General features: G+C 44.2%; 2 protein-coding genes across 4 annotated transcripts in view; one reads left to right on the top strand and one right to left on the bottom strand.

Moving 5' to 3' along the window:
- Positions 1-67,744, top strand: part of ABL1 (ABL proto-oncogene 1, non-receptor tyrosine kinase) — a 97,178-nt gene extending 29,434 nt beyond the window's left edge. The window contains exons 1-11 of one of the 2 annotated variants that reach the window (XM_060757559.2): positions 1,389-1,844; positions 18,869-19,042; positions 21,408-21,703; positions 26,768-27,040; positions 38,328-38,412; positions 38,804-38,981; positions 49,403-49,587; positions 54,471-54,623; positions 55,922-56,011; positions 61,838-62,002; positions 63,460-67,744. In XM_060757559.2, the coding sequence (XP_060613542.2) occupies positions 1,760-1,844; positions 18,869-19,042; positions 21,408-21,703; positions 26,768-27,040; positions 38,328-38,412; positions 38,804-38,981; positions 49,403-49,587; positions 54,471-54,623; positions 55,922-56,011; positions 61,838-62,002; positions 63,460-65,081 (3,306 nt within the window). In that variant the 5' untranslated portion in view covers positions 1,389-1,759 and the 3' untranslated portion in view covers positions 65,082-67,744. Of the gene's footprint in view, positions 1-1,388; positions 1,845-18,868; positions 19,043-21,407; positions 21,704-26,767; positions 27,041-38,327; positions 38,413-38,803; positions 38,982-49,402; positions 49,588-54,470; positions 54,624-55,921; positions 56,012-61,837; positions 62,003-63,459 lie in introns of those variants that run through there. The other variant, XM_060757558.2, reaches the window with a different exon arrangement.
- Positions 67,745-79,970: 12,226 nt separating this feature from the next.
- On the bottom strand, positions 79,971-143,737 carry FIBCD1 (fibrinogen C domain containing 1). 2 transcript variants are annotated; one of them, XM_060757560.2, is made up of 7 exons: positions 143,173-143,737; positions 116,390-116,887; positions 111,634-111,793; positions 107,151-107,287; positions 89,085-89,181; positions 87,523-87,702; positions 79,971-83,911 (listed from the first exon to the last, which is right to left on the bottom strand). In XM_060757560.2, the coding sequence occupies exons 1-7, from the start codon at positions 143,242-143,244 to the stop codon at positions 83,652-83,654; spliced, it is 1,404 nt and encodes a 467-aa protein (XP_060613543.2). In that variant the 5' UTR covers positions 143,245-143,737; the 3' UTR covers positions 79,971-83,651. The 2 variants fall into 2 exon arrangements, with proteins under 2 accessions (XP_060613543.2, XP_060613544.2); XM_060757561.2 differs by having other exon boundaries at positions 143,156-143,178.
- Positions 143,738-144,179: the final 442 nt, after the last annotated feature.

Genomic DNA, 144,179 nt, shown 5'->3' with positions numbered 1-144,179 from the left:
TCCCAGTAAGGTGGCCTTCTGCAAATGGCAGATGGTAATTTTGTCAGTGCCGATTGTGCTTAAGTGCAGGCCATGGTCTTTAGGCACTGCACCCAGTGTACCCATCACCACTGGGACCACCTTTACTGACTTGTGCCAGAGTCTTTGCAGTTCGATCTTTAAATTCTCATATTGTGTCAGCTTTTCCAGTTGTTTCTCTTGAATCCTGCTGCCACCTGGGATTGCAACATCGATGATCCATACTCGTTTTATAAATTATTTTTACTATTATTTTTATTGTTTTATTTAATATTATTTATTGTATTATTATTATTATTATTATTATTATTACAAAGGCTGGGAGGTAATCTGTTGGGGATGCTTTGATTGTACTTTATTTAATAATAATAATAATAATAATAATAATAATAATTTACTTGAATTCATATGTTATTCTCTTAATTCTTTTGGAATAGTGTCAGAAAATTTCCCTAAACTTTTATTGTATTATTATTATATTATTACGAAGGCTGGGAGGTCATCTGTTGGGGATGCTTTGATTGTGCTTTATTATTTATTATTATGATTATTCCTATTATTATTTACTTGCATTCGTATGTTACTCTCTTAATTCTTTTGGAATAGTGTCTTTATTTATTATTATTATTATTATTATTATTATTATTCCTATTGTTATTGACTTGCATTCGTATGTTACTCTCTTAATTCTTTTGATGTAGTGTCAGAAAATTCCCCCAAACCTTTATATTGTTGTTGTTGTTGTTGTTGTTATTATTATTATTACAACGAAGATCGGGAGGTCATCTGTTGGGGATGCTTTGATTGTGCTTTAATAATAATAATAATAATAATAATAATTATTATTATTATTATTAAGGCCGGGAGGTCATCTGTTGGGGATACTTTGATTGTGCTTTATTATTTCTTATTATGATTATTCCTATTATCATTTACTTGCATTCATTCGTATGTTACTCTCTTAATTCTTTTGGTGTAATGTCAGAAAATTCCCCCAAACTTTTATGTTATTGTTGTTGTTGTTGTTACTACTACAAAATCGGGAGGTCATCTGTTGGGGATGCTTTGATTGTGCTTTATTATTTATTATTATGATTATTTCTATTATTATTTACTTGCATTCACATGTTACTCTCTTAATTCCTTTGGAGTAGTGTTAGAAAATTCCCCCAAACTTTTCCCTGAATCGGCTATTGATGAGGTTGGCCAAATGTTCCCCTGTTGAGGAATTTCCCAAGGGTCAGTGGGGACCCCAGCCACTAAAATACCCCATGGTTGACCCCCCTGTCCCTATGAATGCAGAGCCACCAAGGGTTAAGTGTGCCTCGGTGGGCGTTCCCAGCACTCCTGATGTCACAAAGTCAGGCAGCCAAAGCCTTCAGGAGGCCCTTTTCTGGCAGTTCCAGAGCAGCAGCGCCTTTGCGGGATGGAAGATTAGGGGAGAGGGTCCCCTTGAGTGAGCGGCCGGGCCCAAGACACCCCGAAACATGTAAAAAGAGAAGAGAAGAGGCCTTGAAGTTCCTGCCTGGCTGTCGTTTCCCTTTTTTTTGGAAAAAAAAGACGTCGGAGAGGCACAATGGAGCCTGTCAAAAATGGATGATCCATTGCTCCGGCTTCCCGAGTTAACGGTTTTGGGAAGGCTGGATTGGTAGGCTTCCTGTGCTACGAGCGGAACTTGCAAAGTTTTTCAGTCGAGGAGTCGAGAGGAAGCCAGCGCACCATCAGGCCCTTCCTCCCATCGATGAAAATGTTGGAGATTTGCCTGAAATTAGTAGGTTGCAAGTCGAAGAAAGGACTCTCCTCATCTTCCAGCTGCTACTTGGAAGGTACGTTGGAAGGGACAACTCTTTGAAGGTCGTGATTTTGGAACGGAGAAGCCTTCAGAGACAATGCATTTGGAGTTTTTTTGGTCTGCAATCCCTTTGGGAAGCATTGGCTTTTGTTGCCTGAATTGGGGGGCCTCCTGACCCCTCGTTCCACAAAGTTTCCGCCTTGGATTGTTGTCTGTGTTTGGAAATGGGGTCTTTTTGGTGCCAATCCAAGCGATTCCTATTAACTCCCCTTTTCTGAGAGCGTGCCCCAGTTCTTTCCCATTTATGGTTGAAGAATATGGAGAGGGCTTATTTGCAGTCGAGAAAACAAAGCCAACTTTAGGCCCAGGCCTTCTAGAGCAGTGGTTCTCAACCTTCCTAATGCCGTGACCCCTTCATACAGTTCCTTATGTGGTGGTGGCCCCCAACCATAACATTGTTTTCGTTGCTACATCACAACTATAATTTTGCTCCTGTTATGAATCATCTTGTAAATATCCGATATGCAGGATGTGTTTTCAATACTCAATACGCCCAAATTTGAATACTGGTGGGATTGATTTTGTCATTTGGGAGTTGTAGTTGCTGGGATTTATAGTTCACTTACAATATCAAAGAACATACTGAACTCCACCAATGATGGAAATGAACCATAATGGATAATGGATCTGGACCAAACTTGGCATAAATAATCAACAATACGCCCACATTTGAATACTGGTGGGATTGATTTTGTCATTTGGGAGTTGTAGTTGCTGGGATTTATAGTTCACTTACAATATCAAAGAGCAATGATCCACCAATGATCAAATTGAACTATCATGGATCTGGACCAAATTTGGCATGAATACTCAATACACCCAAATGTGGACACTGGTGGAGTTTGGTGGAAAATAGATCTTGACCTTTGGGAGCTGTAGTTGCTGGGATTTATAGTTCACCTACAATATCAAAGAGCATTCTGAACTCCACCAGTGATGGAATCGAACCATAATGGATAATGGATCTGGATCAAACTTGGCACGAATACTCAATACACCCAAATGTGAACACTGGTGGAGTTTGGGGGGAAATATTTCTTGACCTTTGGGAGTTGTAATTGCTGGGATTTATAGTTCACTTACAATATCAAAGAGCATTCTGAACTCCACCAGTGATGGAATCGAACCGTAATGGATAATGGATCTGGACCAAACTTGGCACGAATACTTAATACGCCCAAATGTAAACACTGGTGGAGTTTGGGGGAAAATAGATCTTGACCTTTGGGACCTGTAGTTGCTGGGATTTATAGTTCACCTATAATCAAAGAACATCCTGAACTCCACCAACGATGGAATTAAACCAAACTTGGCATACAGAACTCCCATGACCAACAGAAAATACTGGAAGGCTTTGGTGGGCATTGACCTTGAGTTTGGGAGTTGTAGTTCACCTCCATCCTAAGAGCACTGTGGACTCAAACAATGATGGATCTGGACCAAACTTGGCACGGATATTCAATACGCTCAAATGTGAACACTGGTGGAGTTTGGGGAAAATAGACTTTGATATTTGGGAGTTGTAGTTGCTTGGATGTATAGAGTATTCTGAATTCCACCAACAATAGAATTGAACCAAACTTGGCACGCAAAACTCCCATGACTAACAGAAAATACTAGAAGGATTTGGTGGGCATTGACCTTGGGTTTTGGAGTTGTAGTTTACCCACATCCAGAGAACACCAATGCATCTGGACCAAGCTTGGCACGAATACTCAATATGCCCAAATGTGGACACTGGTGTGGTTTGGGGAAGATAGACCTTGACATTTGGGAGTTGTAGTGGCTGGGATTTATAGTTCACCTATAATCAAAGAGTATTCTGAACCCCACCAATGATAGAATTGGGCCAAACTTCCCACACAGAACCCCTACGACCAAAAGAAAATACTGTGTTTTCTAATTGTCTTTGGTGACCCCTCTGACACTCCCTCGCGAACCCCCCCCCCAGGGGTCCCGACCCCCAGGTTGAGAAACACTGTTCTAGAGAAAGGGACAAAGACAGCTGGGCCCTTAAGAAGAATATAAACAACCTTAGGAAAAGGTTTTGTGATGTCAATTCTGCTAGAAAGCAATCTTAATCATAATCATTTTATTATTTTGCTTTTTTAATTATCTGTCTGACTAGGAATATATGTACAAACAGATATTTTTTGTCTGTTATTGTTCTTTTTCAGTTTTCGTTTAAAAAGTTCAGAACTTCTTAATATAGTGAGCAATCTTCAAATTCGGGGTTGTTGTGTGTTTTCTGGACTGTGTGGTTATGCTCCAGAAACATTCTCTCCTGACGTTTTGCCTGGATTTCAATGACTTCTCTGTCTAGTCAGACGTGGTAATTATTAGAGTGGTCTAGCATTTGTGTGTTCTCCAATAATAATACGCTGTGTCCAGGCTGGTTCATCAAGTGCTCCTTTCAAACTATAAGAAAAGAGATTCCGCCTGAACATGAGGAAGAACTTCCTGACTGTGAGAGCTGTTCAACAGTGGAACTCTCTGCCCCGGAGTGTGGTGGAGGCTCCTCCTTTGGAAGCTTTGAAACAGAGGCTGGATGGCCATCTGTCGGGGGTGCTTTGAATGCAATTTCCCTGCTTCTTGGCAGAAGGGGGTTGGACTGGATGGCCCACGAGATCTTTTCCAACTCTAGGAGTCTTTGATTCTATAGCCTGACTTCTCCGTGAACCTGATAATATCTATGAGGCTGGATGGCCATCTGTTGGGAAGGCTTCAATTATGATTCTATGGTTCTGTGACTGACTTCTGTGGTTGAAGTAGTCTGGAGTGCCTTTCATGCTCCTTGATCCGTGTTTGGGACAGCTAATCACCTCCCAACAAAGGATCTCCCCAGGCAGTAAGAAGCCAAACCTTGAAACTGCTAGGCTATTCAATGCCAATCAAGGTGGCCAATTGAAGCATTCACACTCAGAGGTTGTGAAGTCTGTTGGAAACTAGGAAAATTGAGTTTATATATCTGTGGAATGTCCAGAGTGGGAGAAAGGACTTTTGTCTGTTTGGGGTAGGTGTGAATGTAGCAATTGGCCACCTTGATTAGCATTTAATGGCCTATCAGGTTTCAAGGTCTGGCTTCTTACTGCCTAGGGGAATCCTTTGTTGGGAGGTGTTTAGTTGTCCTGTTGGAAAGTCAGCAAATGAGGTGTGTATATATATATATATGTGTGTGTGTGTGTGTGTGTGTATGGAATAATGTCCAGGGTGGGAGAAAGAACTCTTGTCTGCTTGAGGCAAGTGTGAATGTTGCAATTGGCCACCTTGATTAGCATTTAATGGCCTATCAGGTTCCAAAGTCTGGCTTCTTACTACCTAGGGGAATCCTTTGTTGGGAGGTGTTTAGTTGGCCTGTTGGAAACTCAGCAAATGAGGTGTGTGTGTATGTATATGTATATGTATATGTATATGTATATGTATATGTATATATATATATATGGAATAATGTCCAGGGTGGGAGAAAGAACTCTTGTCTGCTTGAGGCAAGTGTGAATGTTGCAATTGGCCACCTTGATTAGCATTGAATAGATGTACAGCTTCAAAGCCTGGTTGCTTCCTGCCTTGGGGAATCCTTTGTTGGAAGGTGTTAGCTGGCAAGTGTGAATGTTGCAATTGGCCACCTTGATTAGCATTTAATAGATTTGCAGCTTCAAAGCTGGTTGCTTCCTGCCTTGGGGAATCCTTTGTTGGAAGGTGTTAGCTGGCCTTGATTGTTTCTTGTCTGGAATTCCCTTATTTTCTGAGTATTGTTCTTTATTTACTGTCCTGATTTTAGAATTTTTTTTAATACTGGTAGCCAGCGTTTGTTCATTTTAATGGTTTCTTCCTTTCTGTTGAAATTGTCCACATGTTTCAGTGGCTTCTCTGTGTCGTTTGACATGGTGGTTGTTAGGGTGGTCCAGCATTTCTGTGTTCTCAAATAATAGGTTAAGCGAAAGGCACTTTTTGTTTAATCCATATCAGTTTACAGTATGGAATGTATTTTCTGTTTGGAATGTATTTTCGAAGACTTTCATGGCTGGAATCACTGGGTTGTTGTAGGTTTTTGGGGCTATATGGCCATGTTCTAGAAGCATTCTCTCCTGACGTTTTGCCTGCATCTATGGCAGGCATCCTCCTCTGAGGATGCTTGCCATAGATGCAGGCGAAACGTCAGGAGACGTTACTGGTCCCAAGATTTTGAATAGCCTACAGTTTCAAAGAAACCGAGGTTCCTTGGATTTGGATTGTTGTAGGTTTTTTTAGTTGTCTGGCCATGTTCTAGAAGCATTCTCTCCTGACGTTTTGCCTGCATCTATGGCAGGCATCCTCCTCTAAGGATGCTTGCCATAGATGCAGCAAAACGTCAGGAGAGAATGCTTCTAGAACATGGCCATATAGCCCAAAAAACCTACAACAACCCTCTGTTTGCAATGCTGTGGGTGAGAATACAGTTTTAACTCTACTACAGACTTTCCATTGGGACTTAAACAACTCACTTAATATCATTCCCCCGGTCCCCCAGTTCCTAGAATGAGCACATATGTATTTTCCCTGTGCAGAAATATATATATTTTTCTTTTGGCATTCTTGGGTCTTCTCAGACAACTCTTGGCTTGCTGCTTCCAGGGCTTTGGAGAGTGACTTGGCCTAGGCCTCTGGATGCGATTCAGATGCAAACATCACGTGCGCCGCAAGCCTGTTCGCATTTGTCGGTCGAGAGAGCCGACATCGGTGCCGATGATTTTCTTGAACCAGTCAGCACTCTCTGTTGCAAGGGTGTTGGATCTGGGCCAACGAATTCTCCATGAGATTCTTCAAACAAAAAGTTTTTAAAAGTTTAAACCATAACAATTCTAATGGGTCCTTTTGGGGCAAAATTGCAGCTCCTCTTGGGTTTCGAAATCGGAGATAATTGGAGGGCTCAAGCAACCTTGTTTTCCATGCAAATCAGGAGCAGTGGGGTTTTATTTCCATCGAAGTTTCCATCTCCTTGGCCAGCTTCTTGTTTCAAAGAGTTGTCTTCCCAGTATTTGTGTTTGTGTCGTGTGCCATCATGGCGTTTCAGACTTGTCACGGGGTTTGAACATCCTCTACCAGGAATTTCAAAACCCCAAATACAGTAGTCTCATCATCTATATAAACTAGCTGTCCCCTGCCACACGTTGCTGTGGCCCAGTCAGTTGATCTGGAAAATAAAGTAATAAGAAAGTGTTGGTGTCAAATATATGTGATGTCTTTACGCTTGTGGGTAAACAGTATTTCTTGCTGTTTCTTTGTCAGTGTTGATGTGGAGATTGTCTGGTTTGCCTCCTCTGGAACATGCAGCATAGAATTGTCCTTCTTCAGGGGTCCCTTTCAAATCTGTGATACTATATCTGTGTGTGTGTGAATCATATCTGTCTATATCAATGGCTGCATGGCTCTTTGTCAGGAGGGCTTTGATTACGTTTTCTTGCCCTGGTGAAGGGAGTTGGACTGGATGGCCTTGAGTGTTTCCTCTTGGTCATGGGGGTTCTGTGTGGGAAGTCTGCCCCAATTTTGTCGTTGATGGGGTACAGAACACTCTTTGATTGTAGGTGAACTATAAATCCCAGTAACTACAACTCCCAAATGTCAAGGTCTATTTCCCCCAAACTCCATCTGTGTTCATATTTGGGCATATGGAATATTCATGCCAAGTTTGGTCCAGATCCATCATTGTTTGAGTCCATGGTAGTCTCTGGATGTAAGTGAACTACAGCTTCCAAACTCAAGGTCAATGCTCACCAAACCCTTCTAGTGTTTTCTGTTGGTCATGGGAATCCTGTATGCCCCAGTTGGTTCAATTCTATCATGCTATTTGATTGTAGGTACCCCGATTCTGTCGTTCATGGGGTTCATAATGCGCTTTGATTGTAGGTGAACTGTGAATCCCAGTGACTACAACTCCCAAATGTCAAGGTCTGTTTCACCCAAACTCCATCTGTATTTGGGCGTATTGAGAGCTTGTGCCAAGCTTGGTCCAGATTCAACATTGTTTGAGTCCACAGTGCTCTCTGGATGTAGATGAACTACAACTCCCAAACTCAAGGTCAATGCCCACCAAACCCTTCCAGTATTTTCTGTTGGTTATGGGTGTCTTATGTGCCAAGTTTGGTTCAATTCCATCGTGGATGGAGTTCAGAATGCTCTTTGATTGTAAGTGAACTATAAATCCCAGCAACTACAACTCCCAAATGACAAAAACATAATTTTTGAGTGATAGTCACTCCTTGTGTAGTGAGATGTTTTGTTGCCAAATTTAGTGTGATTTTGTTCATTGGTTCTTTTGTTTTTAAGGTAGTCATTATGCACAGAGCATTTTTATATATATAGATAAAAATGTAATGTTCGTTTGTGGGAGTAACAGAACTCAAAAACCACTGGACGAATTGACACCAAATTTGGACACAAGACACCTAACAACCCAACATATGTCCTTCACTCAAAAAAATTATTTTTTCATTTGGGAGTTGTAGTTGCTGGGATTTATAGTTCACCTACAATCAAAGAGCATTCTGAACTCCACCAATGATGGAATTGAACTAAACTTGGCACACAGTTCTCCCATGACCAACAGAAAATACTGGAAGGGTTTGGTGGGAATTGACCTTGAGTTTGGGAGTTGTAGTTCACCCACATTCAAAGATGACTGTGGACTCAAACAATGATGGATCTGGACCAAACTCTACAAGAATATTCAATATGCCAAAATTTGAACACTGGTGGAGTTTGGGGGAAATAGAATCTTGACATTTGGGAGTTGTAGTTGATGGGATTTATAGTTCACCTACAGTCAAAGAGCATTTTTGAGTTCTGTGAATACCACAAACGAACATTACATTTTTATTTATATAGATTAATAATAGAGTAAAATAATAAATGTAATAAAAACAATAATAAATAGAGAAAAATGAATATAATAATAATCATAATATTAAATAGAGTAAAATAATAAATGTAATAATAATAATAGAGTAAAATAATAAATGTAATAATAATAATAAAAAGAGTAAAATGATAAATGTAATAGTAATAATAGAGTAAAATAATAAATGTAATAGTAATAATAAGTAGAGTAAAATAATAAATGTAATAATAATAATAAATAGAGTAGAATAATAAATGTAATAATAATAATAAATAGAGTAAAATGATAAATGTAATAATAATAAATAGAGTAAAATAATAAGTGCAATAGTAATAATAAATAGAGTAAAATGATAAATGTAATAATAATAAATAGAGTAAAATAATAAGTGCAATAGTAATAATAAATAGAGTAAAATAATAAATGTAATAGTAATAATTTATTTATTTAGCAATTTTGTATACTGGTCTTCTCCCCTCTATTGAGGGACTCGGGCCGGTTTCCAACAATAAAATCACAAAACAATCATTAAAAACAACATATAACATATTCAATTAAAACGTTATAACAGCAAAATGCAATCACATCATAACAATGGTCAGTCGTCATCGTGAATTCGTTGTCCATCATTCGTCGTCATCTATCCGATCACAGAAATATTGATACACTCGTCGAAAGCCAAACTCCATAGCCAGGTTTTCACCCGTTTTCTGAACGACAGAATAGAGTAAAATAATAAATGTAATAATAATAATAAATAGAGTAAAACAATAATTGTAATAATAATAGAGAATGTTTCTAGAACATGGCCATACAGCCCAAAAAACCTACAACAACCCAGTGATTCCGGCCATGGAAACCTTTGACGAAACATTCCTCGGATTTTATTGATTTTTCCCTTCAATATGCCCCTTTGTTTAGAAAATTCTCAGTATGTTGTGGGGCTTGGGCCATGCCAAGCCCTCCTTTATTGTATCCCGGCGTTGGCGTCCACAAGGCCTGTTCTGTCTCTTTTTCTTCCCACTTGAGCCCACCTGGTAAATATTATCGTAAGAGGCAGGAAAGCCCAAATGTTTGGCAGCTGCAGGCCGTTCCCCTCCCTCGGCTGGGTCCTCCCCTTCCCCCCATTTTGAGGGGATGGACAGGCAGATGCATTCTGGTCTCCAGGCAGATGTGCTTGGAAAATGAACTGCATCCGAGTGTCCCACGGAGGGGATCAAATGACCTTGCCGTTTGCAAAAGAGCCTGCTCTTAAAGCAGAAGGAGCCTTTCATTTGGAATCTCACTCCAGCGAAGGAGACCCAGCCTGTGTGTTATTCTAGCAAACCCCCTCTGTTTTGAAAGTAACCGGAGAAGCCGTTTCTGTAACTCCGAGCCATTAGATAGGCCTTCTGGCATGGCGGAGGGTCCGATTACAGTCACGCCAGCCCAGCCCAGGGCAAGACACAACCAATGGAAGTGTGTTCTTGTTCTTGGAAAGAGCCACTCTTTGTGCGCTTTTTCAGTGTCTTTCAGCCAGATCCTGTTCCCAGCCTCACTGACTCCCATTGTGAGACATGAAGACCTCATTCTCCTCCTCCTCGGCCCATAGAATGGGGCCTTTCGAGTCTCCGCAGAATGATAGAATCACAGTTTTCATCATGTCAAGTCAGTGCCAGTCATAGAATCACAGAATCAAAGAAGAGACCTCCTGGGCCATCCAGTCCAACCCCATTCTGCCAAGAAGCAGGAACATTGCATTCAAATCACCCCTGACAGATGGCCATCCAGCCTCTGTTTGAAAGCTTCCAAAGAAGGAGCCTCCACCACACTCCCTCCGGGGCAGAGAGTTCCACTGCTGAACAGCTCTCACAGTCAGGAAGTTCTTCCTCGTGTTCAGGTGGAATCTCCTCTCTTTTAGTTTGAAGTCATTGTTCCATTGCGTCCTAGTCTCCAGGGAAGCAGTAAACAAGCTTGTTCCCTCCTCCCTGTGGCTTCCTCTCACATATTTATACATGGCTCTCATCATATCTCCTCTCAGCCTTGTCTTCTTCAGGCTAAACATGCCCAGCTCCTTGAGCCGCTCCTCATAGGGCTTATTCTCCAGACCCTTGATCCTTTGAGTCACCCTCTTCCTCTGGACACATTCCAGTTTGTCAATATCTCTCTTGAATTGTGGTGCCCAGAATTGGACACAATATTCCAGGTGTGGTCTAACCAAAGCGGAATAGAGCATGGGGAGCATGACTTCCCTAGATCTAGACACTAGGCAAAAATCCCAGTCAATCAATCACATTACAGTAATCCCTCGCTACTTCGCGGTTCGCTTTTCGCAGACTCGCTGTTTTCGCGGGTTTTCAATAAATATTAATGAAAAATATTTTTTAAAGTATTTTTATGGCTTTTACGACAGTAACATAAAATCACAATTCAAAACAACACACATACTAAAAAGAAAACAGAACAAAACAAGGCAAAAAGGAGAAAAAGAAGAAGAAAAAAGGGTTGACTTCCGTTCTTCTTCCTTTCTCCCCATAAGTGAAGAGAGGGGGGGCCAGGGGACAGTTCCACCTTGTCTCCTGTACTATTCTAATAATATAATCTATATAAATAAAAATGTAATGTGCATTTCTGGGATTAACATAACTCAAAAACCACTGGACGAATTGTCACCAAATTTGACCATAAGACACCTACTAACCCAAGGAGTGACCATCACTCAAAAAATTGATTTTGTCATTTGGGAGTAGTAGCTGCTGGGATTTATAATTCACCTACAAACAAAGAGCATTCTGAACTCTACCATTGATGGAACTGAACCAATCTTGGGACAATTCCATGACCAACAGAACACACTAGAAGGGTTTGGTGGGCATTGTCTTTGAGTTTGGGAGTTGTAGTTTACCTACATCCAGAGAGCACTGTGGACTCACACAATGATGGATCTGGACCTAACTTGGCACAAATATTCCTCATCAACATCATCATCATCATCATCATCATATTTAATTACTTATTAATCGCCCTCCATCCGAGGATGCTCTAGGCGATTTACAGCTAAATTGTAAAAGACAAAATACATAAAATACAAAAATTAAAAATTAACAGAGATCGAATGCTCTAGTAAAAAGCGAGGTCTTAAGTGCTAGAGTAAAAGGCCCCAAGTCACGCATGGCTCTCATATAGGGTGGCAAAGTATGTCCAAATATGAACACAGATGGAGTTTAGGGGAAATAGACCTTGACATTTGAGAGTTGTAGTTGCTGGGATTTGTAGTTCACCTTCAATCAAAGAGCATTCTGGACCCCACCAACGATAGAATTGAGCCAAACTTCCCACACAGAACTCCATGACAACAGAACATACTGTGTTTTCTGATAGTCTTTGGTGACCCTTCAAGGTCAATGCCCACCAAACTCTTCCCGTACTTTCTCTTGGTCATGGGAGTTCTGTGTGCCAGGTTTGGCCCAATTCAATTGTTGGAAGAGTTCAGAATGCTCTTTGGTTGTAGGTGAACTATAAATCCCAGCAACTACAACTCCCAAATGACAAAATCAATCCCACCCAACTCAACCAATATTCAAATGTGGGCATATCGAGTATTTGTGTCAAATTTGATCCTGTGAATGAAAATACATCCTGCATATCGGATATTGACGTTACAATTCATAACAGTAGCAAAATGATAGTTATGAAGTGGCAACGAAAATAATGTTATGGTTGTGGGTCAGCACAACAGGAGGAACTGTATCAAACTTTTACTGAGTCATTCATGCGGCCCGCAGCCCTTCCCACTGCTTTAGGTATATAGAGATGAGGAAACTGCAAAACCAAATGGCTGGGGTTCACCACGACATAAAGTGACTCCCAGCCATTTGGTTTTGCAGTTTCCTCATCTCTATATACCTAAAGCAGTGGGAAGGGCTGCGGGTCTCATAAATGTCTCAGTAAAAGTTTGAGAAACACTGGTCTAAGAGAAGCAGCGTTTTCCTATTTTACAAAAGAATTGCAGGAAGCAGTTTGCACGAGCGCCAAAGGTGATTCTGCACGAAAATGGGAGGACATCATCCAGACAAAGCAACGTCCTTTGAAGTCCCTTTGAGGTGGCTTCTCTCTTTGAAGTCCGCCAGGCATCAGAAAGCTCTCCTGTCATGTGTGTGTTTGTTTGTTTAAAATATTTATATCATGCACACCCCGTGCATTTCCATTTGCAGGCTGAAATATAATGAAATCCAACTCCAAAACAAATCAGGGATAAAAATAACCCGGATGTTTGTGTGACTTTGGCCAAGTGTGAGTGGGATTCCAACACTCTGTGTACAGTAATATTTGCAGGCACCGTTGCACCAGTGGCTTGTGGGATGACTGTCGAGCAGGAGAGTCCAAGCCAAGTCGGAAGTGGAAAGGAGCTTATTGGTCAGTGGTCTGGCAGCGCTGGCTTTTGGCTTGGTCAGCTGGAACAGCCCAAAAGGACAGAGCTTGGCATTTGGTGTGCTGGAGTAGAGACCAGTAGGCAGGTGGCTTATCGCCACTCCATCTGTCTACTGTCAATCTATCCACCTACCTGTTTATAATTTCCCCAGAGGGATATGTGTCACCATCGTCATCATTCTAATAATTATTCCCCACTTTCCTCTCTTAAACGAGACTCAAAGTTTCTCGTTTCCTGTAATTTGAACCCATTGCTCCGTCCTGTGCAACATTTTCTTCTGGCTATGTACACAAACATTAAGGAATTCCATGCTCCAACTTGGGTCCTCTCTCCAAAGCGTCTTATTATAAACTAGCTGTACCCACCATGCGTTGCTGTGGCCAATCTTCCCTCACTCTTTCTCTCCTTCCTTCCCTTTTTTTCTTTCCTTCTCTCCTTCCTTCTCCTTTTCCCTTCCCCCTTTTCTTTCCCTCCCTCCTTCCTTTCCTTTTTTCTTTCCTTCTCTCCTTTCTTCTCTTCCTCTTCCTTTCCCCCTTTTCTTTCCCTCCTTCTTTCTCTCCTCACTTCCTTCCCTCTTTCCTTCCCTTTTCTTCTTTCCTTCTCTCCTTTCTTCCTCTTCCCTCCCCCCTTTTCTTTCCCTCCTTCTTTCTCTCCTGACTTCCTTCCCTCTTTCCTTCCCTTTTCTTCTTTCCTTCTCTCTCTCCTTCCTTCCTTCCTTCCTTCCTTCTCTTCCTCTTCCCTTCCTTCCCCTTTTTTCTTTCCCTCCCTCTTCCTCTCCTTCCTTCCTTCCCTCTTTCCTTCCTTCCCTTTTCTTATTTCCTTCTCTCCTTACTTCCTTCTCTTCCTTTTCCATTCCTTCCCCCTTTTCTTCCCCTCCCTCTTTCTTTCTCTCCTTCCTTCCTTTCCTTTTTACTTTCCTTCTCTCCTTTCTTCCTTCTCTTCCTCTTCCCTTCCTCTTATTCTTTCTCTCCTTTCTTCCTTTCCTCTTTCCTTCCTTCCCTTTTCTTCTTTCCTTCTCTCCTTCCTTCCTTCTCTTCCTCTTCCCCTCCCCCCTTTTCTTTCCCTCCCTCTTCCTCTCCTTCCTTCCCTCTTTCCTTTCTTTCCTTTTCTTCTTTCCTTCTCTCCTACCTTCTCTTCCTTTTCCCTTCCTCCCTCCCTCTTCTTTCCCTTCCTCTTTCTCCCCTTTTCCCCTTCTCTACCTATTTTTGGACTGCAACTCCCAGCAATCCTCTACCTACCTACCTACCTACCTATCTCTATCTAATCTATTTATCTGGAGGATTGCAGGGAGTGGCAGTCCAGGAATAGGAAATTGAAAATATGCAGGGATGGGGATGCTCTCAAAGAAATCCAAGGAGAAGAAAGCTTGCATTTTGGAAACAGTACATTTGGACACAGTACATCCTCCTCTTCTAAAGAGCCTGGTCTAGGGGATGCTGGGAGCTGTAGTCCGGAAGAAAGTGTAGATATGCTATTGTGTGTTTTGTTTGCGGGGGGGGGGGGGGAGGCATTTTTGCACATGCGCTGTAGGTCTTTTTGCTTTTTTTGGATTATAAGTCCCTTCCCCTGTGTTTTTCTGTGTTTTAATGAGTGATGGTCACTCGTTGCCCTGAGAGGTGTCTTGTGTTCAAATTTGGTGTCAGTTCATCCAGTGGTTTTTGAGTTATGTTAATCCCACAAACGAACATTACATTTTTATTTATATAAATAAAATAATAGTAATAATATAACTATAATATAATACTATTCTATAATAGTACATGCAGTCATGCTGGCCATGTGAGCTTGGAGGTGTCTGCAGACAACGCTGGCTCTTTGGCTTAGAAATGGAGATGAGCACCAGAGTCGGACACGACTGGACTTAATGTCAGGGGAAAACCTTTACCTTTACGTACTAGAATAGACATCAGACTGGCAACAAAGATCCGCATAATCAAAGTAATGGTATTCCCCATAGTCACCTACGAATGTGAGAGCTGGACCAGAGGGAAGGCTGAGTGAAGGAAGAGACATGCTTTTGAACTGTGGTGATGGAGGAAAGTGCTGAGAGTGCCTTGGACCATGAGAAGATCCAACCAGTCCATACTTCAGGAAAGAGAGCCCAACTGCTCATTGGAGAGAAGGATAGTAGAGGCCAAGATGAAGTACTTCAGCCACATCATGAGAAGAAAGGAAAGCTTAGAGAAGACAATGATGCTGGGGAAAGTGGAAGGAAAAAGGAAGAGGGGCCGACCAAGGGCAAGATGGATGGATGGCATCCTTGAAGTGGCTGGATTGACTTTGAAGGAGCTGGGGGTGGTGGCGGCCGGCAGGGAGCTCTGGCGTGGGCTGGTCCATTAAGTCATGAACAACAAAACTAGAATAGTAATAATACAACTAAACTAATAATAATGTAGTCAAATAATAATGTATTATAATAAGTGTGGATATGCTATTGTGTGTTTTGTTTGCTGGGGGGAGTCATTTTTGCGCATGCACCGTAGCATCTTTTTTCTTTTTAGGCTTCTTAAGTCCCTTCCACTGTGTTTTTCAGTGTTTTTAGGAGTGATGGTCACTCTGTGGCTTGATAGGTGTATTGTGTCCAAAATTAGTGTGAATTCGCCCAGTGGTTTTTGAGTTATGTTAATCCCACAAACTAACATTAAATTTTTATTTATATAGACTAGCCGTCCCCTGCCACGAATTGCTTTGGCCCAGTCTGTGTATATGTGTTTTGTGTGTGTATATATATTTGTGTATATGTGTGTTTGCGTGTATATATGTGGCTTTGCACATGCGTTGTAATGTAATTTTTGTTTTTTTGGCTTTTTTAGTCCCTTCTGCTGTGTTTTTCAGTGTTTTTATGAGCGATGGTCACTCACTGGCTTGATAGGTGTCTTGTGTTCAAATTTGGTGTCAATTCATCCAGTTGTTTTTGAGCTGTGTTAATCCCACAAACTAACATTACATTTTTATTTATATAGATGGACAAATATTTTAAAAAAAACAAACAAACTCCAAAATACTTCTGGTCCAGGAAAGGAGATTCCACCTGAACATTAGGAAGAACTTCTTGACTGTAAGAGCAGCTGTTCAATGATGGAACTCTCTGCCTTGGTGTCTGGTGGAAGCTCCTTTCTTGGAGGCTGGATGGGCATCTGTCAGGGATGCTTTGATTGTGCTTTTCCTGCGTGGCAAGGGGTTGGACTAGATGGCGCATGTGGTCCCTTCCAACTCTAGGATTCGGAAGTATCAAGGCTTGGAGTCATTGGGAGGGATTCTTTTCTTGCTGACCAAGGTTGGAGGACACCCCACTGCGTACAGTTTCCAGGACGGCCAATGCATTGGGGCAGGAAAGGGAAAGGGCCAGGCTTTCATCCCGGCAGTCTTCCTGTCGGATGCAGGTTCATCCCTGCTTCCAGTTGCTTTCCGACTGTTTATTCCAGGTGTTTATCCAGCTGCTGATGTAACTCCTGTAACTTTTCTTGAAGTTGGGGGGAGGCGTGGGGGGGGGTTGAACTCCATCCCGTCCATATGGCGCCTCTGGCTTGATAAGTGCGTTTTAATGGGCTTGAGAGGATCAAAGCATTCTTTGCGGCAAAATGATTAATCAGCTTAATTTTCTCCAAGTAGCTTTACTGTTTCTTCTGTAATTGTGGCCATTAAAGCACGGCAGGGATGACAAAACGGATAATCTGCGTGTAAGAAGGAGCAACGGAGGGGAAGAGCCACGGAATCGCACGACGGGCTTAAAAACCTAATTATTTTGCGGCTGTCAGCTGTGTGTTTTCAGGGGCAAAATAAGTACGCAAATAGATGTAAACACGAAGTTATCTGGAAGATAAATTTCCTGTGAAAAACCTCCCAATGCAGAAGAAAATTGCATCACCAGAATTCTGCTTCTGGTCTGAGAGATGGTGTATTTTCACCTTTATTTTAATTTTTAATCCCAATAATTCCTTATTTATTCATTTACTAGCTTGGGGACCCAGCGCTGCCCGGGTTATTTCAGAAAGGCGTTGTTTGTCTGTGCCCCAAGTTTCATTTAGATCCAGTGTCAGCTGGGTTCATTGGGTGTGGGTGAACTACAATTTCCATGTGGAAGTCCCATCATCCATGGTCTATTCTCCTCCAAACTGCACCAGGATGTAGGGTGGGTCATGAGGGCTCTGTGTGTCAAGTTTGGTGTTGATCAGTCATTGGTGTGGGTCGTAGTGGACCTTAGGGAAGGCTCGTAGTGGTCTCAGTGAGTGAAGGTACTGTAAATCCCATCATCTATTCTCCATCCATCCCCCTTAGAACCGCACCAGGATGTAGAGCAGGTCATGAGTACTACCCACTGTAGAGTGTGTCTTGAGTTTGGTCCTGGTCTGTGATTTGTAGGGGCCACAGTGTTGTGTGGGAAGTGAATCGGGTGGAGGTACTGCAAATCCCATCATCCATGTCCATCCTGCCCCAAACCGCACCAGCTTGTAGAGTGGGCCATTGGGCCTCTGTGTGTCAAGTTTGGTCCTGATCCATCATTGGTGTAGATCAAGGTGCTCTAAGGAAGTTAGTGAAGGTACTGCAAGTCCCATCATCCATGGTCCACCCTCCCCCAAACCTCACCAGGACATAAAGGGGGTCATGGGGGTTATGTTTGCCAAGTTTGGTCCAGGTCCATTACTAGGGCTCTGATTACATTTTCTTGCGCTGGTGAAGAGAGTTGGACTGGATGACCTTAAGTATTTTCTGTTGGTCATAGGGATACTGTGTGGGAAGTTTGGCCCATTTCTGTCGTTTATGGGTTTCAGAATGCTCTTTAATTGTAGTGAACTATAAATCCCAGTAACGACAAATCGCAAATGTCAAGGTCTATTTCCTCCAAACTCCATCTGTGTTCATGTTTGGGCATATGGAATATTCGGACCAAGTTTGGTCCAGATCCATCATTGTTTGAGTCCACAGTGCTCTCTGGATGTATGTGAACTGCAACTCCCAAACTCAAGGTCAATGCCCACCAAACTCTTCTAGTGTTTTCAGTTGGTCATGTGAGTCCTGTGTGCCACATTTGGTTCAATTCCATCCTTCGTGGAGTTTTGAATGCTCTTTGATGATAGGTGTACTATAAATCTCAGCCACTACAACTCCCAAATGACAAAATCCATTTTATTTTGGGTGATGATCGCTCCTTGGGTTAGTAGGTGTCTTGTGTCCAAATTTGGTGTCAGTTTGCCCAGTGGTTTTTGAGTTATGTTAATCCCACAAACGTACATTAATTTTTTATTTATATAGACTAGCCGTCTCCTGCCACACATTGCTGTGGCCCAGTCTGTGTATTATGTGCTTTGTGTATGTATATATTTGTGTATATGTGCATATATGTGGTTTTGCGCATGCGTTGTAATGTATTTTTTTTGTTTTGGGGCTTTTTAAGTCTCTTCTACTGAGTTTTTCAGTGTTTTTATGAGTGATGGTCACTCGTTGACCTGAGAGGTGTCTTGTGTCCAAATTTGATGTCAATGCGTCCAGCGGTCTTTGCGTTATGTTAATCCCACAAACGAAAATTACATTTTTATTTATATAGATTTTAGTCTCTTTATGGTGTTGGGGTGTGTGTGTGTGTGTGTTTGTGGTAAGTTTTCCTACCTGTACATGTGTGCGTGAATCTTCAGGAATCTCTCACAAAAGGCAGAAAAAGTTGGGAATAATGTTTTCTTCTTCTCCCATTCCCTTTTTCCTTGTCCATTTCCAGAAGCCCTTCAGAGGCCGGTTGTCTCTGAATTCGAGCCCCAAGGCTTGAGCGAAGCTGCCCGCTGGAACTCCAAGGAAAACCTTCTCTCCGGCCCCAGTGAAAATGACCCCAACCTTTTTGTGGCCCTATATGACTTCGTAGCAAGTGGGGACAACACTCTCAGCATCACTAAAGGTAAGTAAGGGTGAATGGGAAGACACTGTGGAACTCACTGTACTGTAAACAAGTTCTTCATAACTATTACCATATATACTCAAGTATAAACTGACCCGAATATAAACCGAGGCACCTAATTTTACCACAAAAAACACCTGGGAAAACGTGTTGAGTCAAGTATAAGCCAAGGGTGGGAAATGCAGCAGCTACTGGTACATTTCAGTACGTACCAGTACGTACTCTCCGAATGTATCAGTACGTACTCTCCGAACGTATTCTCCCCTACGAACCATCAAGATTACTAAGATCATCTGGAGAAGCCCTGCTCTCGGTCCCACCGGCCTCGCAAGCGCGCCTGGTGGGGATGAGGGACAGGGCCTTCTCGGTGGTGGCCCTGCGACTCTGGAACTCTCTCCCTCTGGAGGCCAGAACCGCCCCATCCATCCTAACATTTAGGAAACGGGTGAAGACGTGGCTGTGGAGTCAGGCCTTCGATGAATGAGACAACACCATAGGACCCTGGATGGAAGTTGAGATAGATCCATCTTAATAGGACGACTGACCACTGTAGTTTTATATATAGTGTTTTTAAAGTTGTTTTTGTAATTGTGATATATGATATTTTAATGAGTGTATATGTTTTTTATGGCTGGAAACCGGGCTCAATGAGGTTGAGAAGCTCGGTATAGAAAACTGTGAAATAAATAAATTTCAAAATAGAAATAGAAATCAATACAATTAAATTAATTGAGGCATCAGCAGGCTAAATGTTTTTGAATGTTTACATAAAACTGTAATTTAAGATAAGACTGCCCAACTCTGATTAAACCATCATTCTAACCTTCTTTAATGTAAATGTGCTTACGTATCTTTCTAGTAATACTAAAGAGAGTAAAATAATAAATGTTATAATAATAATAATAATAATAATTGAAATGTAATAAACGAAATGAAATAATTGAAATGTAATAAGAACAGTAATAATAGAGTAAAATAATAATATAACAACAAAAACAAGAATAAAGTAAATGTTATAATAATAATAATAGAGTAAAATAATTGAAATGTAATAAAACAGTAATAATAGAGTAAAATAATAATATAACAACAAAAACAATAATAAAGTAAATGCTATTATAATAATAATAATCGAGTAAAATAATTGAAATGTAATAAAAGCAGTAATAGTAGAGTAAAATAATAATATAACAACAATAATAAAGTAAATAATAAATATAATAATAATAATAATAATCATCATCATCATCATCATCATCATCTAGTATGTGGAGCAGCAGAAAACAAGCTTGCTCTGTCTTCAATATGGCATCCTTTCACATATAACCTTCTCCAAGCATAAACATCCCCAGCTCTCTCAGCCATTCCTCATAAGGCTTGGCTTCTAGACATTTTACCATTTTGGGTTGCTGTGAGTTTTCTGTGCTGTCTGGCCATGTTCCAGAAGCATCCTTTCCTGACGTTTTACCCACATCTATGTTAGGCATCCTCAGAGGTTGTGAGGATGCCTGCCATAGATGCAGGTGAAACTTCAGGAGAGAATGCTTCTGGAATATGGCCAGACAGCCTGGAAAACTCACAGCAACCCAGTGATATCAATGAAAGCCTTCAACAACAGACCTCACAATCTCTGAGGATGCTTGCCATAGATGTGGGTGAAATGTCAGGAGAGAATGCTTCCAGAACGTGGCCAGACAGACTGGAAAACGCACAGCAACCCAGTGATATCCATAAAAGCCTTCGACAACAGACCTCACAACCTCTGAGGATGCCTGCCATAGATGTGGGCGAAACGTCAGGAGAGAATGCTTCTGGAACATGGCCAGGCAGCCCGGAAAACTCACAGCAACCCAGTGATTCCAGCCATGAAAACCTTCAACAATACATTTTACCATTTTGACCACTTTTTCTTCTCATTTGATTTGGAACACAGTATGAACATTTCCAATCCACGAATTAAGTATGTTCTGATAGATTATTATTAGTAGCAATAGTATTTATTTTATTTATACCCCGCCTTTCTCCCCATGGGGACTCAAGGCAGTTAATGACCACATAATCCGAGGACTATTTAAAACAAAACAAATTAAATAGTTGTACGTGGATATAAAGTTAAAATACAATTAAAATATAATAAATAGAATTAAAATAATAAATACAATTAAAATTATGTATAAACTGCCTTGGGCTGAGAAAGGCGGTATATAAATACAAAATAAAAATAAATAAATTAAAAAGAACATTGAAAACTCATTGATTTTAGTTGCGAGCTCCGCCAATCCCCTGCTTTATTGCCTTGTATGCTTTGCTCTGCCTGTGGAAATAAATGTGATGGATTGATTGTTCATTTATTTTTAACGGACAGGTGAGAAGCTCCGCGTCTTGGGCTATAATCACAATGGCGAGTGGTGTGAAGCCCAGACCAAGAACGGCCAGGGGTGGGTCCCCAGCAACTACATCACCCCCGTGAACAGCTTGGAGAAGCACTCCTGGTACCACGGTCCCGTCTCCCGGAATGCTGCGGAGTACTTGCTCAGCAGCGGCATCAACGGCAGCTTCTTGGTGCGGGAGAGCGAGAGCAGCCCTGGGCAGCGGTCCATTTCACTGCGATACGAGGGGAGGGTTTACCACTACAGGATCAACACCGCCTCGGATGGGAAGGTGAGACCCCGATCCTTTGCTGGCTTGAAGTTGTCCGTGGCAGTTTATCGTGTCAGGCAACCGAACAGTTGTATTACATTTTTTACAGAACAAACAAACAAACATACAAAAGATACAGAGTTTGCAAGCTTGATAGTGGATTAAATGTCCTTTGACCAGTCTCTGGCCACTTGGAGTGCCTCTGGTGTTGCTTCAAGGAGGTCCTCCCTTGTGCATGTGGCAGGGCTCAGGTTGCATTGCACCAGGTGGTCAGTGGTTTGCTCCTCTGCACACTCACATGTCGTGGATTCCAGTTTGTGGCCCCATTTCTTGAGGTTGGCTCTGCATCTCGTGGTGCCAGAGCGCAGTCTGTTCAGTGCCTTCCAAGTCACCCTGTCTTCTGTGTGCCCAGGGGGGAGTCTCTCGTTGGGTATCAGCTATTGATTGAGGCTCTGGATTTGAGCCTGCCACTTTTGAACTCTCACTTGCTGAGGTGTTTCAGCGAGTGTCTCTGTACATCTTAGAAAACTATTTCTAGATTTGAGTCGTTGATGTGCTGGCTGATACCCAAACAAGGGATGAGCTGGAGATGTCTCTGCCTTGGTCCTTTCACTCTTGGCTGCTATTTCCCAGCGGATGTCAGGTGGTGCAATACCGGCTAGACAGTGTAATTTCTCCAGTGGTGTGGGGCGCAGACACCCTGAGATAATGCGGCATGTCTCATTAAGAGCCACATCTACTGTTTTAGCGTGGTGAGATGTGTTCCACAATGGGCATGCGTACTCAGCAGCAGAGTAGCATAGCGCAAGGGCAGATGTCTTCACTGTGTCTGGTTGTGATCCCCAGGTTGTGCCAGTCAGCTTTTGTATGATATTGTTTCTAGCACCCACGTTTTGCTTGATATTCAGGCAGTGCTTCTTGTAGGTCAGAGCACGGTCCAGAGTGACTCCCAGGTATTTGGGTGCGCTGCAATGCTCCAGTGGGATTCCTTCCCAGGTAATAATCCTCAGAGCACAGGATGCTTGTCTGTTCTTGTTTTAGATGGATTAGGGATCAGCTGGTTTTCCCTGTAGTAGGCAGTAAGAGCACCTAGAGCTTCAGAGAGCTTCTGTTCAACCATCTCAAAGCTCCCTGCTTGAGTCCATAAAAGGCAGTAACATAAAGCAATGTCCACACAAGATATAAAAGCAATCCAAGATAGTGGTTATCCAGACAGGAATCAACAGGATGCAAAGACAATCCAAAAAGGCTAAAAAAATTCCACAGGAACAAGACCCCTTGACTGGATTTCCATGGCACATGAACTTGATTTCCAAATGATGCCTGATCTAACAGATTTTCCCTTGAAGCAAACCTTATATCCCAAAACCCAAATCTTGAGAGCTCGCAGAGAGAGGGAGTGAACCATCCTTGCTAGGCCCAGCAGGGATATTCTCATGAGAAACTGCCCTTTGCACTGGGGCCTCTCTGTCATTGTATGTATGAAAATTATTGACCAAACCATCTCCATCTTGTACCTCAGCCTCGGCACCATCATTTCCCTCATCATTTCCCACATCAGGATCCTGAAACACAAACACGGCTGATTCCCAACACATTTTTAAAATGTAACTCCAACCGTTTTTTTTTTCTTTTTAGCATAGAGAATGTGGCTTTATTAAAATAAACCACGTGTAGTTCACGTTTGATCAGCCCACACACTACCTTGCCAGAGAAAGAAAATATGTCATGCAGGTGATAAAGATGAAGTAGTTTACTCTTTGTGTGTGTGTTTTATGAATTGGAGCCCTATGGTGGCGCAGCCGGTTAAACCACTGAGCTACTGAACTTGCTGACCAAAAGATTGGCGGTTCGAATCCGGGAAGCAGGGTGAGCTTCCGCCCAGCTTCTGCCAACCTAGCAGTTCGAAAACATGCAAATGTGAGTAGATCAATAAGTTGTTGTGGTTTTTTTGGGCTATATGGCCATGGTCTAGAGGCATTATCTCCTGATGTTTCGCCTGCACCTATGACAAGCATCCTCAGAGGTAATGATGTCTGTTGGAACCAGGAAAAAAGGGTTTATGTATCTGTGGAATGACCAGGGTGGGACAAAGGACTTTTGTCTGCTGGAGCTAGGTGTGAATGTTTCAACTGACCACCTTGATTAGCATTTGATTGCCTGGCAGTGCCTAGGGCAAACTTTTGTTGAGAGGTGATTAGATGTCTTTGTTTGTTTCCTCTCTGTTGTTGTGCTGTTGTAATTTTAGAGTTTTTTAATACTGGTAGCCAGATTTTGTTCATTTTCATGGTTTCCTCCTTTCTGTTGATCAATAGGCAGGAAGGTAGCAGTGCTCCATGCAGTCATGCTGGCCACATGACCTTGGACGTGCCTACGGACAATGCCAGCTATTTGGCTTAGAAATGGAGATGAACAGCTATAGACTTTACCTAATTTCCCAGACTCTCTACAAATTGCACTAGAATCATAGAATAGAATCCTAGAATCCTAGAGTTGGAAGAGACCTCCTGGGCCATCATCCAGTCCAACCCCATTCTGCCAAGAAGCAGGAATGTTGCATTCAAATCACCCCTGAGAGATGGCCATCCAGCCTCTGCTTAAAAGCTTCCAAAGAAGGAGCTTCCACCACACTCCGGGGCAGAGAGTTCCACTGCTGAACGGCTCTCACAGTCAGGAAGTTCTTCCTCGTGTTCAGATGGAATCTCCTCTCTTGTAGTTTGAAGCCATTGCTCCATTGCGTCCTAGTCTCCAGGGAAGCAGAAAACACGCTTGCTCCCTCCTCCCTGTGGCTTCCTCTCACATATTTATACATGGCTATCCTATCTCCTCTCAGCCTTCTCTTCTTCAAGCTAAACATGCCCAGCTCCTTAAGCCGCTCCTCATAGGGCTTGTTCTCCAGACCCTTGATCATTTTAGTCGCCCTCCTCTGGACACATTCCAGCTTGTCAATATCTCTCTTGAATTGTGGTGCCCAGAATTGGACACAATATTCCAGGTGTGGTCTAACCAAGGCGGAATAGAGCATGGGGAGCATGACTTCCCTAGATCTAGGCACTATGCTCCTCTTGATGCAGGCCAAAATCCCATTGGCTTTTTTTGCCGCCACATCACATTCCTGGCTCATGTTTAACCTGTTGTCCACGAGGACTCCAAGATCTTTTTCACACGTACTGCTCTTGAGCCAGGCGTCCCCCATTTTGGCCCGGCCTTTTAAATTGCCTTGAACAGGCAGGATTATTTTAAATATATATGTGCTGTTGTGATTTTTTATGCTTCTGTTGTCTTGTTAATTTGATGTTTATGCTGTTTACTTTGTATGTATTGATGATGTTGCTTGCAAACTGCTCTGAGTCCCTTCTGAGTTGTGTTGTTGTTGTGATGAGCACCAGAGTTCCAGAGGCGGACGTGACTGGACGTAATGTCAGGGGAAAACCTTTACCTTTTTACCTTCTTTTATGAAGGTGTCCCACCCATGTGCTAAACTGCAGTTCACTGTTCTGGAAGTGCGCCTCCTCCTTGATCTCTTCCATCTCCTCTAGTACGACTTTAAGGAGATTACAAAGCTCTAACTGCCTGGATTAAACTAATTATAATTTGCCGTTACATCCTTTGCAGACCAGACTGTAATTACTCTAAACAGCAGTATATTGAAACTAGCCAGGATCCAGCGCTCATTGTGTGTTCATTAATCCCTTGAGTCTAAATTAACTTCAGTTTAGAGGCTTGTGCTTGGCTACAACCGTTTCTCCCAAAATACCACACTTTTAATTCAATTGCTTTGACATTCCTCTAGTTTTACGCATTACATCTATATAAATAAAAATGTCATGTTCATTTGTGGGATTAACAACACTCAGAAACCACTGGTCAAATGGACACGAAATTTGGACACAATACACATAACAGTCCACCACCCCTAAAACACCCCCCCTCCCGTGGAACAGACTGAAAAACCCCCAAAATACACCATATATACATATATATATATACATTGATATACATATACACATACACACATTCATACACACACACATATGCACAAGTACACATAAATATGCATATATACACACATATACACATGCACACACATATATATACATATACACATACGTATATATATATGCACAAGCACACACAAATATACACATGTACACACACATACATAGACATGCACACATAGATACACATACACATGCATACACACATGCACACACATATATATACATATACACATACATTTATACACACACATATATATGCACAAGTACACACAAATATACATACATACACACATATACACATGCACACACACATATATATATACATATACACATCTATTCATACACACACATATATATATGCACAAGCACACACAAATATACACATGTACACACACATACATATACATGCACACATACATGCACACACACATATATAAATACATTCATACACACACATATATATGCACAAGTACACATAAATATACATATATACACACATATACACATGCACACACACATATATACATATACACATACATTCATACACACACGTATATATATGCACAAGCACACACAAATATACACATGTACACACACATACATATACATGCACACAGATACATATACACATGCATACACAAATATACATAAATACACACATATACACATGCACACACATATATATACATATACACATACGTATATATATATGCACAAGCACACACAAATATACATATATACACATACACATGCACACACATATATATATACATATACACATACATTCATACACACACGTATATATATGCACACATGGTGATGTCCGTCCGCAAATATACACATGTACACACACATACATATACATGCACACATAGATACATATACACATGCATACACAAATATACATATATACACACATATACACATGCACACATACATGCACACACATATATATACATACATTACATCTAGTTTTACGAATATTACATTTTTATTTATATAGATTATACCGAGAGTGTGTGTGTGTATATATATATATATATATATATATATTCTGCTTTGCTTTTGTGGTTGTGTCCTCCAGCTTTACGTCTCTTCCGAAAGCCGCTTCAACACCTTGGCGGAACTGGTCCATCACCACTCGACGGTTGCAGACGGGCTGATCACCACTCTGCACTACCCGGCTCCGAAGCGGAACAAGCCCACCATCTATGGCGTGTCTCCGAACTACGACAAGTGGGAGACGGAGCGGACGGACATCACCATGAAGCACAAACTGGGAGGGGGACAGTACGGGGAGGTGTACGAAGGAGTCTGGAAGAAGTACAACCTCACGGTGGCTGTGAAAACCTTAAAGGTCGGTACTGTTGTTGTTTGTTGCAGTTTGATTGCAAAAGTTTGATTGAAAAGAACTATACAACTGATAGGAAAGGAAACCACTGAAGTCCAACCTCTAGCTAGTCTAGGCTCAAAGCTTCTGAGGACAAATAATAATTAATAATAATAATAATAGAAAGTTCCAGGAAGCTCCAGGAAGGGGGCCGGATTTAATTGTCTGAAAAATCCACAAAATGTTTGACGCAGGCATTGAAAAGGTTTTAGAGCATCCTCTGAATGTGTGTGTTTGTGTGCAGACTCAAAACACACAGGAGGGTGGCATGGTGTTGTGATGCGCCCAGGACGTACCTAAGAGAATTGTGTTACGACTTGGGCATTATTTTATTTATTTATTGTGTCATCAGCAACCATACCATTGTATTACATTTCTAACAGAACAAAACAAACAAACACATAAAAAAACCCACAGATTTTGCAAACTTGGTAGTTGATTAAATGTCCTTTGACCAGTATCTGGCCACTTGGAGTGCCTCTGGTGTTGTACAGAGGAAGAATTGTTGTAGGCTACAGTTGTTGTAGGCTACAGTTGCCCGTTGCAGTTGCCCGTTTTTGATCAAAAGATATTTAGCCACCTGCGCTCCTTCTATTTTTATCGCTTTTATACTAATTTATGCAATGCTTTTGATACGAAATAAATAAATACTGAGGACTCTCTCAGACTGAGGCCATTCTACCACTGAGGTGAACTAATACTGAGTCCTTCTCATACTATTTATTTATATTTATCGTGCCAGGAGCAACCAGACATTTGTATTTTAACAAAACAAACAGACAAAACACAAAGTTTGCAAGCTTGGTAGTTGATTAAATGTCCTTTGAGCAGTATCTGGCCCCTTGGAGTGTCTCTGGTGTTGCCGCAAGGAGGTCCTCCCTTGTGCATGTGGCAGGGCTCAGGTTGCATTGCAGCAGGTGGTCAGTGGTTTGCTCTTCTCCACACTTGCGCGTCGTGGATTCCACTTTGTAGCCCCATTTCTTCAGATTGACTCTGCATCTCGTGGTGCCAGAGCGCAGTCTGTTCAGCGCCTTCCAAGTCGCCCCGTCTTCTGTGTGCCCAGGGGGGAGCCTCTCATTTGGTATCAGCCATTGGTTGAGGTTCTGCCACTTTTGGACTCTTGCTTACTGAGTTGTTCCAGCGAGTGTCTCTGTAGATCTTAGAAAACTATTTCTTGATTTAAGTCGTTGACGTGCTGGCTGATACCCAAACGGGATGAGCTGGAGATGTCTCTGCCTTGGTCCTTTCACTATTGGCTGCTACTTACCGGCGGATGTCAGGTGGTGCAATACCGGCTAAGCAGTGTAATTTCTCCAGTGGTGTAGGGTGCAGATACCCTGTGATAATGCGGCATACTTGGGCATTGTGACTCATTGTTGTTAGTTTTTCCCATTGCCACTTTCCTTCGAGGATTATTTTGAAATGTATGGAGAGAGTGACACCTAGTGTTGACATTGCTGATCGTGAGACATTGAAGGAGCAAGCATTTTTCACCGTTATGTGTCTGTATCCTAAGGAAACAGGAACTATACTCGAAGGTCACAGACTTGGAATTTGTTAGTAGCGTTGTGTGATGGGCAACCTGTGAGAACTTGGTTTCAAAGAAGGCCATTTCTTCTCCAGTCTTAATCTACTTGGAGGAAGGATGGGATAGGAAAAGATGGTGGTGACGATGATGCATGCCTCTAGAGCAGAGCTTCCCAAACTTCCCATGTTAGTGACATGCTTTCTAGACACATATCCTTGTGCAATACAATAATTCAGTTTTTACTAGCAAACCTGAGGTTAAACCAGGTTAAAGTAAAATATGGTTCAGCTGAACAGAAAAAAAGAATTAAAATGCTGCAATTAAAAAAAATAATGAGTGGATGGGTAAAGCATGTAGAAGTGAAAATTTACCAACTAATTAAAACCTGGAAAACCTGGTTTCATACCATATATACACATTTTATTTATTTATTTATTTACAGCTTTTATATTCCGCCCTTCTCCTCACCCCGCAGGGGACTCAGGGCGGATTACAGTGTACATATATATATGGCAAACATTCGATGCCAATTTTGACATACAACATATACAGACATACACAGAGGCTATTTAACTTTTTCTGGCCGCCAGGGGAGCTGTCACTTTCATCGTCCATCTGCGACACTGATGAAGCACTTCTGCATTCCCCGCATACTTTTTTGCTGGAATGCTTTGCTGGAGTCTTTTTATGGCCTCATAAATTAGTGAATTTAGCCTCCCCACACTTTAAGGTGGTACCGAATTTTCCTACTTGACAGATGCAACTGTCTTTCGGGTTGCAAAGGTTGACAACAGGCTACACAATTGGTTGGAAACCCACTCCTGCATCTGTCATATATATATATATATATTATAATTTTATTTATTTACGATATTTATAGCCCGCCATACGGCAACTCAAGACGGGTTACAGATTGGCACAATTTGATGTCAGGCATTCATTAAAGTGCCATTAAAAACAATCAACATTACAATATAAAACATAAATAAAAACATATTAAAGCATATCATCATCGGTGTCATCTTGTTAAAAACGTTATCCAGTAACATCGTCTGGCCATTCCATGTTCATCATTCATAGTTCTGTGTTATCTATTCTGCTGCATTCTCAAAAGCTTGCTCAAAGAGCCAGGTATTTACTTTTTCTCGGAAAGTCAGGAGGGAGATGGCTGATCTAATATCCCTGGGGAGGGAGTTCCATAGCCGGGGAGCCACCACTGAGAAGGTCCTGTCCTTTGTCTCTGCTAATCGCTCTTGCGAGGCAGGCGAGATCGAGAGCAGGGCCTCCCCAGATGATCTTAAGCTCCTAGATGGTTCATAGGAGGAGATACGTTCGGACATTATACATATAGTAAAGGTTTCCCCCGACATTAAGTCTAGTCGTATCCGCTCATCTTCATTTCTAAGCCGAAGAGCCGGCGTTGTCTGTAGGCTCCTCCAAGATCAGGTGGCCAGCATGGAGCGCTGTTACCTTCCCGTCAGTGTGGTACCTATTGACCTGGTCACATTTGCATGTCTTCAAACTGCTAGGTTGGCAGAAGCTGGGGCTAACTGCGGGACCTCATGCTGCTCCCCAGTTTTGAACCAGTCAGCAAGTTCAGCAGCTCGATGGTTCAGACCACTGCGCTCCTTTTTACCAATATCAGGAATGGGCAAACTTTGTTTCTCCGGGTGTTTTGGACTTCAGTTCCCAGAATTGCTGGCCTCAGGCCCTTTCCTTGATAATAATATTATAATGCAATATAATATAATACTACTACTAATAATACAACATAATATTCATTATATATTACATGTAATATTACTAATAATATTGCAGAATAGTGGCATGGTACAATATGGTAATATATAATGCTAATATTGTGCTTTGCTAATAATATAATATATGGTATATAGATATTGATAATGTGTATAATGGGTCACTAGGGGGCGCATTATACATATAAATACACGCAATATATAATATATAAATTTCATATCATCTTTACTGTATAAACGAAGTTTGGGAATGTTTACTTTACATTTCTGACATGCTACAGTTGATTCTTGTGTTGTTTCCTCTCTAGCTGCTCCATCACACACATCATTGTCAACAGATTTTATTTTCCTAATTGGACACATCCGTTTTAGTGGCAATTATTGCAATTCAATCAACAAACAGTCCAAATTATAAAAGTTATAAGAATCCGTACATTTGAATCTGTACAGCACTCCACTTCTGTAATGATTAAGCCTCTCTGGATATTTTTAAATTGAGGTGAGACGGTCATCCGTTGGGAGGGCTTTGACTGTGTCTTCCTGTTTGGCTGAGGGGGGTTGGACTAGATGCCTTTTGCGCATCCCTTCCAACTCTAATGAATTATGCTTCAGAGTCAATTGGAGTCTCCTCCTCTGGAGATTTTTGAACGGAGGCTGGATGGCCATCTGTCAGGAGGGCTTTGGTTGTGTCTTCCTGTCAGATAGGCTTTTTTAGAGGTGGGCGTGATGATGACGGTGACATTTTTCATGAACGCACCTGTGGACTATAGGTGACACACTGATGTGTCCTGATACACAGTTTCATAGAGTCATAGAGTTGGAAGAGACCTGGTGGGCCTTCATCCAGTCCAACCTCATTCTGCCAAGAAGCAGGAAAATTGCATTCAAAGCACCCCTGACAGATGGCCATCCAGCCTCTGTTTAAAAGCCCCCAAAAAAGGAGCCTCTACCACACTCTGAGGCAGAGAGTTCCACTGCTGAACAGCTCTCCCAGTCAGGAAGTTCTTCCTCATGTTTAGGTGGAATCTCCTTTCCTGTAGTTTGAAGTCAAGAAGCAAGAGAATCGTGTTCAAAGCACCCCAGACTTTATGCTTGTGGGTAAAGAGTATTTCTTGCTGCTTCTTTGTCATTGTTGATGAGGAGATTGCCTGGTCTGCCTACTCTCGCAACATATAATTGTCCTTCCTTAGGGGTCCCTTTTAAATCTTTGATACTGCATCTGTCATATACATATATATATGTGTGTGTTTGTGTGTGTGAATGGCTGGATGTCCCTTTGTCAGGAGGCCTTTGATTATGCTTTCTTGCCCTGGTGAAGAGAGTTGGACTGGATGACCTTAAAGCAGCATTTCTCAACCTGGGAAGTCAGGACCCCGGGGGGGGGGGGTCACCAGAGGGGGTGTCAGAAGGGTCACCAAAAACCACCAGAAAACACAGTATTTTCTGTTGGTCATAGAGGTTCTGTGTGGGATGTTTGGCCCAATTCCGTTGTTGGTGGGGTTGAGAATGCTCCTTGATTGTAAATGAACTATAAATCCCAGTAACTACAACTCCCAAATGTCAAGGTCTATTTTCCCCAAACTCCACCAGTGTTCACATTTGGGTATGTTGAGTATCAGTGTCAAGTTTGGTCCAGATCCATCATTGTTTGAGTCCACAGTTCTCTCTAGATCAGTGGTTCTCAACTTGTGGGTCCCCAGGTGTTTTGGCCTAACAGTTTACCATCTGTTAGGATTTCTGGGAGTTGAAGACCAAAAACATCTGGGGACCCCAGGTTGAGAACCACTGCTCTAGATGTAGGTGAACTACAACTCCAAAACCAAAGGACACTGCCCACCAAACCCTTCCAGTACGCTCTGTTAGTCATGGGAGAACTGTGTGCCAAGTTTGGTTCAGTTCCATCATTGGTGGGGTTCAGAATGTAGGTGAACTGTAAATCCCAGCAACTACAACTCTCAAATGACAAAATCAGGTTTTTTTTAGTGAAGGACATACATTGGGTTGTTAAGTGTCTTGTGTCCAAATTTGGTGCCAATTCATCCAGTGGTTTTTGAGTTCTGTTAATCCCACAAACAAACGTTACATTTTTATTTATATAGATTCAAAAACATTTAACCTCCTGAAGCCTCAATTAATGTAATTTTATTGGTATCTATTTTTATTTTGAAATTTACCTGTGCCTGCATTTCCCACCCTCGGCTTATACTCGAGTTGACACGTTTTCCCAGGTTTTTGTGGTTAAATTGGGTGCCTTGGCTTATATTTGGGTCGGTTTATACTCGGTATATACGGTAGTTCCCAGTAATAATAATATTTGTGTATTTATATGGACACGTTCACACTAATAGAGCTTAAAACTGATAGTCGTTGGGGGTAAAAGTGCTTCACACCAAAATGAAGCACTAAATGGTGTTGCCTGGCCCCCATTTGCTTCTTTAGGAATGGCTTTGACTTGCAGAGATAATAAATAATGTTGGAATAATGAGTCCAGCATTTGCATCCGGTCCCTTCCTCAGCCCAGGAGTCTCGGCTCAGATGCCAAATCCTCTTGGAAGCCGCAGTCGGCCTTCTATCACGCAATCTCTCTGCTGCTTTATTTTTATTTTGTGCAAGTCGAAAGCAGGTACTTTGCCACGCTCCGCCGCCGGTACCGAAAACGCTAGATAAATACTTAATGAAGGATGACTGGAAGCAAGAGCGAAAATAATGCCGAGCAATTCTCCCGCTCCGTGAGAAGAGAGTATATATGCTGCAAAAAAACCCTCCAAAGAGATTCCTACAAAGCGCGGGGCCGGAATTATGCATGCCAAAAAACACACTTGAAAGTCGCCTTCTAATCCACCTTTCTCAAATCCATCAATCTCCTGTTCTTGACAGGGAGGATTACGACTCTCTGTTCAAAGGTGTGGAGAATCGCAAAGGAGATGTTTGCCTTTTCAATCCCCTCCTCTCTCTGTGTCTCGAAGCGCCGGCAGAGGGAGACAAGGCCTGCTTTGCGTCTCCTTTGGGGAAAATGCTGGAGAAACACCACCCGTGCCCTTCCCGAACCACTTTGCCGGCCTCCTCCCGTGCCACCGAAACGCCCCCTTCCCCTGCCGAAAACAAGATTGCGGTGGTAATATCCTAATGGGGGGAAAGGCCACCGCACGGGGGTGCCTCCGACGGATTGTGTTTTTGATGAATTATTTTTGCAGCAGGCTATTTATTATCCCGTTTCAAAGTGGCTGCAACCAGCGGAGAGCCAGCTTGAGAAAGTAGTTTCTGCAGAGAGGAAAATGAGGGCCAGGCTCCCCCTATTCTTTAGCCTTCAGCTCCGTGGGGCCATTAAGGCACACTTCAATTAGCAAGGGCTTGAAGAGGGAGGGAGGGAGAAAGAGGGAAGGGTACGTGGAGAAGGGGGCCTCCGGAGTGAGCATCTCAAGAGCCCAAAACAGCCCTGTGGGAAACTGGCTCCATATGGAGCGGGGCATTCCCCAGGTCTGATTTCTGGCAGCGCATACAGAGGGGAATGGGTCATGGGGGTTTCTGGGCCAGATTTAGAATCATATAGAGACATAGATTTGGAAACGACCTCGTGGGCCATCCAGTCCAACCCCATTCTGCTAAGAAGGAACGTGATGCTGTGGCCAGTCTTCCCTCCCGCTTGCTTTCTTGCTTGTTTTCTATCCTTCCCTCCTTCCTTCCTTCCTTCCTTCCTTCCTTCCTTCCTTCCTTCCTTCTTTCCTTCCTTCCCCCCCTCCCTCCCTCCCTCCCTCCCTCCCTCTTCCTTCCTTCATCCCTTCTCTACCTCTTTCCTTCCTTCCCCTCCCTTTTTCTTTCTCTTCCTTCTTTCCTCCCTCTTTCCTGCTCTCCTACCTTCCTTCCTTCCTTCTCTACCCCTTTCCTCCTTCCCCTCCCTTTTCCTTTCTCTTCTTCCCTCCTTCCCTCCCTCTCTCCTGCTTCCTTCCTTCCTTCTTTCCTTCATTCCTTCCATCTCTGTCTTTCCTTCCTTCCTCTCCCTTTTTCTTTTTTCCCTCCTTCCCTCCCTCCCTCATTCCTTCTCCCCTTCCTTCCTTCCTTCCTTCCTTCCTTCCTTCCTTCCTTCTCTACCCCTTTCCTTCCTTCCCCTCCCTTTTTCTTTCTCTTCCTTCTTCCCTCCCTCCCTCTTTCCTTCTCTCCTTCCTTCCTTCCTTCCTTCCTTCCTTCTCTACCCCTTTCCTTCCTTCCCCTCCCCTTTTTTCTCTCTTCTTCCTTCCTTCCTTCCTTCCTTCCTTCCTTCCTTCCTTCCCTCCCTCCCTCCCTCCCTCCCTCCCTCCCTCCCTCCCTCTTTCCTTCTCTCCTTCCTTCTCTCTCTTTCCTTCCTTCCCCTCCCTTTTTCTTTCTCTTCTTCCCTCCCTCTTTCCTTCATTCCTTCCCTTTTTTCTTTCCTTCTCGCCTTCCTTCCTTCCTTCCTTCCTTCTCTACCTCTTTGTCAAGTGATTCCATTTCCTATGTCAGTTTCTCTGCATTTGTAAACGCTTGCTCATATAACCATGTCTTAATTTGTCTCCGAAACATTAAGAGTGAGGGAGCCAATCTAATCTCCTTAGTGAGGGCGTTCCATAGCCGAGGGGCCACCACAGAGAAGGCCCTGTCTCTCATCCCCGCCAAACATACTTGTGATGAGAGCGGGATCGAGAGCAGGGCCTCCCCGGACGATCTTAAAGTCCTGGATGGTTCATAAGGGGAGATGCATTCGGACAAGTAAATTGGGCCGGAACCGTTTAGTTGGTCAAGCGGGGATTCAAATTCCGGTTCCCAGAGTCCCAATTCTCCATCCACATTTTCAATCTTCATTGGTTTTTTTGTTTTTTGAAAAGCCACTCAAGGCACAACATCCTCCGTGGTTGCCAAAGCAGAATTAAAAACACCATCAGTTCCAATCCAATCAATGAATTCATTACATTGGGGCTGGTCGCTGGAAGCAATTGCATTATCATCAGGCTCTAATGGGAGATTTTTTTTCTTGGTTGCTGATGGCTCTGATTCAGTTCTGATTCATCTGGAAGCCCAGAGAGAAGGGAGCCAATCACGCGCCCTTTCTGTCCACTGTGCCCCCCCCCCCCCCTTGCAGAAAAACCAAGCAAGCACTTGTTCCATTTCTGGGCCCAAAAATGGCCGAGACGTGATTGCATGTAGCAGCCCGAACATCCTGCCTTCCCTCTGGGATCGGAGGTGGAGACCTGCTTCTGGCCAGCTTTGGGAGACCTTGCCTTGTGCCTGACCCCGGACGGACCTCCTTGCTGCCCTGGGCCTCGCGGGAGGCGGGAGACCAGTCAGTTCGAAATGTCTTCCTGCCCAGTGGGTTCGCAAAGAGATTATTGTTACTGTCACATTCCGTCTGTTCGGCTGTATACGTCCCTGGAGGAGGAGAAATGGTCACGGAGTGTCAAAGAGATAAGGCACACAAGCATTTCGGGGATGGATATGAGTTGGTGGAGGGATTGGAAAGCAGAGCCTTTTTTGGATTTGTGTGTTTTGTGAAGTTGTTGGGAAAGAAGGGACTGTCTCGTGAAAGAAACATCATGACACGGGGAAGCAGAATTGTTCCAAAGAAAGAGCAAAAGAGAGTTGCAACCACAGTGCTGGACCACACCAACAACCACCATGTCAGACTACACAGAGAAGCCATTGAAATCCACAAGCATGTGGACAATTTCAACAGAAAGGAAGAGACCATGAAAATGAACAAAATCTGGCTACCAGTATTAAAAAACTCTAAAATCACAACAGCAAAACAACAGAGGGGAAACAAACAGGCACATAAAATCACTCTCAACAAAAGATTCCCCCCAGGCACCTCCAAGCCATTGAATGCTAATCAAGGTGATCAGTTGAAACATTCATAGCTAGCCCCAGCGGAAAAAAGTCCTTTGTCTCACCCTGGTCATTCCACAGATATATAAACCCATTTTTCCTACTTCCAACAGACCTCACTACCTCTGAGGATGCTTGCCATAGATGCAGGCGAAACGTCAGGAGAAAAATTGCCCCCAGAACATGGCCATATAGCCCGGAAAAACCTACAACCCAACCACAGTAGAGTTTGTCAGAAATATTAAAAACTAACTAGGTATTTTATTTACAAAAATGTGAGTCAAGAACTGAAAGGGTTAAAGGGATGCAATGACTCAGTAAAAGCTGTAGTTCAATATGGACAGGTGTGCCTGTAGCTTAGTAGCCCTCAGTGTGTGAGAGGTCTCTGTGGGAGAAGGGCCTCAATGTGTTAGTCAGCCTCAGCATGAGAAGGCATCGATATTAGTTCACCTCAGTGGGAGAAAGGCCTCAGTCTGAGAGAGCCCTCAGTATGAGAAGGCCTCAGTGTTAGTTTGCCTCAGTGGGAGAAAGGCCTCAGTCTGAGAGAGCCCTCAGTATGAGAAGGCCTCAGTGTTAGTTTGCCTCAGTGAGAGAAAGGCTTCAGTCTGAGAGAGCCCTCAGTATGAGAAGGCCTCAGTGTTAGTTTGCCTCAGTGGAAGAAAGGCCTCAGTCTGAGAGAGCCCTCAGTATGAGAAAGCCTCAGTGTTAGTCTGCCTCAGTGGGAGAAAGCCCTCAGTTTGAGAGAGCCCTCAGGGTGAGAAGGCCTCAGTGTTAGTTTGCCTCAGTGGGAGAAAGGCTTCAAGTCTGAGAGAGCCCTCAATATGAGAAGGTCTCAGTGTTAGTTTGCCTCAGTGGGAGAAAGGCCTCAGTCTGAGAGAGCCCTCAGTGTGAGATGGCCTCAGTGTTAGTTTGCCTCAGTGGGAGAAAGGCCTCAGTCTGAGACTTACTTACTTAGGCGATCCCTCGTTGTCCGAGTAGGATAATCCTCCAGGATCAGTGTGCTGGCGGTGGATCCATAGGTGGCTGTGGAGCCCTATTCTTGATCTGCATCTTTTCCCACAGTGAGGGCATTGGTTTCCAGGTGGAAGGCAGTCCTGGTCAGGGTTGGCTTGATGCGCCTTCCTCTTGGCACGTTTCTTTCTTTCGCCCTCCATTAGTGCCTCTTCAAAGTCTACAGCACTGGCTGGTTACAGCTGACCTCCAACTGGAGTGCTCACAAGCTAGGGCTTCCCAGTTCTCAGTGTCTATGCCAGAGTTTTTAAGGTTGGTTTTGAGCCCATCTTTAAATCTCTTTTCCTGACCACCAACATTCCGTTTTCTGTTCTTGAGTTCGGAGTAGAGAAAGGCCTCAGTCTGAGAGAGTGAGTGGGAGAAAGGCCTCTGTCTGAGAGAGCTCTCAGTATGAGAAGGCATCAGTTTGCCTCAGTGGGAGAAAGGCCTCTGTCTGAGAGAGCCCTCAGTATGAGAAGTCCTCACTTTTAGTTTGCCTCAGTGGGAGAAAGGCCTCAGTCTGAGAGAGCCCTCAGTATGAGAAGTCCTCACTTTTAGTTTGGCTCAGTGGGAGAAAGGCCTCAGTCTGAGAGAGCCCTCAGTATGAGAAGACCTCAGGGTTAGTTTGCCTCAGTGGGAGAAAGGCCTTGGTCTGAGAGAGCCCTCAGTATGAGAAGGCCTCAGTGGGAGAAAGTCCTCAATGTGAGATAGGCCTCAGTGTGAGTAGGCCTGGTGAGAGAAGCCCAGGTTGAAAGCCATCATGTGTGAAGCTTCAGTGTGTGAAGGCTACTGTGTGTAAAAAGCTACTGTGTGAAGCTCCTCTGTAACTTTGGTGTGAGAAGAGCCTCTGTGAGAACAAAGTCCAGCGTGGAAACTGTTCAAAGAAAGAAAAGCCTCCAAAGGAAGAGATAACATTGGCCTGTGTGTTTTTGTTCTTTTTACCACTTTTGGGCTCCTGGTGCTGGGTCACGCTGCTGTTAGTAAGTTACTCTGCTGTATATTTATGAGGAGGGTCTTTCTTTAATCAGCCCACTCGCCCAAGAGAGTTGAGGTTGAAGGTTATCAGCACCTTCTTCTTGTATTTGAGACCTTTCTCTTTCCCAATCCTCTGATTCCCGCTTTTGCTTTCGCCTCCCCTTTCCAGGAGGACACAATGGAAGTGGAAGAGTTCTTGAAAGAGGCGGCAGTCATGAAGGAGATCAAGCACCCGAACTTGGTGCAATTACTGGGTAAGTGACAGGCTTACCAAGCCGGGTGGCTTGAACCAACGCCCTGCGCCGCGATAGGGATGTTAAGAAGCAGATAAGCTACTTAGCATACCAAGGCATTGCATAGGAACATCTTAATTCTGTGGCAGAAGCCTGCGATTTCTAAAAAGTAGAGCAGATTTTTTAATGGACTCATCTAACTTGCATTTAATATCTGAAAGGCTTAAAGCTGAAACGTCTCTAAGCAGTTTTCAGGGGAAACTTTCTTTCGCCTCCTATTTGACTCTGACTCCTAAGCCCAGACTTAACCCTAAGCCAAAACAGGCCCTAATCACCTCTAAACAGGCCCAAATTGACCCAAAAACAGTGCAATGACAGTGAGACTGAGTTGTTTACATTGATTTTTCCGCAGGTGTGTGTACGCGGGAGCCTCCGTTTTATATCATCACTGAGTTCATGACCTACGGGAACTTGTTGGACTACCTCCGGGACTGCAACCGGCAGGAGGTGAATGCCGTCGTCCTGCTGTACATGGCAACCCAGATCTCCTCCGCCATGGAGTACCTGGAGAAGAAGAATTTCATCCACAGGTGAGAGAAAGAGAAGGAGAGCAGGCCCATCCCAACTTGGGCCCACAATTCTACCAGATCAGAGTCTTCGTGTGGCTTTTCTCTTATCATTCATTGCGTTGTAGAGGTGTGTCCTCGGAGGCAGGACCCATAGTTTGAATAGCCTAATTTATTTATTTATTGTGCCTGAAGCAAACTGAGGGTACAGTTGTAATGTATTCGAAAAGTTTTAAAACTTGGCATGATACTAAATGTCTTTTGACCAGAAGCTGGTCACTTGGAGTGTCTCTGGTGTGTCTGTGAGAAGGTCCTCCCTTGTTCATGTGGCAGGGTTCAGACCACATTGCAATAGGTGGTCTGTGGCTTGCTCTTCTCCTCACTCGCATGTCATGGACTCTACTTTGTGGCCCCATTTCTTAAGGTTGGCTCTGCATCTTGTGGTGCCAGAAAGCATTATGTTCAGCACCTTCCAAGTCTGCTGTGTGTCAGGAGGTAGTGTCTCACTTGGTATCCGCCATGGATTGAGGTTCCAGGTTTTAGCCTGCCACTTTTGGACTCTCACTTACTGAGATGTTCCTGCAAGTATCTCTGTAGATCTTAGAAAACTGTTGATTTAAGGTGGTGGCATGCTAGCTGATTTCTGAACAGAGGATGGGCTGGAGATGTCACTGCCTTGGTCCTTTCATTGTTGGATGCTACTTCATGGCAGATGACAGGTGGCTCAATACCAGCAAAACAGTGTAATTTCTCCAGCAGTGTAGGGCACAGACATCCTCTGATAATGCGACATGTCCCATTAAGAGCCACATTCACTGTTTTAGCGTGGTGAGATGTGGTCCACACCGGGCATGCGTACTCAGCAGCAGAGTAGCACAGCGCAAGGGCAGATGTCTTCCCTGTGCTTGTCTGTTCTTAAGGTGAAAAGCACACATCTGTGTTTTAGATGGATTAGGAATCAGCTGGTTTTCCCTGTAATAGACAGTAAGAGCACCTAAAGCTTTGGAGAGCTTCTGTTCAACCATTTCAAAACTCCCTGCTTGAGCAGTGATGGCACGATCATCAGCATAGATGAAACAACAACAACAACAATAATAACAGTTTATTTGTACCCCACTACCATCTCCCCAAGGGACTCGGTGCGGCTTACATGAGGCCGAGCCCAAATACAACAATACAGACAATAAACAACAATACAAGCAGTTAAAAATAAAAAAAACATAAGCAATAAAATATACAACATTATCACTAAGACAACACACAATTAAAAACAGTGGGAAGGCCAAATGTAAAGTTAACATTGGAAATAATGTTGAGACCTGGACTAAAGGAGATAGGGTATTTGTGAAGGGCGTACTAGCAGACCTAAAAAAATGTAAAGTGCTTTGGAGGACAAAGTGCTATGGGATCATTATTCCGGGAAGGCACACTGGAACAACCACGTCTTCAAGCTCCTCCTAAAGACTGCCAAGGTTGGGACCTGTCTGATGTCTTTAGGTAGTGCATTCCAGAGTCGAGGGGCCACCACTGAAAAGGCCCTCTCTCTCGTCCCCACCAATCGCGCCTGCAATGCTGGTGGGATCAAGAGCAGGGCCTCTCCGGATGATCGAAGGGATCGTGTGGATTCATATATGGAGATGCGGTCACGCAGGTAGGCGGGTCCCAAAACAGTTCAGCAAACTTAAAGGTCAACTATAAGAGCACCTAGAGCTTCTGTTCAACCATTTCAAAGCTCCCTGCTCGAGTGGTGATGGCATGATCATCAGCATAGATGAAACTATAAGAGCACCTAGAGCTTTGGAGAGCTTCTGTTCAACAATTTCAAAGCTCCCTGCTTGAGCAGTGATGGCATGATCGTCAACATAGATGAAACTCTGTCCCTTCTGGCAGTGGCTGGTCATTTGTGTAAATGTTAAACATGGATGGAACAAGCATGCTCCCTTGAGTCTAATGCACCTGAAGCACCAGGGGAAGCTGGTTTGGATTGCTCACAACCTCTTTGCAAACGAACAGCTACTGTGAATATGTCTCTTTCTTCAAGATTGAAGCAATGCGGGGCATCCTTATCTACTTTTTATTAACTCCAGAAAGCCCTTTGCCCCCATGATTTGCCCTCCTCACCAACCCACTTGGATTTTCTATGGTCGGATTGAGTCAAGGTGAGGGCGCAGTGCTCACTCCTCTATGGTTTTACAATAAGAACTCATGATGAGACCTTCCTTCCTTCCTTCTTTCCTTCCTTCCTAATCACGGCAGCTCTTTGTAAAAATGGCTCTCCCCATTCCCTCTCCAGGAGCCAACAAATCACCTATAATGACACCTTTCCTCTCAAATCATCAGCTCTACTCAAATTCTCGGCGAGAAAAAAAAAACTTTCTTTTTTCTTCCCGGTGCCTTTTCAACATGCCTTCCCTCTTTGTCATCCGGCGCTTTAGCGATTCTTCTCGCTGCCATTGTCTGAACGGCGTTCCTCTGCCTCCTCCATTAAGCGTCTTTGCAAGTCCCGCTGTCTGGAGGATTTTGACCTTTAAGTTTGCTGCAATTACGGTTAGTGCTTTGCATTCTTTGTCTGTGGAATTGGCCTCTGAGCAATGACCGCACTGGGCGATTTGATCAACTTTTTCTGCATTCTCTGCGCGTCAAATGGAAAGGAACCGGGGCTTGGCTCGCTGATGTGATGGATGTCAGAACTGATAAAATGCTGCCCTTGGACTTTGATGGGCATGCATTTGAAGACATCTCTGGAAAGGAGGTGGTTGGCACACCAAACAAAAGGACCCAGAGCACTTTCCAAAATGGTTTTACAAATTACACATCGCCAGTAGAGTTTAAATGTGAACATGTAAAATCATAGAATCTTGGAAAGGGTCCCAATGGGCATATTTTCCAATCCCCTGCTCTAAATAAAAGATGACGATTGAATCACAATCACAGTACTCAACAACAACAGTCTTTATTGGCGTACACTAACAAAATCACAACACAGAACTACCGGACTTGTTCAAACCGAGTCAAAGAATAACAACAATATTAATATTGAGATTTTATTACATAATAATAAGTCCAAAGAAATCTATGAAACTAGGCACTTGAATCCATGAACAATACAGAAGCAGATTTATTTATAAATATAAATATTATTTATATTTATAGGCCCTGCTCTCAGTCCCGCCATCTTCGCAAGCGTGTCTGGTGAAGACAAGAGACAGGACCTTCTCTGTGGTGGCCCCCTGGCTATGGAACTCTCTTCCAAATGCAGTTAGATCCATGAAACTAGGCACTTTGAATCCATGAACAATACAGAAGCATATTTGTTAATTAATATAAATAAATATTTATTTATATCCCCACCAGACATGCTCACGTTTGCGTCCCCACCAGACGTGCTCGCGAAGGTGGAGGGACTGAGAGCAGGGCCTATAAATATAAATATAAATATTATTTATATTTATAGGCCCTGCTCTCAGTCCCTCCACCTTCGCAAGTGCGTCTGGTGGGGACAAGAGACAGGGCCTTCTCTGTGGTGGCCCACCGGCTATGGAACTCTCTCCCTTTCACCCTCCATTCATGCCTCTTCAAAGTCTACAGCACTGCTGGTCACAGCTGACCTCCAGCTGGAGCGCTCAAGGGTCAGGGCTTCCCAGTTCTCAGTTTTTAAGATTTAAACATGAGCTAAGCAGACCTTGGTGCTGGGAACTTGGCGTTAATCTGGTGTTGCTTCAACTAAAGCTTTTGTCTCTTGCAAGTCATTTATAAACCCTTCCCTGACTCCAAAACTGCTAGGAACGGATTCTTTCTCAGTTTCGGTTTGCTATCTAACTTCTGTTAAAGTGTAGCTGAGCAGACTGTCTCTGTTTACTGAAACTTTTCCTATTCAAGGTCTTACTCCTGCACCTGGTGCCTCAGAATCAACTTCATTCTCAGATAACTGACCAGGGAACTGCGGTGAAAAGCCTTTCCCAAGTCCAGGGTCTTGAGAAACCTCTTGCAGCAACTTAGGCCTCTCTTTTAGACTCTGTTCATGCTCTTACAGCAACTCCGATCTCTTTGGCCTCTCATCCCCAAGCCATTCAACACCCCCATTCCCTTCAGGAACATCACCATGAACATCATTCCTATTCCCACCATGAATATCAACTTGAACATCAGACACAATCACTAGGAACCACCAATGATGAGAGCAAACCTTTTTGTCTTCCTTCACATCTCATGCTATCCACCACTTTCCTTTTCCTCTCAAACTCTCCATTCTCACAGCCACCGACTAAGTATCTTTGGGTGCCATCATGCCCCTTTCTGAGACCTTCAAATTGCTGAACGAATTAATCAAGCAGTATGGGGGGGAAGAGAGAGAGAAACAGAATGAGTGCTAATGACCCGGTGCTTTTCTGTTATCCACGGCACAGTCGCTGATGAGAAACGAGGTACAAGCTGGATGGCACGGTGTGACAAATTAACATGCCCTTTCGCAGGACTCGCTCTTATCGAACACGGAGTTTGCCGCTGCTGGCTCTGCGAGGAGCTTTTTGAAGATCAAGCGCCGCTGAGAAGGAGATTCATATCTCTTGCCAGAGGCCTGCGAAGCATTGTCATTGGATCAATTTCCAATTTAGCATGACATGGCGTTAGAAGCATTACTTTCTAATCCCCCCCCCCCATCTCGTTCTCTTCCATATTCTGCCAGTTTGTTTACCATTGTCAGGGAGGAACGTTGTCAACCACTTTGGCTTCTTGGCCCCATCACATAATACAAGGGTTATCCAGAAAATAAGGTTACAAGATGTTTTTAAAAAATGAATATATTTTAATAAATCTGACATGGATTGTACCCTAGGTATTACATTATTTTTCCACATCATCACCATTGAGTTCAATACATTTTGTCATCCGTGGGACACGTTTTTGATGCCTGTGTCATACAAGTTTCCTTCCGCCTTTTTCAGCCAGTCCGTCACTTCGATTTTCACCTCCTCTTCGTCGGAAAAAGTGTTTCCCACCCAGGTGTTCCTTCAATTGAGTGAACAGATGAGAGTCGCTGGGTGCGAGATAGTGGGAGGGCTGGCTTCAAATATCCCAACCAAAGGAAGTCAACCACTTGTTGGAACCCAGAAGCCTTAAAGAGCCAGACTCTGGAGTATGTCCAAAAGAAACAGTTTATTGAATCAAACAAAAGGACTCAGAGACACTTACTTCAGTGCCTCTGGTCAAAACTCAAAAGTAGCTGCAAAGATTAACTCAAAAAACAAATTGAACTCAGAAGCCTTAAAGAGCCAGACTCTGGAGTATGTCCATAAGAAACTTGTGTTTGAACTCGGCTTGGATTCCCGTTAGTGCGGTTTATTGAATCAAGCAAAGGACTCAGAGACACTTACTTCAGTGCCTCCGGTCAAAACTCAAAAGTAGCTGCAAAGATTAGCTCAAAAAACAAACTTAGGAAATAATCCGGATTAAACAGAGATATAATCCGGATTAAACAGAGATATAATCCGGATTAAACTGAGTAGTGCCCAAAGTCACCCAAAATAGAGCATCAGATAAAGGGTAAGCAAACAAAGGTCCGTGAAGCATAGTCAAAAACAGTCCAAATTCGAAACAAGCCAAGGTCGAAGTTGTGAGGTTCCAAAGTCCACGTAGTCAGCGTCAGCGTCGTCAAAAGCAGTCCGAAGTCAAGGAAGGAGGAAAAACCGCACTCACAGGAATCCAAGCCGGAAGAAACAGCAACCTGCAGATCCAGGACCCAAGCCCAACACAAAAGCGGCAGTGACAAAACCCAAGGCGCGAAACCAACACTTTGCCTTCTGCAAAGTTCTAACATTTTGGTGTTTCCTTTTATCTACAATTCTTCACCCGATGATGAGCTGCCCTCCACCCCGTCATCATCACTCTCAGCTGGTTTAGCTTCTACAGCTGAACGCCAACACCCATCCCTCCAACTCTTCCACCTTTTGTCAAGACTTAGATCTCCCCATGATTCCACAGTATCCCCCGATTGCCAATCCCCACCACCAGAAATCCCTGCAAAAGTGTCACTAGATGTTCGTTGAGTACACACATCTCTTGTACCTTAGTCCAATCCAGGGATTCACCAGTTGATTAGCTACTGACGACTGGCACTGCTCATTCCCTTCCGTTGGCTCCCCACTACACAGCAGTGATACCAACTTCCCCCGAGAAAATTCTACGTGAGAGCTATGTGCCCTTTAATCGTACTTTCTGGATATCCCTTGTATAGCACGAACTTCGCACTTTTAGAGAAACGGAATGAGGACGCTCATCTCTAACCTTCACCACAATGCAAGTCGATGAGCTACTGACAATTGGTACTGCGCATTTGCTTCTGTTAGCTTCCTGCTACACGGCAGCGAGACCAACTTCCTGCAAGAGCTATGTGCCTTTTAACCTTACTTTTTGGATATCCCTCATACAGCACAAATTTTGCACTTTTAGAGAAACTGAATGAGGATGCTCATCTCTAACCTTCAACACACCAGTTGAAGAGCTACTGACGACTGGCACTGCTCGTTCACTTCCTCTGGCTTCCTGCTACATGGCAGTGAGACCAACTTTCTGCGAGAGCTATGTGCCTTTTAACCTTACTTTTTGGATGTCCCTCGTACAGCACGAACTTTGCACTTGGAGAGAAAAACTGAATGAGGATGCTCATCTCTAACCTTCAACACAACATCAGTTGATGACCCATTGACGACTGGCGCTGCTCATTCCCTTCTGTTGGCTTCCCGCTACACAGCAGTGATACCAACTTCCCCCGAGGAAATTCTATGTGAGAGCTATGTGCCTTTTAGTTGTATTTTCTGGATATCCCTCGTATAGCACGAACTTTGCACTTGGAGAGAAACTGAATGAGGACGCTTGTCTCTAACCTTCACCACAATGCCAGTCGATGAGTACTGATGACTGGCACTGCTCGTTCACTTCCGCTGGCTTCTTGCTACGCGGCAGTGAGACTAACTTTGTTTGAGAGCTATGTGCCTTTTAACCTTACTTTTTGGATATCACTCGTACAGCACAAACGTCACACTTTTAGAAAAACTGAATGAGGATGCTCATCTCTAACCTTCACCACAATGCCAGTCGATGAGCTACTGACAACTGCTACTGCTCGTTTGCTTCTGTTAGCTTCCTGCTACACGGCAGTGAGACCAACTTCCTGCGAGACTTTTTGGATGTCCCTCGTACAGCACGTACTTCGTACTTGGAGAGAAACTGAATGAGGATGGGTTGTTGTAGGTTTTTTCGGGCTATATGGCCATGGTCTAGAGGCATTCTCTCCTGACGTTTCGCCTGCATCTATGGCAAGCATCCTCAGAAGTAGTGAGGTGAATGAGGATGCTCATCTCTAACCTTCAACACAACACCAGTTGATGAGCTACTGACGACTGGCACTGCTCGTTCTCTCCCGCTGGCTTCCTGCTACTCAGCAGTGAGACCAACTTCACCCAAGAAAATTCCCTGCGAGAGCTACATGTTTTTATCCTTACTTTCCAGATAACTCTTGTATTACTCCTGGATTTTTCCACCTCTCCCCCATTAATTTGTTCCCAGTTCTTTAGATCCCTTTTCAAGAGGCTCCCTACTTTTTGGAAACTGTTTCCACTGGTCTTTCCCCAATTTTTTTTTGTATGAGGAAGAATTTTTTTCTCTGCAAGGTTTTTCTTTCCTCAGCCATTGTACACAAGGAAGCTCCCTTCAAGATTACTCTGATCCATATCCAAAAAAAGAAACAAAACAACTGTAACTTTTGTCACTTTGCATTACACAGAGCGCTTTGATATGAATGCTGGTGCTGTGTTTATAGATTTGCTCTCCCTTTCGCCTGTTTGACTGTGAGAGTTATTAGGCAGTGCTTTCAATATTATATTGAGAGCCCGCCCTTGATCATGTGCCTGAATATTGGGATATAAATCCAGATCAGTAAGCGAACGACCTGACACTATTGATTTGTTTTCCTGTATTAAAGAAAAGAAAAAAGAAACATCGGATTCTCCGGCCATTCGGGAAGTGTCTTTGTCTATTACTGTTCCAGGAGAGAGGTCTTTCTTGAGGCTCTTCTGTCGTTCTGAGCCCCCCATTTTGGCCTTCTCTTGATAGTTGATGGCCTTAAGGTCTACACCAGGAACATGTACTTTCTCCGCACTTGTTAAAACTACATAAATTTGAACTTGCGACTCCCAGCATCCTTCCATAACCAAGACTGACTGGTTTTTTGTTTTGTTTTCCTGGGATTTACGGACCACAAAAGTAACTTATCCAAGTGCTTCTCTTCCCAAAGGCTCAATTTATTTATTTATTTGTTTGTTTGTTTGTTTGTTTGTTTGCGACATTTATATTCCGCCCTTCTCACCCCGAAGGGGACTCAGAGCAGCTTACAAGTAATATGTAAATACAATATATTAGATTATTACCATAGCACAATATTAGTATTATATATTACTATATTGTACTAAACCATTCGACTGTAATATTATTAGTAATAATACATGTAATATAATATGTAAATACAATATATTATATTATTACCATAGCACAATATTAGTATTATATATTACTAATATAATATTACTAATATAACATTATTAGTAATAATACATGTAATATAATATGTAAATACAATATATTATATTATTACCATAGTACAATATTAGTATTATATATTACTAATATAATATTACTAATATAACATTATTAGTAATAATACATGTAATATAATATGTAAATACAATATATTATATTATTACCATAGTACAATATTAGTATTATATATTACTAATATAATATTACTAATATAACATTATTAGTAATAATACATGTAATATAATATGTAAATACAATATATTATATTATTACCATAGTACAATATTAGTATTATATATTACTAATATAATATTACTAATATAACATTATTAGTAATAATACATGTAATATAATATGTAAATACAATATATTATATTATTACCATAGTACAATATTAGTATTATATATTACTAATATAATATTACTAATATAATATTATTAGTAATAATACATGTAATATAATATGTAAATACAATATATGATATTATTACCATAGCACAATATTAGTATTATATATTACTATATTGTACTAAACCATTAGACTGTAATATTATTAGTAATAATACATGTAATATAAATATATATAATTATAATATATTATAGAATCATAGAATCATAGAATCAAAGAGTTGGAAGAGACCTCATGGGCCATCCAGTCCAACCCCATTCTGCCAAGAAGCAGGAATATTGCATTCAAATCACTCCTGACAAATGGCCATCCAGCCTCTGCTTAAAAGCTTCCAAAGAAGGAGCCTCCACCACACTCCGGGGCAGAGAGTTCCACTGCTGAACGGCTCTCACAGTCAGGAAGTTCTTCCTAATGTTCAGATGGAATCTCCTCTCTTGTAGTAGTAGTAATATATTGTATTATATTATCAATATTATATATAATATTACATGTAATATAAAATATAGAATTATAATATCGTAGTATTATTAGTAGTATGATAATGTATTACATTATAATATTATCAATATATATAATATTACATGTAATATAAAATATAGAATTATAGTATTGTATTATTAGTAATATAATATTGTAATATATTAGTAATATAGTATTACATGTAATATAAACTATATAATTATAATATCGTAGTATTAGTATTAGTATTATATTGTATTACATTATAATATTATCAAGCTTATATATAATATTACATGTACTGTAAACTATATAATATTGTACTATTATTATTACTAGCATGATATTGTATTATTTTTTTATTTTGTACACTTTTACCCCATCCTTCCCCCCATACTATATTATATTAGTATAATACTACTAATAATAATACTACGATATTATAATTATATATTATATATTACATGTAATATTATATATAAGATTGATAATATTATAATATAATACTAATAATAATACTAAGGTATTATAATTATATATTTTATATTACATGTAATATTATATATAAGATTGATAATATTATAATGTAATGAAATACATACTTATAATATCGTATTGTTATTATTAGTAGTATTCTATTGTATTATAATGAGAAATGAGTCAACTGGTGTGCGTGAGGACCGCTGGCCTTGCCTTGTTTCACACCTCACTTGTTTCCCTGTTTCCTGCCTCTGTGTGCATTTGGGGATGGCAAAGTGTGCACGCAATAATACGACAACGGCATCTCTCCAGCGCTTCCTTCTTTACATGCAGGGTGCCTCTTGGGGCTGTAGCGAATGGGTGATTAACCAGGCTCTCATTAGCTAAAGAAAACAAGATTGCAGAAGACGCTCTCCATTATGCCGCTTATTGCTGAGTGATGCCAGGCTTAGCTTTCCTTCTCCCTCGAGGGATTCCCTAACCCATGCTCCTGCTGTCTTCCCAGGGACCTCGCTGCCCGGAATTGCCTCGTTGGGGAGAACCATCTGGTGAAGGTGGCCGATTTCGGCCTGAGCCGGCTGATGACGGGCGATACCTACACTGCGCACGCCGGGGCCAAGTTCCCCATCAAGTGGACCGCGCCAGAAAGCCTCGCTTACAACAAGTTCTCCATTAAGTCTGATGTCTGGGGTAAGAGCCTCGTATAGCCTGAAAGCAGTTGGATTGAGGGCCAAATTGTCTGGCTCAAGGCAAGCAACATAGAATCCTAGAGTTGGAAGGGACCCTCAGAGGCCATCCAGTCCAACCCCCTTCTACCAGTCCCTCCCAATAGATAGTCACCCAACCTCGTAGACATTATCAGGTTCACGGAGAAGTCTGGCTATACGATCAAAGACTCCTAGAGTTGCAAGAGACCCTCAGAGGCCATCTAGTCCAACCCCCTTCTGCCATAAAGGAAAAGCATAGTTAAAGCCTTCCCAACAGATGTCCATCCAGCCTCATAGACATTATCAGGTTCAAGGAGAAGTCAAGCTATAGAATCAGACTCCTAGATTTGGAAGATACCCTCAGAGGCCATCCAGGCCAACCCCTTTCTGCCATAAAGGAAAAGCATAATTGAAGCCTTCCCAACAGATGGCCATCCAGCCTCATAGTTATCAGGTTCATAATCCCTCCCGACAGATAGCCACCCAGCCTCGTAGACATTATCAGGTTCAAGGAGAAGTCAAGCTATAGAATCAGACTCCGTGGGTTGAAAGAGAACTTCAGAGGCCATCCAGTCCAACCTTCTGCCAGGCTGGAAAAGCATAATCCCTCCCGACAGATAGCCACCCAGCCTCGTAGACATTATCAGGTTCACGGAGAAGTCTGGCTATAAATCAAATACTCCTAGAGTTGCAAGAGACCCTCAGAGGCCATCCAGTCCAACCCTCTTCTGCCATAAAGGAAAAGCATAATTGAAGTCTTCCCAACAGATGGCCACCCAGCCTCATAGACATTAGCAGGTTGATGGAGATTCCTGGCGTTGGAAGTGACTCCCCCAAAGACCATCTCCAAACATCTTCTGCAACAAAGGAAAAGCACCTTTGTGACAGATGGCCATCCAGCCTCTCAATCAAAGCCCTCAAAGAGGGAGCTTCCACCAGACCCTGAGGCAGTGAGTTCCACTGTTGAACAGTTCTTATATTCTTATGAGTTATATTCTATATGAGTTCTTCCTCATGTTCAGGTGGAAACTCTTTTCTTGTCATTTGAACCCATGACTTCCATGAGTTGTAGTCTGAAAGGTAGCGGGAAACAAGACTCCCTGTTATGACACCCTTTCAAACGTGGCTCTCATGAAACCTTAAAGCAAGAAACAGAAAGATGGTGGGCCAGAATAGGTCACATTTTCCTATTATAATATCGTATTATTATTATTAGTATTATATTGTATTACATTATAATATTATCAACCTTATATATAATATTACATGTAATATAAAATACAATATCGTATTAGTATTCGGAGTATGATATTGTATTAAATTATAATATTATCAATATTATATATAATATGACATGTAATATAACATATAATTATAATATTGTATTATTATTATCAGTATTATATTGTATTGCATTACAATATTATCAGTATTATGTATAATATTACATGTAATGTCAAATATATAATTATAATATATTATTAGTATTAGTATTATATTGTATTACATTATAATATTATCAATATTATACATAATATATGTAATATAAAATATACACTTATAATATATTATTATTAGTAGTATTATATTGTATTACATTATAATATTATCAAATGCCTTCATGCAGATAGCCGCAGGTTCAGTGGCTGCCATTTGCACTCGTAGAGAACCCTGGGGGGGGGGGGTATTGACCCAAAGGAGGATAAGTGACCCATTGGGGCCAGTTCCATAGGTCCGGTTCCCCCTCAGTACGCATCCAGTGGCCCTTCGCAGCCCCTTCTGCCTGCTCCATTTAGCTGCAGATGCCGGAGATGGAGTCTCGGGTTTTCTGTATGCGAGGCAGGTGCTCCGCTACTGAACTGTGGCCATCCGTATTGTGAACATATGCGCCTGTTATGCAAATGGGCATAGATTTGGGTACGTCCCCCCCCCCCCATCCCTCTGCCCAGAATCTGGGTTTGCTAATCATTCTGAAGCAACACATTTCTCGCTCTTTACGTCCTCTATTTATCACTTTCTTGTTGGTTCACTCGTATTTTAACTGGTCTTTCGATGTGCCAATCCCAGCATTGTGGGGAGTTGAATTCCATCCAGACAGTACAAAACCAAACACTTCCCAGGTGGATCAGTTTTGTTCCTACATAGCACTGGGTTCCCTTTCTCCTCTTCGTTTCCGAACGGCAACCTTGCTTCTCCACCTGCTCGAGGACAAAGGTCTCACAAAGGGACCCGAAATGGCTCGCGGTTCTGTCTCACGTAATACGAGATTATGTTTACCTCTTACGCGAGTCAGCAGCGGCCTTCTCTTCACATTGAGAGAGAAGGCAAAGGGTGACGGAAGTAATTATGAACAGGCTGCTGAGCTGATCGCAAACGGGGGGAGCCTTTGTACCAGGAAAATGCATATTAATCCAGTGTTTTTAAAGCTGCGTTTCGAGAACTCCTGTATCATTACACATTCTGGATTTGTTGCCGCATCTTCTGGGTTAGTGGTGGGTTAGTTTCTCTCCCTCTCTAAACTAAAATGTCATTTTCCGGTCTGTTTGAGAGATTGGAAGTTTGGACATGATTTTTTAAATGCTACTTGTTGAGGAGATTGTAGTAGAAGAGGCTCCTCTTAAATATTATTGTAATAGAAGAGACTCCTCTTCAATATTATTGTAATAGAAGAGACTCCTCTTAAATACTATTGTAATAGAAGAGACTCCTCTTAAATACTATTGTAATAGAAGAGACTCCTCTTAAATACTATTGTAATAGAAGAGACTCCTCTTCAATATTATTGTAATAGAAGAGACTCCTCTTCAATATTATTGTAGTAGAAGAGACTCCTCTTAAATATTATGAAGACGTTCTTGGCTGCCAAAGCTGTTGGAGGGTCCTTCTTTGGAGGTTTTTGAATAGAGGTTGGATGGCCATCTGTCGGGAAGGCTTGGAGTTTAAGATCTTCTGGGGAGGCCCTGCTCTCAGCCCCACCTTTTTCTCAAACATGTTTGGCGGGGACGAGGGGCAGGGCCTTCTCAGTGGTGGCCCCCCGCCTGTGGAATTCACTCCCTGAGGAAATTAGGTCATCATCATCCCAAAGAAGGTAAAAATGTAGATGTGGGACCAGGCCTTCAGGCAATTAGGCAGAAAGGACAATTGAAAATGTTGACAATGGCTCAGAAAAGGATTATGGATAAGTTAAGCGGAGTATTCAACCATAGCATACGGCTAGATAAATAACTACTAGACTGGTAATAGCTCAGTGGACTGTAAGTTTATTGTTTCAATGTTTTATGTCTTAATGTTTTATGCTTTTAATTGTTATAATTATTGCTGTCTTGTATTTTGTTATGCGGCATCGAATTGTTGCCAATTGGAAGCTGCCCTGAGTCCCCCAGGGGTTGAGAAGGGCGGGGTAAAAGTGTTCGAAATAAATAAATAAATAAATAAAATTGGTGTATTTTCAACTGGTGGTCCCAGTGGTGATCGGCACACTGGGTGCAGCACCTCAAGACCTTGGCCTGCACTTAAACACAATCAGCACTGACAAAATTACTATGTGCCAGCTGCAAAAGGCCACCTTACTGGGATCTGCACGCATTATTCGCCGATATATCACATAGTCCTAGACACTTAGGAAGGGTCCGATTTGTGATCCAATACCACAGCCAGCAGAGTGTCTGCTGTGGACTCATCTTGTTGTGTTTCAAATAATAATAATAATAATAATAATAATAATAATAATACATCACACAGTCCTAGACGTTTGGGAAGTGCTCGACTTGTGATTTTGTGATATGAAATCCAGCATATATATCTCGTTTGCTGTTACATATTGTGTTTTTGTGTCAGTAAAATAATAATAGAGGGAAAATAATAGAGGGAAAATAGAGGGAGAAACCGTGGAGGCCGTGACAGACTTTGTATTTCTAGGCGCAAAGATGAGTGCAGATGCAGACTGTAGCCAGGAAATCAGAAGACGTTTCCTTCTTGGGAGGAGAGCAATGTCCAGTCTCGATAAAATAGTAAAGAGTAGAGACATCAGACTGGCAACCAAGATCCATTGCCTAGTCCAAGCCATGGTCTTCCCTGTAGTCACCTACGGATGTGAGCTGGACCTTAGGGAAGGCTGAGCGAAGGAAGAGAGATGCTTTTGAGCTGTGGTGTTGGAGGAAAGTGCTGAGAGTGCCTTGGACCAAGAGAAGATCCAACCAGTCCATCCTCCAGGAAATAAAGCCTGACTGCTCACTGGAGGGAAGGAGACTAGAGACAAAGTGGAACTCCTTTGGTCACATCATGAGGAGACAGCCAAGCCTGGAGAAGGGAATGATGCTGGGGAAAGTGGAAGGCAAAAGGAAGAGGGGCTGACCAAGGGCAAGATGGAGAGATGGCATACTTGAAGTGACTGGACTGACCTTGAGGGAGCTGGGGGTGGTAACGGCCGACAGGGAGCTCTGGCGTGGGCTGGTCCATGAGGTCACGAAGAGTCGGAGACGACTGAACGAATGAACAACAACAACAACAACAACAACAACAACAATAATAATATGTATTACCTGCTCTCTCCAACAGTGTTCAAATAGGAAAGTGAGAGGGCAAATATGAGCAAAAGTTGTGTCCGAGTGTGTGTATATTTCACATATCTGATTTGCAGAGGCAGAGGTTTCCATTAATCTGCTTTGACGTCTCTTAATTGTGCCTTTAACGGGACTTGAAGGGACTCGAGGCGTTCAGGTTGGAGACGAACGAGTCAACTGAAAATTAGGCTAATTCCAACCTGTCAGGCATGCCTGGATTGATGAAGGGCTTGTTCCTCTTGTTTAATGTCTCTGCAGTCTCGAAACCCCCCCAAGCACCCCATTGTTTTTCTTCTTTTTGCAGCCTTTGGCGTCCTGCTTTGGGAAATTGCCACTTACGGGATGTCCCCTTACCCTGGGATCGACCTCTCGCAGGTCTACGAACTCCTGGAGAAAGACTACCGCATGGAACGCCCGGAAGGCTGTCCAGAGAAGGTCTACCAACTGATGAGAGCATGTAAGGAAGGGTCCTTTGGAGGCCAGAAGCTCCCTCTCCCTGAAGGGCTTCCTTGAAAGCGGGGCAGGGGCTGAAGTAGCACCTAAGCCAGTGGTTCACAACCTTCGTAATGCCGCGACCCCTTAATACCGTTCCTCGTGTTGTGGCGACCCCCAAATATAACATAATTTGGCTTAATACTTTGATAACTGTAATTTTGCACCTGTTATGAATTGTAATGTAAATATCTGATATGTAGGATGTATTTTCATACATAGGACCAAATTTGGCTCAAATACCTGATACGCCCACATTTGAATACTGGTGGGGTTGGAGGGGGATTGATGTTGTCATTTGGGAGTTGTAGTTGCTGGGATTTAAAGTTCACCTACAATCAAAGAGCATTCCGAACTCCACCAACGATGGAATTGAACCAAACTTGGCACACAGAACTCCCACAACCAACAAAATACTGGAAGGGTTTGGTGGACATTGACCTTGAGTTTGGGAGTTGTAGTTCACCTACTTCCAGAGAGCACTGTGGACTCAAACAATGATGGATCTGGACCAAACTTGGCATGAATACCCAATATGCCCAAATGTGAACCCTGGTGGAGTTGAGGAAAATAGACCTTGATACTTTGGAGTTGTCGTTGCTGGGATTTATAGTTCACCTACATCCAGAGAGCACTGTGGACTCAAACAATGATGGATCTGGACCAGACTTGGCATGAATACCCAATATACCCAAATGTGAACACTGCTGGAGTTGAGCAAAATAGACCTTGATACTTGGGAGTTGTCGTTGCTGGGATTTGTAGTTCACCTACATCCAGAGAGCACTGTGAACCCCACCAACGATGGAACTGAACCAAACTTGGCACACAGAACTCCAATGACCAACAGAAAATACTGGAAGGGTTTGGTGGGCAGTGTCCTTTGGTTTTGGAGTTGTAGTTCACCTACATCCAAAGATGACTGTGGACTCAAACAATGATGGATCTGGACTAAACACTACACAAAGACTCAATATGCCCAAATGTGAATGCTGGTGGAGTTTGGAGAAAATAGAATCTTGACATTTGGGAGTTGTAGTTGCTGGGATTTATAGTTCACCTACAATCACAGAGCATTCTGAACCCCACCAACAATAGAATTGGGCCAAACTTCCCACACAGAACTCCCATGTCCAACAGAAAATCCTTTGTTTTCTGATGGTCTTCAGTGACCCCTCTGACACCCCCTTGCGACCCCCCTGGGGGTCCCAACCCCCAGGTTGAGAATCACTGACCTAAGCTAACACATTGCTGTCTTTCCAGGCTGGCAGTGGAGCCCCTCGGACAGGCCTTCCTTCGCGGAAATCCACCAAGCTTTTGAGACCATGTTCCAGGAATCCAGCATCTCTGAAGGTACATGTTATCGCCCGTAATTCTCGCTCTGTGGGAAGCGAGATAAGTGCTTTGTTTTCTGCATGGCTGCTCCAATCTGCATAACCCCACGCACCGTTTTCTTTCCCCTTATAATGGAAAGCTTATCTTATCTTTTTTTTCTTCTTCTTCTTCTTGGGTAAGTCAAGGCAGGGGTTGAGAACTCCAGATCAGTGAGCATCCATCTCTAATAAGTTGAGAGAGAAAAGGAAAGGAAACTCTTCTTAAGAGCTTCAAAGGCTGGGAAGATCCTGGGAAAAAATCCTCTCCTTGAATTCATGGAATCATAGAGTTGGAAGAGACCACAGAGGCCATCTAGTCCAACCCCCTACCATGCAGGAAAAGCACAATGAAAGCATCCCCAACAGATGGCCATCCAGACTCTATTTAAAAGCTTCCAAGAAAGGAGCTTCCACCAGACTCCAATAATAATAATAATAATAATAATAATAATAATAATAAATTTATCTCTTTGTTCATCTGGAGAGGCCTGCAGATGCATCGCAAGTGCGATTGGTGGGAATGAGGGACAGGGCCTTCTCGGTGGTGGCCCCTTGACTCTGGAACTCCCTCCCCAAGGACATCAGGCAGGCCCCAACGTTGGCAGTCTTTAGAAAGAGCGTGAAAACATGGATGTTCCAGTGTGCCTTCCCAGAATAAGGAATCCCAAGCAATACGTCCCAAATGCACTTTATGAGAGATTTAGAACTGTCTGCACGCCCACCTATCCCTAAAATATCCATCCTATTTCCCTTGGATATGCCCAGCATTTTTAAATTTTAATCCTTACATTTGGCCCTGCCACAGGTTTTTAAAATGCGTAGTGTCATTATTGTATTGTTTTGCTTTGTTATGAATTATTTATTGTTGCTCTGTCGTTGTTATGTTTTATGATGTATTTGGGCTCGGCCTCTTATAAGCCGCACCGAGTCCTGCGGGAGATGGTAGTGGGGTATAAATAAAAATTTATTATTATTATTATTATTATTATTATTATTATTTATACCCCGCCACCATCTCCCTGAAGGGGACTCGGGGCAGCTTGAAGGGGACTCCGAGGCAGAGAGTTTCATTGATGAACAGTTCTCACATTCAGGAAGCTCTTCCGAAATTTCCTGAAGAATTGCTGGGCTACAAGAACAATAATAATAATAATAGTAATAGTAATAATAGTAATAATAGTAATAATAGTAATAATAATAATGTAAAAACACAATCCAGAGCAGAAGAGAACACTGGCCAAAGAAGGCTCTCTCTCCATGGACAGTTCCTGGGAAAAATGGAGAGCCAAACTGATAAAGAAAAAACATGGCTGTGGCTCACAAATTGGACTCTGAAAAAGGAGACAAAGGAGGGCCTGATTCTGGCAGCCCAAGAACAAGCCATTCCAACCAAGGCCATCCAAGCCAGGATTGAAAAGTCAACAACAGATCCCAAGTGTAGACTCTGCAAAGAGGCAGATGAAACCATAGATCCCATCCTCAGCTGCTGCAAGAAGATCACAGACAGACTCCAAGCAGAGGCACAACACCATTACTCAGATGATCCATTGGAACCTGTGCCACAAACACCATCTGCCTGCCACAAAGAACGGGTGGGATCACAAGCCGGAAAAAGTTACAGAAAATGGCCACATCAAACTACTCTGGGACTTCCGAATTCAGACAGAGTTTTGGAGCATAATACCCCTGACCTCACGATCGTGTTAAAAAACAAAGTATGGATCGTCGATGTCGCAATCCCAGGTGACAGCAGGATTGCAGAGAAACAACTGGAAAAGCTGACACGATACGAGGATTTAAAGATCAAACTGCAAAGACTCTGACACAAGCCAGTCAAGGTGGTCCCCGTGGTGATCGGCACACTGGGTGCAGTGCCTCGAGACCTTGGCCTGCACTTAAACACAATCGGTTCTGACAAAATTACCATCTGGCAGCTGTAGAAGGCCACCTTAATGGGAACTGCATGCATTATTTGTTGATACATCACACAGTCCTATACACTTGGGAAGTGTTTGACGTGTGATCCAATTCAACAGCCAGCAGAGTGATCTTGTCTGCTGTGGACTCACCTTGTTGTGTTTCAAATAATAATAATAATAATAATAATAATAATAATAATAATAGATGATCCAGTGCAACAGCCAGCAGAGTGTCTGCTATGGACTCATCTTGTGGTGTTTCAAATAATAATAATAGGTAAAGGTTTTCCCCTGACATTAAGTCCAGTCGTGTCCGACTCTGGGGGTTGGTGCTCATCTCCATGTCTAAGCCGAAGAGCCGGCGTTGTCCATAGACACCTCCAAGATCATGTGGCCAGCATGATTGCATAGAGTGCTGTTACCTTCCCGCCGGAGCAGTACCTATTGATATACTCACATTTGCATGTTTTCAAACTGCTGGGTTGGCAGAAGCTGGGGCTAACAGCGGAAGCTCACGCTCTCCAAATTCGAACCTGCAACCTTTTTGGTCAACAAGCTCAGCAGCTCAGCGGTTTAACCCACTGTGCCACCGTGGGCTCCCAATAATAGTAATGAACTTTATTAATACCCACCACCATCTCCCCAAAGGGACTCGGGGCAGCTAACATGAGGCCAAGCCCAAGGATTACAATACAGCAAAATAAAATACAACAGCAAATAATAGCAACAAAGTAAAGTGCAAACAATAGCAAATACACAATAAACAAATGCAAAAGAAAATAGTGAAAGAATAAATAAATATATTATGAGGGTTCTCCAGAAAGTAAGATTTTTTAAAAAATACAAAGAATGAATCTATTTTAATAGAACTTACATGGATTGTAGTTTAGGTATTACATTATTTTTCCACGTAATGACCACTCAATTCCATACATTTTGTCGTCTGTGGGTTGAGTTGAGTGATGCCTGTGTCATACAAGTTTCCCTCCACCTTTTCCAGCCAGTTAGTCACTTCGATTTTCACCTTCTTGTCACCAGAAAAGTGTTTTCCACCCAGGTGTTACTTTAATTGAGATGAGTCGGTGGGTGCGAGATTGTGGCTGTGGGAGGGGTGGCTTCAAACATTCCAACCAAAGGAAGTCAACAACTCTTGTGTTGCATGAGCGGTATGCAGACCCGCATTTTCATGAAGGAGACAGACTCCCACCGTTAGCATCCCAATACGTTTGTTTCAGATGGCTCTGCAAAGTTTTTTCATAGTCTCACAATATATTCCGTACTCATTTTGTTACGTGCTCTCTTGACATGATGTTCTCTCCATAAACTGAATCGATTTCGCAATGAATCGCAGTGGCGTTCATTCCCTTCGTATATTTAGTTAGCATATTACAGTGCAAACTTTGCATTTGGGGGGAAACGGAACGAGGACGCTCATCTCTAACCTTCACCACAGTGCCAGTTGACGAGCTACTGACGACTGCCACTGCTCGTTCGCTTCTGCTGGCTTCCCGCTACACGGCAGTGATTCCAACTTCCTCCAAGAAAATTCCAGACAAGAGCTATGTGCTTTGTAAACTTACTTTCCAGATATCCCCCGTACAGTGCAAATTTTGCACTTGGAGGGAAACGGAAGGAGGACTCTCATCTCTAATGTTCACCAAGGTGCCAGTTGATGAGCTACTGACAACTGGCACTGCTCATTCGCTTCTGCTGGCTTCCCACTACATGACAGTGATTCCAACTTCCTTTGAGAAAATTCCTCACAAGAGCTACGTGCTTTGTAAACTTACTTTCCAGATATCCCTCGTACAGTGCAAATTTTCACTTGGAGGGAAACGGAAGGAGGAGTCTCATCTCTAGCCTTCACCACAGTGCCAGTTGATGAGCTACTGACGACTGGCACTGCTCGTTCGCTTCTGCTGGCTTCCCGCAACATGGCAGTGATACCAACTTCCTCTAGAAAAATTCCCCACAAGAGCTACGTGCCTTGGAACCTTACTTTCTAGATAAAAATCATATAAAGGACTGAATGGGATGGGAGGAGAGAAGAAACAAAGGCCAAATTTCCCTCAACCCCTGTATTGAATAGCTTGAGTGCATTGGATTAGGGTTTGATACACCAGAAGCTTATTTATAGCTCATCAGGCCATTGGTCCTTCCAGTTCCGTGAAATTTCCATCAAGGAGGGGCAAAGTGTTGTCTTCCCAACAAGACATCAATTAAAAGGTGGCTAGAGAACGTGGGAGCCCCCACTGGTGCAGCGGGTCAAACCACTGAACTTGCTGATTGAAAAGTTGGCGGTTTGAATCCAGGAAGTGGGGTGAGCTCCCGGTGTTAACCTCAGCTTCTGCCAACCTATCAGTTCAAAAACATGTGTTAGTAGATCAGTAGGTACCACTTCAGGGGGAAGGTAACTGTGCTCTATGATGGCCACATGGCCTTGGAGGTGTCTATGGATAGAATGAAACTTATAGTTGCTCTTATAGTTTCATCTATGCTGATGATTGTGTCATCACCGCTCAAGCAGGGAGCTTTGAAATGGTTGAATAGAAGCTCTCCAAAACTTTAGATGCTCTTATAGTTTCATCTATGCTGATGATCGTGCCATCACCGCTCAAGCAGAGAGCTTAGAAACGGTTGAATAGAAGCTCTCCAAATCTTTAGGTGCTCTTATAGTTTCATCTATGCTGACAATCTTGCCATCACTGCCCAAACAGGGAGCTTTGAAACGGTTGAATAGAAGCTCTCCAAAGCTTTAGGTGCCCTTATAGTTTCATCTATGCTGATGATCGTGCCATCACTGCTAAAGTAGAGAGCTTTGAAACGGTTGAACAGAAGCTCTCCAAAGCTTTACGTGCTCTTATAGTTTTCTCTATGCTGTTGATCGTGCCATCACTGCACAAACAGGGAGCTTTGAAATGGTTGAATAGAAGCTCTCCAAAGCTTTAGGTGCTCTTATAGTTTCATCTATGCTGATGATCATGCCATCACCGCTCAAGCAGGGAGCTTTGAAATGGTTGAACAGAAGCTCTCCGAAGCTTTAGGTGCTCTTATAGTTTCATCTATGCTGACGATCGTGCCATCACTGCCCAAACAGGGGGCTTTGAAACAATTGAACAGAAGCTCTCCAAAGCTTTAGGTGCTCTTATAATTTCATTTATGCTGATGACCGTGCTATCACTGCCCAAGCAGGGAGCTTTGAAATGGTTGAACAGAAGCTCTCCAAAGCTTTAGATGCTCTTATACTTTCATCTATGCTGATGATTGTGTCATCACCGCTCAAGCAGGGAGCTTTGAAATGGTAGCTTTAGATGCTCTTATAGTTTCCTCTATGCTGATGATTGTGTCATCACTGCCCAAGCAGGGAGCTTTGAAATGGTTGGACAGAAGCTCTCCAAAGCTTTAGGTGCTCTTATAGTTTCCTCTATGCTGATGATCGTGCCATCACTGCCCAAGCAGGGAGCTTAGAAATGGTTGAACAGAAGGTCTCCAAAGCTTTACGTGCTCTTTACTCCATTCAGTTATGCTGGCCATGTGAACTTGGAGGTGTCTATGGACAACACCGGCTCTTTGGCTTAGAAATAGAGATAAGCACCAGAGTCCCGGAGTCCCGACTGGACTTAATGCCAAGGGGAAACATTTACCTTTACTTTAGAGAGTCATGTTTGTAGGTGTTGTGGGACCCACAAATGTCCTGCAAATGTTTTCCCAAAACATTGTCTTCCGAGTTGTATATATTGAGTATGTTGTGCTGGAAAGGAAACGGGGGGATAGAAAGGTGTTTGATTCCGTCTCTTCCTTCCATTGATATTAATCCCATCCCAACAGGATGGCTGTTCCCTGCTTCGGGGAATGTTGAATGTTTGTTTTCGTCCTCTCCTTTCCAGAGGTGGAGAAAGAGCTGGGCAAGAAAGGGATGAGGAGCGTGGTCAATACCTTCCTGCAGGCTCCCGAACTGCCGACCAAGACACGGACGTCCAGGAGAGCGGCCGAGTCCAAAGAGGCCAACGAGGGCTTGGAGGCAGCGGCCACGAAAGGTCTCGGGGAGTGCGGTACGTTTCAGGTCTGGTTCCAGCTCTGATTGCGAGGCAGACCAGAAAAGGATCCGAAAAGGGACTCTCCTTCTCCTCTCTTTTTCCTCTTCCCCTTCTTCCTCTTGCATGAAATTGCCCGGTCCCTTTCGAATCAGTGAAGAGAAGGAGCTCTAGGACCTTGTGTGCCTGCCCTTAGGTGAGCTTTCCTTCCTGCAACCCAGGCAGGGGATCATCAAACCAGTGCACCTTAATAAGGGTTATTGACATAATTTATGCGAAGCACTCTGAACACTTTAAAAAAGGAGAAGGAGAAATTGGTGAATAAATACCAAATCTTGTTATTACAGCAAGCATGAACAGAGGGAGCGCCGTGAGCTGCATTGCAAATCAGAGACTGAGGGGGGGAGGCTGAGCCAAGGAAAGAAAGGGAACTTCTCTCTCTCTTGTCGAAGAATCACTGGCTTGCTTTGTTTCCCGGGCTATATGGCCATGTTCTAGAAGCATTCTCTCCTGATGTTTTGCCCGCATCTATGGCAGGCATCCTCAGAGGTTGTGCGGTCTGTTAGAAAGTAGGCAAGTGGGGTTTATATATCTGTGGAATGAGGTCCAGAGTGAGAGAAAGAACTCTTGCCTGCTTGAGACAAGTGTGAATTCTGCAATTGATCACCTTGATTAGCATTGAATAGCCTGGCAGCTTCAAGGCTTGGCTGCTTCCTGCCTGGGGAATCCTTTGTTGGGAGGTGTTAGCTGGCCCTGATTGTTTCTTGTCTGGAATTCCAGTTTTTTGAGTGTTGTTCTTTATTTACTGTCCTGATCCTAGAGTTTTTTTAATATTGGTAGTCAGGTTTTGTTCATTTTCGTGGTTTCCTCCTTTCTGTTGAAATTGTCCACATGCTTCTTGTGGATTTCAGTGGCTTCTCTGTGTCGTCTGACATGGTGGTTGTGAGAGTAGTCCAGCACTTCTGTGTTCTCAAATAATATGCTGTGTCCAGGGTGGTTCATCAGGTGTTCTGCTATGGCTGACTTCTCTAGTTGAATTCGTCTGCAGTGCCTTTCATGTTCCTTGATTCGTGTTTGGGCAATGCTGCATTTGGTGCTCTCTGTGTAGACTTGTCCACAGCTGTATGGCACACGGTAGACTCCTGCAGAGGGGAGAGGATTCCTCTTGTCCTTTGCTGAACAGAACATGAAACAATCATATGTCTTCCTGTGTTTTTGGCCCAAGTCGTCATACAGTTTTTAATTAATTCCGTTTCAGTTTCCCAGTCAATCAGTTGGTTGTATAGTTTCGTTATATTTTTCTTTTCTGACGTTAGCAGTTTCTCCTAGTTGCCTAGTTTCCAACAGACCCCACAAACTCTGAGGATGCCTGCCATAAATGTGGCTGAAACAACAGGAGAGAATGCTTCTGGAGCATGGCCAGGCAGCCCAGAAAACTCACAGCAACCTGATGTTCTCTCTATCTTTCCCAACAGAGCCCGTGGAGCACGATCCGGCCATTTCCCCCTTGCTGCCCCGGAAGGAGCGTGTGGCTGCGGACGGGGGTTTGAACGAAGACGACCGCTTGCTCCCCAAAGACAAGAAGACCAACCTTTTCAGCGCCCTGATCAAGAAGAAGAAGAAAATGGCTCCGACACCGCCCAAGCGCAGCAGCTCCTTCCGAGAAGTGGACAGCCACCTGGACAGGAAGGGCAGGGCCGAGGACGATGGCAAGGAGGGCAGCAACGGCGCTTTGTTGGCACACCCCGCGGAGGCTGAGGACCGATCCCGGTTCCAGAGCAACGAGAGTGGAGTAGCCAATGGGACGGTGGCGGGGAACTCAGGGTTGCTCTCGCCTCACCTCTGGAAGAAATCCGTTCCCGCGTCCGGGAGTCGACTGGCGGCTGGGGAAGAAGAAAGCAGCGTGAACTCTTCCTCGAGTAAGCGCTTCCTGCGTTCGTGTTCGGCTTCCTGCGTCCCCCACGGAGCTAAGGACACCGAGTGGAAGTCGGTGACGCTGCCCCGCAACCTGCAGTCCGTGGGCCGGCAGTTCGATTCCTCAACCTTCGGCGGCCACAAAAGCGAGAAGCCCGCCCTGCCTCGGAAGCGGGCCAACGAAGCAAAGCCCGACCCGGTGGTTTCCGCCAGAGGGACAGTCACCCCTCCGCCCCGACTGCTCAAGAAAAGTGACGAGGCGCCGCCCGAGGATGCCGAGTCCAGCCCCGGCTCCAGCCCTCCCACCTTGACCCCCAAACTCAGCCGGAGGCAGCCGCTCGCCCCTCCCATTGCCCCTCCGTCCCAGAAGGAGGAATCGGTGAAGCCTGTCGCGGTATCAGAGCAGCCTCCGGCCACCAAAGCTGGGATATTCCTGGGGATCGGCAAGGCCGAAGAGCCGCGATTGAGGAAGATGAAGCAGCTGCCTGAGAAGGAGAAGGGGAAACTGTCCAAATTGAAGCCGGCGCCTCCCCCTCCACTCTCCGCGGCCGCTTCTTCCGTTGCCAAAACGAGCAAAGCGGGGCTCGGCTCCGACGTCACCGAGGGGTCCTTGGCCAAAGCGAAGCCGTCCCTCCAATCTGCAGACTCGGTGGAAGGGACGAAAAAGCCCGTCCCCAAAATCTCGCCTTCCTCCAAGCCCCTCCTGATGACCACTGCCCCTTCTTCTTCTTCCTCCTCTCCCTTTTCCGCCCCGGTTGCCCCAAGCTCGGACTCGGCAGCCTCCACGGCCTTCATCCCCCTCATTTCCACTCGGGTCTCCCTGCGGAAAACCCGCCAGCCTCCAGAGAAGATCGCCAGCGGCGCCGTCAGCAAGGACACCGTCCTGGAGAGCGCGGAAGCCCTGCGGACGGCCATCAGCAGGAACTCGGAGCAGATGGCCAGCCACAGCGCGGTGCTGGAGGCCGGCAAGAACCTCTACACCTTCTGCGCCAGCTTCGTGGACTGCATCCAGCAGATGCGCAACAAGTTTGCCTTCCGGGAGGCCATCAACAAGCTGGAGAACAACCTCCGGGAGCTGCAGATCTGCCCCGCCACGGCCGGAGGGGGCGGCCCCGCGGCCACGCCAGACTTCAGCAAGCTGCTCGGGTCTGTGAAGGAAATCAGCGACATTGTGCAGAGGTAGCAGAAGCCACCGGAGGCCTGGACGTGGCGCAGGAGCGGCCGCCTTAACGTTTGTGGTGCCTGAGACTCAACAAGGAAATTGCACACGGGTGCAGCTTCGAGGAAGGACATTCTGGGGTGTTCTCCCATGCGGAAATGTGCGGGAACTGTGCCTGAGAAGCCCCGGTCCCTTCCTTCCGCCTTGTATGCCCAAGATGGCTGCCTTTCCTTGGCGTGGATGTGGCCAGAGACTCCTTGAGGGAGGAAGTTTCCCCTCTCCTTCCTTCCTCTCTCCTCAATCCCTCTCCTCTTATCCTCTGAGGGACTTCGCAAGCCTTCCAACGTCTTACTGGCTATCTTCTTAATATTCGATTCCTTTACGCCAGACGCTGGCTCTGCCTGGTCAGCTTCCTCTCGTTCCTCTCCCCTAACCCTCAATTATGTATTCTTAGGGCACGTTTTGTCCATCACTATTCTCTCTGCTGTCAACAAACACACAACGGTCTTGCAGCTGGAACTGGCCTGGTGGTGATGGGGCATGTTGACAACACAGAGCAGGAACTATAACAAGACCTGGACCATTGCCCTGTCCCCAACGTCTGGCCTGTCCCAGAGCTGAAACATTCCTCTTCTCCCTAAATTATTTTAGCGATTGGATAGGCAACCAGATCATTGCTTAAAGCAGAAATTACCAAAGGGTGTCATATGCAAAGATTGTGAAAAAGGGGCTGGAAAGTAGGAGAACTTGCTTACCGCCTCTCTGTGTGAGTTCTTTTCCTCCTCCCAGACCCTCCTTCCTTCCTCCTCCTCTGCAAATGGATTCTCCTCCGTTCCCTCTGCATGGCCCTCGTGCCTTGTCTCCCATTTTGAAACCAGTTAGGAGCCTTGTCTCCATTTCTGGCCATTGTGGGAAGCCATTGATCTGATCCCTAGCAGCTAAAAGCCTCGGACCCATTGCCTTTCTTCACTCACACAGAGCCTTGAATGGGGTTTGAAGGATGTGGCCTTTCTTCGTGGAGTCTATGAAATTTGCACATATGGGTTATCTTCTGCGCATGCGCAGTCGTTCTTGCGTATGTGCAGAAGATAACCCATATGTGCAAATTTCACAGACTAGCACTCGAGGAACACAGTTACAGGTAAGCGACTCGTTCTTCGAGTGGAATCTGTGAAATTGCACACACGGGCTATCTTCTGCGCATGCGAACGGAGGGCTGCATATGTGCAGAAGATAGCCCATATGTGCGAATTTCATAGACTTACCACTCAAAGAACACGGTTACAAGTTAGCAACGTGTTATTCTTCGTGGTGTCTGAAATCGCACATATGGGCTGTATTCTGCGCATGTGCAGAAGATAATCCATATGTGCCAATTTCACAGACTAGCACTCGAGTTACAGGTAAGCAACTTGTTCTTCGTGGAGTCTGTGAAATTGCACATACGGGCTATCTTCTGTGCATGCGCACGAAGGGCTGCGCATGGGCAGAAGATAACCGATATGTGTGAATTTCACAGACTAGCACTCGAAGAATACAGGTAAGGAACTTATTATTCTTTGTGGAGTCTGTAAAATCGCACGTATGGGCAGTATTCTGCGCATATGCAGAAGATAACCCATAAGTGCAAATTTCATGCGCAGTCGTTTATGTGCATGTGCAGAAGATAACCCATATGTGTGAATTTCACAGACTAGCACTCGAGGAACGCAGTTATAGGTAAGCAACTTGTTCTTCTGTGTGGACTCTGTGAAATTGCGCATATGGGCTATCTTCTGCATATGCGCACGGAGGGCTGCACATGTGCAGAAGATAGCCCATACATACAAACTTCATAGATTACCACTCGAAGAACATAGTTACAAGTTAGCAATTTGTTATTCTTCGTGGGGTCTGTAAAATTACACATATGGGCTGTCTTATGCGAATGTGCAGTTGTTTGTGCGCATGCGCAGAAGATAACCCATATCTGCGAATTTCACAGACTAGCCCGCAAAGAACACAGTTACAGGTAAGCAACTCGTTCTTCATCATGGAGTCTGTGAAATCGTACATATGAGCTGTCTTCTGCGCATGCACAGTTGTTGATGCGCATGTGCAGAAGATAACCCATATGTGTGAATTTCACAGACTAGCACTCAAAGAACACAGTAAACAACTCACTATTATCCTAAGTCATATGTACATCTCCTTCCATGAACCTCACCTGAAAAATAACTCATGGGAGACTCTCTCACACCTTTTGACAGCCCCCCGAAAATGTAAAAACACAACCACAGGTTGCCTTTGAAAACACACAGATTTTGCCAAATCCACCCCAAAACTCAGCTCGCAAAGCCCCTTTCCTCTTGGACCTCTCCGTTTTCCGAGGGTACTCACATTTTGTGGACCATCTTTATTGTCGCCACTATCGTATACATTTATATCTCCATGTTACACACCGCTTTTTGTAGGATTGCCCCCCTTTATTTCCCCATTGTGTAGATAGATGCCTCTGCCTCTCCTTTCCCTTCTGTAATATCTGCCGGGCTTGGCCTTTGCCCCCCTCCCCAATATATGACTCTGCGGACCCCTCCTTTCTTTCTCTGGCTTTTTCCTTTCTCTGACTGTTGTGTTTGTTTTTTAAAGCGAAATAATTCCAGATTTTTCTTCCTTAGTATTTTTTAAAATAAATGGATGCTCAAGAACGGTTTGCGTTTCTGTCAAACAGTCTCTCCCTCTCTCTTTTCCAATTTAGATAGGTAAACACACGCTCTCCGCTCTCTATATGCACACGTGGCGATAATACCACTGGCCCTCCAGATTCACCGATTCCACCATCCACAGCTTGAAAATATGTTTAAATAATCCAGAAAGTAGGGCCTGATTTTGCTGTTTGACTATGCTATTGTGTTATCGTTGGTGGGGTTCAGAATGCTCTTTGATTGTAGGTGAACTATAAATCCCAGCAACTACAATAATAATAATAATAATACAAGTGGAAAAGCTGACACGATATGAGGGTTTAAAGACAAATTGAAATTGAATCCAGACAAGACAGAGGCCCTCCTGGTCAGTCGCAAGGCCGAACAGGGCATAGGGTTACAGCCTGTGTTGGGTGGGGTCACACTCCCCCTGAAGACGCAGGTTCACACCTTGGGTGTGATCCCGGATTCATCGCCGAGCCTGGAACCTCAGATTTCGGCGGTGACCAGGGGAGCATTTGCACAGCTGTGCCCGTACCTTGGGAAGTCTGACTTGGCCACAGTAGTCCACACTCTGGTTACATCCCGCCTAGACTACTGCAACGCTCTCTACGTGGGGTTGCCTTTGAAGACGATCCGGAAGCTTCAACTAGTCCAACGAACGGCAGCCAGGTTGTTCAGGGAGCATCCAACCCCCTTGTTGCGCTAGCTCCACTGGCTGCCAGTTCGCTACCGGGCCCAATTCAAAGTGCTTGCTTTGGCCTATAAAGCCCTAAACGGTTCTGGCCCATCTGGGGAAGCCCTGCTCTCGGTCCCACCTTCGTCACAAGCTCGTTTGGTGGGGATGAGAGACAGGGCCTTCTCAGTGGTGGCCCCTCGACTATGGAATGCCCTTCCTAGGGAGATCAGATCTGCTCCCTCCCTCTTGACGTTCAAAGTGTTGGCTTTGGCTTATACAACCCTAAACGGTTCTGGCCCAACTTACCTGTCCGAACGTATCTCCCCTTACGAACCACTGAGGACTTTAAGATCATCTGGGGAGGCCCTGCTCTCGGTCCCGCCTTCGTCACAAGCACGTTTGGTGGGGATGAGAGACAGGGCCTTCTCAGCGGTGGCCCCTCGGCTATGGAATGCCCTCCCTAGGGAAATCGGATCTGCTCCCTCCCTCTTGACGTTTCGAAGGCAAGTTAAAACATGGCTATTCGAGCAAGCGTTTACAAATACAGAGTAGCGAATATAGGAAATTGAATGACCTGGCAATGGAACTGGACAATGCTTGGTAATAATGAGACGCTGATTTTATTGTTTTTGTGATGTCTTATACTGTTAATGTTTTTTATGTATACTGATTTGCTGGAAACTGCCTTGAGTCGCTAATTAGCTGAGAAAGGTGGTATACAAATACAGTAAATAAAAAATAAAAAATAAAGATGGAACTGCAAAGACTCTGGCACAAGCCAGTCAAGGGGGTCCCAGTGGTGATTGGCACAAGACCTTGGCCTCAAGACCTTGGCCTGCACTTAAAAACAATCGGCGCTGACCAAATTACCATCTGCCAGCTACAAAAGGCCACCTTACTGAGATCTTTACGCATTATTCACCGATACATCACACAGTCCTAGACACTTGGGAAGTGTCTGACGTGTGATCCTTTTGGTCACCAGCATTCTTTGATCTTTTTCTTTCTAGTGTCCTAAAATACCTCCTAATTTCTCTAATCACAGCTGAAAGCTGTTTTTGAACTGCTTAGGTAAACAGTGAGCAGGGCTGACAGTCGGGTGCTCATGCCAACCCGGGGCTTCGTACTTGCAATCTTTGGTTGGTAGATCTTATTGTTGGTAATTTACCAGCTGTGATAAAGCCCCGATCCAAAGGCTATTTTCTCCAAACTCCACCAGTGTTCACATTTGGGCATATTGAATATCTGGATTGTCAAATCCATTTGGGCATATTGAATATCTGGATGGGCCACCAGGTCTGTTCCAATTCTAGGATTCTATGAAGCCTTCTAAGCCTAAAGCAGTGGTTCTCAACCTTCCCAATGCTGCGACACCTTACTACAGTTCATGTTGTGGTGACCCCCAACCATAACATTATTTTCGTTGCTACTTCATAACTGTAATTTTGCTCCTGTTATGAATTGTCATGTAAATATCTGATAGGCAGGATGTATTTTCATTCTCTGGACCTTGGGAGTTGTAGTTCATAGAATCATAGAACCATAGAATCAAAGAGTTGGAAGAGACCTCATGGGCCATCCAGTCCAACCCCATTCTGCCAAGAAGCAGGAATATTGCATTCAAATCACCCCTGACAGATGGCCATCCAGCCTCTGTTTAAAAGCTTCCAAAGAAGGAGCCTCCACCACACTCCCTCTGGGGCAGAGAGTTCCACTGCTGAACGGCTCTCACAGTCAGGAAGTTCTTCCTCGTGTTCAGATGCTGGGATTTATAGTTCACCTACAATCAAAGAGCATTCTGAACTCCACCAGAGATGGAATTGACCCAAACTTGGCACACAGAATGCCCATGACCAACAAAAAATAATGAAAGGGTTAAGTGACCTTGAGCTTGGGAGTTGTAGTTCACCTACTTCCAGAGAGCACTGTGGACTCAAACAATGATAGATCTGGACTAAACTTGGCACAAATACTCAATATGCCCAAATGTGAAGTGTTGGAATTTGGGGGAAATAGACCTTGACATTTGGGAGTTGTTGTTGCTGGGATTTATAGTTCACCTACAATCAGAGAGCATTCTGAACCCCACCAATGATAGAATTGGGCCAGACTTCCCACACAGAACTCCCATGACCAACAGAAAATACTGTGTATCATGATGGTCTTTGGCGACCCCTCCAACACCCCCTCGCGACCCCCCTAGGGGTCCCGACCCCCAGGTTGAGAAACACTGGCCTAAAGCAAGGCAAGGGCAACCTCCTCTGAATGAGTCTCGCCAAGCAAAGAAACCTATGGAAGAGTGATGTTTTGGGTTGGTGTCCAAGGCATACAAAAAATTACACTTGGTTGTTTCTCCCTCTTTTGCAGATGCTGCCAGAGGCAGGAAGGGATCTGCAGATTGGAGAGAGCCAAGGTTTCCTTTGTTTCTAACTCGAAGGGGAAGGTGGTTTTGGGGGACTAAACGCAGCCGAATACAGTGGGCGTTGGTTTAGCAGACCGATGCCTTTCGGAGTGTGATTGCTCCAATTTTCAGGGTTATTGAGCCTGAATGTGCCAGTGCCCGGAGGCGGGAAAGAGCATTTGTTTGGTGGTTGAAAATAGTGATGTTTACTGTCAATTCCAGCCCTGGACTGTGGCAAGGAAAATAACTGGACAACGTGTCGAAAGGGAGCAAATGGAGATGGAGAAGGCTGTTATTATTTTTGTTTCGATGTTATATAGATGTGAAGAACTTAGACGGCGCATTATGTGATGTCTCTGAAGCAAGAGCCTTCTTTTGTATATCAGGGTTGGCTGATGAATGCAGCTCTGCAAATGGACAGCCGCGTTTGGTAGAATTCAAAAACAAACCCAGGTGTCCAGGCCGAAAGCTGAGCCCCAGAGACCGTTCCTGTGGAGCCATTGTTGCACATAATGTACCAACCGCTTGCGTTGAAAAGGGCATTTCAGCAGGTTGCGCCTTGCTCCTTCTCGCACAGAAATTCCCTCTTCTGCACAACAGTTTGAGGCAGTTGCACTCCTCATTCCTTCCGAGGCTTCTGAATAACATCCCTTGCGTCTCCCATCCTGGTTTAGCCCTGGCTTTGGGCCTTACGAGGGGCGTTCATGAAAGATTTCCCCTGACCCACTTTTATTTAGTCCTGGATGCCGAAACTGCACATGTCATGATAGAAGTCTCTCTAAGTTTGTTCCAGGTCTGAGATTTGTGGGGACCGCATAGTTCTGTGGGAAGCGAATCAGACGAAGGTACTGCTAATCCCATCGTCCATTGTCTACCCTCCCCCAAACTTCACTAGGTTGTGAGGTGGGTCATGGAGGGTTTGTGTGCCAAGTTTGGTTCAAGTCTGTCATTTATCAGGATCACTGTTGTCTCAGGAAGTGAGCGAAGGTACTGCGAATCCCATGATCCCTAGTCCACCCTCTCCCTAACTGCTCCAGGATGTAGAGTGAATCATGCAGAGTCTGTGTGCCAAGTTTTGCCCTGATCCGTCATAGGTGGGGGTCGCAGTGTTCTATGGTAGCCAAAGCGATTGATAGTACTGCAAATCCCATCATCCGTGGTACATCCTCCCCCAACTGCACCAGAACGTGAGGTGGGTCATGGGGGGTTTGTGTGCCAAGTTTGGTCCAGGTCTGTCATTTATCAGGATCACTGTTGTCTCAGGAAGTGAGCGCAGGTACTGCAAATCCCATCATCCCTAGTCCATCCTCTCCCTAACTCCACCAGGATGTAAAGTGGGTCATGCAGAGTCTGTGTGCCAAGTTTTGCCCTGATCCGTCATAGGTGGGGGGTCACAGTGTTGTATGGTAGCCAAAGCGATTGATAGTACTGCAAATTCCATCATTCGTGGTACATTCTCCCCCAAACTGCACTAGAGCATGAGGAGGGTCACGGGGGTTTGTGTGCCAAACCCCCGATGTTGTCTCAGGAAGTGAGCGAAGGTATAACCTTCTAGTAGTACTGCAAATCCCAACATCTGTGGTACAACCTCCCCCAAACTGCACCAGAAAGAGGTGGGTCATGGGGGGTCTGTGTGCCAAGTTTGATCCAGGTCTGTCATTTGTGGGGGTCGCAGTGGCCTGTGGACATAGTAGCTCATCAGAAAGCAGAAGGAAACAACAACACACATACAAACATTGACTTTTATTATAGACTAGCTTGGGGACCTAGCGCTGCCCGGGTGATTTGAGAAAGGCATTGTTTTTCTGTGCTCCAAGTTTCGTCTGGATCCAATGTTGGCTTAGTTAGGTGGGTGCAGGTAAACTATAGCTCTATGGTCCATCCTCCTCCAAACCGCAGCAAAACGTAGAATGGGCCATGGGGGTCTCTGAGTGCTAAGTTAAGTCTTGATCAGTCATTGGTGTTGGTCGCAATGGTCTTTGGAAAGTTAGTGAAGTTACTGCAAGTCCCATCATCCCTGGTCAATTGGCCCACAAACCCCACCCAGACGTAGAGTGGGTCATGGGGGTTCAATGTGCAAAGTTTGCTCTTGATAAGCCATTCATGTGGGTTGGAGTGGTCTCAGGAAGTGAGTGAAAGTACCGCAGGTCCCATCATCCATGGTCCATTTTCCTTCAAACCACAACTGGATGTAGAGTGGGTGATGGTGGCTCTGTGTGCCAATTTGGTCTTGATCAGTCATTGGATGAGGGTTGCAGCGGTCTCGGGAAGTGAGTGGAGGTACTTCAAGTCCCATCATATGCAGTCCATCCTTCCCCCAAACCACACCAGTGTTGAGTTGGCCGTGGGGGCTCTGTGTGCCAAGTTTGGTCTTGATCAGTCATTGGATGAGGGTCGCAGTGGTCTCAGGAAGTGAGTGTAAGTACTGCAAGTCCCATCATCCATGATCCACCCTCCTCCAAACTGCAGCAGGATGTAGAGTGGGTGATGGTGGTGGCTCTGTGTGCCAAGTTTGGTCTTTATTGGTCTTTGTAGGGGGCCACAGTGGTCTGTGGGAACCGAAGGGTTTGAGGGTTTGAAAGTATTACAAATCCCATCATCCATTGTACTACAAATCCCATCATCCATTGCCCGACCTCCCCCAGACCTCATGAGGATGTAAAGGGGGTCATGGGGGTTATGTGTGCCAAGTTTGGTCCAGGTCCGTCACCCATTCTGGTCACAGTGGTCTATGAAAGTGACAACAAATCAGAAAGCTGTCACATACATACATACAAACATTCACTTTTATTAGATAGATAGATAGATAGATAGATAGATAGATAGATAGATAGACAGCCTGGCTACATTATTTGGCCCTATGTTCCCCAGTTTTCATGCCCTGGGATTAGTGGAGTCCTTGGTGGAGATGAAAATGGTCTACAGGACGTGCGATCTTGGGACAAGGAGCTTTCTTGAGGCCTAGACAATACCTTTAGCCCCATGGATAGAAAGGGGTTTCCCTGCCTGGCCAAACCTCGGTCCGTCTCCCCCTCCTCCCAAACCGGAAGCTGAATCCCCCCTTCCTCCGGCTATATCCATGCAGGTCCTCGGCCAGACCCTCCAGGTCGCCGGCCCTCTTCTCCCCGTCTTCTCCCGGCAAGGAATTGGCAGCTTCGTTGTCATCTAATTGTTCCCTTCTGAACCGGATGCCGCCGTGACCCTTTCCGAATTTCTGCATCTCTTGGGCCAAGCCTTGTCGGGGCAGTCGGCACCCCCTTGGTGATCCCCCAAAACCAGAAAGCCTTGATTCTCCTGCAACGTGTCCCAAGTCGTGGCCATCGTGCGGAGAGAGGCAGGTCCCGATGCTGAGCAGGAGGAGGCAAGATATGGGGCAGGAGACATTCATCTGCAGGAGAAATGGACCATAGAAAGGGTGAGAGGGGCCTCGGGTGACCTCCGTCTTGTTCTGAGGGACATTCTGATGTTCTCAAGATGATCAAAGATAACTGTTGTAGCCTCTCCTCTACATTGATAACTGGCTTGTTTGTTTTGACATTTGTTTTGGGGTGTTAGGTCATAGGGAAAGGTAAAGCTTTTCCCCTGACATTAAGTCCTCTCTGAGGGTTGGTGCTCATCTCCATTTCTAAGCCAAAGAGCCGGCGTTGTCCATAGACACCTCCAAGGTCATGTGGCCAGCATGACTGCATAGCGCATGGTTACCTTCCCGCTGGAGCAGAAAGTCTGTTTTCCGTCTCCCTCCTCCTTCCCTTTGAAATCTTGAGACATGGTTCTCCTATTCTCTCTCGATCTTCTCTTTTCCCAGCTAAACATCCTCCAGGAGGAAAGGAGGAAGGAAAAAGAGAAGGAAGGAAGGAGGGGAAGGTTGGAGAAAAGACCAAAAGGGAGGGAAGGAAGGAGGAAAAAGGGAAGAAGGAAAGGGTGAAAGGGAATGGAGAGAGGGAGAGAGTGGGGAGGGAGGAAAGGGGGAAGGAAGAAAAGACAAAAGGGAAGGAAGGAAAGAGGGAGAGGGGAGGAAAGATGGAAAGAAGGAAGGACAAAAGGTTGGAATGGAGAGAGGGAAAAGAGAGGGGAGGGAGGAAAAATGGAAGGGAAGACAAAGGGGAAGGAAGGAGAAAGAGGGAGAGGGAAGGAAGGAGGAAAGAGATGGAAGGAAGGAAGGGTGGACGAAAGGGTGGAAGAGAATTGAGAGGGAGAAAGAGAGGGGAGGGAGGAGAAATGGAAGGAAAGACAAAAGGGAAGGAAGGAAGGAAGGAGAAAGGGAGAGAGGGAAGGAGGGAGGAAAGAGATGGAAAGAAGGAAGGACGAAAGGGTGGAAGGGAGTGGAGAGGGAGGGAGGAAAGATAGAAGGAAGGAAGGAGAAAGGGAGAGAGGGAAGAAGGGAGGAAAGAGATGGAAAGAAGGAAGGACGAAAGGGTGGAAGGGTATGGGGAGAGTGGAGGGAGGGAGGAAAGGTAGAAGGAAAGACAAAAGTGAAGGAAGGAAGGAGAAAGGGAGAGTGAAGGAAGGAGGAAAGAGATGGAAGGAAGGATAGACAAAAGGGGGGAAGGGAACTGAGAAAAGGAGAAAGGGGAGGGAGGAAAAATTGAAGGAAAGACAAAAGAGAAGGAAGGAAGGACGGAAGGAAAGAGAAAGAGGGAGAGGGAAGGAGGGAGGAAAGAGATGGAAGGAAGAAAGGATGGACGAAAGGGGAGGAAGGGAATTGAGAGAGGGAGAAAGAGTGGGGAGGGAGGAAAAACTGAAGGGAAGGCCAAAGAGAAGAAAGGAAGGAGAGAGAAGGAAGAAGAGAGGGAAGAGATGGAAAGAAGGAAGGATGGAAGGATATGGAGAGAGGGAGAGGGGAGGAAAGAGGGAGGAAGACAAAAGAGAAGGAAGGAGAAAGGGAGGAGAGAGGGAAGGAGGGAGGAAAATGGAAGGAAGGAAGGAAAGGGAGGAGAGAGGGAAGGAGGGAGGAAAAAGGGAAGGAAGGAAGGAGAAAGGGAGGTAGGGAAGTGAGAGAGGAAAGGAAGGAAAAAGAAGGAACAAAAGAGAAGGAAAGGCGAAAGTGTGGAAGCGGGGGGGGGGAGTGGGAGGTAAGGAAAGAAGGGAGGGAGGAAAGGAAAGAGAGAATCAAGGATAGGATGGTGAGAGAGAGAGAGGAGAGCCTAAGAAAAGAGCTGAAGGGGGCGCATGCCACCCCCGGGCCTGGGTTTACCCATACCTGTTCTATACCCAAGTTGCACACAGTTGTTTTGTGCAGCTCTTTCAAAGTACCAAACCTAGGAGTCCCACCTTCAGCACCATGGACAGCTCCTCTGAAAGTCAGGCTAGAAGTGGGAAGGGCGTTGCGTGGGTGTTGCGAAGTGGCACCTGGGGGGGCATGCACACTTCGGAGATGGGAACGACCAGTCAAAACAAAGGTAACATTCCCTCAGGCAGGCTAACCTCCCAACAAAGGATTCCCCCAGGCAGAAAGCAGCCAAGCTTTGAAGCTGCAAGGCTATTCAGTGCTCAACAAGGTGATCAGTTGCAGTATTCACACCTCCCTCCAACAGACAAGAGTTCTTTCTCCGACCTTGAATATTCCACAGATATATAAATCCCACTTGCCTAGTTTCCAACAGACTTCACAACCTCTGAGGATGCCTACTGAGCTTTTCGTATGCTTCTGAGAAGGTTAGAGTGGCTTGAAGGTCTTCTTCTGAATGCTCACAGATAACATTGTCATCAGCATACTGGAGTTCTATAACAGATGTTGTTGTAACCTTGGTTTTGGCTTTCAGTCTGCAATATAAAGCCTTACCCAAGTCTCATGACAGGAGAGCTCTCCTAAGGGACCCATCTCCTCTGAGAATGCCTGCCACAGATGTGGGCGTAACATCAGGAGAGAATGCTTCTGGAAAATGGCCAGACAGCCTGGAAAACTCACAGCAACCCACTGATTCTGGCCATGAAAGCCTTCGACAACAAATCAAACAAAGTTTGACTCTACTGCAAGGGTGCATTTACGCTACAGAATTAATACCATTCGGTAACACTTCAAAGGCCGTTGCTGAACTCTGTAGACTCATGGGAGCTATAGTTTCCCAACTAGAATAGACTCAAGGTGCCTCTACACTTTGGAACAATGCAGTTTAGCACTACTTTAAACTGTCATGGCTCAATGCGATGGAATAACGAGTTACAGTTTTGCAAGGACTTTAACTTTTCCCTGCCGAAGAGTTCTAGTGCCTCTCCAAACTACAACTCCCTTGCTGAATATTAACGTTGTGAAACTGCTCGGTTTATTTCTCAAACAAGATAGTTATTTAAACAACACGTTGAATTATTGGTCCCAATTCTGTACAGATGGATAACTGAACGTGGATAGAAGAAGGAAAGAATGCCACAGAAGAAGACCTACCTTGGTGAGCGCTGCCGATCCGCTCGTTTGTGTGCCAGAGCGGGATGCAAGTGAGGTACTCTTGGGCCCCCGCCTTTAAATAGGACCCCTCATTAACAACTCCCCGCTCCTCCCCTTCCTCGGCATTTCTGGCCCTGCATTCCTGAGTCTGGGATGCCATTGTGGGCAGACGGAGTCAGGCCTGAAGAGATCCGCTTCTCGGCTGACGACCTGCAAATGATTGTCTTGAGGGGCGTCCTTATTAGCCTCTTGTGCCATTTTACTCATTTGTGCTCTTTTGAGAGGGGACGGCAACGCAAGGAACACTGAGGCAGCCTTGTTAACCTTTGAATCAGTGTTGGGAAGGGTGCGCATTGAGAACCTAGGGAGGTTTATTGATCATTATTTGGGTATATGTGAAGAAGGGAGGGAGGGAGAAACGTGTCTCCTCGTTTCTTCTGAAGACGAAACATAGATCTGGAAGATCCTTGATTCTGATTGGTTCCAATGAGGACCCCGTGGTGGTTTATTGGTAACTGTTTTGGATATGTGTGAAAATGAAAGGAGGTCTAAAGAGATATTCTCTTCTAAAGAGGACCTTCCTGAAATGGAAAAAAACAGACCAGACCATCCTGTAAGATCCATGATTCTGATTGGTGGTGGTTCCAATGAGGACTCCATGGTGGTTTATTGATCATTGTTTTGGATATGTGTGAAAATGAAAGGAGGTCTAAAGAGATATTCTCTTCTAAAGAGGACCTTCCAGAAATGGAAAAGCAGACCAGACCATCCTGCAAGATCCTTGATTCTGATTGGCAGTGGTTCCAATGAGGACCCCAGGGTGGTTTATTGATAATTGTTTTGGATATGTGTGGAAATGAAAGGAGGTCTAAAGAGATCTTCTCTTCTAAAGAGGACCTTCCTGAAATGGAAAAGCATAGACCATCCTGTAAGATCCAAGATTATGATTGGTGGTGGTTCCAATGAGGACCCTGTGGTGGATTATTGATAATTGTTTTGGATATGTGTTGAAATGAAAGAAAGTCTAAGGAGATCTTCTCTTCTAAAGAGGACCTTCCTGAAATGGAAAAGCAGACTAGACCATCCTGTAAGATCCTTGATTCTGATTGGCAGTGGTTCCAATGAGGACCCCAGGGTGGTTTATTGATAATTGTTTTGGATATGTGTGGAAATGAAAGGAGGTCTAAAGAGATCTTCTCTTCTAAAGAGGACCTTCCTGAAATGGAAAAGCATAGACCATCCTGTAAGATCCAAGATTATGATTGGTGGTGGTTCCAATGAGGACCCTGTGGTGGATTATTGATAATTGTTTTGGATATGTGTTGAAATGAAAGAAAGTCTAAGGAGATCTTCTCTTCTAAAGAGGACCTTCCTGAAATGGAAAAGCAGACTAGACCATCCTGTAAGATCCTTGATTCTGATTGGCAGTGGTTCCAATGAGGACCCCAGGGTGGTTTATTGATAATTGTTTTGGATATGTGTGGAAATGAAAGGAGGTCTAAAGAGATCTTCTCTTCTAAAGAGGACCTTCCTGAAATGGAAAAGCATAGACCATCCTGTAAGATCCAAGATTATGATTGGTGGTGGTTCCAATGAGGACCCTGTGGTGGATTATTGATAATTGTTTTGGATATGTGTTGAAATGAAAGAAAGTCTAAGGAGATCTTCTCTTCTAAAGAGGACCTTCCTGAAATGGAAAAGCAGACTAGACCATCCTGTAAGATCCTTGATTCTGATTGGCAGTGGTTCCAATGAGGACCCCAGCGTGGTTTATTGATAATTGTTTTGGATATGTGTGGAAATGAAAGGAGGTCTAAAGAGATCTTCTCTTCTAAAGAGGACCTTCCTGAAATGGGAAAGCAGACCAGACCATCCTGTAAGATCCATGATTCTGATTGGCAGTGGTTCCAATGAGGACCCATTGGAACCACTGCCAATCAGAAACCCATGGTGGTTTATTGATAATTGTTTTGGATATGTGTGGAAGTGAAAGGAAATCTAAGGAGATCTTCTCTTCTAAAGAGGACCTTCCTGAAATGGAAAAGCAGACCATACCATCCTGCAAGATCCTTGATTCTGATTGGCGGTGGTATCTATGAGGAACCCATGATGGTTTATTGATAATTGTTTTGGATACATGTGGAAATGAAAGAAAGTCTAATGAGTTCTTTTCTTCTAAAGAGGACATTCCTGAAATGGAAAAGCAGACCATACCATCCTGCAAGATCCTTGATTCTGATTGGCAGTGGTTCCAATGAGGACCCATTGGAACCACTGCCAATCAGAAACCCATGGTGCTTTATTGATAATTGTTTTGGATATGTGTGGAAGTGAAAGGAAATCTAAGGAGATCTTCTCTTCTAAAGAGGACCTTCCTGAAATGGAAAAGCAGACCATACCATCCTGCAAGATCCTTGATTCTGATTGGCAGTGGTTCCAATGAGGACCCATTGGAACCACTGCCAATCAGAAACCCATGGTGGTTTATTGATAATTGTTTTGGATATGTGTGGAAGTGAAAGGAAATCTAAGGAGATCTTCTCTTCTAAAGAGGACCTTCCTGAAATGGAAAAGCATAGACCATCCTGTAAGATCCAAGATTATGATTGGTGGTGGTTCCAATGAGGACCCATTGGAACCACTGCCAATCAGAAACCCATGGTGGTTTATTGATAATTGTTTTGGATATGTGTGGAAATGAAAGGAAGGTGAGAGTTTATGGTCAAGTCTCACCTTCATGATGAAGAATCACCAGCAACACAGCTAATACGTAATAATGAGTTCCTTTTTTATTATTAAGGAGTTTGAGCAAGTCCAAAGGTTACAGCACCGGACACCAATCATCACACGCTAGATCTACTTCCCCAGATCAGGCAGTGGGTGATCCGCCTCAACGTTTGCTGCCACTTCCAAACGCTGTCTCTCCCTCCCCACTTTGGTTCCCCTTGCAACTCCAGTGGAATTGCAGATTCCCTTTTTTTAAATGGTGGGCAGGTAGGCACCGGTCGGAAACTCAAATTCGAAGCATGTTCTGGCACGACGAAGATGGAGGAGCTTTCCTGGAGCGGCCCATTTCTCTCCTTTGCGACAGGAATGCAATTCCTTCCTCCCTTCCGCCCACTTCAAGCCGCCTTTACCTGCCAAATAAATTCTTCTTCCCCGCGAGATCTATCCCTTAACAGCTGAAGGGATTGCAGTTTCATCAAACCTGGGCAATTGTCCCAATTTTGAACATCTGGGCTTGACGGGGAACAGCTTGGTCCGCTAACTATCTCTCTGGCGGAGATGGTCATTTGTGAGCCGGGCGCTGCGGCATTTGCTCAAAAGCCTCTTTGGCAATCCCGTTTTCTGCCGAGCCGAAGGAAGAAAAAAAAGAACGAAAGAAGAGGAGAAGAAAAGGGAAGGAAGGCAGGGAGATTCTCAAAGCTCCTCCGCTTTAAAGGGAAGGCTCCGTTCCTGACGTGACCCATAACCCATGAAGAAAAAGACCCCTTTGATTGGCTCTACGAGACTGTAATTGGGAGAAATGAGAATTTTCAAACGTGTATGGCTCATCGGAAGGGAGCTGCTGCCTGCTTGTTATGAGGACAGCCGGCACTTTTGTGATGCTATTCTCTAGTTTCTGAGCTCTGGAGACCATCGAATTTCAATGGAGGGCCTAGAAAAGGCCTAACGAAGCGGGCATCCAGTGCGATTCTATGGACAAGGGTGCCGTTTGGTCATTCATACCGAAAGAACCACAAAACTCCCAAAGCTAGGGTCTCAAAAATCCAATTTACCCAATTTCCCCCAAAATAAGACCTACCCTGAAAATAAGCCCTAGCATGATTTTTCAGGATTTTTGAGGATGCTCACAACATAAGCCCTACATCAAAAATAAGTCTAGTTACAATTAAATAAAATATATCAATTTGGGGGGAAAGACATCCCCTGACAATAAGTGCTAATTAATACAAGACCCTGTCTTATTTTCAGGGAAACAGGATAGGATCTCGTAACTACAAAGCAATAACCACAAAAAGTAACCACAAAAAAAGGAGGCCATGGTGGTTCAGCAGAACTTGCTGATCGAAAGGTCGGTGGTTGGAATCCTCGAAGTGGGGTGAGCTCCCGTCGTTAGCCCCAGCTTCTGCCAACCTTGCAATTCGAAAACATGCCAATGTGAGTAGATCAATAGGTACCGCTCTGACGGGAAGATAATGGCATTCCATGCAGCCATGCCGGCCACATGACATTGAAGGTGTCTATGGGTAATGCCAACTCTTCAGCTTAGAAATGGAGATGAGCACCACCCCGCAGAGTCAGACATAACTAGACTTAATGTCGAGGGGAAGCCTTTACCTTTGACTACAAAACCCAGGAACCAAAACCTCCTATCCTTTCCAATGTATTTGCCCAGCTGCATAAACCAAGATAGTTGGGACGGAATGAAATACAGTAGAGTCTCGCTTATCCGACATATACGGGCCAGCAGAATGTCGGATAAACGAAAATGTCGGAAAATAGGGAGTCCAATGCAGCGTTACACATCTAGAATATTAACAACAGGGACTCAAGGGGTGAAGGCAAGGCAATGCTTCGGGACTAGAGCAGTCCAGCAGGAAGTGCCCGGATGCGGAAGAGGAGTGTGGAAATTACAGATGGGAGGAGAGAGGGTGCTTCTGCTTCCGGTCCTGCCTCTTTTCCCCCTTTGCTCCCTCGTCCTCCTGCTTGTCATTTTCACTTATTGAGAATGGAGAGAGAGTTGGGAAGCATCGGATAAGAGCGTTGGATAAGACAGAATGTCGGATAAGTGAGACTACTGTATTCAAGGTGAATTTGCATTGTGGATGGATCAACCGTCGATGAGCAAGTGAGGCTGAACGTGGCTCGCTGTGCTCACTGACTGTGTGTGGATAAGACGGATTGCTGGATAAGCGAAGGTTGGATAAGCGAGACTCTACTATATTCAAGGAGAATTTGCATTGTGGATCAACCAGCAGTTGGTGGGCAAGTGAGGCTGAACGTGGCTCACTGGATTCACCAATTGTGTTGGACAAGACGGACTGTCGGACAAGCGAAGGTCAGATGAGTGAGCCTCTACTGTATTCAAGGAGAATTTGCATTGTGGGTCGACCAGCAGTCGGTGGGCAAGTGAAGCTGAACATGGCTCGCTGCATTCACCGATTGTGTGTGGATAAAGAGGAATTTCGGATAAGCGAGACTCTGCTGTAGTCAAGGTGAACTTGCATGGTGAATGGATCAACCGTCTGTGGGCAAGTGAGGCTGAACATAGCTCGCTGGATTCACCAATTGTGTGTGGATAAGATAGATTGTCAGATAAGCGAAGGTCGGATAAGCGAGACTCTACTGTAGTCAAGGTGAACTTGCATGGTAGATGGATCAACCATCTGTGGGCAAGTGAGGCTGAACGTGGCTCGCTGGATTCACCAATTGTGTGTGGATAAGATGGATTGTCGGATAAGCGAAGGTCGGATAACCGAGACTCTACTGTATTCAAGGTGAATTTGCATTGTGGATCAACCAGCAGTTGGTGGGCAAGTGAGGCTGAACGTGGCTCGCTGGATTCACCGATTGTGTGTGGACAAGACAGACTGTCGGATAAGCGAAGGTCGGATAAGCGAGACTCTACTGTATTCAATGTTGACTTGCATGGTGGATGGACCATCAGTCAGTGGGCAAGTGAGGCTGAACGTGGCTCGCTGGATTCACCAATTGTGTGCTTTTGGAATGAGGTTTTGGTCCTCTTCTCAAGAAACATGTCTCTCAGAAGCTGTCTCCACACGTTATCCCTTCTTTCCCATCCATGGCTCTTGTTTAGCTGTGTTTCCTTCCTCTTCCCTCTGCAGAAAGAGCCAACTTTGGCCCCTTGGCTTGCAACTCCCTTGGCCGCGAGAAGATCCAAGCTTTTCTTCTTTGCCCTTCCACCCATCTCCCCCAAAAGAGTGCCTGTTGGAGGATCTCCCAGCCTTTTTGTGCATCAACAAACATCACAGCGGAGAGTATATCTGTAACATCAGCTCTGGTTTTGTGTGAGGGCACAGCAGGGATTTCGCCCGTTGCTTTGCGACGCCTCTGACCTGCCCTTGCGTTGAACCTACTAAACGACCGCAGATGGAAAGGCCTAACCTACAGTGGATGGATGTGCTCGGACCCAAACGAAAACACCCCTCACGTTCCCATTCTTTGGATATTAAAGCATTTTTTTTCTGTTTTTCTACAAAAAAGGGAATGTGAACGTGTGAGATCTAATAAGACTCCCCGTCATGAGGGGTTGCTGGCTCGAAAGAACACATTTGGATTCAGCACCGACAGAGAGAGTTGCCTTCGGAAGGGACGTGGGTTTATCCCCGGACTCAGACAGAAAACGACACTGAGCTATGGGGAGGGGGTCAGTGGGTCGGGGCGTCGGAGGGGAGGAGAGGGGCACGGCGGAGGGGATTCGTGGCTAGTTCTCCTCCCGGGCGGGCCGGATCTTCATCTCGGTGAACTTGAGGGAGTACTGCCACCCGGTCCACGAGGACCACTCCACGCCGTCGGCGTACGAGCTGTGCTGGCCCTTGAGGTACTGCCCGTTCAGGTTGGAGGTGTGACAGTTGCGGTACCACCAGGCTCCGTGGTAAAAGGTGGCGCAGTTGTTGTCCGAGTGGTCGTTGTCCAGGTCCTTGGTGGTGAAGCGCATGCTGTTGTGCTTCAAGAAGGAGTCTCCTGGAATGGGAAGGAGGGAGAACACAAAGCGTCAGTCAATCACACTGTCCTTGGAGGACATCTCAAGAGCCACCCAGTCCAACACCATTCTCAGACAGGAAGACACCATCGGATCCCTCCCAACAGATGACCATCCAGCCACTGTTTTAAAAAAACTCCAAAGAAGGATCATAGAATCCTAGACTTGGGAGAACATAACGCGTCATTGAATCACAGTGTCCTTGGAGGAGACCTCAAGAGCCACCCAGTCCAACCCCATTCTCAGACAGGAAGACACCATCGGATCCCTCCCAACAGATGACCATCCAGCCACTGTTTTAAAAAAACTCCAAAGAAGGATCATAGAATTCTAGACTTGGGAGAACACAATGCATCATTGGATCACAGTGTCTTTGGAGGACACCTCAAGAGCCACCCAGTCCAACCCCATTCTTGGGCAGGAAGACACCATTGGATCCCTCCCAACAGATGACAATCCAGCTGATGTTTTAAAACACCCCAAAGAAGGATAATAGATTCCTAGACTTGGGAGGACACAACGCGGCATTGAGTCACAGTGTCCTTGGAGGAGACCTCAGGAGCCATCTAGTCCAACTCTTGGGCAGGAAGACATCATCGGATCCCTTCCGACAGAAGGTCCAAAGAAGGATAATAGAATCCTAGACTTGGAAGAGGGCTCCAAGGGCCATCGAGTCCAATCCCATTCTGTCAAGCAAGTAGACACCATCTGATCCCTCTCAACAGATGGTCAGCCTCTTCTAGCAAACCTCCAGAGAAGGAAGGTGGCTCCACCAGACTTCAAGGGAGTCTACAGTCAACTATAATTGGAAAGGTTCCTCAAAGATCAACCAGTCCAACACATTCTACCAGGCAAGAAGATACCATCTAATCCCTCCCAAAAAATGACTATCCAGTGTCTGCTAAGAAAGCTCCAGAGGAGGAAGGAGGCTCCACCAGACTCCAAGGCAGGCTACAGTCAACTATGGTTGGAAGGGTTCCTCAAAGGCCATCCAGTCCAACCCATTCTGCCAGACGAGAAGACACCATCTGATCCCTCCCAACAAATGACTATCCAGCGTCTGCTAAGAAAGCTCCAGAGAAGGAAGAAAGCTCCACCGAACTCCAAGAAAGTCTACAGTCAACAATGTTTGGAAGGGTTCCCAAATGATCATCCAGTCTATCCCATTCTTCTGTAAAGGAAGGCATCATTCGACCCCTCCCAACAAATGGCCACCTGCAACTCTTGATACTACAAGAACCTTGGAGTTGTCGTATCAGAAGTAACTTTTTCTCATCTAAAATTGGAGGGAGTTCATTGATTCTTCTTGCCATTGCATTCACTTGGTGTCGGCATTACATGGAAGTCAGGTTTGCTAAACGAAAGGCCACACGCAAGCACGCACATATATATATATATTGAATTGTATTAGGAATCCATTCATTGAGATGAAACGTATTTTTTATTTTCCTTGTCAGGGAGACCTATTTATCTCGGCGCCAGCCGCTGACCGCTGGGCACCCGTGCAAATTGGGCCCTCCCCGTCCGCGGCTCTTATCGCAGGGTGAAATGTCAATTTCCGACACGGAACTTCCATCCCGCAGCGGAGGTTTTGAAGTGGAAATGTGCCTCTCTGACAGGCCCAGCCATCTCAATGCCATTAGCGCTGGCACGGATGCGCTCCTAATGTGCATTTTTCGGAGCGAGTGGCCCACCGTCCTGCACTTGGGGAAGTGATAAAAGAAAACAGGCATGCGTTGGAATGAATGCAATGGGAAATATGCAGAGAATTGCTGGGATTGGCGAGTCTGCTCAGGATCAGAATGGAACATGGCCAGACAGCCCCGAAAACTCACAGCAACCCAAATATTATAATAAGAACAATAGCTGTGTGCATTTGAGGCGTTTCCAATTTATGACGACCCTGATCATGAGCGAAATCATCAAGTCATCATCATCATCATCATCGTTGTCGACATTATTATTATTATTATTATTATTATTATTATTATTATTTAAAACACAACAAGACGAGTCCACAGCAAACAAGATCACTCTGCTGGCTGTTGTATTGGATCATATTATTATTATTATTATTATTATTATTATTATTTCCCAATTGAGGTGAAAGGCAGATATAAATAAATATTATAATAAAAGTTAGTATACGATTGAGATAAAATAAGGGAGATAGGGCAGGATATAAAGATGGGGATGATGATGATTATTATTATTATAAGCAGGATATTATTATTTCAATAATAAATTGTGTGCCTTTGCGTTGTTTATAAAATATATAGACCCTGAACATGAGCAAAATAATCCAACCATGCCATTTATTATTGTTGTTGTTATTTTTTTTGCTTTGCATCTCAATCCAGATTTGCTTTGTGTCCCAATTGAGATAAAGGTGGGATATAAACAAATATAATAATACCAACAATTATTATTGTTAATGTTGTTGTTGTTGTTGTTGTTGTTGTTGTAAGCAGGATATTATTATTTTAATAATAAACAGTGTGCCTTTGCTGTGTTTCCAAAATATATAGACCCCGATCATGAGCAAAATAATCAAACCATGGTATTTATTATTGTTGTTATTGTGTTTGCTTTGTGTCTCAATCCAGATTTGTTTTGCATCCCAATTGAGATAAAGATGGGATATAAACAAATATAGTAATACCAACAACAACTTGTGTGCCTTTAGGTAGTTTCCAATATATTCTGACTGCAAAATCTCCATGCAAGCTGCTATTACTATTACTATTATTATTATTATTATTATTATTAATCACAAGTCGAACACTTCCCTATTATTATTATTATTATTATTATTATTATTATTATTATTGTGTCTCAATTGAGGTGAAAGTCAGATATAAATAAATATTATAATAAAAGTTACTATAAGATTGAGATAAAATAGGGGAGATAGGGCAGGATATAAATAAAGATGGGGATGATGATGATGATGATATTATAAGCAGGATATTATTATTATTTCAATAATAAACAGTGTGCCTTTGAGGTATTTCCAAAATATATAGACCCTGTATTGTCGAAGGCTTTCATGGCTGGAATCAATAGGTTCTTGTGGGTTTTTTCGGGCTATATGTTTTTTCACTACCTCTGAGGGTTCTTGCCATGGATGCAGGCGAAACGTCAGGAGAAAATGCCTCTAGAACATGGCCATATAGCCCGGAAAACCCCACAAGAACCTATATAGACCCTGATTGTGAGCAAAATAATCAAACCATGCCATTTAGTATTATTGTTATTGTTTTTGCTTTGTGTCTCAATCCAGATTTGCTTTATGTCCCAATTGAGATAAAGGTGGAATATAAGCAAATATAATAACAACAACAACAACCTGTGTGCCTTTGGGTAGTTTCCAATATATGCCGGCTGCAAAATCTCCACGCAAGCTGCTATTATTATTATTATTATGATTATTATTATTATTATTGCTGTGTATCTCAGATAAAATAAAAATGGGATATTGATGATAATGATAATGATAATAATAATAATAATCATAATCATCATAATCATAATTTTGCCCTCCGTTTCAACACATTTGTATGCCCACAATGTCCCCATCCCAGTCCCTTACCCGCCGTCCCGGAATAATCGGCGATGTTGATGGGGTATCCGTCTTCCTCGGGGTCCACCGAGAACAAGCCCACCGAGAAGGTGCCGTAGTGCGCATAGGCCGTCTCGTTCTCAAAGTCCTCCAGATCAATGCGCAGCTCATAGGCGGCTTGGGTGGTCAAGGCGTGGATCCGTTTCAGGCCTACAACGGGAAAAAGCAGTACAGGCGCTTTAGTATCCTTTCTCCAAAATGTTTGGGGCCTGAAGTGTTTTGGAAACGCGGAGAAATCTTGAAGATGGGATCCAAATCGAAATATATATGGAAGGCCATTTAAATACAGATGGAGTCTCACAGTTTTGTATTTCAGAATATTTGCGTATACAGTAAGTCTCGCTTATCCGACCTTCGCTTATCCAACATTCTGTCTTATCCTACGCTGTTCCTTCTATTATTATTATTATTATTATTACTACTATTATTATTATTATTATTATTATTTGAAACACAACAAGATGAGTCCACAGCAGACACTCTACTGGCTGTTGTATTGGATTATTATTATTATTATTATTATTATTATTATTATTGCAAAGGCTGGATGGCCATCTGTTGGGGTGCTTTGATTGTGATTTTTCTGCATGAAAGTAGAAGGGGATTGTACTGGGTGTTCCCTGGATTGCTGCTGCTTGTTCTTCTATTGTTGTTGTTGTTGCTGCTACTACTACTACTACAATAGAGTCTCGCTTATCCGACATTCTGTCTTATCCTACGCTGTTCCTTCTGTTGTTGTTGTTGTTGTTGTTGTTGTTTGAAACACAACAATATGAGTCCACAGCAGACACTCTACTGGCTGTTGTATTGGATTATTATTATTATTATTATTATTATTATTATTATTGCAAAGGCTGGATGACCATCTGTTGGGGGTGCTTTGACTGTGATTTTTCTGCATGAAGGTGGAAGGCGGTTGGACTGGGTGTCCCCTGGATTGCTTCTTCTTCTTCTATTACGGTTGTTGTTGCTACTACTACAACAATAGTCTCGCTTATCTGACCTTCGCTTATCCGACATTCTGTCTTATCCTACGCTGTTACTTCTATTATTATTATTATTATTATTATTATTATTATTATTATTATTTGAAACACAACAAGATGAGTCCACAGCAGACACTCTGCTGGCTGTTGTATTGGGTGATGATGATGATGATGATGATGATTATTGCAAAGGCTGGATGGCCATCTGTTGGGGGTGCTTTGACTGTGATTTTTCTGCATGAAAGTGGACTGGGTGTTCCCTGGATTGCTTCTTCTTCTGTTGTTGTGGTTGTTATTGCTACTCCTGCAATAGAGTCTCGCTTATCCGACCTTCACTTATCTGACATTCCGTGTTATCCAACGCTCTTATTCGACGCCCTCCTTTTCCTCCAGCATTTCCCGTTCAATTAAAGTCATGTTCCCCAACTCTCTCTCTATTCCCAATACAGTAGAGTCTTATCTGCCATTATGTTTTATCCAACACTGTTATCCGATTCTCCCCTAACCTGGGGACTGCCCGTAATGTTTCTGCTCTAATAACCATACCTAGCCAATGCTCCCCGGTGAGCTTCCCGAACCCGTCTCGATAGGCTTCCCATCCACGGAAGAAGTTCACAGAGCCGTCCTCGCGCCGCTGGAAGACCTGTGGAAACACCAATTGCCGAACAGAAGGTGCTTGTTGATAAAGCTATGTCCTCCCAATTCTGCTATATGCCTGCGAAACATGGACTGTCTACAGATGTCAAACTCAACTCCTGGAATGATTCCATCAACTCTGAAAAACCCTGCAAATCTCTTTGGAAGAAGACAGGTGGGGAAATGTCAGCATGTTGGAAGGAGAAGCAAAGACCACAAGCACTGAAGCAAGACTCTGCTAGACTGAAGGCCATGTTTGTTTGTTTGTTTATTTACAGTATTAATATCCAACCCTTCTCACCACGTAGGGGACCCAGGGCGGATCACAATGTACATATACATGGCAAACCTTCAGTACCATAGACACACAACATATATAGACAGACACACAGAGGCTATTTAACTTTCCAGCTTCATGAGGGTATGTTTGAATTCTGGCCACCGGGGAAGCTGTTGCTTCACTGTTCATTTGTGACACTGATGGAGTACTTCCTCATTCTTATGCACACTGCTGGAGATTTTTTATGGTGTCGTAAATTAGTTAAATTAGCCTCCCCATATAAGCGGTATCTAAATTTCCTACTTGACTGGTGCAACTGTCTTTCAGGCTGCATAGGTCGACAGCAAGCTAGACAAATGGTTGGAAGCTTACTCCGACCCGGGCTGGCTTTGAGCTCATGACCAGTGATGTTAATGCAGCTGACTCTCAACCAGTTGCGCCACAAGAGAGATATTGACAAGCTGGAATGTGTCCAGAGGAGGGCGAGTAAAATGATCAAGAGTCTTGAGAACAAGCCCTATGAGGAGCAGCTCAAAGAGCTGGGCATGTTTAGCCTGAAGAACAAGAGTCTAGAGTCTAGTGTCTAGACCCAGAGAAGTCATGCTACCCCTCTATACAGCCTTGGACAAACCATACCTGGAATACTTTGTCCAATTCTGGGCACAGAGCAATTGAAGGGAGATGTTGGCAAGCTGAAGTGTGTCCAGAGGAGGGTGACTAAAATGATTAGGGGTCTAGAGAACAAGCACTATGAGGAGCGGCTTAAGGAGCTGGGCATGTTTAGCCTGAAGAAGAGAAAGTTGAGAGGAGTCATGATAGCTATGTATAAACATGTGAGAGGAAGTCATAGGGAGGAGGGAGCAAGCTTGTTTTCTGCTGCCCTGGAGACTAGGACGCAATGGAGCAATGGCTTCAAACTACAAGAGAGGAGATTCCACCTGAACATGAGGAAGAACTTCCTGACTGTGAGAGCCATTCAGCAGTGGAACTCTCTGCCCTGGAATGTGGTAGAGGCTCCTTCTTTGGAAGCTTTTAAACAGAGGTGGATGGCCATCTGTCGGGGGTGCTTTAAATACAATTTCTTGCTTCTTGGCTGGGGGTTGTACTGGACGACCCATGAGGTCTCTTCCAATTCTATGATTCTAACCCGGACCGTTGTCCGAAAACCCAAAGATCACCGTCTCCCAAAGCAGTGACTCTACTCCGAACTCAAGAACGGCAAACGTAACATTGGTGGACAGGAAAATAGATTGAAAGATGGGTTTAAATCCAACCTTTAAAACTGTGGTATAGACACCGAGAGAGAATGGGGAAGCCCTAACCTGTGAGTGCTCCAATTGGAGGTCAGCTGTGACTAGCAGTGCTACGGGATTCGAAGAGGAATGAATGGAGGGGGGAAAAGAAACGTGCCAAGAGGAAGGCACATCAAGGCAACTCTGACCGGGATTGCCTTCCACTTGGAGACCGATGTCCTCACTTTGGGAGAAGATGCGGGTCAAGAATAGTCACCTACGGATCCACCACCAAGGTGCCACACCTGGAAGAACATCAGAGAGCAAGGGGATCGCCTAAGTAAGTAAATAAGGATCTGGAATTCTGGAACCGCACGGAGAGAGAGAGAAAGGGACGCCAGTTATTTCTTGGCTGGGTTCTGGCCTCCCAGCTGCAGCGCCGCTTGCGAGACGCGGCCGCGAATTAATTTGAAAACGCCTTTGAAATTGGCTAATTAAATTGGAGCGGCTCCGCACTGGGAGGGATGCCAAAATCAGGCGGCCTGTCAGGAAGGATACGTGTTTAGGGTCGGGAAACTGGAGTGGAGTGGGTATCGCTGCGTGCCGAGAGTCCCGCAGATCCAGGAAACATCGAGGTGTGCCAAAAGGTATTCAGGTGCGCCTGCGTTACGGTTTGACCTTGCCAGCCTCCATTTCAAGTTGTACCAGGCTGACTATACTCAACGGCATTCAACATACACTAGAAACATCCCTTTTGGCCCTGGCCTCTTTCTGCTGGCGGGGGTCCCAATGCTGATTGACAGGTGGGGGCTTTGGATGTGCCAGAGAAAGGGAAGGAAGATGCCACAGAGAAGGTGCTAATGCCATTAATCTGCTTTGACCTCTGTCCAGTTGTCCAGGGGCTTGGGAGGCATTAGTGGGCGCTTCTCTGGGTCCCTCCCCCTTCGCTGGTCAGCCGTGATTACAAACGCCTCGGGAGATTAGCGGCAGCCTTTCCTCCGGCCGATTATCCCTTTCGCAAAGGTGCGGACTCCATCCCAGCAGCCTTCGGACTCTCCAAAACATGGCCTTGCAATGGGGGCTCTTCTTGTTTTATTTATTTTATTTATTTCAGTTACTTTTACTCCGCCCTTCTCAACCCTCAAGGCGGGACTCGGGGCGGCTTACAAAAAAGGCACAATTTGATGCCTACATAGAGTACATGTACATATAAAAACACCAATCAACATTTATCACAATCAAACAATCAATATACTGTATAACATGATCACTAAAAACCAATCACGAGCTCAGCATTCGTCTTTCAGAGTTCCATAATTCCATTCCATTTGTCAATTCCAGTCTTATCGCCACGTCCTCTTTCATCTGCCAGGTTGTCCAAATGCCTGGTCCCAAATCCATGTTTTCAATTTTTTCCTGAAGGAAAGGAGGGATGTTGCCGATCTAATTTCCCCCAGGAGTGAATTTCACAGGTGAGGGGCCACCACCGAGAAGACCCTGCTTCTCGTCCCCGCCAGTCTCACTTGTGATAGAGGCGAGGTCAAGATCAAGGCCTCCCCAGAAGATCTTCAATTCCAAGGTGGGATGTAGAAGGAGATCTGTTCGGACAGGTACGCTGGGCCGGAACCGTATAGGGTTTTGTAGGTCAAAACCAGCACTTTGAATTGTGCTCGGAATTGGATTGGCAGCCAGTGGAGCTGACATAGCAGAGGAGTGGTGTGCTCTCTGTATGATGCTCCGGTGAGCAGTCTGGCTGTCTCCTGTTGGACTAGTTGGAGTTTCCGAACAGTCTTCAAAGGCAACCCCACGTAGAGTGCATTGCAGTAATCCAATCAGGATGTAACCAGAGCGTGGACCACCGTGGCCAGATCTGACCTCCCAAGGTACGGGCACAGCTGGCGCACAAGTTTTAATTGTGCAAAAGCTCTCCCGGCCACCGCCGAGACCTGGGCTTCCAGGCTCAGCGATGAGTCCAGGATCACTCCCAAGCTGCGAACCTGCGTCTTCAGGGGGAATGGAACCCCATCTAACACAAGCTGAATTTTCAGGAAAAGCGTTTAGTATCTCTTCGCCACTGATTGAGGTGCTGGGTTTCACCCTGCCACTTTTGGACTCTTGCTTGCTGATGTGTGCCTGCAAGTATCACTGTAGATCTTAGAAAGCTGTTTCTTGATTGGCATGCTGGCTGATATCCCTTTGTAAGCTGCCTCGAGTCCTCTTGGGGAGATGGTGGTGGGGTGTAAAAATAATAATAATAATAATAATAAAAAAACTTTATTTATACCCCGCTACCATCTCGCCAAGGGACTCGGTGCGGCTTACATGAGGCCGAGCCCATAGAACAACAAGAATAAAAGCAATAACAAAATATCAATACAAAACAATTGAAACAAATATCATAAACAAAAAATAAACAATAAACAGTAACAGTAACAACAAGCATTTAAAAACCTATGGCTGGGCCAAATGTGATAATTAAAAAATAATGCTGGGCATGAACAAGGTAATATGCTGGGAGAGAATTTTCGACGAGAGATGGGGTGAGCAAACAATCCTAAATCAATGATAAGTTGCATTTAGAGGACCTGTTGCTGCGAGTATTTCCTTATTCTGGGAAGGCACACTGGAACATGAAAGTTGTTATTATTATTACTTTGGCAATCGGGCATTCAAACAATGTGGCCGGTCCAGCGGAGTTGATGTTGGAGGACCATCGCTTCAATGCTGGTGGTCTTTGCTTCTTCCAGCACGCTGACGTTTCCCCGCCTGTCTTCCCAAGAGATTTGGAGGATTTTCCGGAGGCAGCGCTGATGGAATCGTTTCAGGAGTGACGTCTGTAGACAGTCCACGTTTCGCAGGCGTAGAGCAGGGTTGGAAGGGCAATAGCTTTATAAACAAGCACCTTGGTCTCCCTATGGATGTCACGGTCATCAAACACTCTCTGCTTCATTCGGGAAAATGCTGCACTCTCAAAGCTCAGGCAATGTTGAATTTCAGTGTCAATGTTGACTTTTGTGGAGAGGTGGCTGCCAAGGGAGCGGAAATGATCAACATTTTCTAATGTTACACAGTTAAGTTGTATTTCTGGCATTGGAGAGGGGGTGGTTGGTGACTGCTGGAAGAGCACTTTGGTTTTCTCGATGTTTAATGACAGGCCGAGCTTCTCATATGCTTCTGCGAAGGTGTTTAGAGTGGCTTATAGGTCTTCTTCTGAATGCGCACAGACGACATTGTCATCAGCATACTGGAGTTCTATAACAGATGTTGTTGCAACCTTGGCTTTGGCTTTCAGTCTGCTGAGGTTAAATAGCTTGCCATCTGTCCAATACATGATTTATTATTGTTATTGGGTACTCAACAAGATGAATCCATAGCAGACAAGATCACTCTGCTGGCTGTTGTGTTGGATCACACGTTGGATCCTTCCCAAGTGTCTAGGACTGTGTGATGTATTGCCAAATAATGCGTGCAGATCCCAATAGGGTGGCCTTTTGCAGCTGACAGTTCGTGATTTTGACAGCACTGATTGTGTTTAAGTGCAGGCCAAGGTCTTGAGGCACTGCACCCAGTATGCCCATCAACACTGGGATCCCCTTTACTGGCTTGTGTCAGAGCCTTGGCAGTTCGATCTCTAAATCCTCATATCATGTCAGCTTTTCCGGTTGTTTCTCTTCAATCCTGCTGTCGCCTGGGATTGCAACATCCACAATTCATATTTCTTTTTCTCAATGGTGGTGAGGTCAGGAGTCTTGTGCTCCAAATCTCTGTCAGTCTGAATTCAGAAGTCCCAGAGGAGTTTGACGTGTTCATTTTGTGTAACTTTTTCCGGCTTGTGATCCTACCAGTTCTTTGTCGCAGGCAGTTAGTATTTGTGGCACAAGTTCCAATGAATCTTCTGAGCAACGGTGTTGTGCCTCTGCTTGTAGTATCTCTGTGATCTTCTTGCAGCAGAAGAAGATGTGATCTATTGTTTCATCTACTTCCTTGCAGAGTCTACACTTGGGATCTGTCCTCAACTTTTCAATTCTGGCTTTGATGGCAGTTTTTATTTGTTAATAAGATTATTATTATTATTATTATTATTATTATTATCACAACAAGATGAGTCTGCTGGCTGTTGTATTGGATCATACGTCGGACCCTTCCCAAGTGTCTAGGATTGTGTGATGTATCAGCGAATGATGCGTGCAGATCCCAGTTAGGTGGGCTTTTGCAACTGGCTGTTGTTGTTGTTGTTGTTGTTATCATCCCTAGAGAGGAATGTGGATAAACAATACCACAGCTAAATGAAGGGCTTCCAGCTCAGGAATACTACAGAACTGGGCTTTTCCTGCAACCAGATGTCATCGAAATAATGTTTTCTGCACGAAATAATGCATGCAGATCCCAGTAAGGTGGCCTTTTGCAACTGGCTGTTGTTGTTGTTGTTGTTGTTGTTGTTAGTGTTGGTGTTGGTGTTGTTATCATCCCTAGAGAGGAATGTGGATAAGCAATACCACAGCTAAATGAAGAGCTTCCAGCTCAGGAATTCTACAGAACTGGGCTTTTCCTGCACCCAGATGTCCTCGAAATCATGTTTTCTGCACGAAATAATGCATTGCATGCAGATCCCAGTAAGGTGGCCTTTTGCAACTGGCTGTTGTTGTTGTTGTTATCATCCCTAGAGAGGAATGGGGATAAACAATACCACAGCAAAATGAAGGACTTCCAGCTCAGGAATACTACAGAACTGGGCTTTTCCTGCAACCAGATGTCATCGAAATCATGTTTTCTGCACGAAATAATGCATGCAGATCCCAGTAAGGTGGCCTTTTGCAACTGGCTGTTGTTGTTGTTATTGTTGTTGTTGTTATCATCCCTAGAGAGAAATTTGGATAAGCAATACCACAGCTAAATGAAGAGCTTCCAGCTCAGGAATTCTACAGAACTGGGTTTTTCCTGCACCCAGATGTCATCGAAATCATGTTTTCTGCACGAAATAATGCATGCAGATCCCAGTAAGGTGGCCTTTTGCAACTGGCTGTTGTTGTTGTTATCATCCCTAGAGAGGAATGTGGATAAGCAATGCCACAGCTAAATGAAGGGCTTCCAGCTCAGGAATACTACAGAACTTCAGTTTTCCTGCAACCAGATGTCATCGAAATCATGTTTTCTGCACGAAATAATGCATGCAGATTTCAGTAAGGTGGCCTTTTGCAACTGGCTGTTGTTGTTGTTGTTGTTGTTGTAGAAGTAGTAGTTATTATCATCCCTAGAGAGGAATACGGATAAGCAATACCACAGCTAAATGAAGAGCTTCCAGCTCAGGAATTCTACAGAGCTGGGCTTTTCCTGCACCCAGATGTCATCGAAATCATGTTTTCTGCACGAAATAATGCATGCAGATCCCAGTAAGGTGGCCTTTTGCAACTGGCTGTTGTTGTTGTTGTTGTTATCCCTAGAGAGGAATGTGGATAAGCAATACCACAGCTAAATGAAGGGCTTCCAGCTCAGGAATTCTACAGAATTGGGCTTTTCCTGCAACCAGATGGCATCGAAATCATGTTTTCTGCACGAAATAATGCATGCAGATTTCAGTAAGGTGGCCTTTTGCAACTGGTTGTTGTTGTTGTAGTTATTATCATCCCTAGAGAGGAATGCGGATAAGCAATACCACAGCTAAATGAAGAGCTTCCCGCTCAGGAATACTACAGATCTGGGCTTTTCCTGCACCCAGATGTCATCGAAATCATGTTTTCTGCACGAAATAATGCATGCAGATCCCAGTAAGGTGGCCTTTTGCAGCTGGCTGTTGTTGTTGTTGTAGTTGTTGTTACCATCTCTAGAGAGGAATGTGGATAAGCAATACCACAGCTAAATGAAGGGCTTCCCGCTCAGGAATACTACAGAACTGGGCTTTTCCTGCACCCAGATGTCATCGAAATCATGTTTTCTGCACGAAAAGGCACATTTTTCTGCACAAAACAACCCCATGCAGATGTTGTGCAGAATAAATGCAAAGAAGTCCCAAGTTTCCCAAGTGTGTTTGATCAAACCCTCCTCTTGCTTTGTCTCGAAACTGACAAGCGCTCAACGGACACGTCATTTTCCTGCCAGCGCCTTCCTCCTTTCCTCCGCAAGGCCCCCGGGGATCCTGCGGACTAGGTCAGCTTTAAATAGACATTTAAGTAATTGAGTTCTCATCCCCTCCCGGCTCGGAGAGCTCGGCCGCCCGAGGCAGAGAGAGAAGGACGCCTGGCTCCCACCGGTTGCTCCTTGGGCCCTTCTCTCTCCAAGGCTTCCTGTCTGGAGGCGCTTCTCTTTCCCTGGCATGAAACTGCCACGAGTCAGAGTCTTGGAAGGGACCTCCAGAGGGCATCTAGTCCCACCCTCTTCTGCCTGGCAGGAAAACACCATCCAAGTCCTCCCGACAGATGCCGTAGGGAAATGGCCATAGATATGAGACCAAGATGATAGATATGTGGATATGATAGAGTTGGAAGAGAGCCCTAAGGATCATCCAGTCCATCCCTCTTCTGCAATGCAGGACGGCACAATCCGAGCCCTCCCGACAGATGTTCTTCCAGCCATAGAGAAATGGCCATCGATATGAGACCAAGATGATAGATATGTAGATATGATAGAGTTGGAAGAGAGTCCTAAGGATCACCCAGTCCGCCCCTATTCTGCAATACAGGACGGCACAATCTGAGCCCTCCTGACAGATGTCCATCTAGCCATAAAGAAATGGTCATAGATATGAGATAAAGATGATAGATATGTGGATATGATAGAGTTGGAAGAGAGCCCTAAGGATCATCCAGTCTGCCCGTGTTCTGCAATACAGGACGGCACAATCCGAGCCCTCCCGACAGATGTCCATCTAGCCATAGAGAAATGGCCATAGATATGAGACCAAGATGATAGATTGGTAAGATATGTGGATATGATAGAGTTGGAAGAGAGCCCTAAGGATCATCCAGTCCCCCCTGTTCTGCAATGCAGGACGGCACAATCCAGTCCCTCCCAACAGATGTCCACCTAGCTATAAAGAATTGGCCATAGATATGAGACCAAGATGATAGGTATGTGGATATGATAGAGTTGGAAGGGAACCCCAAGGATCATCCTGTAATGGCACAATCTGAGCCCTCCCGACAGGTGTCATTCCAGCCATAGAGAAATGGCCATAGATATGAGAGCGAAATGATAGGCCAGTAAGACTGAGACAGATAATGTGGATATGATAGAGTTGGAAGAGAGCCCCAAGGATCATCCAGTCCACCCCTGTTTTGCAATGCAGGAAGTCACAATCTGAGCACTCCCAACAGATGTCCTTCCAGCCGCAGAGAAATGGCCATAGAATTGACAGATATGAGAGAGAGAGAGGATAGATCAGTATGATTGAGATAGATGTATGGATATATGTTTGGATCTGTAGCTTTCAGGCAAAATAATTATCTTACAAACAAAGCTGGAAGGATTTAATTCAAAAGCATGCATTAGGGAATGCAACAAAATTCCAACTGCCAGTTTATTTCCCTCATGCCTCCTATTCTTCACCCTGGCCCCTCCCCTTCATTGCTCGCATTTGCATGGCAACCCTCACCCTTGTTTCAAATATACACAAGGCAGATCTAAGGCATGGCCTAATTTCTTGGCTTCACACAAAACCAGGAAATAAGGTCATGACACTATGATGGATATTAACCCTAGAGTTGGAAGAGACTCCAAGGGTCATCCAGTCCAACCCTGTTCTGTAGGAAGACACAACCCAAGCTCTCCTGACAGATATCCATAAAGAACTCCAGAGAAGGTAACTCCACCCAACTTTCAAAGCTGGAGTTGGAAGGGATCCTAAACAGTCCTCCAGCCCAACCCCAGAGTTGGGAGTGGCACCAAAGGGTCATCCAAACTAATAGCATTTCTGCCATTCAGGAAGACACAATCCAAGCCTTTCTGAAAGATGGTCATCCAGCCTTTGTTTCAAAACTCCCAAAGAAGGAGACTCCACCAGACTCAAAATCATAGATCTGGAAGGATCATCTGGTTGGCTCCCATACAGGAAGACACCATCCAAGCCCTCCCAACAGAGGTCCATAAAAAACATTGGAGAAAGAGTTTCAAACAAATTCTGAATTCTAGATTGGGAAGGGACCCCAAGCGTCATTCTTTCTGTCACAAACGAAGACACCATCCAAGCTCCCCTGACAGATGACCACCCAGAGAAGGAGACTCCACTGGGATGTGCAAGGGATCCCCAAGGACCATCCAGTCCAGCCCTGTTTGACCATGAGGGAATGGGATAAAGCAAGTTTTTAGGATTGGTGGAAAGACTGGGACAATGCAGACTGGTGACCCTTTCCAAACTGGTTTGTTTCCAAGGTCTAGCTCTCTGGTAGCCAGACTCTCCAAGCCATCTCTTCCCAAGACAGATTCATCGAGAGGCTTAGGAGTTACGGAAGGGGATCGTTGGCCTTTCTGGCTAGATGCCCTTCACACCTTCAGGCCACCGCTTTCGTGTCCTCAGGATCCAGGGCAAGAAACCCAGGAAGAGATGCGACCCATAGACGTTCCAAGCCACGGATTAGCGGGCTAACCTTGTGAACTGGGATCGATTTGATATTTATTTCTGCTGACTTTCCCTTCTGTAGCAACAATCAGACCTGGGTTGGCCTCCCCCAGCTCAAGGATTCCCTTTTTGCGTCATACGGATTCTGTATCTTGGCCTTCGGTGCATTTGTTGCCTTTATTTCCCGGCGTGAAAAACAAAGAATCCTCCGGCATAATTGTACAACCAAGAAGGAGATTCAGCAGGTATTGATGATGGCATCCAAATAAGACGGTTTGGATCGTCTTTCCGTATCCGTCTTGAATAAGATTGTTGTATGTGTTTCAAACCAAAGTGCTCTTCCAGCAGTCACCAGCCAGTCCCTCCCCAATGCCAAAAATACAGCTGACTGGTGTAACATTAGAAAATGTGGACCATTTCCGCTCCACAAAAATCAACATTGACACTGAAATACAAGACCGCCTGAGCTCTGCGAGTGCAGCATTTTCCCTAATGAAGCAGAGAGTGTTTGAGGATTGGGACATCCGTAGTGCTGGAGTGCTCAAGAGCCAGGGATTCCCAGTTCTCAGTGTCTATGCCAGAGTTTTGAAGGTTGGCTTTGAGCCCATCTTTTAATCTCTTTTCCTGCCCACCAACATTGCATTTTCCGTTCTTGAGTTCAGAGTAGAGCAACTGCTTTGGGAGACGGTGGTTAGGCATCCAGGCAACATGGTTGGTCCAGTGGAGTTGATGGCAGAGGACCATCGCTTCAATGCTAGTGGTCTTGGCTTCTTCCAGCATGCTGACATTTGTCCACTTGTCTTCCCAAGAGATTTGTAGGATTTTTCATGCTGATGGAATCGTTCTAGGAATTGCATGTGATATCTGTAGACAGTCCACGTTTCGTAGGCATATAGCAGGGTTGAGAGGACAATAGCTTTATAAACAAGCCCCTTGGTATCCCTACGGATGTCCCAGTCCTCAAATACCTCAAATGGAAAAATGCTGCACTCGCAGAGCTCAGGCGGTGTTGTATTTCGGTGTCAATGTTGGCTTTTGTGAAGAGGTGGCCGCCAAGGGAGCGGAACTGGTCCACATTTTCTAATGTTACACCATTAAGCTGTATCACTGGCATTGGAAAGGGATTGGCTGGTGACTTCTGGAAGAGCACTTTAGTTTTCTCGATGTTCAGTGACAGGCTGAGCTTCTTGTATGCTCCTGCGAAGGTGTTTAGAGTGGCTTGTAGAACTTCTTCTGAATGCGCTTAGACGACGTTGTCATCAGCATACTGGAGTTCTATAACAGATGTTGTTGTAACCTTGGTTTTGGCTTTCAGTCTGCTGAGGCAGCGCTGATAGATTCGTTCTAGGAATTGCATGTGACATCTGTAGATGGTCCACGTTTCACAAGCATATAGCAGGGTTGAGAGGACAATAGCTTTATAAACAAGCCCCTTGGTCTCCCTACGGATGTCCTGGTCCTCAAACACTCTCTGCTTCATTCGGAAGAATGCTGCACTCGCAGAGCTCAGGCGGTGTTGAATTTTGGTGTCGATGTTGACTTTGTTGGAGAGTTGGCTGCCAAGGGAGCGGAAATGGTCAACATTTTCTCATGTTACACCATTAAGCTGTATTTCAGTCCTAGACGCTTGGGAAGTGTCCGAGGTGGGATCCAACACAACATCCAGCAGAGTGATCTTGTTTACTGTGTACTAATCATGTTGTGTATCTAATAATAATAATAATAATAATAATAATAATAATAATGTTGTTGTTGTTGTTGTTGTTATCATTTGGGGGTAATGTAACACATTAATGATTGGCCTTTTGTTATCTGGAATTCCCAAAATCTCGCTCACTGATGGTGCAAGGTACCCAAACTTTTTGCTTCATGCACCAAAATATCACATTTATTGACTTGCAGGCTATGTGCATTGATGGAGTTCATATTGGACCAGGCTCCAAGATTTATCTCATGATGGATATGGAAGTATTCCAAAATCAAAGTCTGTGTCAATGTTATATTTCGACTCCCAAGATATCTCACAATTGATATGCAAATATCGCAAAATCCAGGAGAACGGATGTTGTGTTTCGACTTGGCTCCAAGATATCTCCCAATGTGTTCCAACACCCTTCTCTGCCAGATTTCATGAGAATCTCAGGTGGTGCCAAACTGCATTAATTCAACCGTGTAGATGCCACTCTTGCTCTCAATATTGACGTCCCCGCGTCTTCCTCCTTCAGCTGACCTTCTGATTTGGGAAGGATGCTTGGCACTTCTCCTTGGGCGTCCCTCTCATTCTTTCTGGCATTCCTTCGTGTTTTTCTCTCCTGTCAATAGCATCTTGCCCCAAGTCTAGTAGATCAGCAATGGGCAAATAGGCAGCGATGGCCGTGGCCTCAGATTCCCCAAGGAAGGACGATGCCGATGACTCCATCCCTCCCCAGGAAACATATGTCACAGTTCGACAATGATTGCATGATTAAGATGTACTTGTAAGCATACCATCTCTTTGTCATGTCTTAAATTCAAACACAATGTGAAGAAATAGACTGAACGCTTGGAAGTTTTATTATTTTTGTACCACAATGTATGCTTTTGGAAATAAAGCTTTCCCACTTCGTTCAAGAGGTAGTTTCTTAACCAGAAAATTACAGATTCGGACACTATAGATTTCTCAAGTCTCCTTTGCTTAATGTGGATCGTTTACTCTTCAGCTTCAACTAGTCATAGGCTAAACTTACTCTTTTTTTGCACTACAGCTCACGTGATTCTCAGATTTGAAGCTGAGAACCACTCAATAATCTGGAGTCTCCATCTTAGTCAGAGGTTGGATGCCCATCTTTCCAGAGTGCCTTTATTGTGTACCTCTTCATGGCCAAATGGGGTTGGACTGGATGGTCTTTGGGTTCCCTTTCCAAGATCTACACAATGTTGCCTTTTAGATTTACTGTTTAAGCTATTCATCCTCTGCAGACCTCAGCCAAAACCAAGGTCACAACAACATCTGTTATAGAACTCAAGTATGCTGATGATAATGTAATCTGGGTGCATTCAGAAGATCTACAACATTGATTATAGAACTCCAATATACCGATGATAGCGTAGTCTGTGTACATTCAGAAGAAGATCTACAACATTGGTTATAGAACTTCAATATGCCGATGACAACATAGTCTGCACGCATTCAGAAGATCTATAACATCTGTTATAGAACTCCAATATGCCAATGATAACATAATCTGTGCACATTCAAAAGAAGACCTACAATGGCTGTTATAGAACACCAATATACCAATGATAACGTAGTCTGTGCGCATTCAGAAGAAAATCTACAACATCAGTTATAGAACTCCAATATGCCAATGATAACATTGTATGTGTACATTCAGAAGATCTACAACATCTGTTATAGAACTCCAGTATGACAATGATAATGTAGTCTGTGAACATTCAGAAGATCTACAACATCAGTTATAGAACTCCAATTTACCAATGATAATGTAGTCTGTGCACATTCAAAAGAAGACCTACAACATCAATTATAGAACTCCAATATACAGATGATAATGTAGACTGTGCACATTCAGAAGATCTACATCTGTTATAGAACTCCAGTATACAGATGACAACATAGTCTGTGTGCATTCAGAAGAAGATCTACAACATCAATTATAGAACTACAATATGCCGATGACAATGTAGTCTGTGCACATTCAGAAGAAGACCTACAAGCCACTCTCAACATTATTGCAAAAGCATACAGAAAGTTCAGCCTCTAATTGAAAATTGAGAAAAAAGTGCTCTTCCAGCAGAAGCCACCAGCCAACTACTCTCCAATTCCAGAAATACAGCTTAATGGTGTAACATTAGAAAATGTTGATCATTTCCTTTGGCAGCCACCTCTCCACAAAAGTCAACATTGACACTGAAATACAAGACCGCCTGAGCTCTGCGAGTGCAGTATTTTCCCTAATGAAGCAGAGAGTGCGGATTGGTACATCCATAGAGAGTCCAAGGGGCTTTTTGATAAAGCTATTGTCCTCCCAACCCTGCTATACGCCTGCGAGACGTGGACTGTCTACAGATGTCACACACAACTCATGGAACAATTCCATCAGCGTTGCCTCTGAAAAATCCTGCAAATCTCTTGGGAAGACAGGTGGACAAATGTCAGCGTGCTGGAAGAAGCAAAGACCACCAGCACTGAAGCGATGGTCCTCCACAATCATCTCTGCTGGACTGAAGGCCACATTGTCCGAATGCCCATCGATCATCGTCTCCTGAAGCAGTGACTCTACTCCCAACTCAAGAACGGGAAACGTAATGTTGGTGGACAGGAAATGAGAGTGAAAGATGGGCTTAAAGCCAACCTTAGAAACTGTGGCATAGACACCCAGAGAGAGCTGGGAAGCCTGGCCCTTGACTGCTCTAACTGAGGTCAGCTGTGACCAGCAGTGCTGCGGAATTCAAAGAGGCACGAATGGAGGGCAAAAGGGAGAAATGTGCCAAGAAGAAGAAGGTGCATCAAGCCAACCCTGAATGCAGACCAAGAACAGAGCTCCACAGCCACCTACGGACCCACCGCCAAGACACTACACTTGGAGGACCATCACCCTCGGGCTACGAGGGATTGCCTAAAGTAAGTAAGTAAGTAAGTTAGCAAGGACTTGATTTCCCCCAATGCATTGGAAGGGAAGTTAGCGCTGCCATTCCATACATCATGTCTTCCACACCTTGCATTATTAAGCATGGCTTTCCTCCCCATAAACCATAATTTCTGCTGAGAAGTAAATCTTCACTTGAGCAAAGTTCTCCTTCCAATTGAAAAGCTTCTGTTTGCAGATTCGGCCGGTTAATTACTCCCTGTTGATCTGGCTGAAGAAAGGATGATAAATAGCTCGCAACTTTGAAAGGCTGCTCAAGGACTAATAATTCTATTCCTTCCTGCGGTCGAGACGGGGAGGGAGGAATTCATAACCAATTTTCTCCTGCATTTAAAAAAATAGTTCGGCATGGTTGTTTTTTTATTATTATTATTACTATAGGCTTACTATGGAATTTATTTGGCATTGCTGAGCGTTGCTTTATTACATCCCTGCTACGAAATGGAAGGAGGTTTAGACTAGTTCGCACAGACAGGTGGATTAATTACGAAAGAACAAAGAAGGTTGAAAATACGAAGTTGGGTTGCTAATTAAACGGCAGTCTTAGCCTGAAGTTATTTCTGATCGATGGGAAACCCATCAGATAGGTTTTTCTGTTGACGTTTTGGGGAGATCATCTGTTCCCTGGATGGTCTGGGGATCTTGGCGAAACTTGGGGAGAAGGCCATGTGTCCCTTGACCAGTCTGTAGGTCAGGATCGGAGTCATCTCTCTCTTGACTGGTCTGGAAGTCTTGGCTAACCTGGGGAGAAGGCCATCTATCCCTTGACCAGTCTGTAGGTCAAGATGGGACAAAGTCATCGCTCCCTTGACTGGTCTGGAAGTCTTGGCTAACCTATGGAGACAGCCATCTGTCTCTTGACCAGTCTGTAGGCCAAGATGGGAGAAAGTCCTCTCTCTCTTGACTGGTCTGGAAGTCTTGGCTAACCCTGGAAGATGGCCATCTGTCCCTTGACCAGTCTGTAGGCCAAGATGGGAGAAAGTCATCTCTCTCTTGACTGGTCTGGAAGTCTAGGCTAACCTGGGGAGAAGGTCATCTGTCCCTTGACCAGTCTGTAGGCCAAGATGGGAGAAAGTCATCTCTCTTGACTGGTCTGGAAGTCTTGGATAACCTGGGGAGAAGGCCATCTGTCTCTTGACCAGTCTGTAGGCCAAGATGGGAGAAAGTCATCTCTTGACTGGTCTGGAAGTCTTGGCTAACCTGGGGAGAAGGTCATCTGTCCCTTGACCAGTCTGTAGGTCAAAATGGGAGAAAGTCATCTCTCTCTTGACTGGTCTGGAAGTCTTGGCTAACCTATGGAGAAGGCCATCTGTCCCTTGACCAGTCTGTTGGTCAAGATGGGAGAAAGTAATCTCTCTCTTGACTGGTCTGGAAGTCTTGGCTAACCCTGGGAGATGGCCATCTGTCTCTTGACCAGTCTGTAGGCCAAGATGGGAGAAAGTCATCTCTCTCTTGACTGGTCTGGAAGTCTAGGCTAACCTGGGGAGAAGGTCATCTGTCCCTTGACCAGTCTGTAGGCCAAGATGGGAGAAAGTCATCTCTCTCTTGACTGGTCTGGAAGTATTGCCTAACCTGGGGAGAAGGTCATTTGTCTCTTGACCAGTCTGTTGGTCAAGATGGGGGAAAGTCATCTCTCTCTTGACTGGTCTGAAGTCTACACTAACCTGGGTAGAAGGCCATCTGACCCTTGACCACTCTGTAGGCCAAGATAGGAGAAAGTCATCTCTCTCTTGACTGATCTGGAAATCTTGGCTAACCTGGGGAGAAGGCCATCTGTCCCTTGACCAGTCTGTTGGCCAAGATGGGAGAAAGTCATCTCTCTCTTGACTGGTCTGGATGTCTTCGCTAAATTTGGGGAGAAGTACCTTGACCAGTTTGAATCTCAGGATGGGAGAAGGCCATCTCTTTCTTGACCAGTATGGGAATCTTGGCTAAACTGGGTGGGAAGGTCATCTCTTTCTTGACTGGTTGGGGGTTCTTGACTAAACTTAGGGAGAAGGTCATCTGTGCTGTCTTGACCAGTCTCCAAAGTCAAGATGGAAGAAAGTCCTCTTTCTCTTGACTGGTCTGGAAGCATGGCCAAGTCTCCCTTGACTGGGCTGGAAGTCTTGGCTAAATTTGTAGAGAAGTGTCTTGACCAGTTTGAAGCTGAAGATTGGGGAAGTTCACTGGTCTGGGAATCTTGGCTAAACTGGGAGGGAAGGTCATCCCTTTCTTGACTGGTTGGAAGGTCTTGGCCAAGATGGGAAACAAAGCCACCACCTTCTTGGCCAATATGAGGATCATGACAAAGATGAGGGAGACCATCTCTCTCTTGACTGGTCTGGGAGTTTTGGCTAAACTTAGGGAGAAGGTCATCTGTCCCTTAAGCAGTCTGTGGGTCAAGATGGAAGAAGGTCATCTCTTTCTTGACTGGTATTGGGGTCTTGACTGAACCAGAAGGGAAGACCATCTCTTTCTTGACTGGTCTGGAGTCTTGGTCAAGATGGGAGATTAGGTCATCTCCTTCTTGACCAATCTAAAGGTCTTGGCTCAGATGAGAGAAGGTCATTTCTCTCTTTACTGCTTTGGTTTCTTGGTTAAACTTGGGGAGGAGGTCATCTATTTCTTTCCCCAAGATGAGGGGAAAGTCATCTCTTTCTTGACCAGTCTGGGGGGCTTGGCTATGATGAAGCTTCTCTCATCTCTTTCTTGATCAGTCTGAATCTCAAGTCATGGTAATCCATCTCTTTCTTGACCGGTCTGGGCATCTTGGCAAGGTCATTGATTTCTTTGTTAGTCTGGAGGCCTCAACTAAGCTGGAGGGTAAGCCATCTGTCCCTTGACCAGTCTGAAGGTCAGGATGGGGGAAGTTCATCTCTTTCTTGACCGGTCTGGGGGCCTTGACTAGGATGAAGCTTCCCTCATCTTGTTCTTGACCAATCGGAATGTCAAAGCCAAGAAATTCATCCCTTTCTTGACCGGTCTGAGGATCTTGGCTGAACTTGGAGAGAAGGTCATTGCTTTCTTTATCAGTCTGGGGGCTTCAACTAAGCTGTTGTTCCTTGACCATTCTGAAGGTCAAGATGGGGGAAGTTCATCATTTTGTGACTGGTCTTGACTGGTCATTTCTTTTGTGACCATCCTAGGGATCTCAACTATGCTGGAGTGTGTCTGTCATCCCTTTCTCGACTGGTCTTGGGGTTTGGGCTAAGAATAGAGACGGCCACCTCTTTCTTGACCATTCTTGAGGGCTCCGCAAAGTCAGAGGGAAGGTCACCTTACCGTCCAGCCTCCACCATCAGTGGTCATGTCACAGTAGACTGGGAACCCTTCCGGAGAGTGAGTGGGGAAGATGGAGAAGACCCCGTCCTCTTGCTGTCCGTTCACATAGAGGTCAAAGCAGTCCCGAGGCCGAGAGCCTGCGGAAGGGACAGAGCGAGAGAAAGCAGAAACGCAGCCAGTTAATTGTCTGAGTCCGGCACCGTTCGCGTTCGCTTTGGTGGTTAATTGGCCACCGGGACTCCGGCCCCCTTCATCCCTGGCTGCCTTCCCAGGCTTTGAGCAAAGGCATCCCTGGCCCCAATCGGCAGCCAAGGCCAAGTGGTGAGTCCCAATCAAAGCACGTTTTTGGGCTCTGGGACTTTTCCTTCCAGCGTTGCCTTTCACGCTCACACGGATCACATGGCAGGATGAAACTAAAGGAGATCTGGATGCGTATATATGCATTTGAAAGAGAAACTCCCCGAATCAGACTTCAAAAGCAAAGCTCAAACAGATTGGTTAGCCTTAAATCAATATCGGGGTAGGACGGGTTGAAAGGACTCCCTTGTAGTCTAAAGCCCCATTATATTCTAAAGTGTCCTTGGTATAAAATGGTAAAAATCAAGCTTTAGGGGGGAATATTTTTAATACCTGGATGCACAACCCACGCATGTAGAGCAGTCTTCCTCAACCTTACTTTCTCTAATAAAATGCCGTTTTACTACCTGAAGTATATGCCTGTTTGGTTTTGCAGTTTCCTCATTGCTATATACATAAAGCAGTGGGAGGGGCTGATCAAGTGACAGTTTAGAAGGGTGTTTCTCAACTTTCTTAATGCCGTGACCCCTTACTACGATTCCTTGTGTTGTGGTGACCCCCAACCATTTTGCAGTTTCCTCATCTCTATATACCTAAAGCAGTGGGAGGGGCTGCGGTTCACATGACTGATCAAGTGACAGTTTACAACGGTGTTTCTCAACCTTCCTAATGCTGTGACCCCTTACTACGGTTCCTCGTGTTGTGGTGACCCCCAACCATTTTGCAGTTTCCTCATCTCTATATACATAAAGCAGTGGGAGGGGCTGCGGGTCACAGGACTGACCAAGTGACAGTTTAGAAGGGTGTTTCTCAACCTTCCTAATGCTGTGACCCCTTACTACAGTTCCTCGTGTTGTGGTGACCCCCAACCATTTTGCAGTTTCCTCATCTCTATATACATAAAGCAGTGGGAGGGGCTGTGGGTCACGGGACTGATCAAGTGACAGTTTAGAAGGGTGTTTCTCAACCTTCCTAATGCTGCGACCCCTTACTACAGTTCCTCGTGTTGTGGTGACCCCCAACCATTTTGCAGTTTCCTCATCTCTATATACATAAAGCAGTGGGAGGGGCTGCGGGTCACAGGACTGACCAAGTGACAGTTTAGAAGGGTGTTTCTCAACCTTCCTAATGCTGTGACCCCTTACTACAGTTCCTCGTGTTGTGGTGACCCCCAACCATTTTGCAGTTTCCTCATCTCTATATACCTAAAGCAGTGGGAGGGGCTGTGGGTCACGGGACTGACCAAGCGACAGTTTAGAAGGGTGTTTCTCAACCTTCCTAATGCTGTGACCCCTTACTACAGTTCCTCGTGTTGTGGTGACCCCCAACCATTTTGCAGTTTCCTCATCTCTATATACCTAAAGCAGTGGGAGGGGCTGTGGGTCACGGGACTGACCAAGTGACAGTTTAGAAGGGTGTTTCTCAACCTTCCTAATGCTGTGACCCCTTACTACAGTTCCTCGTGTTGTGGTGACCCCCAACCATTTTGCAGTTTCCTCATCTCTATATACCTAAAGCAGTGGGAGGGGCTGTGGGTCACGGGACTGACCAAGTGACAGTTTAGAAGGGTGTTTCTCAACCTTCCTAATGCTGCGACCCCTTACTACGGTTCCTCGTGTTGTGGTGACCCCCAACCATTTTGCAGTTTCCTCATCTCTATATACCTAAAGCAGTGGGAGGGGCTGCGGGTCACGGGACGGACCAAGTGACAGTTTACAATGGTGTTTCTCAACCTTCCTAATGCTGCGACCCCTTACTACAGTTCCTCGTGTTGTGGTGACCCCCAACCATTTTGCAGTTTCCTCATCTCTATATACCTAAAGCAGTGGGAGGGGCTGTGGGTCACGGGACTGATCAAGTGACAGTTTAGAAGGGTGTTTCTCAACCTTCCTAATGCTGTGACCCCTTACTACAGTTCCTCGTGTTGTGGTGACCCCCAACCATTTTGCAGTTTCCTCATCTCTATATACCTAAAGCAGTGGGAGGGGCTGTGGGTCACGGGACTGACCAAGTGACAGTTTAGAAGGGTGTTTCTCAACCTTCCTAATGCTATGACCCCTTACTACGGTTCCTCGTGTTGTGGTGACCCCCAACCATTTTGCAGTTTCCTCATCTCTATATACCTAAAGCAGTGGGAGGGGCTGCGGGTCACGGGACGGACCAAGTGACAGTTTACAATGGTGTTTCTCAACCTTCCTAATGCTGCGACCCCTTACTACAGTTCCTCGTGTTGTGGTGACCCCCAACCATTTTGCAGTTTCCTCATCTCTATATACCTAAAGCAGTGGGAGGGGCTGTGGGTCACGGGACTGATCAAGTGACAGTTTAGAAGGGTGTTTCTCAACCTTCCTAATGCTGTGACCCCTTACTACAGTTCCTCGTGTTGTGGCGACCCCCAACCATTTTGCAGTTTCTTCATCTCTATATACCTAAAGCAGTGGGAAGGGCTGCGGGTTGCGCGAATGATTCAGTAAAAGTTTGATACAGTTCTTCCTGTTGTGCTGAACCACAACCATAACATTATTTTCGTTGCTACTGAATAACTGTAATTTTGCTACTGTTATGAATCATAATGTAAATATCTGATATGCAGGATACATTTTCATTCATGGGACTCCATTTGGTACAAATACGCCCAAATCTGAATACTTGTGAGGTTCGGGGGGATTGATTTTGTCATTTGAGAGTTGTAGTTGCTGGGATTTATAGTTCTCCTACAATCAAAGCACATTCTGAATTCCACCGATGGAATTGAACCAAGCCCGGCACCCAGAACTCCCATGACCAACAGAAAATACTGGAAGGGTTTGGTGGGCATTGACCTTGAGCTTGGGAGTTGTAGTTCACCTACATCCATAGAGCACTGTAGACTCAAATAATGATGAATCTAGACCAAACTTGACACAAATACTCAATATGCCCAAATGTGAACACTGGTGGATTTTGGGAGGATTAGACCTTGACATTTGGGAGTTGTAGTAGCTGAGATTTATAGTTCACCTACAATCAAAGTGCATTCTTTGAGTCCCCTTAGGGGTGAGAAAAGTGGTATATAAATCCTGTAAATAAATAAATAAATACTGAACTCGACCAATGATGGAATTGAACTAAGCCTGGCATCCAGAACTCCCATGACCAACAGAAAACACTGGAAGGATTTGGGGAGCATTGACCTTGAGTTTGGGAGTTGAAGTTGACCTACATCCAGAGAGCACTGTGGACTCAAATAATGATGGATCTAGACCAAACTTGGCACGAATACTCAATATGACCAAATGTGAACACTGGTGGATTTGGGGGAAAATAGACCTTGACATTTGGGAGTTGTAGTTGCTGGGATTTATAGTTCACCTACAATTAAAGAGCATTCTGATCTCCACCAATGATGGAATTGAACCAAACTTGGCACACAGAACTCCCATGACCAACAGAAAATACTGGAAGGGTTTGGTGAGCATTGACCTTGAGTTTTGGAGTTGTAGTTCACCTACATCCAGAGAGTACTGTGGACTCAAATAATGATGGATCTAGACCAAACTTGGCACAAATACTCAATATGTCCAAATGTGAACACTGGTGGATTTTGGGGAAAATAGACCTTGACATTTGGGAGTTGTAGTTGTAGTTGCTGGGATTTATAGTTCATAATGTCTACAGGGACTTGGTACCATAAAATGAAATATTATGGAACCAGTTCCATATATATTGTCAAAGGCTTTCATGGCCGGAATCACTGGGCTGTTGTAGGTTTTTTCGGGCTATATGGCCATGTTCTAGAGGCATTCTTTCCTGACCTTTTGCCTGCATCTGTGGCAAGCATCCTCAAAGGTAGTGAGGTCTGCTGGAACTAGGAAAAAGGGTTTATATATCTGTGGATTGACCAGGATGGGACAAAGGACTCTTGTCTGCTGGAGCTAGGTGTGAATGTTTCAACTGACCACCTTGATTCGCATTTGATAGCATTTGATATACATATCTTGACAAAATGTTGGATATTTTTGGAAAATTTGCAAGCCGGAGATAGTTGGGTACAAAACCTGTGTATACAGAAGGCCAAGTGTAAACACAAGTTTTGCATCCAGCCATCTTTTATTTGCTTGTAGTAATTCTATGGGTCTATTAATCCAAGTGACCTTTTTTGGTTGTTTTAATGATCCCGTAGGAAATGACAAAAGTTCTCTCCTACCGTTGGAGCATCCTTTGGGCTTTGTGCTTCGAGACGGTGGTTTTTGGAGGTCAGCTTTGGCCTTTGGCCGCACCACGCCACGCTCCTTCTGCAAAGTGTCCAGGATATCGCTGACTGAAGTGACCAGCCGGGCCATGTTGGTCTGACTCTCCGAGAGCAGCTGAAAAGGGGAAGAAAGAACGCCAAATCGAGCGTGAGTCCATCTTTCCTCTTTGCAGGAAACAGCCTGTTTTTATTGACTTGCGTTTAGACATTGGAGCAGGGAACGCTTTCCATTTATTAGAACAGAAAAATGTGTCAAGTGGAGCTGCGTGGTGGATTGCCTCTCCCACCTCCGCTTTCAAACATAAATAACATACAAGTTTAATAACAAATGATTTCGGGGAGCGAAAGACACACAGCTAATGTAAAAGGCTGCCTGGTTTTCCTCCGTCTGCTACTGAAATCAGAGTAAATTATTATTATTATTATTATTATTATTATTATTATTTAGCCACCTTTGCCCTCAGGTTATCCGCCATTCAAATTTTAATAATAATAATAATAATAATAATAATAATAGCCTCAATATGGTCTCTACTGGTCTGTACTGGTCTAGACTGGGTGATAATGGACTTTACTGGGCCCATAACCCTTGTTGGGCAAGTGGGCTTCTTAACAAAAGACCCACTGCTATATATCTTCAGCCTCAATATGGTCTCTACTGGTCTGTATTGGTCTAGACTGGGTGATACTGGACCCATAACCCTTGTTGGGCGAGTGGGCTTATTAACAAAAGACCCATTGCTATTTTTCTTCAGCCTCAATATGGTCTCTACTGGGCTGTACTGGTCTAGACTGCGGGATACTGGACTCTACAGGGCTGTATTGGTCTAGACTGGGTGATACTGGGCCCATAACCCTTGTTGGGCAAGTGGGTATATTGACAAAAACCCATTTCTATATTTCTTCAGCCTCAATATGGTCTCTACTGGTCTGTACTGGGTGATACTGGGCTTTACTGGGCCCATAACCCTTGTTGGGTGAGTGGGCTTATTAACAAAAGACCCATTGCTAAATTTCTTCAGCCTCAATATAGTCTTTCTTGGGCTGTACTGGTCTAGACTGGGTGATACTGGGCTATACTGGGCCCATAACCCTTGCTGGGAGAGTGGGCTTATTAACAAAAGACGCATTGCTGTATATCTTCAGCCTCAATATGGTCTCTACTGGGCTGTAACAGTCAAGACTGGGTGATACTGGGCTCTACTGGTCTGTATTGCTCTAGATTGGGTGATACCGGGCTCATAAACCTGGTTGGGCGAGTGGGCTTATTAATAAAAGACCCATTGCTATATTTCTTCAGCCTCAATATGGTCTGTACTGGTCTGTACTGGTCTAGACTGGGTGATACTGGGCCCATAACCCTTGTTGGGCGAGTGGGCTTATTAACAAAAGACCCATTGCTATATATCTTCAGCCTCAATGTGGTTTCTACTAGTTTGTATTGGTCCAGACTGGGTGATACTGGGCCCATAACCCTTGTTGGCTGAGTGGGCTTATTAACAAAAGACCCATTGCTATATATCTTCAGCCTTAATATGGTCTCTACTGGTCTGTACTGGTGTAGACTGGGTGGTTCTGGGCTCTACTGGTCTGTATTGGTCTAGACTGGGTGATACTGGGCCCATAATCCTTGTTGGGCAAGTGGGCTTATTAACAAAAGTCCCACTGCTGTATATCTTCAGCCTCAATATGGTCTATACTGGTCTGTACTGGTCTAGACTGGGTGATACTCTGATTCCATGGTTTTGCAATAGAGTCTTGCTTATCTGACATAAACGGGCCGGCAGAATGGCGGATAAATGAAAATGTCAGATAATACGGAGTCTCCTGTTACGCATCCGACGTGACGGTAGTAAAAGGTAAAGGTTTTCCCCTGACATTAAGTCCAGTTGTGTCCGATTCGGGGGGTTGGTGCACCCTGGGAATAAGTATACAGTAGAGTCTTGCTTACCCGACCTTCGCTTATCCGACATTGTTCTTATCTGACGTTGTTTGATGCCACTTTTATGGCACCCCATGCCATTTGGTCTGAATAATGTGCCTTCTATCCCAACATCCAAGTCCTTGAGAAAAACGTTGAAGAGCAATGGGCCGAGGATTGAACACTTTGGCACCCCAGTAATCACTTCTGGCCATAATGGAGCCATTGGGGAGCATGCTTTGGGTCCAGGCAGTCAACCAATTCCCAGGTGGTATTTCGATCACGAACCACGTAGGCCAAATACGTCCTCGTATTCCCATTTGGGGACTCTTCCAAGGGTCCCTCCTTGGTACGAAATGTTCGGGCCGCATCCCTTCACCCTATTAAACTTGACTATTCTGCTCTGGTAAGAGCTGCTCCTCCTCCTTCTCCCCAACTTGGCCTGGGGCATTCGTGCTGATTTTGCAAGGCTTCCATCGACAATGCAGGAAAGTTCACCGAGGTAAGCCTACATATCCTGAGGGCTGACCAGTCTTTAGCTACCTGCCTGCACAGGAGCGCTCCAGACCTACGTGCGAAACATGCAAAGGCTTTCTTCTCCCCAGTTGGGCTACTGGTGCTGCTAAGAAGTTACTCTGCTGTGCATTTATGAGGAGGGACTTTTGTGAATAAGTCCACACGCCCGACAAGGGTTATGGTCCCAGTATTACCTAGTCTAGACCAGTACAGATCATATTGAGGCTATTTATTTATTGTGTCAGGCAACCAAACAGTTGTGTTACATTTTTAACAGAACAAACAAACAAACAAAGTTTGCAAGCTTGGTAGTTGATTAAATGTCCTTTGAGCAGTATCTGGCCACTTGGAGTGCTTCTGGTGTTGCCGCAAGAAGCTCCTCCCTTGTGCATGTGGCAGGGCTCAGGGTGCATTGCAGCAGGTGGTCAGTGGTTTGCTCTTCTCCACACTCGCATGTAGTGGATTCCACTTTGTGGCCCCATTTCTGAAGGTTGGCTCTGCATCTCGTGGGGCAGAGCGCAGTCTGTTCGGCACCTTCCAAGTCACCCAGTCTTCTGTGTGCCCAGGGGGGAGTCTCGCATTTGGTATCAGCCATTGGTTGAGGTTCTGGGTTTGAGCCTGCCACTTTTGGACTCTCGCTTGCTGAGGTGTTCCAGTGAGTGTCTCTGTAGATCTTAGAAAACTATTTCTAGATTTAAGTCGTTGACGTGCTGGCTGATACCCAAACAGGGGATGAGCTGGAGATGTAGTGACTGTTTATTAATTGTGTAATGTGTTAGGTTGTTAACTGTTTCTATACTGTAGCACTGAATTTTTGCTGTTCGTATTTGTTGTGAACTGCTGTGAGTCACCTTCGGGCTGAGAACAGCGGTATATAAGTAAGGTAAATAAAATAAATAATAATTTCTCTGCCTTGGTCCTTTCACTATTGGCTGCTACTTCCCGGCGGATGTCCGGTGGTGCAATACCAGCTAAGCAGTGTAATTTCTCCAGTGGTGTGGGGCGCAGGCACCCCGTGATAATGCGGCATGTCTCATTAAGAGCCACATCCACTGTTTTAGTGTGGTGAGATGTGTTCCACACTGGGCATGCGTACTCAGCAGCAGAGTAGCATAGCGCAAGGGCAGATGTCTTCATTGTGTCTGGTTGTGATCCCCAGGTTGTGCCAGTCAGCTTCTGTATGATATTGTTTCTAGCGCCCACTTTTTGCTTGATGTTCAGGCAGTGCTTCTTGTAGGTCAGGGCACGGTCCAGAGTGACTCCCAGGTATTTGGGTGCACTGCAATGCTCCAGTGGGATTCCTTCCCAGGTAATAATCCTCAGAGCTCGGGATGCTTGTCTGTTCTTAAGGTGAAAGGCACATGTCTGTGTTTTAGATGAAATAGGGATCAGCTGGTTTTCCCTGTAATAGGCAGTAAGAGCACCTAGAGCTTCTGTTCTACCAACTCAAAGCTCCCTGCTTGAGCGGTGATGGCACAATCATCAGCATAGATGAAGCTCTCTGTCCCTCTCTGTCACAGGTGATCTTCAGAACTCGGGATGCTTGTCTGTTCTTAAGGTGAAAGGCGCATGTCTGTGTTTTAGATGGATTAAGGATCAGCTGGTTTTCCCTGTAATAGGCAGTAAGAGCACCTAGAGCTTCAAAGAGCTTCTTTTCAACCATCTCGAAGCTCCCTGCTTGAGCGGTAATGGCACGATCATCACCATAGATGAAACTCTCTGTCCCTTCTGGGAGTGGTTGGTCATTTGTGTAGATGTTGAACATGGATGGAGCAATCACACTTCCCTGAGGCAGGCCGTTCATCTGCTTCTCTGGCCCTGGAACTCAACAAAGAAGCTCCTGTTTTGTAGCAGGCTTCTTTGTTGAGGCGGGTGAGGTGGTCGTCCCTTGTGATACTATACATTTTTCTCAGGAGGAGGCAGCGGTGGTTCACAGTCTCATAGGCTGCCGACAGGTCTATGAAGACAGCTCCTGTGATCTGCTGCCTTTCAAAGCCATCTTCTCTGTGCTGAGTCAGGTTCAGCACTTGCAATGTGCAGCTTTTGCCTTTCCTGAAGCCGGCTTGCTGTGGAATCAGACACGGGTCTATTTTTTCCATAGTTCTATGCAAAATATTTAGGCTGAAAATAATATGGCAACGGCATTTCAAACAAGTGGACTGCCTTTTGAAAGGTTGAATGCCAGAAATTATGCCACAAACGAGAGACAATTTGTGGCAAGTCATGAAGAATCCCCCAGATCAAGAATGAGAAGATGATGATGGACAATCTCACCTGGATGAGGCGCCCCTGCTCGTTCTGGAGGGCGCTGAGCTCCTGCCCCAAGGCACCGTGACCCTTCTTCAGCCCCTCGCAGTCGGCCCGGAGCTGGGCGGCCTGGGCCAGCACCTTGGAGACTTCGTCCGAGAGGCCGGCCAGCATGGCTCGCTCCTGACCCTTGGCGGCCTTGGTCTCCAGGCTGTGGTCCGTCACGGCCCTCAGGAGGGAAGACTGGAGCCCCTCCAGGCGGGACACCCCACTTCCGGCCCCACCGTGGGCCTCACGCTCAGGACAGCGGGGCTCCAGGAAGACGTTGACACGAGATCCGTCGGACGCTCTCTCGATAGTCACCAGGGCCCCGCTCTCGTCCGGGTTGGTGCTGATCACCGGCGGGGAGTCCGTGACGGGTGCGTGGTAGTGGTTCATGAGCAGGATGGCTCCCGTGACCGTCACCGCCAGCAACACGGCCACGGACAGCAGGACCGTGCACAGGATGTAGCCGCAGCTCATTCTCTGGAAAGACACGCAAGAGACAATGAGCAGCCGTGGTTGACCAAAGGCAATGATGGCAAACTTGGACCCTCCAGGTGTTTTGGGCTTCAACTCCCCCAATTCCTAACATTGGAGGACCCCCAATGATGGCAAACTTGGACCCTCCAGGTGTTTTGGACTTCCACAATTCCTAACATTGGAGGACCCCCAATGATGGCAAACTTGGACCCTCCAGGTGTTTTGGACTTCAACTCCCCCAATTCCTAACATTGGAGGACCCCCAATGATGGCAAACTTGGACCCTCCAGGTGATTTGGGCTTCAACTCCCACAATTCCTAACATTGGAGGACCCCCAATGATGGCAAACTTGGACCCTCCAGGTGTTTTGGGCTTCACCTTCCACAATTCCTAACATTGGAGGACCCCCAATGATGGCAAACTTGGACCCTCCAGGTGTTTTGGGCTTCAACTCCCACAATTCCTAACATTGGAGGACCCCCAATGATGGCAAACTTGGACCCTCCAGGTGTTTTGGGCTTCAACTCCCACAATTCCTAACATTGGAGGACCCCCAATGATGGCAAACTTGGACCCTCCAGGTGTTTTGGACTTCAACTCCCACAGTTCCTAACATTGGAGGACCCCCAATGATGGCAAACTTGGACCCCCCCCCAGGTGTTTTGGACTTCAACTCCCACAATTCCTAACATTGGTGGACCCCCAACACCTTTTTCCCCCTCCATTTAATGCTGCTGTTATTGCCTTTTTTTGGGTTTCATGAAGGTTTTGGAGAAATGACTCAGCATGTTGGGATATGTAGTTCACCACATGTCCAGAGAGCACTGTGATACCCATCTATGATGTATCTGGACCAAACCTGTCACACAGACACCCCTCCCCCTTCCAATGACCGGCTTTGGGTGGGATTGACCCTGGATTTTTGGTTATAGTGACCCTGGATGTTGGAGGTTATAGTTCACCCCACACCGAGGGAACACTGTGAACCCCATCCATGATGGATTTGTTCCAAAGTTGGCATATAAACCCAACATGACCAACTTTGATTACTTGTGGGGTTTGAGGTTGGGTGAACCTGGCATGATGTGAGTTGTAGTCCACCTACATCCTGATGCATTTTCCAAATGGGACCATTAATGAAACCCAAAACCGACGACTTTTGCAAATATATGGTGTTGCAAATGACCAAAGACCTAACCCGGAGATTGTCAAGTACCTAAGCTAGTGTGTGTGCATGTATAAAAGATCTTTTCAAGCAATGCAGGCGTCACCTCCTCGCGCTTTGCAAGGGCCAAACGGCAAAGGCTGGCTTCCACTTGGGATTTCCTCTTGGGTCACGGGCCCGGCCTTGCCTTGCGACTAAACCAATGCCCATGACTTTTTAATGAGGCCTCTGGCTGTGGAATGAATCATAAAAGCCCAAAAGGAGAAAGAGAGGAGAGGGAACGCAAAGGGGAGCGGGAAGCCACAGCCACAGCCGTGTCATGCCGTCTCATTTGGGAGGTGTCTCTGAAGCCTGCGTCTCAAAGTTTGCAACAACAAGGAAAAGCCATTAGGAAACGTCTCCACACTAAAAGGAGCAAAGTGGAACAAGTTTCTGTTGGGTTGGAACGACACCGCAATAGGTTTGATGCCGCCTTTTATGGCTTATTTATCCTTTTATTGCTGGCCATCGACCAGGACAAATAAGAGAAAAGGTACCGTTCCCATTGACCCATTGGAAAAAAGAAGAGGAAACGTGCAAAAGGTGGGGGGGGGGGGGGGGGGGGAGAGGTGCAAAAAGAGAAAGGTGAAAAAAAGGAGAAATGAAAGGTGCAAAAAGAGAGAAGAAAAGTGCAAAAGGAGAAAGAGAAGGTGCAAAAGGAGAAAGGAAAGGTGCAAAAAGAGAAAGGTGAAAAAAGGAGAAAGAGAAGGTGCAAAAAGAGAGAGGAAAGTGTAAAAGGAGAAATAAAGTGCAAAAAGAGGTGAAAAAAGTGTAAAAGGAGAAATAAAGTGCAAAAAGAGGTGAAAAAAGGAGAAAGGAAAAGTGCAAAAGGAGAAAGAGAAGATGCAAAAGGAGAAAGGAAAAGTGCAAAGGGAGAAAGAGAAGGTGTAAAAGGAGAAAGAAAAGGTGCAAAATAGAAAGGTGAAAAAAGGAGAAAGAGAAGATGCAAAAGGAGAGAGTAAAAGTGCAAAAGGAGAAAAAAGTGCAAAAAGAGGTGAAAAAGGGAGAAAGGAAACATGCAAAAGGAGAAAGAGAAGGTGCAAAAGGAGAAAGAAAAGGTGCAAAAGGAGAAAGGTGAAAAAAGGAGAAAAGAAAGGTGCAAAAAGAGAAATAAAAGATACAAAATGATGAAGAGAAAGTGCAAAAGGAGAATGGTGCAAAAAGGAGAAAGGAAAGGTGCAAAAAGAGAAAGGTGAAAAGAGGAGAAAGAGAAGGTGCAAAAGGAGAGAGGAAAAGTGCAAAAGGATAAAAAATGCAAATAGAGGTGAATGGAGGAGAAAGGAAAAGTGTAAAAGGAGAAAGAGAAGGTGTAAAAAGAGAAATAAAAGGCACAAAGGGATTAAGAGAAAGTGCAAAAGGAGAAAGATGCAAAAAAGAAAGGAAAGTTGCGAAAAAGAAAAGGAAAATGCAAAAAAGAGGAAACGTGTAAAAGGAGAAACAAAGGTACAAAAAAAAGAAAGGAAACAGAATTTAAGAAGAAGAGGAAATATGCAAAAGGTGAATGGAAAGGTGCAAAAGGAGAAAGAGAAGGTACAAAAAGAGAGAAGGTGCAAAAGGAGAAATAAAAGGTGCAAAAAGAAAAAGGTGAAAAAAAAGAGAAAGGTGAAAAAAAGAGAAAGGAAAGGTGCGAAAAGAGAAAGAAAAGCTGCAAAAGGAGAAAGAAAAGGTGCAAATGGAGAAAGGCGCAGAAAAGAAAAGAAAGTTGCAAAAAAGAGGAAAAGTGTAACAGTGGTAACAAAAGGTCCAAAACCAGAAAAGAAACATAGGAAAAAAGAAGAGGAAAGGTGCAAAAGGCAAAAGCAAAAGTGCAAAAGGAGAACGGTGCAAAAAAGAAAAGAAAGGTATAAAAAAAGAGAGGAAAAGTGCAAAAGGAGAAACAAAAGGTACAAAAAGAGAGAAAAAAACAGGAAAAAAGAAGAGGAAAGGTACAAAAGGAGAAAGAGATGGTGCAAAAGAAGAAAGGTGCAAAAAAGAAAAGGAAGGTGTAAAAAAAAAGAGAGGAAAGGTGAAAAAGTAGAAGCAAAAGGTACAAAAAGGAAACATAGGAAAGAAGAAGAGGAAACTTGCACAAGGAAAAAGGAAAGGTGCAAAAGGAGAAAGAAAACGTCCAAAAAAACAAGAAAGGAAAGGTGCGGAAAGCAAAAGGAAAGTTGAGAAAGGAAAGGGGCAAAAGGAGAAAAAATGTGCAAAAGGAGAAAGAAAGAAAGAAAGAAAGAAAGAAAAGAGAGGAACAGAAGCTGAAAGCAAAAGTGAAAAGGGGAAAGGAAAGGTGCAGAAGGAGACCAAAATTGTGCAAAAAGAGAAAGAAAACATGCAAAAAAGGGGAAAGGAAAGATGCACAAGGAGAAAGGAAGGGTGTGAAAGGAGAAATTGTGCAAGGAGACAGAAAACGTGCAAAAAGAGAAAGGAAAGATGCCAAAAGCGGCAAGACCACACAGCTGTGTATCATCTTCGTCCATTTAAGAGAAATATTTCACCCAGCGCAAAGTGAAATCCCAACTGCATCGCAATGGGAGAGAACTAGTCCATCAATGTGTTGGAGGGACTGGGGAGAGGGTGCAAAGGGCAACTTGTTCAGAGGCAAAAAAAGATGGCGGCCTCTTTTTCCTACAGGGAAAATAAGCGGGAATTGCTGCGTTGGCACAGTTTGCAATTTGGGCCTCTTCCCTCTGCATCTCTCCGGATTGACAGCTTCCTTCAAGCCTCCTTCCTTTCTGCCCCTCGGCAATTTGCATTAAGGTGAGTTCAGCAACAATCCAGGTAAAGCCGGCAGAGAAGCAAAAGCGTCTCCAGAATAGGGAGCTTTTCGTTGCATGCAACTGAAGGGGATTCATCTACATTGGATAATTGATGCACTTTGGCACCACTTGGACTCACTGAAGAACTCCCAGGATTCCATAGCATTGCACCTTGACTCTTAAAGTGGTGTCAAACTGCATTAAACCTGCAATGTAGACTGACGCAGCGTTGGTCACCCCAAGGAGAACAAGACAATCAGCACAATGGAGAGAAGCCAGTCTTTGTGGGAAGGTGCTGCATTGTCACTTTTCGAGCAGATATGTATTCAAGCACAAAAACGTCAACGTCAATAAACTAAGCTTTCCAGATTCTTTGGAGTTAAATCTGTTTAGCTCAGCATTTGCTTTAGTAATATATACATATACATACATACATACATATATATATATATATATATATATATATATATATATATATAAACACGTATAGGCAGTCCCCAAGTTACGAACAAGATTGGTTCTGTAGGTTTGTTGTTAAGTTGTTTGAGTGGACAGTGCTCTCTGGATGTAGGTTAACTACAACTCCCAAACTCAAGGTCAATACCCACCAAAGCCTTCTAGTGTTTTGTGTTGGTCATGGGAGTTCTGTGTGCCACGTTTGGTTCAATTCCATCATTGGTGGAGTTCAGAATGCTCTTTAATTGTAGGTGAACTATAAATCTGCTGTGATTCCAACTCCCAAATGTCAAAGTCTATTTTCCCCAAACTCCACCAATGTCAACATTTGGACATATGGAGTATTCATGCCAAGTTTGGTCCAGATCTATCATTGTTTGAGTCCACAGTGTACTCTAGATGCAGGTGAACTACAACTCCCAAACTCAGGGGCAATGCCCACCAAACCCATTTAGAGCAGCCAGGTATTCCTGGACGACTTGTTTCCCAACATGAGGAACTGTATGAAGGGGTCGCAGCATTAGGAAGGTTGGGAAACACGGCACTGGACTCAGTTGGAAAACATAACGCCCAGCTAGGAGTCATTCATACGACCCGCAGCCCTTCCCACTGCTTTAGGTATATAGAGATGAGGAAGCTGCAAAACCAAATAGACATATATTTCATATTCTTATATATGAACATAATTATAATTATATATGTAGTAGTAATAATAATAATAATAATAATAATCTCTATATATAAAAATGTTCTGTGCGTCATGAATACCTTAAAAACAAAAGAACCAAGGAACGAAATCACACCAAATTTGACAATATAACGTCTCACAACACAAGGAGTGACCATCACTCAAAAAATTAGGATTTTGTCATTTGTAGTTGTAGTTGTAGTTGCTGGGATTTATAGTTCACTTACAATCAAATTCTGAACCCCACCAACGATGGAATTGAACCAAACTTGGCACACAGTTCTCCCATGACCAACCGAAAATACTGGAAGGGTTTGCTGGGCAGTGTCCTTTGGTTTTGGAGTTCACCTACATCCAGAAATCACTGTGGACTCAAACAATGATGGATCTAGACCAAACTTGGCACAAATACTCCATATGCTCAAATATGTACACAGATGGAGTTTGGAGGAAAAAGGAGATTTCTGTCTTTTATGATCGGGCATCAAGCATTCTGCTTTAGCGTTTTGCCTTTTGGTTTGACTACTGCCCCGTGTGTTTTTACTAAATATGCCCAAATGTGGAGTTTGGGGAAAATGGACTCTTGACATTTAGGAGTTGTAGTGCTGGGATTTTTAGTACACCAACAATCACAGAGCATTCTGAACCCCACCAATGATAGAATTGGACCAAACCTCTCACACAGAACTCCCATGTGGTCCACAGCAACGCGTGGCAGGGGACAGCTAGTAAAACATATATTTATAATTATGACATATACTTTAGGTGATAAAATGACATTTTATTACAGAAAATAAGGTTGAGAACCACTGGATTAGAGTTTCAGCACTTTGTCCCTTTTTTGGGATTCGTTTCCACCCCCCAGCCCCCATCTTCTAAAACTCTGGGATTGTCGCAGAACGAGTGAAAAGCGGAGCCAAGTCACTTGCCCAGAGAGACCTTGCTGGCGATAATAATAACCTCCCATATTTATGCTTCCCTGAGCCATAAATGTTTAATGGGGAGGCATGAGACGGGGTCACGTCGAAGGAAGAAATGTCGCTTCTGCTTTGTGCAAACGTATTTGGATAGATGATAAAGGAGGAAGGGGGAAGCCGTTAATATGGGCCCAATATGGGTCCTCAACCTGCCCTTTTGGGAATGCCGTTCGCCAAAGGACTCGGAGAATTTGCAGAAGGAAGCAAAAAATATTCTGGCGCGGAAAGGGAAAAAGCAGAGCTCGCTAAGATTGACCTTGCCTCTGATATATGGCATTTCCCAATGTCTGCTATTTCTATCAAATCCTTCCTTTGCCCATTAGTGACCCACATCAATGGGAACATCCGCTTCGTGCTTTGCTCCGAAGTTGAAAAAGGGCCGACTGGAAATCTCTCGTTCGAAACGTATAATCATGTCCATCCTGTTGCTTTGGGAAAGGCATGGAACATAGAAATGACAAGTGGGGAGAAGCGAGGAGAAATATCGCTGTCACGTTGAGGAAACCCACCTTTGGAGAGGCCGTCAAAGGAGACCCTTGGGCTTGTTACGCCGCCAGGAGAGTGGGTTCTCCCGGCAGAAAGGAGCGCGACACCCCACCTTTCCCTCTCTTCCTTCCAGGAAGGATCACAGCTTGGCGGTTCTGAGTGACAGATCGCATTTCGGGGAATGAAAGGAGGCCAACCACAAGAGAAAAGGGTCCTTCCCTTCAGCAGCGGAAACGTGATCGTGGAGGACAGGGACGACATCCCTTCGAGGGACGCTTTCTGGCACCGGTTGAGATGCTGGAAGCCTTGAGGCAGGAGGCATCTTCAGCTGGTTATCGGAAGTTTGTGAGCTGAAGCTGGATGACCATCTGTTGGGGGTGATTTAATTGTGCTTTTTCCTATCTGGCAGAAGAGGGTTGGACTGGATGCCCTTTAGGGTCCCTTCCATCTCAGAGTCTTTGAGTCTATCACCCTACGTCTCTATGAAGCCACTGTCAATGAGGCTGGATGGCCATCTGTCTGGAGGGATTAGATTGTGTCTTCCTTATGGCAGAATGGGGTCAGACTGGATGGTCTTTGGGGTCCTTTCGCAACTCAAAGAGTCTTTGAATCTATAGCCCTACTTCTACATGAACCCGCTAATGTCTATGAGGCCAGATGGCCATCTCTCAGGAAGGATCAGATTGTGTATTCCTGTATGGCAGAATGGGGTTGGACTGGATGCTCATTGGGGTCCCTTCGCAACTCAAAGTCTTTGATTCTATTGTCCTACTTCTCTGTGAACCCACTAATGTCTATGAGGCTGGATGGCCATCTGCCTGGAGGGATTAGATTGTGTCTTCCTTATGGCAGAATGGGGTCAGACTGGATGGTCTTTGGGGTCCCTTCCATCTCGAAGTCATTGATTCTATCGCCCTACTTCTCCATGAACCCACTAATGTTTATGAGGCCAGATGGCCATCTGTCGGGAAGGATCAGATTGTGTATTCCTGTATGGCAGAAGGGGGTCAGACTGGATGGTCTTTGGGGTCCCTTCCAACTCGGAGTCTTTGATTCTATCACCCTACTTCTCAATGAACCCACTAACGTCAATGAGGCAGGGTGGCTATCTGTCTGGAGGGATTAGATTGTGTCTTCCTTATGGCAGAATGGGGTCAGACTGGATGGTCTTTGGGGTCCCTTCTATCTCAGAGTCTTTGAGTCTATCACCCTACGTCTCTATGAAGCCACTATCAATGAGGCTGGATGGCCATCTGTCTGGAGGGATTAGATTGTGTCTTCCTTATGGCAGAATGGGGTCAGACTGGATGGTCTTTGGGGTCCCTTCCATCTCAGAGACTTTGAGTCTATCACCCTACGTCTCTATGAAGCCACTATCAATGAGGCTGGATGGCCAACTGTCTGGAGGGATTAGATTGTGTCTTCCTTATGGCAGAATGGGGTCAGATTGGATGGTCTTTGGGGTCCCTTCCAACTCAGAGTCCTTGATTCTATCACCCTACTTCTCCATGAACCCATTAATGTTTATGAGGCCAGATGGCCATCTGTCGGGAAGGATCAGATTGTGTATTACTGTATGGCAGAAGGGGGTCGGACTGGATGGTCTTTGGGGCCCCTTCCAACTCGGAGTCTTTGATTCTATCACCCTACTTCTCCATGAACCCACTAATGGCTATGAGGGCCAATGGCCATCTGTATGGAGGGATCAGATTGTGCATTCCTGTATGGCAGAATGGGGTTGGACTGGATGCTCTGGATGTCACTTTCCTTCGCAACTCAAAGAGTCTTTGAATTGATAGCCCTACTTCTACATGAACCTGCTAATGTCTATGAGGCTGGATGCTCATCTGTTAGGAGAGATCAGATTGTGTTTTCCTGTATCGAAGGGGGTTGGACTGGATGCCCTTTTGGGATTCCTTCCAACTAGGAGCCTCTGATTCTATAGCCCTACTTCTCCATGAACCTGCCAATATCTGTGAGGGTGGATGGCCATCTGTCGGGAGGGATCAGATTGTGTATTCCTTTATGGCAGAAGGGGGTTGGACTGGAGGCCCTTTGGGATCCTTTCCAACTCTATGGTTCTATGACAGGTTGGATGGCCATCTGTTGGGAGGGATTGAATGGCTTCCTTCCTGGCAGAATGGAGTTGGACTGCATGGCCTTTAGAGGAGTCTTGCAACTTTAGGATTCAATGATATATCTATATATACATATTTTGTCAATCATATCTATTCTCAGTCATATCTAGGGCCACCTATCTTTGTCTGGATGGCCATCTGGCAGGAGGGATTGAATGGTTTCCTTCCTGGCAGAATGGGGTTGAACTGGATGGCCTTTAGAAGAGTCTTGCAGTTTAGGATTCGACTATCTATCTATATTGTCAATCATATCTATCTACATGTTCTCTTTCTCAGTCATATCTAGGCCCACCTGTCTTTGGCTGGCTGGCCATCTGTCAGGAAGGATTGGATGGTTTCCTTCCTGGGAGAACGGGGTTGGACTGGATGGCCTTTGGAGGGCCCCTTCCTTTCTTTGACTGGCTGGCCATCTGTCAGGAGGGATTGGATGGTATCCTTCCTGGCAGAACGGGGTTGGAATGGATGACCTTTGGGGGTCCCTTCCTATCTTTGTCTGGCTGGCCATCTGTCAGAAGGGATTGGATGCTTTCCTTCCTGGCAGAATGGGGGTTGGACTGGATGGCCTTTGGGGGTCCCTTCCAACTCTAGGATTCTGTGATCCTATGCATAACATACTGCAAGAAACCAAAATGAACTAATTTCCAAGATAGGATTAGGTAAGCCGTCGCCAACGTAATCAAATCCCAAATATGTCTATAATGCTCCAGGAAATCAATCATTTTCTCGGAGAAGGGAAATCGATGCCGAAAAGTGTTGCAAACCGTAATAATAACAGGAATAGAGCGAGGAATTGAATTCTCATTCCGAAAGCATTAGCAAGAATTAGGGAAGTGTTCGAATGGGGAGCCAGTGGACGTTCCCATCAACACCGTTCTAGAGCAGTGTTTCTCAACCTGGGAGTCGGGACCCCTGGATGGGTCGCGAGGGGGTGTCAGAGGGGTCACCAAAGACCCCCATAAAACACAGTATTTTCTGATGGCCATGGGGATTCCATGTGGGAAGTTTGACCCAATTCTGTCGTTGGTGGAGTTCAGAATGCTCTTTGATCGTAGGTGAACTATAAATCCCAGCAACTAAAACTCCTAAATACCAAGATGTATTTTTCCTAGACTCCACCAGTGTTCACATTTGGGCATATTGAGGATTTATGCCAAGTTTGGTCCAGATCCACCATTGCATGAGTCCACAGTGAACTACACAGGTGAACTACAAGTCCCAAACTCAAGGTCAATGTCCATCAAACCCTTCCAGTGTTTTCTATTGGTCATGGGAGCCAAGTTTGGTTCAAATCCATCACTGGTGGAGTTCAGAAGGCTCTTTGAGTGTAGGTGAACTACAAATCCCAGCAACTACAACTCCCAAATGTCAAGGTCTATTTCCCCCAAACTCTACTAGTGTTTACATTTGTGCATACTGAGAATTCGTGCCAAGTTTGGTCCAGATCCATCCTTGTTTGAGTCTACAGTTCTCTCTGGATGTAGGTAAACTACAACTCCCAAAACTCAAGGTCAGTGCCCACCAAACCCTTCCAGTATTTTCTGTTGGTCGTGGGAGTTCTGTGTGCCACGTTTGGTTCAATTCCATTGTTGGTGGAGTTCAGAATGCTCTTTGAGTGTAGGTGAACTATAAATCCCAGCTACTACGACTCCCAAATGTCAAGGTCTATTTCCCCCAAACTCTACTAGTGTTTACATTTGGGCATACTGAGAATTCGTGCCAAGTTTGGTCCAGATCCATCGTTGTTTGAGTCTACAGTTCTCTCTGGATGTAGGTAAACTACAACTCCCAAAACTCAAGGTCAGTGCCCACCAAACCCTTCCAGTACTTTCTGTTGGTCATGGGAGTTCTGTGTGCCAAGTTTGATTCAGTTCCATCGTTGGTGGAGTTCAGAATGCTCTTTGGTTGTAGGTGAACTATAAATCCCAGCTACTACGACTCCCAAATGTCAAGGTCTATTTCCCCCAAACTCTACTAGTGTTTACATTTGGGCATACTGAGAATTCGTGCCAAGTTTGGTCCAGATCCATCATTGTTTGAGTCTACAGTTCTCTCTGGATGTAGGTAAACTACAACTCCCAAAACTCCTCCATTGGAACCCTCTGTGCCATCTCAATGTAAACACCTCCTTGGCGCTGCTCCTCTTTCTGTTTCCCGAAAGGAAGCCGGGGATCCGGTAAGCCTTCTGGACACCTGGGTGAGATTGCCGCCGGCATCTTTGAAGAGACTTTCATCATCTCTCCGCACTTAATCTTCTTTTCTGTAAGCGAGACGCGCTCCTGTCCTCAAAGGACTTCTCTCCTCACCGCTGGCTTCGGAGAAGTTACTTTCTGGTGCATAAGGCAGGAAAAGGGTGGGACTGGATGCCCTTGAGGGGTCCCTAAGAGCCTTGGATTCTACAACAACAACAATAACAACAACAGAATGTACTCGAGATATTGGAAGAAGAACCGGGTCACTAATAATAATAAATGGGTTGTTGTGAGTTTTCTAGCCCAGCAGCATTCTCTCCTGACATTTTGCCCACATCTATGGCAGGCAGGCATCCTCAGAGGTTGGAAACTAGGCAAGTGGGGTTTGTATATATCTGTGGAAGGATGTCCAGGGTGGAAGAAAGAGCTCTTGTCTGTTGGAGGCAGGCGTGAATGTTGCCGTTGGCCACCTTGATCAGCATTGTGTAGCCTTGCTGTTGTAAAGTCAATCAGCGAGGGTATCTGCATAGAGGTGGCCTGGTCTCTGTTGCCTGGAGGCACCCTCTGTTGGAGGCAAGTGGGAATGTTGCCACTGGCCACCTTGATTAGCATTGCATGGCCTTGTCACTTCAACGTCAGGGAGGGTATCTGCATAGAGGTGGCCTGGCCTCTGTTGCCTGGAGGCACCCTCTGTCTGTCGGAGGCAAGTGGGAATGTTGCCATTGGCCACCTTGATCAGCATTGAGTAGCCTTGCTGTTGCAAATTCAATCAGGGAGGGTATCTGCATAGAGGTGGCCTGGCCTCTGTTGGCTGGAGGCACCCTCTGTGGAATGATGTCCATGGTAAGAGAAAGAACCCTTCTCTGTTGGAGGCAAGTGGGAATGTTGTCACTTTAAAGTCAATCAGGGAGGGTGTCTGCATAGAGGTAGCCTGGCTACTGTTGCCTGAAGGTACCCTCTGTGGAATGATGTCCAATGTTGCCACTGGCTACCTTGATTAGCATTGCATGGTCTTGCAGCTACAAAGACAATCTGTGAGGGTATCTGAATAGAGGTAGTGAAGCAAGCCTGTGGAATAATGTTCAGGATGGGAGAAAGTACTCTTTTTTTTTTTTTCAAAATAATTTTTATTGAAGTATTTAACTAATACAACGAAAGAGTGAGAACATTTAAAGGAGATAGAACAGTAGGGAAAAAAAGAGGAATACATAAAGAGCAAAAAGAATAATGAGATATAAAAAGAAAAATTACTCAAAAATCCCCCCCAAAAAAAATCTCTAAAAATCTAAAAAAAAGGTTTGACTTCCATCTCTTCGTCGGGTGTTGTGTTTCCCATAATGTTTCTTTTGTTTTTCTAAACTTTATCTCTTTTTTATTTCTCTTCTTCCTCGTATTTATCAAAAAATGTCCAGTCTGTCCTCTTTATCGGGTTTCCGGTATTTTTTTTCAAATAAAAAGTCAACTCGTCCATCTCCCTTATTTCTCTAATTTTCCCTAACCAATCCTCCTTGGTAGGGATATTGTCCTGTTTCCAAACTTTTGCTATTTCGATTCTCGCCGCTGTTGTCATATAAGTAAATAGTTTGTCCTCATTCTCTTGTAGTTGTATTTCAGAGTCAGTAAAGCCCAATAGATAGTACTCAGGTTTCTTTTTGAAAGTTCTTTTTAAATTTTTTTGTAACTCTTCATGGATCATAGCCCAGTATTTCCCTATTTCTTTGCATGTCCACCACATATGATAAAAGGTGCCTGTCTGTTGGCAACCTTTCCAACATTTATCCGAAGTACTCTTGTCTGTTGGATGCAGGCGTGAATGTTGCCATTGGGCACCATGATTAGCATTGCATGGCCTTGTCACTTCAGAGTCAATCAGGAAGAGTATCTGCATAGAGGTGGCCTGGCCCCTGTTGCCTGGAGGCACCCTCTGTGGAATGATGTCCAGGGTAGGAGAAAGAACCCTTGTCTGTTTGAAGCAAGTGTGAATGTTACAATTGGCAAGCTTGATCAGCATTGAGTAGCCTTGCAGCTGCAAAGTCAATCAGTGAGTGTATCTGCACAGAAGTAGTGAAGCAAGTGGAGTGTACATATATCTGTGTAATAATATCCAGGATGGGAGAGAGTACTCTTGTCTGTTGGATGCAGGTGTGAATGTTGCCATTAGGCACCTTGATTAGCAATTTATGGCTTTGCAGCTGATAGGTCAATCAGGGAAGGCATCTGCCTGGAGGGACCCTCTGTGGAATGATGTCCAGGGTAAGAGAAAGAACCCTTGTCTTTTGCCACTGGCCACTTTGATTAGCATTGTATGGCCTTGCAGCTGCAAAGTCAATCAGGGATGGTATCTGCATAGAGGTGGCTGGCCCCTGTTGCCTAGATGCACCCTCTGTGGAATGATGTCCAGGGAGGGAGAAAGAACCCTCGTCTGTTGGAGGCAAGCGGGAATGTTGCCATTGGCAAGCTTGATCAGCATTGAGTAGTCTTGCATCTGCAAAGTCAATCTGTGAAGGTATCTGCATAGAAGTAGTGAAGCAAGTGGATTGTACATATATCTGTGGAATAATATCCAGGATGGGAGAGAGTACTCTTGTCTGTTGGAGGCAAGTGGGAATGTTGCCATTGGCCACCTTGATTATCATTGAGTAGCCTTGCAGCTGCAAAGTCAATCAGTGAGGGTATCTGCATAGAGGTAGTGAAGCAAGCGGAGTGTGTATATCCCTGTGGAATAATGTCCAGGGCGGGAGAGAGAACTCTTGTCTGTTGGAGGCAAGTGGGAAGACTGCAATTGCCCAGCTTGATTAGCATCAAACGGCCTTGCAGCTTCAAAGCCTGGCTGCTTCCTGCCTGGGGGAATCCTTTGTTGGGAAGTGTTCGCTGGCCCTGATGGATTCTTGTCTGAATTTCCCCTGCTTTTTTGAGTATTGCTCTTTGTTTTTGATTTTGGAGTTTTTTAAATACGGTGTTCACGTTCACTTGATTCGTGTTTGAGCGCTGCGCAATCAGGGCCAGCTCACACCTCCCAACAAAGGATTACCAACAAAGGATTTTATAGTTGATGTCAAAGCCCTGAAAGATGTTCAAACTCACCTTCAAATAGTCCATTTTAGTTTGTCTGGGAACCTTATTTGGGTGGCCTCCCCTGGGGATGATGGGATACGTTATGAGTCATGGATCGGACCCCGATAGAGTCACAGGTTCGAGAAAGAGGAAAAAGCGGCCGATTTCGCACAAAGGCTTACATCCAAAATAGATTTTCTTTTTTTGCCCTCTGAAGTTAAATCCCTATTGATTTTGCCGGAGTTAACTTTCGCCCAAGGATTCTCTCGATTGCTTAGGATCTATCGATCCGCCATAATACCGCCAAAGCTCTCTTGGAGTCGGCAACGGAAAAAAAAACCTGCCCTTGCGCTCAGAGCCTAGATTTGCGGGGTGCAAAATAGAGACCTGTCCATCATCCTCCCCAATTTTTTATTATTTTGTATTATTATTATTATTATTATTATTATTATTATTATTATTATTATTATTATTATATTGCATTATCATTCCATGTACATAGCAACACAGCACACATGCATATTGATTCCAAGTGTCTAGATTCGTCTCTGAATATCGGGCTTGCTATTATTATTATTATTATTATTATTATTATTATTATTTTGTATTATCATTCCATGTACATAGCAATGCATGCACATTAAGTCCAAGTATCTGGGATCCGTCTCTGAATATCAGGCTTATTATTATTATTATTATTATTATTATTATTATTACTATTATTACAACACAGTCCACATGCACATTAAGTCCAAGTGTCTGGGATTCGTCTCTGAATATTGGGCTTATTATTATTATTATTATTATTATTATTATTATTATTATTTTGTATTATTATTTTGTATTATTATTTTGTATTATTATTTTGCATTATTATTATTGTATTGTATTATCATTCCATGTACATAGCAACACAGCACATATGCACATTAAGTCCAAGTGTCTAGATTCGTCTCTGAATATCAGGCTCATTATTATTATTATTACTATTACTATTATTATATCTTATCATCATTACATGTACATAGCAACACATGCACATTAAGTCCAAGTATCTGGGATTCGTCTCTGAATATTGGGCTTATTATAATTATAATTATAATTATTATTATTTTGTATTATTATTACTATTATTATTATATTGCATTATCATTCCATGTACATGGCAACCCAGCCCACATGCACATTAAGTCCAAGTGTCTGGGATTTGTCTCTGAATATCCGGCTTATCATTATTATTATTATTATTATTACTATTATTATTACTATTATTATTATATCTTATTATCATTACATGTACATAGCAACACATGCACATTAAGTCCAAGTGTCTGGGATTTGTCTCTGAATATCCGGCTTATCATTATTATTATTATTATTATTACTATTATTATTACTATTATTATTATATCTTATTATCATTACATGTACATAGCAACACATGCACATTAAGTCCAAGTGTCTGGGATTCGTCTCTGAATATTGGGCTTATTATAATTATAATTATAATTATTATTATTATTATTTTGTATTATTATTACTATTATTATTATATTGCATTATCATTCCATGTACATGGCAACCCAGCCCACATGCACATTAAGTCCAAGTGTCTGGGATTTGTCTCTGAATATCCGGCTTATCATTATTATTATTATTATTATTACTATTATTATTACTATTATTATTATATCTTATTATCATTACATGTACATAGCAACACATGTACATTAAGTCCAAGTGTCTGGGATTTGTCTCTGAATATCCGGCTTATCATTATTATTATTATTATTATTATTACTATTATTATTACTATTATTATTATATCTTATTATCATTACATGTACATAGCAACACATGCACATTAAGTCCAAGTGTCTGGGATTCGTCTCTGAGTATCAGGTTCATTATTATTATTATTATTATTACTATTACTACTACTACTACTACTGCTATTATTATTATATTGTATTATATTGCATTATCATTCCATGTACATAGCAACACAGCATACATGCACATTAAGTCCAAGTGTCTGGGATTCATCTCTGAATATCAGGCTCATTATTATTATTATCATTATTATTACTATTTTGTATTATTGCTACTACTACTACTACTATTATTGTTATATTGTATTATCATTCCATGTATATAGCAACACAGCACATGTGCACATTAGTCCAAGTCTGGGATTCATCTCTGAATATCAGGCTTATTATTATTATTATTATTATTATTATTATTATTATTATTTTCTATTATTATTACTATTATTATTATATTGTATTATTATGTACATAGTAAAACAGCACACATGCACATTAAGTCCAAGTGTCTGGGATTCGTCTTTGAATATCGGGCTCATTATCATTATTTTCTATTATTATTACTATTATTATTGCTATTATATCGTATTATCATTCCATGTACATAGCAACACAGCACACGTGCACATTAAGTCCATGTGTCTGGGATTCATCTCTGAATATTAGGCTCTTCCCAAGGGCCTCAGATATTAGAGGTATTTTTGTATTATTATTATTATTATTATTATACTGTATTATCATTACATGTACATAATAACACAGCACACGTGCGTATTAGGTCCAAGTGTCTGGAATTCATCTCTGAATATCGGGCTCTTCCCAATGGCCTAGGATATTAGAGATATTTTTGCATTATTATTGTTGTTATTATTATTATTATTATTATTACTATTACTATTATTAATTTTATATTGTATTATTGCTATTACTATTGTATTATTATTACATGTATAACAATACTGTATTGGCCTCTTCCCATGGGCCTAGGATATCAGAGGTATATTATTATTATTATTATTATCATCATCATGTATTATTATTATTTACTATTGTATTATTATTTTACGTAGCAACACAGCATACATGCAACACAGCATACATGCACATTAAGTCCAAGTGTCTGGGATTTGTCATTGAATATCAGGCTCTTCCCAAGGACCATATTACTACTACTACTACTACTACTACTACTACTGGTACTACTACTATTTGTGGTGAAGTGTGATTTTTAAACTACAGTTATGTATAACTATAGATAGGTGTTTAATAGGGTAAGTAATTAAAATAGCATAACTAGGGGGATGGTTGCCAGCTCAGCTCACTCTGAGCTGGGTTGCCGTGGAAAAAGGGGCGGAGCCAACTGCCACTTGGCAGGGCAGGCATTTTAAAACAGTCAGTCTGTAGTCAGAGAACTGCAGGGAAGACTGGTTCTGCAGTGTTGAGAATCAGTAAAGCAGTCTGTAGTCAGAGAACTGCAGGGAAGGCTGGTTCTACAGTGTTGAGAATCAGTAAAGCAGTCTGTAGTCAGAGAACTGCAGGGAAGGCTGGTTCTACTGTGTTGAGAATCAGTAAAGCAGTCTGTAGTCAGAGAACTGCAGGGAAGGCTGGTTCTACTGTGTTGAGCACCAGGAAGGTTTAGGCTTTTAGCCTGTGAGGTTTAGATAGGTCAAGTTGACTTATTTAGATGAGTAGTTAGTGTATGAGCAAAAAGGAGGAGAGAAACCCGTAAGCATCTTTACTGCAACAGAAATAATATAGAGAAAGAATAAGCTAGTATCCGACGTGATCTGTTAAGGAAAGAAACACATTTGGAAGGAAAATAAGATTAAAACCTGTCTAGTGAAAGGAACAGTCCTCTTAAGAGTCATTTTATGAAATGTTATAATTTTTTTGTCGTGTCAGGAGCGACTTGAGAAACTGCAAGTCGCTTCTGGTGTGAGAGAATTGGCCGCCTGCAAGGACATTGTCCAGGGGATGCCCAGATTATTTTGATGTTTTTTTAAATCATCTTTGTGGGAGGCTTCTCTCATGTCCCCGCATGAAGAGCTGGAGCTGATAGAGGGAGCTCATCCGCCTCTCCCCGGATTTGAACCTGCGACCTGTCGGTCTTCAGTCCTGCTGGAACAGGGGTTTAACCCACTGCACCACCGGGGGCTCCTATGTTATAAATGTAACCTCTAAAGAAATGTGCCTCTAAGAGTTAAGAAACATTGAAACCATTACGCTTCTTCTATACTTCAATAAACTTGTTACGGTTTCTCTTAAAGCCAAGTCTCTGTTTCGAATACTTTCAAGTCAAGCCGCGCTACACATTGAAGAAAGACCAACAAAATATTACAAGCTATTAGCTGTGTTATCAAATTTGTAAATCCATTACAAATAGTAGGAGACTCTGATAAAATCAGGGATGTCCCTACTACTTCTTGTGGCGTCCTTCCACTATTATTATTATTATTATTATTATTATTATTATTATTATTATTATATTGTGTTATTGTTGTTTTTATTTCGGCTCAAGGCAGGCCACAACAGTCACATAAAAGTCACATAAAAGTGTCTGAAGTGATCTGTTAGGCCAAAAACATCTGGGGACCCCAGGTTGAGAACCACTGCTCTAAAGAAATGTGCCTCTAAGAGTTAAGAAACATTGAAACCATTACGCTTCTTCTATACTTCAACAAACTTGTTACAGTTTCTCTTAAAGCCAAGTCTGTTTCGAATACTTTCAAGTATGTGTGTGTCAGCAGTAAGTCAGCACGAAGCTGATTGGTTGAGCTATGCCCGGGGAGCTAGCCGAGCCTGGGACTTTTGGGTACTGTTACATTTTTTCAAGTTTTTGCTATGGAGAGAAGCAGAGAGAGACAGTTTGGAGTGTGCTTTTTAAGACCCTTCCTGAAGGGTTTCTCGAGGAGCCGCAATCCTTCTTTTCTGAAGCCGTGCTTTAAATCCCAGGAGGAGGAGGAGGATAAGAAGAAGGCCTTGATCCCTTTCACGGCGTCCCCCTTCCATAATCTGGTCTGAGCCAAGGGCAGCTGCCACCTTACTAATCATCCCGCGTATGGCGCGCCAAAGGCATTAAAAGTCCAAAGGATCGGGACGCGTTTGGAACGTCGCTGCAAAAAACGCAATTGCAAAGAAGCAGATGTTGTGCTTATATCTCCAACACAAATAGGAAAAGCAATGCTAAGAGAGAGGAAATCCTACACAAAGCAGCTGCGTTGTCGTCGCATCCACTTCTGGCTTTCGGACAACTCAACACAGAGGTTTTGCAAAAGATAGTTACCGTATCATTACACTACGTAACAGGGAATCCTTTGTTGGGATGCCTGGCTGTATCCTGCCTGAGGGAATCCTTTGTTGGGAGGTGTAAATAAAGAACAACACGGAGATTTATCTATGTAAATAAAGATGTCGTGTTCGTTTGTGGGATTAACACAACTCCAAAACCACTGGACGAATTGACACCAAATTTGGACACAAGGCACCTAACAACCCAATGTATGTCCCTCACTCAAAAAAATTGATATTTGGGAGTTGTAGTTGCTGGGATTTATAGTTCACCTACAATCAAAGAGCATTCTGAACTCCACCAACGGACCAAACTTGACATTAATATTCCATATGCCCAAATATGAACACAGATGGCGTTTTGGGGGGGGGGGGGATAGACCTTGACATTTGGGAGTTGTAGTTAGTTGCTGGGATTTATAGTTTACCTACAATCAAAGAGCATTCTGAACTCCACCAATGGACCAAACTTGGCACAAATATTCCATATGCTCAAATATGAACACAGATGGTGTTTGGGGGAAATAGACCTTGACATTTGGGAGTTGTAGTTGCTGGGATTTATAGTTCACCTACAATCAAAGAGCATTCTGAACTCCACCAATGGACCAAACTTGACATGAATATTCCATATGCCCAAATATGAACACAGATGGCGTTTGGGGGAAATAGACCTTGACATTTGGGAGTTGTAGTTGCTGGGATTTATAGTTCACCTACAATCAAAGAGCATTCTGAACTCCACCAATGGACCAAACTTGACATGAATATTCCATATGCCCAAATATGAACACAGATGGCGTTTGGGGGAAATAGACCTTGACATTTGGGAGTTGTAGTGACTGGGATTTATAGTTCACCTACAATCAAAGAGCATTCTGAACTCCACCAATGGACCAAACTTGACATGAATATTCCATATGCCCAAATATGAACACAGATGGCATTTGGGGGAAATAGACCTTGACATTTGGGAGTTGTAGTGACTGGGATTTATAGGTCACCTACAATCAAAGAGCATTCTGAACTCCACCAATGGACCAAACTTGACATGAATATTCCATATGCCCAAATATGAACACAGATGGCGTTTGGGGGGAATAGGCCTTGACATTTGGGGGTTGTAGTTGCTGGGATTTATAGTTCACCTACAATCAAAGAGCATTCTGAACCCCACCAACGATGGAATTGAATCAAATGTGGTACACAGGACTCCCGTGCCCAATGGAAAACACTAGAAGGGTTTGGTGGGCGTTGACCTTGAGTTTGGGAGTTGTAGTTCACCTACATCCAGAGACCACGGTGGACTCAAACAATAATGGATCTGGACCAAACTTGACACAAGTATTCCATATGCCCAAATATGAACACAGATGGCATTTTGGGGAAATATACCTTTTCTTTTGTGAATATTGCCGTTGGCCAGGTTGATAGGCATTAAATAGACTTGCAGCTGCAAAGCCTGGCTGCTTCCTGGATAAAATGAACAAATCTGGCTCCCTCCCAACAGATGACCATCTAGCCATCAATATAACAGATAGATAGATAGATAGATAGATAGATAGATAGATAGATAGATAGATAGATAATAGACTATATACTATGATATATCTCTCATAGAATCATAGATTTGGAAGAGACCCCAAACGACATCCAGTCCAACTCCATTCCATGCCTGAATACACCATCCAATCCCTCCTAACAGATGGCCATCCAGCTGTCAATATACTAGATAGATAACAGACTATTTATTATAATATCTCTCTCATAGAATCATAGATTTGGAAGAGACTCCATAGATCATCGAGTCCAACCCCCTCCTGTGCATGAATACACCATCCAATCCCTCCCAACAGATGGCATCCAGCCATCAATATACTACATATACTACATAGATAATAAATATATATATACTATGATGTATCTCTCATCGAATCATAGATTTGGAAGAGACTCCAAAGTCATCCAGTTCAACCCGTTCCATGCATGAATACACCATCCAATCCCTCCCAACAGATGGCCATCCAGTCATCCATATACAAGATAGATAATAGACTATATACTATGATATATCTCTCATAGAATCATAGATTTGGAAGAGACTCCAAAGGTCATCCAGTCCAACCCGTTCCATGCATGAATACACCATCCGATCCCTCCCAACAGATGGCTATCCAGACCGAAGAATTGGATGGCAACACAGTGGAGGCAAGGAGATAATAATGTTGATGATGATGATAATAATAATAATAATAATTATTATTATTATAATGAGTCTGCTGTGGACTCGTTGTGTTTATAATAATAATAATAATAATAATAATAATAATAATAATAATATTTATTTAAATCCTTACACAGCCCAAAGTGACTTAAATGCTAAGCAAGACGCTAAGGAAACGGAGAAGTGTGCCTTTTGCACAAGCGTGTGCCAATGTCTTCTCCGACAATCCTATAGAAAAATAGATTCCTCCTTTTATTTGCATCCGAATTGCCTTTTGGGGGTTTGGAAGGGAACTTGCGTCCCAACCCGACAAAACAATTTACCCATCGATTGATTTCACAACCACAGTCTTTCCTACCGTTTTCCCCTCGCTCTATTTCCAGCCTCTCCGCAACAATATAGAGAACGAGATAGAGATATATGGCAATAAATAGCTATAGAGAGAGAAATAGATATAGAGGCATTGAGAGAGAATTAGATAGCGAGATCTATTGTGATAAATAGATGAGAGAGAGAGATAGGGATGGAGAGAAGGAAATAGAGAAAGAAAGAGATAGATAGAGGCAGAGATAGGTGTATATGGGGAATAATAGATGTCGTGGTATATAGAGATATATAGAAGGAAATAAATATTGGGATATATAGATCTAGATGAAGCTAGAATATATATATATATATATATATATATATATATATATATATAATGAGAGAGAATGAGGCTGGAAGCCCTCTCTGGACTTTTGATTATATTTTTATTATCTCTCTCTTATAGAATCATAGATTTGGAAGAGACCACAAAGGTCATCCATTCAAACCCCCTTCCATGCATGAATACACCATCTAATCCTTCCCTACAGATGGCCATCTAGCCATCAATATGATAGAGAGATCGACTATATTCCATTATATGTCTCATACAATCATAGATTTGGAAGGGACCCCAAAGGTCATCCATTCCAACCCCCTTCCATGTATGAATACACCATCCAATCCTTCCCAACAGATGGCCATCTAGCCATCAATATGATAGAGAGATTGACAATATTCCATTATATCTCTCATACAATCATAGATTTGGAAGACACCCCAAAGGCCATCCATTCCAACCCCCTTCCATGCATGTATACACCATCCGATCCTTCCCAACAGATGGCCATCTAGCCATCAATATGATAGATTGACAATATTCCATTATATCTCTCATACAATCATAGATTTGGAAGACACCCCAAAGGTCATCCATTCCAACCCCCTTCCATGCATGTATACACCATCCGATCCTTCCCAACAGATGGCCATCTAGCCATCAATATGATAGAGAGATTGACAATATTCCATTATATCTCCCATACAATCATAGATTTGGAAAAGACCCCAAAGGCCATCCATTCCAACCCCCTTCCATGCATGTATACACCATCCGATCCTTCCCAACAGATGGCCATCTAGCCATCAGTATGATAGAGAGATTGACAATATTCCATTATATCTCCAATACAATCATAGATTTGGAAGACACCCCAAAGGTCATCCATTCCAACCCCCTTCCATGCATGTATACACCATCCGATCCTTCCCAACAGATGGCCATCTAGCCATCAATATGATAGAGAGATTGACAATATTCCATTATATCTCCTATACAATCATAGATTTGGAAAAGACCCCAAAGGCCATCCATTCCAACCCCCTTCCATGCATGTATACACCATCCGATCCTTCCCAACAGATGGCCATCTAGCCATCAGTATGATAGAGAGATTGACAATATTCCATTATATCTCCAATACAATCATAGATTTGGAAGACACCCCAAAGGTCATCCATTCCAACCCCCTTCCATGCATGTATACACCATCCGATCCTTCCCAACAGATGGCCATCTAGCCATCAATATGATAGAGAGATCGACTATATTCTATTATATATCTCTCTGAGAATCATAGATTTGGAAGAGACCCCAAAGGTCATCCATTCCAACCCCTTTCCATGCATGAATGCACCATCCGATCCTTCCCAACAGATGGCCACCTAGCCATCAACATGATAGAGAGATTGACTATATTCTATTATATCTCTCAATATGATAGATAGATAGACTATATTCTATTATACCTCTCATAGAATCATAGATTTGGAAGAGACCCTAAAGATCATCCATTCCAACCCCTTTCCATGCATGAATACACCATCCGATCCTTCCCAACAGATGGCCATCTAGACATCAATATGATAGATAGATAGACTATATTCTATTATACCTCTCATAGAATCATAGATTTGGAAGAGACCCCAAAGTTCATCCATTCCAACCCCCTTCCATGCATGAATACACCATCCGATCCTTCCCAACAGATGGCCATCTAGCCATCAATATGATAGAGAGATCGACTCGATATATATATAGATTATTCGACTATATATATATTATATATATATATCAGAGAATCATAGGTTTGGAAGAGACCCAAAGGTCATCCAGTCCATCCACCTTCCATGCATGAATACACCATCTGATCCCTCTTAACAGATGGCCATCTGGCCATCAATATAATAGATAGATAGATAGATAGATACCCCCTTCCATGCATTTAATGGATGATAGATAGATGATAGATAGATAGATAGATAGATAGTCCAACCCCCTTCCATGCATTTCATACACCATGCGATCCCTCCCAACAGATGGCCATCCAGCCATCAATATACTCAATAGATAATAGACTGTATACTATATCTCTCATACAATCATAGATTTGGAGGAGACCCTAAAGGTAATCCATTCCAGCTCCCTTCCATGCATGAATACACCATCCGATCCTTCCCAACAGATGACCATCTAGCCATCAAAGCCTGGCTGCTTCCTGCCTGGGGTAATCCTTTGTTGGGAGGTGTTAGCTGTCCCTGATTGTTTCCTGTCTGGAATTCCCTTGTTTTTTTAATATTGTTCTTTATTTACACCTCCCAACAAAGGATTCCCTCAGGCAGGAAGCAGCCTGGCATCCTCAGAGGTTGTGCGGTCCCTTGGAAACTAAGCAAGTGATGTTTATATCACTGTGGAATAATGTCCAGGGTGGGAGAAAGAACTCTTATCTGCTTGAGCTGCCATTGGCCAGCTTGATTAACATTGAATAGCCTTGCAGCTTCAAAGCATAGTAGATCCTGCTGGAGGGAATCCTTTGTTGGGAGGTATTATTTATCGTATCAGAAGCAAACCGAGAATTCAGTTGTAATGTTTGTTTTTTTTTTTTAAAAAAACACATCCTTCCTTTGTGCTGGCCAGTGACCATAATAAAGTTTTGTATTGTATTGTACAGCCTTGCAGCTTCAAAGCCTGGCTGATTCCTGCCTGGGGGGATCCTTTGTTGGGAGGTGTAAATAAAGAATAACACTCAAAAATGGAATTCCAGACATGAAACCATCAGGGCCAGCTAACAGCTCCCAACAACGGATTCCCCCAGGCAGGACTCTGCCAGACCTTGAAGCTGCAAGGCTATTCCATGCTATTCAAGGTGCTCAATTGCCACATTTACACCTACCTCCAACAGACAAGAATTCTTTCTCCTATCCTGGACATCATTGCACAGATATATATGCAGTCCATTTGCTTTGTTTCCCACAGACCTCTATGCAGAGACCCTCACTGATTGACTTTGCAGGTGCAAGGCTATTCAATGCTAATCAAGGTGGCCAATTGCAACTATCACACTTGCTTCCAGAAGACAAGAGTTCTTTCTTTCTCCCATCCTGGACATTATCCCAACAGCCCTCACAGCCTCTGAGGATGCCTGCCATAGATGTGGGTGAAGCTTCAGGAGAGAATGCTTCTGGAACATGTCCACACAGCCTGAAAAGCTCACAGCAAGCCATGAAAGCTTTCGACAACAGATTGGAAAGCCTATTAGTTTGGCGGATGAGAAAAGACTGAGGAAGGAGTGAAGGAATGAAGGAAGGGGGAAGGATGGAAGGAGCGAAGGAAGGAGTGAAGGAAGGAAGGAGCGAAAAAAGGAAGGAAGGAAGGAAAGAGTGAAGGAAGGAAGGAGTTAAGGAAGGAAGGAGTGAAAGAAGGAAGGAGTGAAGGAAGGAAGAAAGGAAGGAAGGAGCAAAAGAAGGAAGAAAGGAGCAAAGGAAGGAAGGGGCGAAGGAAGGAAGGGGAAGGAAGGAAGGAAGAAAGAAAGGAAGGAGCAAAAGAAGGAAGGAGCGAAGGAAGGAAAGAGTGAAGGAAGAAAGGGGGAAGGAAGGAAGGAGCAAAAGAAGGAAGGAAGGAGCAAAGGAAGGAAAGAGCGAAGGAAGGAGTGAAGGAAGAAGGAAGGAAGGAAGGAAGGAGCGAAAGAAGGAAGGAAGGAGCAAAGGAAGAAAGGAGTGAAGGAACGAAGGGGAAAGGAAGGAGCGAAAGAAGGAAGGAAGGAGCGAAGGAAGGAAGGAAGGAAGGCGCAAAGGAAGGAAGAGGTAAAAGAAGGTAGGAAGGAGCGAAGGAAGGAAGGAAGGAAGGAGCAAAAGAAGGAAGGAAGGAGCGAAATAAGGAAGGAGCGAAGGAAGGAAGGCAGGAGGAAGGAAAGAAGAAAGACTGAGATTGAAAAGAAGTTGAGTCAACATTAGCGGACGAGCGATGATTAATTCATGCTTTGCGATGAGAGGATGTCATGTCATAGAGTTCAGCGTTCTATTATTATTATAATTAATATTAATATGGAATTCAATGCTAAATTATTATTATTTTAGGGGGGAAATGAGGAAGGAAGAAGGGACGTCGAAGGAGTGAAAGAAGGAAGGAAGGATGGACTGGAAGAAGAAGAAGAAGAGTGGAGAGAGACCCCCAAATGTGAGGATGGGGCACCATTGAAGGTAAGGGAGGGGAAAAGTTTGGGGGCATCTCCCTCTGCTATCTCCTGGAAGGAGGGTCCTATCTACTCAATAGAGATGAGGAATAGATAGGGACCCCCCCCCCCTTTTGTCACCCCCCCCCATACTGTTCTTCACCCAAAGGCCCCCTCCTCACCCCTTGATGCCTCCCACCTGGGACTTCTCTTGGGGTCCATCCTCCAGCGGAGCCGAGCCCCCCACATTCTTCCAGCGCTCGTTGACCATCTTCGGGGCCGGGGGGGGGGGCAACCAAGACCCCCCTCTGGAAGCTCTTTTCCTTCTGTTGCTGCTCCTGTTCTTCTGTCAGAGAGGGAAGGAAGGAGGGGGGAAAGACCCTCCTGAGAGGGAAGGATGGAGGAGGAGAGGAGGGGCTGGCTGATGGGGAGACCCCCCTCCTTTCTTCTCTCCTTCCCTCCCTCCCTCCCTTTAGAAACAAAAGGGAGACCCCCAGGCAGACCTCCCTGCCTCTGTTTGTTGAAGGGAAGGAAGGAAAGGGGGGGGGGGTCCGCAAGAGGCTGGCCAAGCTTCGCCCACCTCCTCCTCCTTCTCTTCTTCCTCCTTCGCTCTCTCTTTCCTTCTGCTTTCGCTCTGGAGAGGAGGAGGGAGGGGGAGAAAAGAAGGAGGGAGGAAGGGGAGAGAAGTGGGGAGAGGGAGGTGCGGGAGAAAAGAGGGGCACAAGGAAGGAAGAGAAGTAGAGAGAGAGAGGTGGGAATGGGAGAAGAAGAAGGGGAAGAGCAAGGGAGGAAGAACAGTCATACTGCTCTTAAGAGAGAGGGAGAGAAGAGGGAGAGGAAGGAAGAGAAGTATAGGGAGGGATGGGAACAGGGAAAGAAGGGGAAGAGCAAGGGAAGGAGAATAATAGGAATAGTAATACTGCTATTAAAGGAAAGGGAGAGAAGAGCAGGGGAAGGAAGGAAGGAAGGAAGGAAGGAAGGAAGGAAGGAAGGAAGGAAGGGGGGAGCAAATGGAGGAATGAAGGAAGGGGGAAGGAAGGAGAGAAGTAAAAGGAAGAATGGGACAAAGTATAAGGGGAATTAGAAGGAAGGGGAAGAGTGTGTGGGGTGGTAAGGTAAGAACAACAGTAAGGAAGAGGGGAAGGAGAAGAGATGAGGGGAGGGAGGGAAGGAAGGAACGAAGGAAGGAGCAAAAGAAGGAAGGAG

Source organism: Anolis sagrei, chromosome 11 (genome assembly GCF_037176765.1).
Source record: "Anolis sagrei isolate rAnoSag1 chromosome 11, rAnoSag1.mat, whole genome shotgun sequence".
In the NCBI taxonomy this organism is placed as follows: domain Eukaryota; kingdom Metazoa; phylum Chordata; class Lepidosauria; order Squamata; family Dactyloidae; genus Anolis; species Anolis sagrei.
This window is presented reverse-complemented; position numbering and strand designations above follow the sequence as displayed.

Bases quoted from the DNA above. Each gene is read 5' to 3' on its own strand.
- FIBCD1 (XM_060757560.2), bottom strand. From the start codon at position 143,244: ATGGTCAACGAGCGCTGGAAGAATGTGGGGGGCTCGGCTCCGCTGGAG. The intron at 107,288-111,633 runs GTAGGAGAGAAC...TCCCTTCCGCAG, and splicing joins GCCCAAAGGATGCTCCAACG to GCTCTCGGCCTCGGGACTGC. The intron at 83,912-87,522 runs GTAAGGGACTGG...TTCCCATTCCAG, and splicing joins CGATTATTCCGGGACGGCGG to GAGACTCCTTCTTGAAGCAC.